We start from the raw sequence: 127,878 nt of genomic DNA, 5'->3' as shown, positions 1-127,878 counted from the left end.
GGTACATATAGCAGTGCCTTTTCCGGGCTTGTGGTCTTTCCGCTTCTGCTGATACAAGAATAAAGCCTCGCTGTGGTAACCACCCGAACACTGCCTCACGTGTCTCTCTCGCGGGCGAAGGGGACACGGAGGGGCTCGGAACAAACAACCCACAGAAAACAACCCAGCTGTCCTTTCTGAGGACCTGTCTATGAGTCAAGATTGACCTCGAACTAGAAAATCAACTTCTGGAAGGTTCTAGGAAAGCGTTATCATTTCACAGTAGGATTCTTATAAGTGTCAACAGCACTCAGATATATTTGGATCCATCCAGTAAACCCTTATGCAGCCATCTACAGATTCTTAGCCAGACTGAGGTGTTATATAATACACATATGTGAGGTGTTACAATACACATATGAGGTGCTGGCTTTTGTCATGTCAGTGTGAATTACATTGTTTCTCTTCAGCCACCGTTAACAAAAGCCATATTCCTGTGTTTGTCACAGTATCCAGAGATGACAAGTTGGTCAGCCTGTGCTATGCTACTGTTCTATTGCTCTGAAATAATTACCATCCTAATAAAGATCATTTTTATTTTTGAAAACCATACTCAGGGATTGATGTCGCTATCCTCACCAAACAATGCTGAGCAGGCTCACAAGATCCTAGAAAGACAGCATCCCATCTCTAAAGCGGCTGCACTGGGTGCACATTTACCCTTTAAGAAAACTCACCTGTGCCGGGCAGTAGTGGCGCACGCCTTTAATCCCAGCACTTGGGAGGCAGAGGCAGGCGGATTTCTGAGTTCGAGGCCGGCCTGGTCTACAGAGTGAGTTCCAGGACAGCCAGGACTACACAGAGAAACCCTGTCTCGAAAAAACAAAAAACAAAAAGAAGAAGAAGAAGAAGAAGAAGAAGAAGAAGAAGAAGAAGAAGAAGAAGAAGAAGAAGAAGAAAACTCACCTGTAAACAGTAACATTAGCAAGTGAATGCTCGGAACAGAACTGTGACTCTGCTTTCAATGTAAAAGTTGGGAGCAGTACTAAATCCATAGGAGGAACACATATGCGTGGGTGCTCAGTCCATCCACCGAGATCAGGTGCATTAGACTCCCATTCACAAGTCTCACTAATCGTGTTCTGAAGATAAATGAAGAGACAAGACACACGCTGGCTGCTGTAGAGTCAAGGGCATTTCCACGGTGAGTTGAAGGACGAGCTGTCTAACTCACTGAGGAAAAAACCCAAGGTCAGAGTTACACTAGCTGTTGCCAGTTCAGAGATGTAGACCTTTCCAGGCTGCTGCTTGACACCATTGTGATCTCAGAGTACTGAGAATCGAGCACACAGCTTCCTCCAGTCTGGCAATTCGGCTGCATTTCTACAACAGGGTGAAAGGATCCTCACCATCTAGAAAGCCACAGGTCAAAGGCAACAAAGTCACTCTCAAAGGCCTGGTAGGAGCATTTGCTCTCCTTCAAGGTTAAGGCAACTGTGTACAGGAGACACTCTGATACAACTCAGCCACAGAAGGAACCATCAGAGATCAGTAAGTTAAACAAACAAAAACAAGCAAACAAAACACCACACACACACCCCAAAAAAGTTCCCTAACACACTGTGCACAAAGCTAGGAAACACAAGAGACAAAAATATAAGGCTGACAACATTTTCATCACTAAGAAGTCTTTTGTTTCTTCCCCTGTTGTAAAGACTCTTATCTGTCAAAATACAAAGAAAAAAAAATCACACAAACCACAGACTTTAAGAAGTAATTAATTTACATAGCCACTTTCAGATTGACTCTTGCACACTAAAAACACAGTTTCTGTCCAGGTTCTGTTAACCAGTATCACTGAATTACAAACATTTCATGTTGTCTGGGTATCTTAACTTCAGAAAAATGCATTTACTTCGAGAGCTACAGAAAACACTCAAGGGGCTGGGGCAGGGGCTCAGTTGGTAGAGGGCTTGCCTCACACACACAAAGCCCTGGCTTTGATCCCCAGGGTGGGTACAGTGGTGTACACCTGTAACCTCGGTACTCTAGGTAGAGGCACAAAGGTCAGAGTTCCAGATCATCCTCAGCTACACAAGTTTGAGGCTGTCCTAAATTCCTGAAACCCTGTCTCAAAACAAACAAAAGCCCGCAGCAAAAACACAGACCAAGGAAAACTAAAGCACAGCTCATAGCGTCTACATGAACGAGTCACAGCGAGGTCATGAATGTCACATCACAGCTCACACGTGACAGTGTCTGCATGAATAACATCAAAGCACAGTTCATGCATGATGGCATCTGCCTGACCACCACCAGTCTGAGGATTTCCAAAGCCCCAGTTTACAGAGCACACTCAGACACAGGGGGTTAAGACTTGCTGTAGCTTTTGGATATAATTTAGAAATGATTCCCTGCCCCAGGCTATGAGATTTTAAACTTGAATTCCAAACAAAACCATCAAGAAATATCTCCCAAATGTCCTGGGTGGTTTTCAGCATGTTCAGATCTTTGGCAAGAGTAAGCTATGTCTCCACAGGAGATACATTGTAGCACTTGACTTCCTCTATGAGTAAGCCTTAACCACAGCAGCAGGGGTGCAGCTGGTGGTTTGTGTAGGACTTTCCCTCCAGCTCTTGTCCTCACCTCTGCAATCCCAGGGAGAGTGAGCTCATGATATAAAGAATTCTCCCCCTCAGAGGTGGTGTCCTGGATCCTGTTCCTTGAGAGAAACAAACACTGTTGTCTAGCCCAATTAGCTATGACTCCAACAGGGTTGAGGTCACTCATCACCAACCATCAGTGGTGTCCCCATAGCTCATGTGTCCAGTGTTTTGTTCCTCCATTATGGGGCTATCTGGGGACATTACAAAACCTCTAGGGACAACCTTGAGAGGCAGCTCACTGCAGACATTCCTTCAAAGATTATACTTCCACTCTAGCCCCATCCTCCATGTTCCCTACCCCCATCCTCCCATCCCCCCTTCTCCTTCTACTCCCCTGATCTCTCCAGTTCTTCTTCCCCACCCTCTGCTTCCAGTCCACCATGAGATGAGTCACCTCAGCTACAGTGTCAATCACACAGTCCCATCACCTTGACATTTGGCTCTGACTGGTCCAGAATCCACAGACAAAGGACCATGGACCGAATGTTTAAATTATAAGACAAAATAACTCCTTCCCCAGCAACAAAACTGTCACATAAGTACAGAGACAAGAAATAATGTATCCTGCATGAGCTACAGGCTAGTGACTCTAGATGGCCACCTAGCATGTCACTCTTCAATAAAAGGTAAGGAAGTAAGAAGGAGAAAATTAGGAACAGCAGTTTTAAAAACCAGAAACCTAGCCGGGCAGTGGTGGCACACACCTTTAATCCCAGCACTTGGGAGGCAGAGACAGGTGGATTTCTGAGTTTGAGGCCAGACTGGTCTACAGAGTGAGTTCCAGGACAGCCAGGACTACACAGAGAAACCTTGTCTCAAAAAACAAAACAAAACAACCCAAACAAACAAACAAAAATCCCAGAAACCTAAGAATATTTATTTTCAGTCAAAATTCAACTGAAAACCTAGACTTCCAGTTTTTCTTCCCAGATCAGGAGCTATGGGCACATGACATACAGGCTTGACATTACAACCAGGCAGAGCTTGGCAGAGGAGCCTCGCCCCACCCTCCGCCCCCCCAGCTCAGGAATGAGCGATGCAGGTGTGAGGATTCCATTCCATTGCCTTGCTAGCTCCTGTGGATCCTGAACTGGAAAATTACCCCTTCTCTCTCTCTCTCTCTCTCTCTCTCTCTCTCTCTCTCTCTCTCTCTCTCTCCTCTCTCCCCCCCCTCTCTCTCTCTCTCTCCTCTCTCTCTCTCCTCTCTCTCTCTCTCTCTCTCTCTCCTCTCTCTCTCTCTCTCTCTCTCTCTCTCTCCTCTCTCTCTCTCCTCTCTCTCTCTCTCTCTCTCTCTCACACACACACACACACACACACAGAGTCATACACACACAAACACATTCACACACGTTCATACACGTTCACACACACACAAACACACATTCACACACGTTCACACACACACATTCACACACATTCACACACACACATTCACACACATTCACACACGTTCATACACACACACTCAAACTCACAAACACACACACACACACACACACACTCACACATACACAGTGACTCTACAGAGGGGATATGTAGCCAGGAAAGAGGGAAGGACAGTGCACAGCCAGTGTTCTGGGTTACACCGGGTAAAGAGAGAACCTGCAGGATGAATTTCGGCAGCATGGGGATCGGCCACTGAAGGGCTGAACTCCTAAGGAGCCTTTTGGAAGCTCTTTACCTTAGCAAGTAAATTTCCACACACCAAAACCTCTTACCGATCTAGGAGTGTTACCTATGCAATACTCAGCCACAGAGGCCCTCCTGGTTTGCCAGGTATGTCTCCAGGACGAAGCTATACAAAAGCTCTATGAATCCTTCAGGGAGAACAACTCCATAAACCTCAGAAACCAGTCACCGACTATCTACAGAAGGGTACTGCAAAGCCTAGGTGCCATCCCTCTGGAATTCCTGCCAGATAGAATGGCTCTGCTAGAATTCTACACAGCACCATGCCCACAGGCGCGTACAGACAGAGGCTTCAGAGGTCATGAAGGTAAAGGACTTGTCCCTTCTAGAAAGAGGCCACAGAACTAACTTTTCTTGTTCTCCACACCACTAAAACCATCCCTGATGACACTCTGACCTCAGACTTCTAGGTGTCTGAGGCATTGGAAGACAACACCCAGCTCGTGGCATTTTGTTGGATGAGTCCCACCTGATTGAGGCGGAAGGGTCCATAGAAAATTCCCACCAAGTGGAGAGAGTCACCGGAGATACCACACACAAGGCAGTAAAGAGAGGAATGGGAACAGGAAACCCTGCATGTGACCAGCAGACCAGCCACCTAGAATGGAGGCTCAGAGGGGGGCCTGGAGGGTGTCTCTCTGCTCACATAATGAGTTTGTGCTGCAAGTGCTCTAACTCCTGGGCCAGGCTGTTCATATCTCTGCTGGGAGCCGACTTTAATCAGAAAGTGGCTAGAAAGCAGCTATCAACTTTGCAGCCATCTGGAGCCATATACCCTGATGAGAGACTTGTTTTTCAATAGCCTACAACAGCTGAAGCACACTCTGATAAATATATTGTTTATCCCACATAGCTTGTTTTGCTGTTTAGTGACCCCAGCTGCATGGTGCACGTGGTAAAATGTTTTCACCTGTGTTCTCCTGCTTGTGCTTATAAATACCCAGGATTTCCTTGTAAAGGTGGTGGTGTAGTGGTAGTAGGAGTGGTGTGTGTGGTGGAGACAGTAAAGGAGACTTGACTACAGATCCTCTGGCTTGTCTCTATTTTCCATGTCTCTTCCCCTTCTTCCCCCTACACTCTCTCTCTCTCTCTTGCTAGACCCGGACCTGCGGAACAGAGCGGGCCGTTACAACATCTCCTCATAAATTCTGAAACCACATGCACACATGTGTCTGCATAGATTTGACTGGAGAAAAACTCACATTGTAAGCCCATGACGTGAACTGTGAGGTTATAACATACCTCTACAATGCTTCTGTATTCCATGACGGTTGACTCAAGTTCTTCTATGCGTGAATCCTTCTGGAAGGAAGAGTGGATTAACAGCATAAAAGTAGTGGTCCAGCAAATCATCCTTATTATAGCATGAGTGTGAACCACAGTAGGGGTTGACACTTGTTGTGGGTTGGTCTTTGGGCTGCTATGTATTCAAATGCTAAATTCTATACCCCAAGATCAGGTTGGCACACAATTCCCACAGACACCAGCTTTTGTTATGTGAACCTTGCTCTCCAGTTTAAAACTATTGGTTAAATAAAGGTGGCTACAGCCAATTACTGGAGGGAAGAGAGGTAAGTAGGTTTTCAGTTACCTGCCTGGGAGGTGGCAGGTAGGACCACGAGGAAGAAGAAGGAAAGTGAAGGAAGACTCTTCCTTAGATATGTTGGGCTAGGAGCATGCGCTCAAGCAAAATGAACCCTGAAGACAGACTGGTAGAGCAGAAATAAACCAGGAAGACACAAACAGCAAGTGTTTGTATGGTGAGCACATCTGGGGAAGTAGCCAGTCTGGCCCTTAGAGAATTAGATTAGTCCCCCAGTAAATGCACAAAAGCTAAATAAATAATCACAGTCTGAGTCTCGTTCATTTGGAAGCAAGACAGGGATAGGTGTATATAACTCAATTAATTTACAGAAACTACAGATGCCTATCTAGGGGGTCTTTCTACCAATCATTATTCGACAGCTGAACAAGTTGTGCTTAAAAATACAGGGGGAGTTTGGGCATGGTGGCACATGCCTCTAATCCCAGCACGTAGGAGGCTGAGGCAGGTGAAATCTGAGTGTTCTGGGAAAGCCTGGTCTACATAGTGAGCTCCAAGCAAGCCAGGGCAGAAAACCTTGTCTTAAGTAAGCATTCAAACAGAAGCCACACGAGGAGGGGACCGCAAAGTGGCGGTGTCTAAGGTTCTGATGGTCTGTGTTTGTCTGTTCCTTTTGGAATCAAACCCTAAAACTAATTGTCCAAACAAAAATTGTAATTACCATGATCTATATATTCTTTGCTTTCTTTTTGTTTTTGAGAGGGTCTCACTATGTAGTCTTGGCTGGACTAGTGTTATGGGTATTCACCAGAGAAGACTGCTCAGACATGGGTTAAATGCACTGATAGCCTGCCAGCCTGACTATACTGGGTATTGAGACCCCAGTGTAACAGTGAACCTTTCTCATGTGAGCTTTTAAGCACAAAACCATGTTCTGGGCTAACATACTTCAGTTATCAGGAATGGTTAGCCAGAAGCAGAGCTACAGAAGCCAAAGAGCAAGGTGGGTACATTTAGAGACTTTCCCAGACTTTGAAGGATTGGGTCTTCGTTTTAGTTTTGGCAACTGGTGCTGTCCATGTGTTTATGGTCTGAATGGCACTTTTATCACAGAGTCAGTTGTGCTAAGATCTGGGTCCTACTAAGGTCTAGAGACCGATTACACTAGAACTCATGGTGTAGACCAGGCTGACTGGCAGCTCACAGAGGTCTGATTGCCTCTGAGTGTAGGGACAAGCAATGAGTCAAGGTTTTACCCTATAACTGACACAGTACATGGCAGGTGACAGATGGCCTGCCATTGGATAATAAAAACAGTCAGGAGATACACAGTGGTAGAAAAGACCAGAAACCTGGGGGAACTGAGGAAGACATAGACACAGTGTCACCAGAGCCAGAGGCTCTCCCAATGCAGAGACTGAGTTAGTACAGTGTTCAGTACCTTCAAAGGAGATGTTCATGTGTTAACATCTCCTTTGAAGCTTTCTTGTGTGAGGAAAGAGTGGAGAATACTAAACCCTCTCTCTCTTCTCTCTCTTTCCACTGCAAAAATTCAATTCACTTATGCTGTGTTCTCCCTGGGTCTCTAGAAGCTACTGTGACCACCATTTGCAAAGTCAGCAACATTTGTTACTAAGAAGGCTATGGTTATAGGCTGTGAAGGTAATTTTCTATCATTATACTTATCAATAGCCAAATAGGGTAGCAGATCATTGGGGACCTAGTCTCCCCTATACCTAAGATGAAGGGCTGCACATTGATTTGCACTGTTGTAATCAAAGTAGCATCAGCTATAGCTACAAGGTTAATTCTACTAGAATTCAGGGTTGAACCAGACTAACTCCAAATATAAGACAACCTGCATGCTCTATTTAGATCTCGTTCACTCTTCCCCAGTGCATAAAGGATTGTTTTATACTATGCTAATGACATCACATGTTTGAATAGGGTCAAGTTATGCAAAGTGCCATTTCCTTCAGGGTTTTGGACAGAGCCAGCCAATCCTGGAGGGAGGGGACCTACCTTTTGCAAGCTCGAATCTTTAGTGAGCAGTGCTCTCATACGTGTGTAACTGCATCTGGAAAGACAACGGGGTAAAGCCACCAGGATGCAGCTTTCAAAAAAAGTGGAGCCTCCTTAAGAGCGGCCACCAAAAGGGGCAGCTTCCCAATAGCCACCGACATTCCCACGTTTCACTTTGCAAAGGCGCCCTCTTCTGGGTGTGGTGAGCATTTTCATATGCAGACCCTTCCCCCCCACACACACACACATACTCACACACACACACACACTCACACACACACTCACACTCACACTCACACACACACACACACACACACACACACAAGCACACTTAGGCATCATTTATAATGGAAACAGATCTTTGGCTTCAGTTGCAGAAGCAAGATGACAATGAAGTTGTGGTATTTATAAGTCACACACCTTCTAATAATATTGATTTGGCCCAAGAAAATATTTGAGGGAATTAATTTGGGGCCTGCTCACTTGATGCTTTTTTCTTGGTTTCAGATAATTCTTCAATCTTCTTTTCCAGAGAGTCTATTCCATGATGTTCTTAATATTCTAGTATAAAAGAAGGGAGCATTATTTATATTCAACCCCATACCACCAGCACCACCACCAAAGCAAAACAAAGCAAACCAAACCCAAACCAAAACCAAAATGAAAACCCAAAACAGAAGTGAACTTAGCAACCCTAGTTCCATTCCAGCGGTCACATGGTTGGAGGAGAAAACTGACTAAAATCTCCTTGTTGCCATGGGTACTTGAAGTAAAAGTGTTTCTGTTCAGATAGGGAAATCCTGCCTGTCCTTCATCACCTATAATTTGAAAACTCCCTTGCAGTTTGATGTGGGGCCTGGAGAATCTCGCTGTTTACACAGCACCCATGGCCATATGTGGGCCCACGAGTATTTAACTTTTTTGACATACCTCTTCCTGGGGAGCCCGAATCTTAAGAATCAGAGCCCTGATTTTTGTCTCCTAAAAAAAAAGTTTTAGATTTAGAATTTTATGAAAATCATCCAGTCACCCCCAAGGCTGTCACACTAAGGAGCTTTTCCTTTACTGACTTTCTGGCATCCCCCTCTCACAAGAAACTCTGAGCGTATTTCCTATCCATCTATCTAACCATCTACCAACCCACACAACCATCCACCCACCCATCTACCAATCTACCCACCCCACCATCCATACACCTATCTACCTGTCTACTGATCCACCCATCCAACCATCCACCCACCCACCTACCCAACCATCTATCCACCCATCCATCCACCAAAATACCACCCATCCACTCAACCATCCATATACCTCGTCATCTCTCCAACTATCTATACCTACACACCCAACCATCCATCTACTCAACCACCTATCCATTTACTGATCCACTCACCCAACTACCCAACCACCCACCCGCCTACCCACCCAACCATCCATACACCTATCCACCTATCCACCCATCCACCCACCCACCCATCTAACCATCCACCCACACAGGTGTAGTAACTGTTTGTCCAGCTGTCTTTTCAAAGATGGCCTTGGTTGCCAGCTTCCCAGAGAGCAATTCTGCTGTTTGAAGATGACTAAAACTGCGTGCTTCTGTGAACTTGCTTAACTGTTCAGGAGTCATCTTGGGGTGGGGTCCCAAAGCCACCTTCAGGTGAAAGTGGATGTAAGACTACAATGTTACAGCTGAAAATCTGTATAAGCTATCAGAGTTGTGGCTGTGGCTGGTCCACCTGGAGCATTAGTTAGGACCAGTCACAGCTATCAGAGTAGTCTCTCCTTTTCCATCTCTCAGGGTGCCTTTACCATCATGCCCACAGTTAGGCACTGTACAGAGGTCTCAGGCCTCCTCAGGAATCTCTCACAGAGTCCTCCTGCCACAGGGGACCTGGTACCAGTTAATCTCCACATCCGTTACACGACAGGTGCCAAATCCAGGAACTGTTGGCTTCGGACAGCCATAAATGACTCACCCTGGAAAGTGAGGGTCCCAATGACCTCCAGAGAGTGACAAACAAGTCATAGTGACTCTCCCCGGCCTCACCCCCATTGTTATCCAGGCTGGAGCAGGCTGGAGTTCAAGGTCTGTGTAAGGACTGCGGACATCCTGAAGACAATGACCACCTCTCTGGCATTTGGGCAAAGGTTTAGGATAAATCATGTTTTGCTCTGAAAGAACTCCCTGGGCTCACCTCCTGTGACCTCCAGAGGCTGCCTACTTACCTCAGCACTCAGAAGATTAACAATTTCTTTTTAAAATTCAGTTGAGTTTTGGTATATTTATAAATTCATTTATCAACCTTGGGAAATAGCCCAGGAATTGGTAGGTTTTCACAGACCAGCATACATGACTACTGAGACATCTATGAAAAATTTATTGGTTTTTGAGACAAGGGTCTTCTATAGTCCAGGCTGGCTTTGAACTCTCTATATCACTGGCCATGACCTTGACCCACCAGTCTCCACCTCCTGAGTGCTGGGATTGCAGGCATGAATCAACATCTGGCTGAGAATTTTAATCTTGAGAAAAACAATTTTTAAAGGGTTTTTTACATTTATTATATACATACATTATACCTGTATGCTTGTGCATGTGTGTGCATGTGTGTCTGTGTGTGTGTCTGTGTGCATGTGTATCTCTGTGTGTGTGTGTGTGTGTGTGTGTGTGTGTGTGTAAGCATGAAAAGTGCTGGGAATGGATCCCTGACCTGCATTACTAGGCAAGCGTCCTATCCCTAGGCCCCGCCCTAACCCTTTACTCTTGAATTTAAGTCACGTGACCTCTGTGCTGGTCTTGCATGGTCTGATGACCTACCAACTGCTTGTTCTGGGCCATGACTACGGTTCTCTGCTCCTCTGAAGCAGCCATGGTAACCCATAGTTCCTCCAGCTCTTCCTGTAATAGACTGCTTCTCCTGATAGCTTGCTGGACACTACAAGGATGGGGACAGGGACATCAAGCAAACCCCGAGTTAACATCAGGGGAACGGAAGAAAGTCATGACTATTTCTGGACGAAGCCGAAAACCACAAAAAGCCTAACCCAGGTGCCCAAGGTAGTAAAAATGCCACATCTACCCGGTTCAGGAGGTTAGGAAGCAGAGGGGGTTGGAGGGAACACGTGGTGGGAGGGAAACAGAAAAAATAGATGCAAAGTCCTACCTCAGGCTTTAGAGAAAGCGTAGGGAGCAGGTTCTTTTAAGAGATAGAGAACAAAGCTTTGGGGCTGTATTTGAGAGGATTGAGGGTGAGGAGTGAAGAGTGGGTATGATCAAAATACACTGTGTGGATTATAAAATCTCAAAGAATAAAAGCATATTAAAGCACATTTTATATTTAGAGGAATTAGAATCTCAGGTCAATGAATTGGCCCAGAGGGTAAAGGCACACACACACACACATCATGTGTGTGTACACGCATACATGCATGCATACACAGGATGATATGTAATGTTTTACTGTAGACTTAGAGTCTCCTGAAAGCCTATCATTGCCTGGACAACCTGTTCCTTTCCTGTTAGTGAATAGTGCGATTTAGTCAGTGTGACCTTCCGGATATTTAAATAATTTCCTATATGGGGGCTGCAGTGGGAGATGAGACACACATCTGTCCTTAGAGTTTATGAACCAGTGCCGGAGGGAAAGTACTGGTTTCCAAATGACATATTTGGTTAAAAGGTCTATTATAGCACTTGAGAATATCTAAGCACCAGAAACAGTCTAAACAGCCACCAAGAGGAAGCTGAGCTGGCTCGGTGTGTTCTGACGCTACATCTTGACATATCCTGGTGTCCATCAATCACATCCTCAGAGGGTCCTGCGGGCCCCATTTTTCTTTTCCTCGCTAAGTGTTGGCTAGACAGGTTTCCTAGACAAGGGGCGGCAGAGTTCCACCTCTGCATGGGATGTTACACTGATGATCTAAATGGCAGAAGTGAGGCTCTGGAGAGACGGCTGGGCTGCCAAGAGCATAGGCTGTTCAACCAGGCTGGAGTTCAGGCTCCAGGTGGGCAGCTCACAACCATCTGTAACTCTAGTTTCAGGGGACCTGATGACTGTTTCTGGTCTCCTTGAGCACTGCATGCATGTGGCAGGAATGTCTCCATGAAACCAGTAATAACACAGATGGAGAAGACTAATTAAACATCTAAGGCCACCTGTGTTAGTTCTTTCACAAACAAAAAGCAGTGTGTGGTTAATAATATGGGCCATGGAGTCAACAGGAAGGAAGGAGAAGCACTGAGATTCACAGGACTTGTTCACAGGTCTCCATGGCAGACCTCAAAGCCAGGTCTCTGTGATGCCTGAGTCATCTTCACTGGAAGACATAAGAGAGAAGTTTGGGAGAGACCCACTTCCTCCGTCTTCGGTAATCCTGAAGCAGTTTAAAGCTTGGCCTGTCTGGCCTCACATCTTCCTGTGGTTCAAACACAGAACCTTCCCAGCTGCTGTTCCATCAGCTCCTTGTTCCCTCCCTGAAGCCAAAAAGCAAAGCCAGACTCCAGACCCTGCTCAGACCCGAAACCAGGTCAGTTTTTCACAGTGCTCTCTTTATCCTCATTTGAGTTTTGAAGCATCTATTTGTGGGCGCAGAAATGTCTCAGAGGAGACAGAGCTCACCTTGCAAGAACAGGATCTGAATTCAGATTGAAGCCAGGTGGAATCCCTGTGCTCAGGAGGCAGAGACAGGAGAAGATGCCCGGGGTAAGCTACCTAGGTACATCACTCAGAATCATCAGGGTCCATGTTCAGAGAAAGACCTGGTCTCAATAAAATGGAGAGTAGAGGAAGACACTACTTGTAGTCAACTGTTGGCCTAGACACACACACACACACTTATAAATATACACACATATAAAAAAAACCTCTAACTAAATGCAAAAGCATATGGTTGGTTATTTTCCTTCAACATATTATTACCTGCTCAAAGAGATTGTTTTTATTGTTGTTGGGGGGGTTTTTGTTGTTGTTGTTGTTGTTGTTTTGTGAGACAGATTCTCACAGACCAGACTGGCCTCAAAACTATAGCAATCCTCCTGCCTCTGCATCCTGAGTGTTGTGATTATAGGAGTGTGACATGATACTTTAATGACATTACACATTTTTTGTTTGCTGGTTTTCTGAGACGGGGTTTCTCTGTGTAGCCCTGGTTGTCCTGGAACTCGTTTGACTGGCCTCGAACTCACAAAGATCCACTTGCCTCTGCCTCCCACTATTTGGCTGATATTACACATTTTTAAATGTGTTCTTAAATTGCTCTTTAAAAAACTGAACCAGCTTGTTTCTTCCCTACCAGCAATGAGTCTGGCCATTTGTCCATCCCTCGACATTGGATAAAATCATATTCAATCTGTCATTAAGGGCCAGCGAGCTGTCTCAGTGGGTATAAAGGTGATCACTATTGAGTCTGAGGACCTGAGGGTGATCCCAGGACCACATGGTGGAAGGGAAGAGCAGGTTTCTTCACATCATCCTCTAACTTCCACAAACAACCACACAGACATTTTAGAAATTGAATATCTATATAATAAACGGCGAAATGCTGTGTGCTTTGTTTTCAGACACCCCATAAGAGGGCATCAGATCTCATTATGGATGGTTGTAGGCTACCATGTGGTTGCTGGAATTTGAACTCATGACTTCTGGAAGAGCAGTCAGTGCTCTTAACCACTGAGCCATCCCACCAGCCCCCTTTTTTCCCCCAAATGTATTTTGTTTATGTTTGTGTGTGCTGGGGTCCATATGTGCAGTAGGGAGAGACACCCTATGGTAGCAGTTCCATTAGTACAAAGGGTGGGGCCACAGTGATATTCAGTGTGGTGGGAGAAGGGGGACAGGCAGTGCCCAGGGGAATCCAGATTTCTGCTGGAATCTGCTCACCTTCTGTTCCTTCACGAGCTGTCCACTTCTTCATGATGCCCCGGAAGGTGTCCAGGGCCACACATAGATCTATGTTTCCAGGACTGAGCATGGTCCCCAGCTCTTCAAGGTCTTCCGAGTCTTGGCCAGAAATTCCTCTCAGGGAAGCTATTATTTTGTCCACTCCTACTGAGGCTTTTGAGGAAGAAGAAAAATTACTTTTGAAACATGCTGTTTTGAGACAGTTCCTCAGGTAACTTGGGCCAGCCTCAAACTTTCTATGTCACTAGAGGTGACCTTAAGTTTTGGGTCCTTCTGCCTACACCTGTTGAATGATGAATATAGTAGAAAATTATTTAAAGTCTTTGCATGGGGCTTCTCCCCCACCTTGATCATTGAGTTCCTGGATGATAGACACACTCACAGCCTTTCTATTTTTAATAAACACTAAGTGGCACAATAGCTGGGCAGGTGCTGAGCCTCCACACTGTTAGAACCTGTCTTCCTGTCAACAATCCCCAGTTATTATTCACTATGTTTTATCTGGGCTGCTCCTACTCTAATTGGGCAACCCCCAAGGCCATGTTTTCTATGGCTCAGCTAACTCATGGCGGCTTCTCCTCTCTCCTCTCCTGCAAGTTTTTTCTTTATCCTATGGCAGCTTCTTTGTTCCTTCTTCTCCTTGTGGTCCTCCCAGCCCCAAGCCTGTGAGGACCTATGTCTCTTCTGCCCAGCTATTGTGCAGCTAGTATCTACATGCAGACTCTGTTTCTAGGACAACCAGTTTTGGGGGCTCAAATTAGCATCAGAATATCAGCAGCATCAGGTCAACCCATCAGCAGATGGGCTACAGGTGTGCGTAACCACGCCTGACTTATTTGGTACTAGGCGGTGAACCTGGGTGCTTTGTGTATCCTAGGCAACAGAATAGCATCCTGAGTTTGAACATTTTTTAATTCAGTTCTATGTACTTTGCATGTGTAAGCTTGTGCACATGTATGCAGGTGCACATATACCACTGTGCATGTGTGAGCTGGCTTCTCCCCTTTAGCCGTCTGGGTTCCAAGATGAGCTCAGGCTGTTAGGGCCGTGGCAGGAACCTTTAGCCTCTGAGACATCTCACTGGTCTCAAACATGCATCTTTGATGAATGAGGTGGGATATGTCGCATTCTAAAAATAACCCATTTAACCCTTGCCATCCTGCCCAGCTAGCACAGGGCGGGACACTGGCTGAAGTCCTACCAACTTGGTAGAAGAAGCACACAGACTCCTGCAAACTGTCCTCTGATCTCCATGTGCACATGCTCTCTCTCTCACACAACACCGATAGCTAGATGTGATAAAATTTTTAAAATAATAGTCAATTAACTTGTAGACATGTGCACTAATGTTTCTGGAAGAAATGTCCTACCTGAGAATTAGCCCCAAAGAAAGAAAACAGGGAAGCCTTAGAATGAGACACACAAATATGGAGGGTTTTAAAATTTATATTACATTTTATTTATTTGGTTGTGTGTGCGAGAAGGCATGTACACACTACAGTGTGTGGGCGGAGGTCAGCGGAAGACTTTTGGGAGCTGGTTCCCTTCCGCCATGTGGGCGCCACATGAGTGTTAAGCCTTGGACAATGGGCCTCTGTGTGTCCTGAACCACCTACCTCCCTGGCCCCGTGTAAGGGTTGTATGTGCTACCTGCTTTCTTCTGTGTGTTTTTGTTTTTGTTTTGTTTTTTTAATTTCTGTAGTTAAAAAAAAATTCAAAGCCGCATTGACAGAAGCAGCCGTGGAAAAGTACATAGCAAACCATTCAGAACAGTGAGGGCTAACGCTTGTTTTTGCTTTCCAAGCTCACCAAGACGGTGTCGGTGTCGTTCTTACAATGGACAGGAAGTATTTAGGTACTAAAAATAACCTGTGGAAAGTTATAAAGAACTACCCACCCACTCACCCCCCCAAAAAAAAACAGAAGTAAAAAGTTAAAATTAAAAGTGTTGAGCTAAATTTGGTGATCAGTCTCATATACTTGAACTGTCTGTTTCTTGAGACCAGTCTAGGAAGCGTAAGTCGTTCTGAACAGTGACTAAGTAGATCCCCTAAATAAAGAAACAGCCGTGACCTAACCAGCTGGGCTTGCTTTCAAATTAGGTTCTGCCCACTGTTGGGGTGGGTCTGATGCTGCTATATATCCAAATGCTAAACTCTATGTCCCAAGATTTGGCTGTCCCGAGATGAGCAAATTTCCAGGTTTTGTTGTGCAAACCCTACTCTGAAGTTTAAAACCACTGGTTAAATAGAAATGTCTACAACCAGTTACAGGGGAGAATAGAGAGAGGTGGAGGTTTGAGTTACCAGGTTGGTGAGGCAGGTGTTCTGAAGGTAGGGACCACGAGAAGGAGAAGGAGAAGACAGAGAGAACAGGGGCTCTCCATTAGCCATGATGGACCAGCAGCTTGTTCCCCGGGCGAAATGTGTCCCCAGAACAGCAAATCGCTGGAGGAGAAGTAACTCAGAAAGATTCAAACAGCAAGTATTTGGGGGCCACAGCTGGGGAAGTACCCAGTCTAGTGTTAGAGAAGTAGATTAGGGGTAATCTCCCAGTAATTGTGCAGAGCCTAATAAATAAATCATCATTTTCAATTGAAGCTAGGTGGGGCTAAGCATAGGTCTTTTATTTTACAGCCCACCATGTGGAACACTGACAGACAGACCCATACAAACGATTCCGCTTCTGCAAGGCCACATGGCAAGTTCCCCCCCACATTCACTCTTGCCAGTCGCTCCTCCTCACAGGCCCTGCTTGCACCATAGGCTTCATCTTCCTGGCCACCCTCCCCTTCTGTTTTTGACCCTATCAAAAAAATAAAATAAAATAAAACAACAACAAAAAAACCCAAACAAACAAACAAACAAAACAACAACAACAAAAAAAAGATTTTTGTACCATGATGGGTAATTTCTCACGTGGCTGTGTCAATCTGAAGAAATTCTACTTTGGTAACTGTCAGCTCACAGAACTGATATCTTCAGTACATCATTTTAGGTGGTTATATGGCTGGGAGCAGCTCCATGGTACAGCACCTGCCCAGCATTCATGAGGCCCTGGGTTCAGTCTCTAGCAACACATATAAACACATAAAAATTAAATTTAGCTGGGCGGTGGTGGCACACGCCTTTAATCCCAGCATGTGGGAGGCAGAGGCAGGCGGATTTCTGAGTTCAAGGCCAGCCTGGTCTACAGAGTGAGTTCCAGGACAGCCAGGGCTACACAGAGAAACCCTGTCTCGAAAAACCAAAAATAAATAAATAAATAAATTTAAGTAGTCAAAGGCTACACTAAAGCGCACATTTTTAATCCCAGCACTCAAGAGGCAGAGACAGGTGGATCTCTGTGAATTAGAGGCTAGCTGGTAGGCTGGTAGGGGTGGGGGGGCAATGGAGCATGCCAGGAAACTTGGTTAGGTTGAGTGGGTTTGGATACCCTGGCACCTAGGCACTCACCTGAGATGGTAGGCATCTCCCTGCTCTCTGCTAGATTCCTGGCCCCAAACAGGTGACCACACTCCCCATGTAGATCAGAACAGAGTCCTCCATGCTAATGAGGTACCTAGAGGCCCTGCGGGTTTAGCCAATAAGCTTCCCTTTCCAGACATTCCTTCCTGCAAAAGGTATTTAATCTCTGAGAAGGTGGTATGCACCCATTTTTCAGAATGAACAGTCAATAAATAGTATGGATTAACATGGACTGTCTCTTTCATCAAGAACCACATAGGGAGCATGGAGGACGCCTTCCTCTACAGAGCAGTGCAGTCTAAATCTCCCACAGAAGGCTACTCACCACCGCTGAGCTAATCTGAAGTTCCCCATGCCCCTGCCCCAGACTCATCTTTAGCCCTCAGTCTACTCTATTCTTAGCTCCTCCCAGACTCACAACAGTGTCTGAATGTCCGGGAGTCCGAGGACCCTTGGTCTCGGCCCATGATGTTTCTTACTTGGGCTGAGGCCACATCTTAGGCTGGGTTTCCCCACTCTCTGAACATTGTATTGGTGCTTCCCTCAAGCCTGGCACCCCACAGCAGTGCAGCGTAAAAGCAGCCTACCTCCTCATGTTCCCACACCCTAGCGGTGAGGTGGACCGAAAGACCACACCGGTCTACAAAACAAGTTCCAGGCTAGCCAGGGGTTATATAGTGAGACCCTATCTTAAAAAATAAACAAAGAAAACAGAGAGGGATGAAGATATAGCTTTAGTAATAAGGACGTTGGCTATCCTTCCAGCGGACCTGGGCTCAGTCACCGGAATCGTCATCATGACTCACAGACCTCTGTAACTCTGGTTTCTGGGAACCTAATGTCCCTTCTTCCTTTCTTGAGTACCAGGCATGAGTGGTGCACAGACACACATTTGTGTAAAACACAAACATGCATTAAAAGAAAAATTTAAAGATAAGAAAAATGGAATGAAAGCAGAATGAGCTACAGAGACCATGCGCCATCCCGTGCAGTTTTGCTTCTGAGAGCCTTTTAACACGTGGTCGTGACCACAAGGATGGAATCTCTAAAGCTCATACCCTGCGGTTTTGCTTCTAAGACTGACAAGGGAACCTCCTCCTGGTCTGTCTCCTTGGCTCCTGCAATGAAACTCATTTGTCAGATGCTGGGTTTGAACCCAAGGCCTCTAGGAAAGTATTCACTATTGAGCTACATCTCGGCAAAATCCACATCCTCTTACATGTCTATTTTGCTTTGTGAATACATAAATAAATAAATAAATAAATAAATAAATAAATAAAAATAAATAGATAGGTAAATAAGAAAGTGACTGTTTCAGGAGAACACATGCAAAAATTGGACTTGTGTGACATTTACTTATGGTTGGCAAAGAACACCGAATGGTTATGGTTGCAAATGAGACTTAGAATTTGCATTTGGGTTTTATGTAGATGTGTACAAAATACAGGCTTTCTTTTAAAGGGGGAGAAAGACACTCTTCAAACAGACAGACTAGAGAGACTGCTCAGTGGTTAGAGCACTGGCTGCTTTTGCAGAGGACTTTGGTTTCATTCCCAACACCTATGTCACAACCTGTAGCCAACACCTGTAACTCCAGTTCCAAGGGATCCAATCCCCTCTTCTGGCCTCCAAGGGCACCAAACACATGTGGTAAACATATATACATGGAAGAAAAACTTATACAGAAAAAACTAAACAAAATATTTAAAAATGAGATGGGAAAGGGAACAAACACAAAGGTGTAATAATATAAAGTTGGTTTAACCACCCATTGCTTTGTATGCCAACCTAAAACACAGGAAAAAGCCAGGATGGGGACCAATCTCTCTAGGAATTTGTTGTATTTCAGGAGTACTTTAAAAAGCAGATAGGAACCAAATATTTTATTTTTTGAGACAGGGTCTCTTCTTATGTAGTCCTGGCTACCCTGGGATTTGGTACTGTAGACCAGGCTAGCCTCAACCTCAAAAGATCCACCTGCCATTGTCTTCTGAGAGCTGGGTTAAAGGCCTGTGCCATCATCCCTGGCTCAATCAAGTATTTTAAAGCATTGTTATTTACTATCGTCATTCAGAGATAGTTTTCTCACCACCCAATTCTGAGGAGTGAAAAACATAGTGTTTCTCCCAGAGCTGCAATGCAAGGCAAGGACTGAGGAACTGAGCGTCTGCATTGCTGTTGTCATCTAACTCCTTGCTGGGGAAGCATCCCTGTGGCCAGGCAGAGACTTCAAAGATGGAGGAGTCTGGTCCATGATCCCTGCTGTGAGCAGCTCTCAGAACTGGTCAGAACCTGAGTGCATACCTTCCTAGGCAGAGCTGGGCTGTCAGGTAGTAGAGGTTCTTGGGGACACAGTTTCAGGGTGGGAAATGAGGGTGTGTGTGCTCTCAGAACTTGAGAACAGGTGTTAGGAGCCGACTCCTAGCAGAAAGCAGCTATCATCTTTGCAGCCATCTCAGGCCATAAACCCTGACAAGAGACTTGTTTTTCAACAGCCTACAACAGCTGAGCACACTCTGATAAACATCTTGTTTATCCCACATAGCTTGTTTTGCTGTTTAGTGCCCCCAGCTGCAAGGCGCACGTGATATCCACGCCTACAAGGCACGTGGCAAATCGTATAAACACCCAGGATTTCCTTTCAATAAGGGAGACAAGAGACTTGATCAGACCCTCTGTTTTGTCTCCATTCTTAGCGTCTCTTCCCCTTCATCCCCACTCTCTCTCTTGCTAGACCCTGACCCGCAGACTGGAGCAGCAGCTTGGGCTGGGACACAGTGGCCCCCAAGCCAGGCAGTGTGGGCCCCAACAAACAGGAATGTGAGTTCCAGTCACTCTGCACAACAACTCCCCAAAGGCTCTCTTTGTTTTAGACTCTGGGCTGTCAGAGTTAACTGGACTTGCATTTAGAAATGACCTCTCTCTTATGAATGGTTGATTTTTCAACAGACACTCTCGGCTGGGTTATGACACTTCTTGGTTCCCTTACTTCCTAACTCTGTCCCATGAGTTAGAAGTGGCTAAACAGAAGGTGAGCAGACATGATTACATGATTTGTAGTTAGCATTGCCCCAACAATAACCTTCCAGTCAGCTGTTTATTCCCAAATTGATTTTGCAGGCACTGGACATCAGGTGTTCAGCCAGTCTCAGCAACTCCCTGTGCATCACAGGGGAACTCAGATTTTCAGGGACTGCTGACAGCCTGTGTATATGAAGTCTCACCCTGAGCAGGTTCCACGCTGAGGATTGTCTGCATACCAGCTCATTCTTAAATCAGTGCTCTGAGGGGCTGGCCAGTTATCTCAGCAGCTAAGAGCACTTGCTGCTCTTATAGAGAACATAGGTTCAGTCCCTAGTACCTATAAGTGGCATCTGAAATTTCAGTTTCAGAGGATCTGACACCCTCTTCTAGCTTCTCAGGCATCAGGCATGCATGCAGTGCACAGACACACATGCAGGCAAAACACTTATACACCAAATAAATACAATCTTAAAAAAAATAAGTAAATAAAAATAAGTCCTTAAAAACGGCAACAGAGACAACCAGAATTCTGGAGTAGAATTACTATTCCGTCCATTTTCTGACAAAGAGAATTAGGCACACATCTGACATCTCTTATGTGCAGAGGCACTAGGTTGTAAATCTGTTGGTACAGTCCTTGCCTAGCATGCACAAAGACCTGGGTTTGATTCTCCAAACAGCATAATCTGGGTGTACACTCCTGGAGCTTGCACTCATTAAGTGAAGGCTGGAGACCAGGAGTCCTGGGTCCTACACAGCCAACAGGCAAGTTCCAGGCCAGCCTGGACATTAAAAAGAAAAAGTAGATTTAGAGCCCAGATTTAAGCCCGGGCCATGAAGATTCTGGAGCTGGACTTTTATTAATCATACCACTTTCTATTTTTATTTATTTGTTTGCTTGTTTGTTTTTCAAGACATTGTTTCCCTGTGTAGTTTTGGCTGTCCTAAAACTCGCTCTGTAGACCAGGCTGGCCTCAAACTCAGAGATCCACCTGCCTCTGCTTCCTGAATGCTGGGATTAAAGGGGTGCACCACTAGTCCTTAGCTATTTTTAAATTTATATTTGACAATCATATGATGCCATAGTCTGTAATGGTGCCACCAGCCCCACTGGCACAGTCCTGCTTCTCATCAACTGAAAACTTAAGATGTTCTCTGTATGTAAGTGTAGTGTTTCATCCCTGGACTTCATATAAGGCCTGTCAAATATATGGAAAAGCCCCTTTACAAAGAAGCTGAGACTCAAAGATGTCAGTAACTTCTTAATGGTCCAGGGCTAAGATTTGAGCCAGAGAATATGAGACTCTAATGCAGTCTTTGCTTTGTTTGTTGCTGGTAGGACTTGAACCTGGGGCATATGTAGGTCTAGTCTGTGTGTTATTAGTGTGCTGTGCTCTTAGCTCTCTAAGGCATGACAAGATAGTCTTTAAAAGAATTTACTCCTTCTGAGAGAAAATTAGAGATTTGAAAATAAATCCAAAAATTTGCTTCAATAGTAGAAATAGTAGCATAGTGAGGAGGATTTGATTTCTAAAACCTAATAAAGATTTGCAATCACGTCCAGGTTACCTTACATGGATAGTTGGTTTTCAAAACGTCAGAAGTCCATAGAATTGACGTTACAAATATTTCTATATTAATGTTCATTTTGGTTAGAGACCTGTCTGCTCCTGACAGCTTCCTGTCGTGGATTCTAAGAAGAAATTGAGCATCTTTGGAGTTACTTCAGTTGTGCGGTGACAGCCACTAGGCAAGAATTGCCTCTTCCCATCTACAGACAAATTACTGTCCAGAAAAGGACACACTTGCAGAATAGTCGACTGATTATATCTGCCTAGACAGAGTAATCAGCCCTTAATAATTCTGCATCACTAAGGTCTGTCAGATGATTCTGGGCCAGAAGGCTGAAGATTTGATGCTCCAACGTTCGGTAGTATAGGGCCTTTCCAGGTGTACAGCGGTCTCTATAAATTGGCTAAGTTTTAGAAGCTATGCTTAGTGTTTCCCATCATTTCAGTTAACTCAGTCATTCTGGACTTCTGACGGGGTTAAAGACCTATAGTCTCATAGCCAATCCTGGCTATTTACTTTGAGAGAAAAGATCTGAGTGGATGGTTTTCAGCTGACATTCATTCTAAAGCCAAGAAAAAAGCCAGGTTCAAAACTAAGTGTTTTAGTTAGGAGAGATGACAGAGGTTCTGGTTAGTCAGCAAAATGATGGACTGGGTATTAGGACTATCTTGTACCTCACTAGTACAATTAGAAATAATTATGCTCTAATTGCATTTTGAGAGGAAAGTTTTATTCTAACAGGAAGGGTGAAGCTAGGTGATGAGAGAGAGAAAGAGAGAGAAAGAGAGGAGGGCATGGAGGCAGATGTTTACGTGTCTCTACCAGTCAAAGATAGTTTATATATCTAGGTTGGGTATTAGGTTACACTTCTGATTGAGCATTACCAAACTTATAAAGCCTTTGATTAACATTTTAAAAATGTATAAAAGCAAAAAGGAAAAGGAGGCATGGGATAGGGGTTTTCTAGGGAGGGGAAATGGGGAAAGGGGATGGCATCTGAAATGTAAATAAAATATATTTAAAAAAAAGATTTGCAATCACAGGACTTCTTAGTCCCCTAACAATGAACTATAGGTTGATACGCTTTGTTTGAGGGTAAGATGCATACTTTATTTTTGTACTCCTGGGAATCAAACCCAGGGCCTTCCTCATATGCCAGGTAAGCCCTCTACCACTAAGCCACACCTCAGTGTGCTGAAGCAATCTTGAAGGGAATGGAGAGGAGGTGCTTGGCTGCTGTGGAGTCCGACATACACCTTGAAAGGACTGTAATCACAAAGAACACTAGGAAGATGTGGGAGAAGGTGTCAGGGTGTATGTTGTGTTTTATAAAAAGAGATCAAGATATGTTTAATAGAGCACAGTAAGGTGAAGTGGGAGGGGTGCCTTGGTGGGCCCATGCTGAGGCGTTCCTTCCCCCTGAGGTGCCAGCCATACTGTAGTGTAGAATAGAGTTTATTGAGGGCATGGGATGGGGAGTTGAAGAGAGAGAGAGAGAGAGAGAGAGAGAGAGAGAGAGAGAGAGAGAGAGAGAATATGAAGATGAAGAAGAGGAGGAGGAGGAAGAGGAGGAGGAGGAAGAAGAGAAGAGCCCAGCTAGGAACACATGGAGGGGGGGAGGGAAAAGGAAAGAGAGGGAGAAAAGGAACAGAGAGAGTAAGAGGGTGTGGAGGGGCCAAACAGCCCCTCTTATAGTAAGCCAGGCCTACCTGGATGTTGCCAGGTAGCTGTGGGCAGAGCCTAGAAGGAATGCTAACATTCTTCCATTTTGGTTTAATTTAAAAAGGGAGAAACTAGAAAGAGGTAATAGTGAGGCAGGAATGGGGTCATCACGAACTTTAACTACTTCCTGCTGACTTTAGGGCCAGATGTCTCTGGGACACCTAAGAGAATGGGTATGGGGATGTTGGTGCAGTCTTAGGAGAGTTGGCTGTTTCCTTGCTGTCCAGAGTCTGTGGGACCGTCTGTGAGTAGGAAGGAGCAGGTCCAATAGAAGCATCTGTGTCTGCGAGAGAAGACTGGAGCATCTATGGGCTGCTTCTCTGGAGCTGTCTTGGATGTAGATTTTGAGTAAATGTCTGGACCTGGCAAGATGCTGAAATACACACACACACACACACACACACACACATACACACACACAACATACATTAGAGGTAGAGAATAAAGTTAAGTAGGTTTGGGAGAAAAAAATTTTTTCTTATATGTACATTTGAAGCCCTTAGGTCTTGGTGGTTTGGGTAAGGGGAGTTCCAATCCCAGGAACAGGAGAATAATTCCACCTCTGGGATAGGTGACAGGTAGGATTGGCCGGTGTATTTATCTGGATAGAGTCTGTTTGGTCTGTGAGAGGTAGATCTGAGTGGATTTTCTGGAGTTTATAAGTTTATAAAGGAGCTAAATTTGTTAACAACATGGACAGTATTGTTGTGTTTGTAAAAAGATAAGGAGAGAAGGAATATGTTTGGTGGATGTGTAGTCAGGTATGGGGAAGGGGTTGCCTCTGTGGGCCCATGCTGAGGCATCTCTTCCCCTGAGGCACCAGCCACACCATGGTATAGCATAGAGTTTATTCAGGACATGGGGAAAGAGTAGGAGGGAGGGAGGGAGGGAGGGAAGAAGGGAGGGAGAGAGAGAAAGAGAGAGAGAAAGTAGAGGAGTAGAGGCTGGCCATGAGCACCAGGAGAGAGAGAGGGGGGAGGGGAATAGGGAGAGAGGGGGATGAGAGGACAGAGGGAGAGCAAGAAGTCAAGAGAGCAAGAGAGAGTGGAGGAGGGCTTAGACAAAATGCTAACAGTCTTTAATGTCAGCTTAGGGAAGACAAAAACCTTCTGTGGAGCAGGAAGTGTAGGAAGAGCTTTTTTCTTCTGTCAAGGAAGCTGAATATATATAAATTTAGTAAAATGAGAAACATTTTGAAGTATATATTTAAAAGGCAATTAAAGGAAACTCAAAACCTTGACCTTGTGAATATGATAGTTGAGTATATAAATTTAGCATGAGAGACACCTTAAGTCTATAGTTAGACAACCAAAGGAAACTTGTATTTTGAACTGTGATAGCTGATAGTATAGATTTAGCATGAGAAACATTTTAAGTCTATAGTTGAAAGGCAACCAAAGGAAATTTAAATATATATTTATGATTACAAAAGTTGATCGTATAGTAGAATGTTTTATTAAAGCTAGGCTACTTTATAAGAACTCTGTTGACAAAAATTAGGATTTTTAAACTCTTGAAGTCTCAATATAACAGTGGCATAACAAGGAGAGGAAATCTGAAGCATTTAGTCACTGGAAACTGAGTTTAGATGAGGAAGTAGCAGCAGGTTACATCTGTGAAAGGTTATATGTGAACTTGTGTATCCTTTATCATGAAGCCCGTGAGCAAGGCAAACCTTTTGTCTTTTTGATAAGAGATCTGGTAGTCTTAACTAGTTAATGAATTGACTAATGAGCTAATATAGTGGTAGATTTGGGCTAAGGAGCTAGAGGTCTGTCTTCTACCTGTCAAGCTATAGTTAGCTTAGCTGTCAATGTAGTCAGAAATCTGGAAAGAATAAACTATAATCTAGATGTCATGTATTAATTAAAATGGCAGAGGTTGGTCAATAGTCCACTACCTAAACAGTTGTGCCAGGTCCCTGTGGTCTCCATTGCAATTTGGGCAGAATCAGTCTAGCCATAAGGACCAGAAGACAGGAAACTTTTTCCTGTGGAGTAGTAACATGGGAGAAATGACCCACCTTGACTTAGTCAATATAAAACATTTAACTCCCTGGGTACCCTCTGTTTATCCACAGTGTAGGCCAAGCTCTGTTATCAGGCAAGGCAATAAAGCAGTGTTTCTGAGTGGTCACCTTACCACAATCCAGGCAGTCTTGTTGTGTCCATATCTTCTTAGAGACTTTAGCAGAGTTGGGGGTGGGGGTGGGGTCATCATTGTTAGGCTTTGAGAGTCTCTGTCTGTCATAATGAGCTTAAGTATTTAACATCAGATTTAGCAGATTTCTGACAAGATTGAGAGTTAGTATCTATTAAGCATATCTGAGTTAGACAACCTGTGCTTGTTTTAGAATGTATCTAACAAATAAAGAGAGCACATTGTAACTCAATAGCATTAGCAATAAAAACAATGTTAAACATACATTTAAGGCAGAGATTTTTAACTTAAGGCAGTGATCTGAGTTAGACAATCTGTATTTGTTTTTAATTATTTGTCCTGGATGTATCTATAAAATAAAGGAAGTACATTGTAACTTATTAGTAGTAGCAAAAAAAACCAAGGCTAAACATATCTTTAAAGTAGTAGACTTTAACTTTTTTTACTGTTGTGAATCTTTAAATTAATATTAAAATTATTTGCCAAGGTAGGATGGAAATCATATGGCAACTTTATCTTAACTGAAGTGTCTTCAGAGACCTTAATTCAGAATATTTTAAGGTGAGAAGGCAGTGAGGTGGGAACTTCCCATAACAAAGATGGCGGATGGTCATGTGTCTGTCCTTAACAAGGTTGGCGCTGAAGCTATAGCTAGCTACATGACCGCCCTTAGCTAAGATGGCGCAGAAGCAATAGTATAGGAAAACCTTATCTGCCCACAAAAATGGCGGACAGTCACAGACTGCCTGCAACCAAGGCGTTAAAGCTACCTCTCTGCCTAGAGGAAAGTCATGTGTTATACTTTAGAATGGAGCAGCAGAAGTGTGGCACAGACAAACATATAGATGAATCTGTGGCACAGTGTGAAGGGTTTCAGGGGCACACGATGTGACTTGGTGGCAGGTGGTGGCAGCTGGAGCCTGGAAGCATAGGCGGTGGGCAGCTTGGCTTGGTGTAAGTGGGCAAGGTGGGAGAGTGTTGGGAGCCGACTTTAGCAGAAAGCGGCTAGATCAACTTTGCAGCCATCTGGAACCATATACCCTGACGAAAGATTTGGTTTTCAACAGCCTACAACAGCTGAAGCACACTCTGATATCCCACATATTTTGTGTTGCTGTTTACTGGCCCCAGCTGCAAGGTGCACGTGGTAGCCACGCCTGCAAGGTATTGCAGTTCACGTGCTGTCCACGTGCTATCTACGCCATACATGCCTGTAAGGCACACGTGCTATCCACGCCTGCAAGGCATTGCGGTGCACGTGCTGTCCACGCTATAGATGCCTGTAAGGCTTACGTCATATCAACACCTGCAAGGCACGTGGTATCCACGCGCCTACAAGGCACGTGGCAAAAGCCTATAAATAGCTCAGAATTCCCTTCAATAAACGAGACTTGATCAGAATCTCTGTCTTGTCTCCATTCTTCGCGTCTCTTCCCCTTTATCCCCACTCTCTCTCTCTCGCTAGACCCTGACCCTCGGACCGGAACGGGCAGTACGGGCTGCAACAGTTTGGCGTCCAACATTGGGCTCCAGTAAGCGCAACAGTTTGGTGCCCAAGCGTGGGGGGTTCGCGACAGTTTGGCGCTCATCGAGAGGCAGCGGGAACGAGAGACCCAGGGAGGGACTTTACGGAAGAAGGATCTGTTGGTTGCCGCAGGAATCTGCCGCATTGAGAAAGGTAAGAAAAATGGGACAAGAAATTAGTCAACCTGAATCCAACTCTCTGTTTTGGTTTGTTTCGAGAAAGGTAATGAAAATGGGACAAGAAATTAGTCAGCTTGAATTCAACTCTCTGTTTTGGTTTTGTTTGCTGCTCACATGTGTTAATTTTCTGCTTTTGTTCTTGAATGCTGTCATTTTGGTTCAAAATAAAAAGAAGCAGAAGCGTAAGTTAGAATCCAAAATACAGCCAAAGGTTGATGACAATTTGTCAGAGCCAGATTGTGCTGACCGAGAGGAAGAGGAAGTCAAATTTTATGACGCTGAAATGCCCTCTTTCTATGTGCCTCCACCTCCAAGTGCTCCCCCAATGGAGACAATGGTTGTAGATCCTAAAAAGGAGTTACAGGACAAAATTACTACCCTTAAACAACTGATAGAGTTAGAAAAAGAGTATCAGGGCTTAAGTAACCAGTTACAGAAATTAAGGACAGGGAAGAGGTCTCAAGAGACTAACTGCGAAAATCCCCCGGATTTTCATGTTCCTCAACCTGGTGTCCAAAGGCAGTCCCTATCCTTTAGCTTTAGTTCAGCTACAGATCAGCCAGAGGAGGGAGACGCTAAGGCTTTCCCTGTATCAGAGACCAGAGACGCTCAAGGGGTTGCTTGGAGACATCACACAGGGTTTAATTTTCAAATTATTAAAGAATTAAAAAATGCAGTATCTCAATATGGTGCCACTGCTCCCTTTACTCTTGCAATTTTAGAATCTGTTGCAGAGGAGTGGCTAACTCCTAGTGATTGGAATATGTTAGTGAGGGCAGTTCTTAGTGGTGGAGACTATCTTATTTGGAAATCAGAGTATCATGAGAATTGTAAAGAGACAGCTAGGAGAAACATTCAGGCAGGCAATGGTTGGTCCTTTGATGCCTTAGTAGGAGAAGGGCAATTTGCTTCTAGTGATAACCAGATGCAATATGACCCAGGTTTATATGCTCAAATTCAAAATGCAGCCATGAAGGCTTGGCGTAAACTCCCGGTAAAGGGAGACACTGGTGCATCTTTAACAGCAGTCAGGCAAGGGCCTGATGAACAATTTTCTGACTTTGTTCATCGATTAATGACAACAGCAGGGAGGATTTTTGGCAATGCAGAGGCAGGTGTAGATTATGTGAAACAACTTGCATATGAAAATGCTAATCCTGCCTGCCAAGCGGCCATTAGACCTTATAGGAAAAAGACAGACCTTACGGGATATATCAGACTCTGTTCTGACATAGGTCCCTCTTATCAACAGGGCTTAGCTATGGCAGCTGCTATGCAAGGAAAATCTGTAAGAGATTTTTTGGCAAATAAAGACAGAAGGGCATGTTTTAAATGTGGTAAGCCTGGACACTTTGCAAGAGATTGCAAAGTAGAAAATGAGTTAAGCCAGAGACAGCCCAGAAAACAGCCTGGGCTCTGCCCACGTTGCAAACGTGGAAGGCATTAGGCTAGTCATTGTATGTCTAAAAGAGACGCACAAGGTAACACCCTTTTCTATGATCAGGGAAACGGGAACAGGGGCCAGCTCCAGGCCCCGAACCGACACAAGCCAAAACAGGCTTATGGAGCAGTCAGTGTCCTACCAGCAAATACCAATCCCTTTCTGAACTTAGTCGAGCAACACCAGGAAGCGCAGGACTGGACCTCAGTTCTGCCACCCACACAGTATTAACCCCAGAAATGGGACCTCAGGCTTTACCCACTGGAGTGTTTGGACCACTCTATCCAAATGTGTTTGGCCTGATAGTGGGAAGAAGCAGTACTACTCTGCAGGGATTACAAATTTTTCCTGGAGTTATAGATAATGATTATCAGGGTGAGATTAAGGTAATGGCGCAGGCAATTCAGAACATAGTCACCATTCCTACAGGAAAGAGGATAGCTCAACTATTGTTACTTCCATTGTACCCTACTAATCACAAATATAAGAATCCTAAAAGAGGGGATCAAGGTTTTGGTTCCTCTGATGCATACTGGGTACAGCCTATAGTTAAACAAAAACCTATGATGACAATCTGGCTAGATGGAAAGGCATTCCAAGGCTTGGTTGACACAGGAGCTGATGTGACTATCCTAAAACAAAGTGATTGGCCTGCTACCTGGCCTCTGACCCCAACCTTAACCAATTTAAGGGGTATTGGCCAAAGTCAAAATCCACTACAAAGCTCTAAGGTGCTAACCTGGAAAGATAAAGAAGGAAATACAGGAAATATACAACCCTATGTCATCTCAGGCCTTCCCATTAATCTCTGGGGCAGAGATCTGTTATCCCAGTTGGGATTGATTATGTGCAGCCCTAATGAAGTAATCATGGCTCAAATGGTAAACTCTGAGCCTTCCCCAGGCAAAGGATTAGGAAAAGGTGAAGATGAAATTATTCATCCTACTGAAGTTTATGGTAACAATGAAAGAAGAGGCTTGGGGTATTTTTGATGGGGGCTACTGATTCAGCTGCACCCCTAGGACGTTGTGCGGATCCCATCACCTGGAAAGGGGACTCGCCTGTCTGGGTGGATCAGTGGTCCCTAACCACCGAAAAATTACAAGCTGCCCAGTTGCTAGTGCAGGAGCAATTACAGGCAGGGCATTTGGAAGAGAGTAACTCTCCCTGGAACACCCCAATATTTGTCATTAAGAAAAAATCAGGAAAGTGGAGATTGTTGCAAGACTTGAGGGCTGTTAATGCAACCATGATTAAAATGGGAGCCTTACAACCTGGGCTGCCCACACCGGTGGCCATACCTTTAGGTTATTTTAAAATAGTTATAGATTTAAAAGACTGTTTTTTACTATCCCCTTACATCCTAATGATAGAAAACGTTTTGCTTTCAGTATTCCCTCTATAAACTTTAGAGAACCTATGAAAAGATATCAATGGAAGGTATTGCCTCAGGGTATGGCTAACAGTCCTACCTTGTGCCAAAAGTTTGTGGCTTCTGCCATAGAGGGTGTTAGAACTATGTGGAAGCAAATTTACATGATTCATTTCATGGATGATATTTTGATAGCTGGAAAAGATGGAAAACAGGTACTCCAGTGCTTTGATGATCTTAGAACAGCTTTACAGAGTGCAGGGTTACAAATAGCACCAGAAAAGGTGCAATTACAAGACCCATATACCTATTTAGGATTTCAGATTAATGGTCCAAGTATTATTAATAGTAAAGCCACACTGAGGACTGATTCCCTTAAGACACTTAATGATTTTCAAAAACTACTGGGAGACATTAATTGGCTAAGACCATATTTGAAACTTACAACAGGAGAATTGAAGCCTCTGTTTGATATTCTCAAGGGAGATCCTGACCCTAAATCTGGCAGGGCTCTAACAGAGGAGGGTAGAAAAGCCTTACAGAAGGTAGAGAATGCTATTTCATCCCAATTTGTAACTCATATTAATTATTCTAAGCCTTTATATTTTCTTATTTTTAACACTAAACTGACTCCTACTGCAGTTTTTTGGCAAACTGCACCCATATTATGGGTTCATCTTCCCTCATCCCCCAAGAAGGTTCTTAATCCATACTATGCAGCTGTAGCAGATATGATTATGTTAGGCAGAGATAACAGTCAAAAATATTTTGGAAAAGATCCTGATGTCATAGTACAACCTTATACAAGGCATCAGGTTGATTGGCTTATGCAGAATTCTGAAGTCTGGCCTATTGCATGTGCCTCATTTGCTGGTCAGATAGATAATCATTATCCACCAGATAAATTGGTTCAGTTTTGTAATCATCATGAATTTGTTTTTCCATCTCGTACTGCACATGAACCTATCAAGGAAGCATTGCTAGTTTTCACTGATGGTTCCTCATCAGGAACAGCTGCTTATGCCTTTAAAGATCAAGTAATCTCCTTTGCTACATCATCTGTGTCAGCTCAATTGGTTGAATTACATGCTGTTATTGCTGTGTTTCAAGCATTTCCAAATCAACCCATTAACATTTATACAGATAGCTCATACATAGCTCAGTCTATCCCTCTGCTAGAAACTGCTGCACAGATAAAGCATTCCTCAGAAGCAGCTGATTTGTTTTTACAGTGCCAACAATTAATTTTGAGGAGAAAGTGTAAATTCTTTATAGGACATCTGAGAGCCCACACTGGGCTACCAGGTCCTCTCTCTGAAGGAAATACCAAGGCAGACCTAGCTACTCGAATAGCTGCAGTGACTTTATCAGATCAAAAATCTAATTTGGATCAGGCCATAAAGGCTCATGAGTTACATCACCTTAATTCTAAAACCTTAAGAGTTATGTTTAAAATTACCAGAGAACAAGCTAGACAAATTGTCAAACAATGTCAATCATGTGTTAAACTTTTACCAGTTCCTCATTTGGGTGTAAATCCAAAGGGACTGATACCAAACAGTATCTGGCAAATGGATGTTACTCATTATAATGAATTTGGCAAGCAAAAATATATACATGTATGTGTAGACACATACAGTGGTTTCATCTATGCAACATTACAAACTGGAGAAGCAAGCAAGCATGTGATTGCTCATATGCTTGCTACAATCGCTGTAATGGGTGTGCCTAAACAGATAAAAACTGACAATGGCCCAGGTTATACAAGCTCCAGTTTCCACCAATTTTGTGAAAGATTGGGAATACTACATAAAATGGGTATTCCATATAATCCACAGGGCCAAGGTATAGTAGAAAGGGCACATCAAACCATTAAATGTCAATTTGAAAAAATTAAAAAGGGGGAATGGTACCCTACCAAGGGATCCCCCAGAAATATCCTTCATCATGCACTCTTCATTTTAAATTTTTTAAATTTGGATTCTGAAGGAAAATCTGCTGCAGATAGATTCTGGCATCCTGATACAAAAAAAAAAAAATTTGCAACAGTCCTCTGGAAAGATCCATTAACTGGAACCTGGAATGGGCCAGACCCAGTGCTTATCTGGGGAAGAGGTTCTGTTTGCATATATTCCCAAACTGCAGATGCTGCACGTTGGCTGCCAGAGAGACTGATTAAACAAATAGACAACAATAACAAATCCAGGGAGGAGAAACCCCCTGAGAAGCGTATTTTTTCTTCACAGGAAACATAAAGATGCTTCACAATTGCCTTCAAATTGGAACAGATCAACGAGTAAACCTGACTTGGGAAGTTATCAGTGCTGAAGAAGATATCACCACCCATATCTCCAGGGTGGCTCTATTGGACTCTTGATTCCCTGACTTATGATTTAGTGGGGAACTAGATTGTTTTAGATTTAGTGGGAATTTAGATTAGGAGAAAACCCACTACCACAGTTACTATAGTTGTTTTTTGGGTTTGAGATTGACTAGAGCAGGAACAGGGATTTCCTTAGTTTTCTTTAGATCAAAGCTATGATCAGTTTTGTATTTATATAGATTTAGATTCTGATATAAGACATTTATAAACAGAATAGAAGAGGCTTACACTTTTTACTCCTCTGATAGAGGGAGTTATGTGTTACCCTTAAAAAAGAGTGTTGCTTTTATACTGACTGTTCAGGCATTGCTAAGTCTCTTGTCTCTTGGGTTAATAAGGTTCAACAAACTGATGGCTTTTGTACGAGATACTATACAAATGAATCCCATACAGGTCCACTATTACAGGCTGGAAGTAGGGGACTCTGAAACCTCTGTCATCAAGACTGATGAGGATTAACCCCTAACTTACGCGCTAAGCCGGATAGTCAGTGACGGGTAAGAGAGCATACCGAGACCCTTGCCCCTAAAAGAAGGGAGGCCTCACCATCCTAAGACAGGAGCTCAACCAATGGCTGTTGAGTATCCAAGGACGGGAAAGGGAGGCTGGGGTCCTTTGTTCCAACCTAGGACAGGCACGGTTTCCGTAAGTTTTCCCAGCCTTCCCTTTTGAAAAAAAAATTAAAAAGGGGGACCTGTTGGGAGCCGACTTTAGCAGAAAGCGGCTAGATCAACTTTGCAGCCATCTGGAACCATATACCCTGACGAAAGATTTGGTTTTCAATGGCCTACAACAGCTGAAGCACACTCTGATATCCCACATATTTTGTGTTGCTGTTTACTGCCCCCAGCTGCAAGGTGCACGTGGTGGCCACGCCTGCAAGGTATTGCAGTTCACGTGCTGTCCACGTGCTATCTACGCCATACATGCCTGTAAGGCACACGTGCTATCCACGCCTGCAAGGCATTGCGGTGCACGTGCTGTCCACGCTATAGACGCCTGTAAGGCTTACGTCATATCAACACCTGCAAGGCACGTGGTATCCACGTGCCTACAAGGCACGTGGCAAAAGCCTATAAATAGCTCAGAATTCCCTTCAATAAACGAGACTTGATCAGAATCTCTGTCTTGTCTCCATTCTTCGCGTCTCTTCCCCTTTATCCCCACTCTCTCTCTCGCTAGACCCTGACCCTCGGACCGGAACGGGCAGTACAGGCCACAATAGTTTGGCGTCCAACATTGGGCTCCAGTAAGCGCAACAGTTTGGTGCCCAAGCGTGGGGGGTTCGCGACAGGAGAGCAAAGTTTCTGGGGTGTGGGTTAGGTAAGAGGGGGCACCTGTAGCTTTTCTCTGTCCGCCAGTAACTTCACTCCAGTGCAGTATGCCATGTGCCCCAGGGGGTTGGGTCCAGCAGGGAGCGAAAGAGCAAGGCAGAAAGCAGAGAGCTCAGGCTAGCTGCTATAGCTGCAGCAGAGTCAAGGGGGTGGGGAACCAGGAGTGGAGAGAAAGCCTGGAGAGAATGAGGGGAAGGGGAAGGGGAAACGCCTATGGATCAGATCTCTGGTGAGAGTTGTAAAAGTTTTTTTTTTTTTTTTTTTTTTTTTTTTTTTTTTTTTTTTTTTTTTTTTTTTTTTTTTTTTTTTTTTTTTTTTTTTTTTTTTAAGAGTGCTTTGTGTATAATAGGGCCAAATCTAGCCGGTGAATTCAGAAGCCTTTTAGACCTGGAGGCATCTTTGTAGGGATCCCGGGAGTAGGGGCAAAGATATTGCCTCTGCATGAGAGTAGAAGTTATTAATTACCCCTACCAGCATCCTGAGAATAGATTAATAACTAGGAAATGGCAGAAGTCAGGCCAGATCACCATGCTGTCACACAGTGAACTGGGGGCCTGAGTGGGCCATGAGGAGAATGGCTCACCCTGGCCCGAGGTTTCACAGCATCTAGAAAAAGAACTGATTCAGAGGAGACAGAAAAATCTCACCCAAGGGAAAATGTCCTAGAATGAGGAGTCAGCGAGGAGGCCAGTCATAACTGTGAATGCCTCCTTCCCCAAGGACACCACAGGGTGGCTGGGAGCTCAACAGCCCTCCCTTGGGACCAGATGGCGTGTATGCTGACCAGCAGGGGGAGGTAACCTACCAATACGCCAGTGTTTGGATAGATGGGTATAGATCGCAGTCTGATGTGGCTGGAATTCCATGTGGTGGCAGATGTGAACCTGAGAGACTCTAAAGCCAAGTCTCACAGCACCAATGTTTTATAAGAGAAGAGACGGGATATGTTTTGTAGAGCCACATATGGTGAGGTGGGAGGGTGCCTCCGTGGGCCCATGTTGAGGCATCCCTTCCCCTCTTCAAAACATATCCTGGCTCTCCTCTTTTTATCAAACCCAACAGCTTAGGGCCTCCAGCTTTGCTTGTGTGGAGCCTGATAAGGATTGTAATCACAAAGAACACTAGACAGACCCAGGAGACAGTGTCAAGAGTGTGGGACCTCCAACTTCATCCAGTATGGTGGCCATCAGCACCGGCCAGTGAAGTGTCCAACAATGGCCACCGTCTAAGGGGGTGGCCAGCTCTGAACATGCATGTTGTCGTGTGTGATGTTGTCGTGTGTGATGTTTTATATCTAACGCTGATCTGATGCCCAAGCCTGGAACACATTACTGCATTCAAATTCTAGAATCAGTGTGAAGACACTGGGCTCCAATCTTTCTGATTTCTTGAGATTTATAATTTTACTGAATATTTTGTCCTATACTTAATTTTTAAAGATTTGTTTTTGCTGGTGTGTATGTGCATGCACATATGGAATGCACAGATGCCCAGTGAGGCCAGATAAAAGCATCAGATCCCTTGGAGCTGGAGTTACAGATAGTTGCGAGCTGCCCAGTGTGGTTGCTGGGAACTGAACCCTCACCTTATAAAAGAGCAGCAAGCATTCTCGACCACTGAGCTGTCTCTCAGTGGCCCTAATTTTGCTTTCTTCTCTGATTCATGTGTGTTGTTTCCCTGGAGATACTTTTAATCCTTGATATCAAAAGCCATGAAATACATCTTTTATAAAAAGCCCATTCATTATAGGCAGCACTGATAACCTACATCTAAACACAACACCTGCAATCATCAGGCCCCACGACTTTCTCCCAGCTGCTGGCACTGCCCATTCCCAGCTACTTTCAGATGACACCTTTACTTGAAATTCTGAGGACAGAAAAAGGTGAAGTGGGGGTGAGAAGTCAACTGTGAACAGAACACACTGATCGTGAGGGGGACTTAGGAGGAAGGAATTAGACTGCCCAGGTTGTTCCAAGTGTATTGTCAGAGAGACTGGTCACCTATTCATCTGTGGTCTCAATTAAATTGGCTGTTTTTTTTTTTTCTTCTAGAGCCAAATAACTAGGGCATTTTTTGCATGAAGCTAACAGGGACCCTTGAATAGATCCTGGATTCCCTAGCTGTCTGTTTCACATGGCCTGAGGCAAACAGCGACCCTTAAACAAACCTTATACTACCCGGTTGTTGGTTATTCTACTCAACACTGACATGGGCTCTGTCATAGCTATGGTGAGAACTCTTACTTCATAGGTATTGGTATCTGAAATATCCTGTCCTTAGAGTATTGGACAAGACACCCATTGGCTTTTGCAATCCATTTTTTTCCTGTCTTCTGCAGTTCTGTGACTCAGCTGATTACTGCCTGGCACTGATGTACCAGTTCTTACAGAGAGAGCACTTAAGACATGTTCCCCCGACACTGACAAAGCATCCTAGGATTAACTTGATTTATTCTGATACAGCAGGACTGAGGTGGGAGTCAGAGATGGATTGATAAAGATTTCACAGTGTGTGTGCCTTCTCCGTAGCCTGAAAACATGTCCTGTCTTTGCAGTTTAGCCCATAATTTTCTCTTTAGCTTTAGGTTCTTGTAGAAAAGCATCAATCACTACATTCTCCAAACCACTGAGAACCACAAATCCGAGGCTGGGTGGGATGACAGACACCCATAATCCTACCCCTCCAGAGGAGGAGTCAGGGAGATGAGAAGTTCAAGGTTATACTTGTCTTTGTATCAAACTCAAGGTAAACTGGAGACTCCGGAGACAGTTTGAACCAAAGAAAACACAAAGGACCCAAGAACTTGCTTTAGGCTGTAACTGCCTGTGGAAAGGTTTTGATAGAAAGTAAAGAGCTAAGGATGAATTTTACTAGAACTAGTTGCTTCTTGCTTTCTGTTGTTTTTTGTTGTTGTTGTTGTTGTTTCAGAATGGTCTGAGTATTTAGGCCTGGCTAGTCTGGTACTGTCTATGGAGACTAGATCTGCCTTCAAACTCACAGAGATCTACCCGCCTCTGATTCTTGAGTGCTAGCACTAAAGGCATGCACCACTACACCCCGCTGGAGTCACTCTTGAGAAGAAACCACAGGCTGGAGGGATGGTTCAGAGGCTTGCAACACTAGCTGCTCTTGCAGAGGACCCAAGTTCAGTTCCGTGCACCCATGTGGTGGCTCACAGCCATCTGTCATTCCAGATCCAGGAGATCTGACACCTTTTGTGACCTCCCTAGCTGCCAGGTGCACACATGGTGCACAGAAATATGCAGGCAATCTTCCAGACACATAAATCTCACTGTTCACTTTATATTTGCATATAAAGATGGTCCATTTGTTTGTTAAATTATCAGTGTCAAGAACCGTGTGTGGTGTGTGTGTGTGTGATTGTAGGTGTGTGGGCCTGAGTATGTTTGTGGCTATGTATTTGAAAGTGCCTCTGGAGCCGGACGGTGGTGGTGCACGCCTTTAATCCCAGCACTTGGGAGGCAGAGGCAGGCGGATTTCTGAGTTCAAGGCCAGCCTGGTCTACAGAGTGAGTTCCAGGATAGCCAGGACTACACAGAGAAACCCTGTCTCGAAAAAAACCAAAAAAAAAAAAAAAAAAAAAAAAAAGAAAGAAAGAAAGAAAGAAAGAAAGAAAGAAAGAAAGTGCCTCTGGCAATTGGAAGAGGCCATCAGATCCTGGGGGCCCAGAGTTCGAGGTAGTTTTGAGCTGCCAAGTGGGTGCTTCGAATCAAGCCCTGTGCAAGAGCAGTGTTCTTAGCCCCAGGACCCCAGGATAAATATAAATTTTAAAATGGGTATGTGTCAATAAATGGCAAACAAGGTGGTAGAGCACTTGTAATCCGGGCACAGAGGCAGGAGGATCTTTGATTTCAAGGCCAGCCTGGTGTGCAGATTGAGTTCCAGGACAGCCAGGCTACAGAGAAACCCTGTCTCAAAAAAACAAACAAACAAACAAACAAACCAAAAAAAAAAAAAAAAAAAACCCACCCAAAACCCTAACCGGAACAAAACAAAACAAAGCCGGAACCACCTGTCCACTGGGAAATTCCCTGGAGACCCACTGTGAGTCAGGCTGGTGGGAAGGCGGAGAGCACTTCCTACTTATCCCAGGATGTTGTTGACAGTGTTTAGAAACAGAGCCTCATTCTGAGCTCAAGGTTGATCCTACTGCCTCAGCTCATATGCTCAGGTTTCAGGTGTGGCCCACCCACCATGCTCCCTTTAAACCGTAAGCTCTAAATTTGTTAGATGACACATTGTTTTCTTTCTTAGGCTGGGGGCGGGAAAACAGCTGTGGTGGAAATAACTTACAAGTGTCCCGGGCTCCTTAAGTTGGTTGTCTGCAAACCTGCTGGTGAGACTGCACATCCCACCCCCAACCCGGCTACATTAAGTAGTGGGCATATACCCTTCACTGGGTCACGCCAACCCCGTCAGCATCACTGAGACAGCAGCCTAGCTCCCGAGACACCCGTCTCCTTGGCTTTCCTTATTTTATCAAGTCTATTTTTCTTTCTCCCAGAAGAAAATTTACAATAAACCCCCAACTCCAAGAGTCCAGGGGTGTCCCTGTTTTCTTAGGTTTTAAAGCCACACCCCTGCTTTCCCACAGAGGAGCATACCTTCCAAAGGACCAGGCCTGGAACCCCTAAGGAGACCTCAGAAGCCTACCCAAAAAGTCTGTTTGAAAACAGTTCTAGAGTAGGTGTGGGGGCTTAGGGCTGTAACTTTAGCAGTTGGGACTTGGAGTGGGGCAGGAGGATTGCCTTGAGTGGAGGCTACCCTGGGTTACAGAGAGAGAGCCTGTGTCAGAATATAAGGAGGGGAGAAAGGAAGGAGACAGGGTGAGGAGGGAGAGTGAAAGAAGGGAGTTTGAGTACTTGCCCTCAGTGAAGATGGTTCTAGAACTTTCTGTCCATCCACTACTTGTCTCTTCCCTTCATTTGTCTGTGTTACCTCGTTATCTCCACTGCCCCAATATACACCGAGGATCAATACCTTTTCCAAAACAGGTAGTTTGAGGGTGAGGCAAGAATAAGGTAATGTTTGGGGCTGGTCTGTGGGTGATCCCCCTCAGAGGAAGCACTTTCCTGGCCAGGGCCGGCTGTAGTGGAGCTACTTACTTGGGGAAGTCTCACCACTGTATTTTCACCGGAATGTTCCAGCTTGCCAAGAACCATCTTTTGAATCCACGGCAGGGAGAGTGGAGGTCTGCAGTCGGGCCGGATAGGCGGACCTCGATTATGCTAATTTGGTGTTAAATTAAAGTGGGATCAGGTACACCTGTCTCTGCTCTTACCTAGCTCAAGGTAATAAAAGACTCACTGGCAGGTGGCGGAGGGGTGGGAATGGTATTGGGGGAAGGACATGGGGGAATGGGATGGGGACAGGACTTTTCGGATATGTCCGCTAGTGTGTGTGTGTGTGTGTGAATTTGGGGGAGGGAGATGGAGGATGGGATGGGGATGGGACTTTTCAGATATGTCCGACAGTGCGTGCATGCGTGCGTGCGTGTACATGGACCACACGGATGTGTCTACTTGTGTGTGGGAGGGAATGAAGGTGGGGGTGGATGGGACCATGCAGATGCTGTCTGCCAGCTTAGTTCAGCATAAACCTCACTGAACATCCTCACTTCAGTCAGAAGTGTGGAAGATTGCCTTCTCCTCTTCTCTTCTCACAGGGTCTTGTGTCCTAGCCCAGGCTGGCCTCACACTCATGATGCAGCAGAATGCTGGGATTATGTGCATGCACTATGGTTTATGAAGTGCTGGGAATTGAACCCATGGCTGTGTGCTAAGCAAACACTCTATCATGCCAAGGTACACGTACAGCTATAGAAGCCATTTGGAAATTTCCTAAGATAATACAGATCCGAGTTTGCTGCGTGGGTTTTACAAACATACAGGAGGCTGTTCTCTCCTTTTCTGTTTTGAAGACACGGTGTGTAAATTGTGCAAAATATAACAGCTGAAGTAGTAAGTGCTTAGAACAGGAACGCAGCTGCAGGGGGTTGGGGGGAGAAGAACCCTGTTCAGCATCCTACATGGGTTCTGATGGAAGTGGGGGGCAGTGAGTGGGTGCTGCTGATTTGAACAGGTAGATTGAAGAAATGCATACATGTTCCTCCATTGCTGGTCTCTCAAAGAAAATAACCCTCAGCTGAGAGATTCAAAACCAGAGGGTGACAAAACCTGACCCCAAGCCAATCAGAAAGCAAGCCAGGATGGGGCATGGGTGTAGGGTCCTAAGCTGGGGACTTGAAGCAACGACAAGTTTGCAGTTTTGACGAAACCTGCAGGCGTTCTGCTGTCATTGCAAACTTACAGTGTTAACGTTTCTTTTTATTACACACAATGCCTCCCACTGAAATGGCCATAGTGTGTTTCTTTCGAAAAGGAGTCTCCTGTAGTCCAGGCTGGCTTTGAATTCATGGTATTGGCTGGGCTACTTGTAGCCCATACTGACCTCAAACTACTCAAGAATGACTTTGTGAACCTCTGATCCTCCTGAGTGCTGGGTTTGCAGATGTGCACCTCCACACCAGGATTTTGTAGTTCTGGGAATACAAAACAGTGCTTCATGCACACGTGAGTCACTAGTGTGTGTGTGTGAGAGAGAGAGAGAGGGGGGGGGAGGGAGGGAGGGAGGGAGAGAGAGAGAGAGAGAGAGAGAGAGAGAGAGAGAGAGAGAGAGAGAGAGACACCCAGCCCAACTCAGGTATGATCTTTCTGGAACCCTGTGAATTCAGGGACATATTACCTCCCTTCCTCCAGTACTCAGTGCCTAAGACGTTAGCCATCAGAGAGAGGGGCCCTTTCTCCCAACTTGCTCTGATGAGCTTCCCATGAGACTAGCGGTTCCAGTATCCAGGATTGTCACCTGCTTTTAGTCCAGGGAGACCAAAGCCAGCAAAGCCAGCAACACCCAGAGGTCCCCACCGCCATGCCCAACCCCACCCCTAGGCAGAAAGGAAGATGGGGCAGAACCAGAACCAACATTTTAAACCCAGTAGACCACATCACTTGACTGACAATTGAGACAATCTTGCTCTACGTGAGCGTTTACCAAGGTTTCTCAGAACAGCAAAGGGAGTGCCTGACCATAAATCCCAGCAGAGATGAAGCGCGGGGAGTCGTCAGGTTATCTTTCCCTTGTTGACCTGAGCCTCATGGTAGGCTTCTCTGCTTTTAAAAGAATTCTGTATCTATGTCTATGGCACATCTGTCCATGGCCAGAAGAACGGTTAGATCCCTTGAAGTTGGAGTTGCAGGTGGCTGGCTCTGAGTTCTGTGACAGTTAGGCACGGAGTTCAAACCCTCTGGAAGACAGCAAGCACCGTTAACCACCCAGCTGTCTCCCCTCCCTCCCTTCCTTCCTCCCCTCCTCCCTCTCCTCTCTCCTCCCATCTCTCCCTTTCCTCTTTCCTTCTTTATATACTTTTTGAGCAAAATCTCTTGAGCGCAGCCTATGTAGCTGAGAAGGATTCTGAACTCCCAATCCTCCTGCCTCTGCCTCCTAAAATACAGGGATTATAAATGTGGGTGACCATGCTCTGTTTTTATTTTCAGACTCTCTAGCTCTTCCTCCTCTTCCTCCTCCTCTTCTTCCTCCTCTTCTGCGGGTGTTCCCATGTGTTTTAAGTTTTGTTTTTCCCCTAACACAATATTTTTATTAATTATTTGGAGTTCATATCACACTCATTTCCCATTTCTCCCAGATACACCCTCCCACCCTTGTGTCTTCTCCCAAAAGGAAAAAAAAAAGTACACCAAGTCCAATTTGTGTTGCCCATATACCCACTGGAGCATGGTCAAACTCCCAGTGGCCAGCCCCTTAAAGAGAACCGAGTGCTTCCACCCAGCCAGAAGCCATCAGCTGTGAAGAGCCTCACTTCAGGATCCTTGTCACAGTGTTACGGGCTCTCTTTCACAGCTTCCTGTCTCGGCTGGGTTGTTTTTCTTTTTGAGGGGGGGATGGGGTGGGTGTCACAGAAGCCTTCCGCGTCTCTTATTCTCAGTTATGAGTCTGCAGTCACCCAGACTGCAAAAGAAGCTTCCTTTCCCTTAGCAGCCAGAGGCAGCACGGATCATGGCCTCCTCTAAACTGTATGCAAGCAATTTAATAAAGGTTAGTCTAAGAGACTAAGACATTTTGAGGGATTTGGTTTTTTTTGCTTTGTTGTTGTTGTTGTTTCTATTGAGCTAGGTTCACATTATGAAGCCCTCGGTGGCTGTCAAGTTAGCTTTGAACTTCCTTGAACTTCTCATGATTCCTCTTCCTCAGCTTCCTACCTCAGCCTCAGGTGTCCACCTAGATTGCTGGCTTCATTTTGAACTTCTTCTTTCCTGTGCTGGAGTTTGAACCTAGGACCTCATGAAGTAAGGTCCTTGAGGTAAGCACTATAGCATACTTCCAGTCTTGTTGTTTGAGACAGACCCTTACTGGGTAGCCCAAGTTGGCCTCAAGCTCACAGCAATCCTGCTGCAGCACAAGGTTTGGCCTATAGGCATTAGCTTCCACATCTAACTTTATTATAAAATGTTGTTAGCGGTTACCACATTCATTTCTGTAGAGATTATACCACATGGGTACCCTGTGGTACCCATGATCCTAGTGACCACAAATGTACCAATCTTCGTCAATCTGACAGATTAAGTATAAAAAAAAAAAAAAAACAAAAAAAAAAAAAAAAAAAACATACATATAAATCCAGAATAAATTGGAGGTCATGATAACTGTGTACAATGTAGACTGGTCTACATATACATCTAGAAGACTACATACAATATACATAGGTCAAATATCATAAACACTGGTCAAATCCAGTTAAAATGCTAGATGCTGTGAAAAATATGGATCGGTAGCGCCCTCTAGTGGTAGCTAGTTGAAACTCAATGTTTCTGCAAATTATCAGTCTGTAATTCTTATGATTTATTATCGTGGGCTCAACTGTGAATAATATCATGTTGTTATATGATATGATATATTACTGTCATAATTTGAAAATATTTGAATTATGTGGAAATGATTCAAATTACTTTGGAGATAATCAAGTTTCAAAACTCACACACTTTTATTTTAGTGTAACTGGGGGTGGGGGCTGTTTGTTTGGGATTTTTAAAAATAGAATCTTGGTATATCACCCGGGCCGGGCCTCAGACTTGGAATTATGGTGCATCAGCCTCCAAGCCTGTGGCATTATAGGTACTGTACTACCATACCCAGTGAGAACCCGACTTTTGATGAGGGGAAGACTGAGGATAAAACAAGAAGAATAGCTCCCAGGGGCTAGAGAGCTGGCTCTGTGGTCAGGGTCACTGGCTGCTCCTCCAGAAGACCCAGTCTCTGCTCCCAGCACTCACTGTAACTGGTAAGTAACTTCTACCATCTGTCACTTTGGCTTCAGGGGACCGAACACCTGGATGACATCTGCATTCGCATGCACACTCCTACACACACACACACTCCTAAACATAGTTTAAAAAACAGAAATAGATTTTTGCAGGGCATGGTGGCACATGTCTTTAATCCCAGCACTCAGGAAGCAGAGGCAAATGGATCTCTGTGAGTTTGAGGACAACATGGACAAGATACATGGTAAGGGCCTGTCTCGAAAAAGAAAAAAATCTTCACAAGTCATCACAAACATTCATAAGAAAGTCTGTACTGTTTGTGTAGTTCCCTGTCAGTTTGTATATTTTTATTATGTTAGTCTCAGAATCCATTCATCTCCCACATAAAATGCATTCATATAAAGTCATTTTAAGCCAAATGGAGTGAGTTTTAGGACAGCCAGGGATATGTAGAAAGACCTTGTTTCAAACAAACAATTGAAATGTGGTGCCTATGTGGATGGCTCAGTGGTTAAGACCCTGTACTGCTCTTGCAGAGGACCTGCCTGTAATCCCAGCTCCAAGGGATCCAGTTTCCTCTTCTGGCCTTCATATGCACTGTACACACACACACACACACACACACACACACACACATACACACACACACACAATTAAAAACAAAAGTTAAGGGCCAAAAGAGATTCCTTGGTGAATAAAGAGACTTGCTGCCAAGCCTGACTACCCTAAGTTAGAGCCTGGGACCACACATGGTGGAAGGAGAGGACTCACCCCAAAGTTGCCATGGCACGTGTATGCACACATATGTTCACATGGGCAGCAGGGGGAGTTAGCAGAGTGCCTGCCTAATGCCTTCCAAGTCCCCACAGAAACACTGGGACTGTAGGCGCTTGCACACTGCCTCCAGCTCAGACCCACACAATTGTATGACTCACCCCTGAGCCTTACAGTGGCTCTTGACAGGGGGATACTTTTGAACCCCTAAAGGCATTTTGGAAAGGTGTAAAGACATTTGAGGCTCCTTTGATGACAGGAAGGGGTGCTTGGGTCTTTTAGTTGGGAGCCGAGTGTTTCAGATGCCTTCTAAGAAGTCAGTCCCACAGGAGGCTGATGTTTTCATGTCTAGGTGGTCATGGAGGCAAAGAGGCTTCTGATTAACACAGATGAAGACCTCAGTGTAGGGGTGGAGAGATGGTGCAGCAGTTAAGAGTGCTGGCTTCCACAGGACCAGAATTCAACTTCCAGCACTCTCATGCTAGTTCACAACTGTCTGTAACCAGTACCTGGGGATTAATGCCTTTCCTTGCCACCTCAGATACCAGGCAGGCATGTGGTACACAGACGCACATGCAGACAAAACACACATATACATCACATAAATAATTTTTAAAAGACTTATACACCAGGTCTTGCCTGACTTTCAGTTTTCTTTGTGGGAGGCTGAGTTCCCCCAGATGACTTCCTCTTAAGTTTCTTTGACCAAAACTCACTCCTTTTGTCCTTCCAGTCCATGGGAGTGTGAGAAGACAAGTGTCCTGCAGTCTCTCCCTTATCTGAGGTGAATTCTTAATCCCCAAGAATTATGCATGTCCTGTATAAAAAGCCAGGGCTCAGGGCTGGAGTGAAGGGTCCATGCTTAAGAGCACATAGTACTCTTGCAGAAGACTCCAGTTCTGTGCCCAGCACCCACGTCAGGCAGCTCATGACTGCCTGTAACTTCAGCTGCAGAAAGTCATACACCCTCTTATGGCCTCTCTAGGATGTGCATAGGACCAAGCCCGCTCAGTCAGCCAAACAGGGTCTCAACAGAGGGAGGGAGGATTGAAAAGAAAAAGACAATTAGACAACAGTGTAACATGACTCCAGCCAGTGCTGAGGCTGAGGTAGGCTTATTTTTTTTTCCCAGTCTGCTTTTATTTTGAAGACCCCCAAACTCAGGAGACCCTTACTCAAGTCCCAGGAAATCACAGCCACCCAAAAATGGAAAGATGCCGTACTTGGATGCAATCAGCAGAGGTTTATTGGGGAGAGTTGGCTAGCCAATGGTCAAACTGCTTGTCCATGCAGGGACAGAATTTGACAAAAGACCAGCAAGCTAGGGGGGAGGTGCTTTTTATAGCATGGGTTGGGGAAAGGGAGGAATTTTCAGGCGGTTACACATGATTGGTTGTTTTACAAATTTCGAACATCAACAGGCTGTACCACTGGGAAGACCTCAAGGGGGGAGGGGTAACCAAGAACAGTGGAAAGTTAGCTAGTTCTTGGAACCACCCAGATGACTTGCATCTTTCTTTGTGGTCAGGAATGTGTCTTCCTGCTTTGGGCCTTCCCCACCCACAGGTGGGTTCTTTTCCCTGAGGCTTGAGAAATGTTAATCCAGCAAGTGTCCTCTGACTCATGGATAATATATGCCGGGGCAGTGAAGGCCTGAAATCTTACATTCAGTTCCACTTTCTGGAACCCGCATCCTTTTGCTCAGGTCTAGGGGTAAAGAAAAAGCCTGTATATATTTTATAAAATGGTCTTTATAATTTTTCACTCTACAATATCATTCTAGGTACATAAAAAGTATATGGCCAGTTTTTTTTTTTTTTTTTTTTTTTTTTTTTTTTTTTTGAGACAGGGTTTTTCTGTGTAGCCCTAGCTGTCCTGGAACTCACTCTGTGTGAGCCACCACTGCCTGGCCTGTTCTAAGGCATAAACATTAACTAAGGGACAAACAAAGCATAGAAGAAGGTCCCATGATTGCTGTATTCAAGGTCTTAACAAGATCCATCAAGACACAAAGAACACATTCCTTAGCTGTATTCCTTATCCTAGCCCAGTGTCAAATTCCTGCCTGAGCCTGCTTCTGTGTTCTGACCCAATGTCAAATTCTTGCCAAATTTCTAGAAGCAGCACATGCAAATACACAAATACACATATACATAACTAAAGATAAACTAAAAAAAGCTCCAAGTCTATATTAGAAGGGAAAAGGCCTCTCAATAGATAAATAACAAAATTAGCCAATGTTGAAGTCATTTCCCATGGAGAGCCTTTGGAATGAAAGAGGAAAAAATGTCCAAGGACGCGGGATGGACCAGAGAAGGAGGGGTAACTAAAGACTGAGCTGTAATGTAGGAATGGAGGGGTTTCAAGGTAGTCATGGAGTCATGGGGACCATACACTCAGCAGCTTTCTGTGGTTACAGAATGACGTGCATTCAAGAAGGAAGATGTGGTCTTTTTTGTTGTTGTTTTGTTTTGTTTTTCGAGACAGGCTTTCTCTGTGTAGTCCTGACTGTCCTGGAACTCACTCTGTAGACCAGGCTGGCCTCGAACTCAGAAATCTGCCTGCCTCTGCCTCCCAAGTGCTGGGATTAAAGGCGTGTGCCACCACCGCCCGGCGGAAGATGTGTTTTTAATGTCCTTTTGACAACACTCCAGAGTCACTGAGAAGAGGAGACCTCTCTGGTTTCTGCTGCCCAAGCTCTGAGATCACACAGCCTTGCACCACTGCGAATGAAGACCCCCATACTCGGGAGACCCTTCCTCAAGACTCTCGACCACCCAAAGATCACAAGAAAACATACCTGGATGCAATCAGCAGAGGCTTTATTAGGGAAATTAGCTGGCAGTCAAAACTACAAGCTCTTTAGCTCCAAGAGCAAGGTTTTGGCCCAGAGTGGTGGGTGAACATTCTGAAAACATCTCTGCATGTTCTGAGTCTGGAAGGTTTGCTGGACCTCGAAGCCAGAGGTAATAATACTCCTTGAAGTCATTTAAGACTATTATCTGTCTGTATCAGTCTGTTTGTTTAGCCAGCCTTAATGATGACTCTGAGATAATCTATAAAGATGTCCTCAGAGGGCTTAACCAGAAAGATGCTGTACTTGGATTTGGGTTCGTTGAATCTGAGGTGATTGCTGTGAACCTGGGATCTGGTGCAATTTTGGGACTTTTCAGATGAGATTGTATGGGTAGATGCAAAAACAGTGAATTCAAGACTAGATTCGGGTGGGGTGGGTACACTGCCTGTGTTTGGAGGGCTTCAGAGAAAGGGTGAGTTCTCCATAGGGAGATAGCATAGCTGGTGAAGTGCTGGACACCTAGGCACTAGGACCTGAGTTTAGTCCCCAGAACTCAGAAAAATCTGTATGTGGTGTGCATGCTCATAATCCTAGTGCTAGAAAGTGGGCACAGGCTGTGGAGAGCTTTGATGTGCCGCGCTGTAAAGATGGCGCTGGCTTCTGCCTCCCGCCTGCCCGATGGCGAGTGCTCTCAAAGAAAAATAAGTCCTAATATGGACAAGGCTGGTGGTCTGTGCTGCTTCCCCTTATGTGTGCCTATCTGTTGCCGCCACTTAGCTTGCCGGGGTAGGTTGCTCCAGGAGTATTTAGCCTGTGGGCGGGCTTTCCTCCCCCCCCCCCCCCCACACACACACACACTCAGAAGAAGATAGAAAGTTCCTGAATAAACTGCTTGAGGAAGAGCTCCAGCGTCCTGTCTTCATTGCTGGTCGAGTTGGGCGGGACAACAGGCAGATCCTTGGAGCTCCCTGGGAGCTCCCATCCTAATGCGGGGCTCTGAATCAATGCAAAACCTATCTGCAGGCAGAGAGAGAGAGAGAGAGAGAGAGAGAGAGAGAGAGAGAGAGAGAGAGAAACAGAGAAGCTCAAATATATGAGCTTATGGCAGCCATTCTTACTCAAACCACCCCAAAGAACTGGAGAACACCGCCAGGGATTGACATCTGATCTCCATACATACATGAACACGTATGCATACATACACATGAACATGTGCACACATAGATGTAAACATACACATGAATGTAATGTACCCACACATATATGTGTATATATCTCCTTCCCTCTTCTTTATTTTTTCAAATGAGATAGAGGCTCAGAATATAGCCCAGGCTTTCCTGGAACCCAGTATCTAGCCCAGGCATTCTTCAAAGCCATTATCACCCAGTGCCTCACAATATGTTAGGTTACAGGAATACTCCATTATGCCCGAGTGTCTTTCTATAATTAGGAAGTTTTATATGCATATATATATATATATATATATATATATATATATTTATATATATATACACACATATATACATATATACATGCATACAAATAAGCACATATGCATATAAACATATGTATATATGTACATATACATACACATACATATATGCATATATATATATTACACCACAACTGTTTTTATTGTTGTTTCAGCTTCAGTCAAAATTCTTCACTTATTTCTCAGGACTTCCCAGTAGCTACTACTTACCCCAAGGAGATGGGCGGGAAATCTGTGCAGGGCTGCCGTGCTTCCTTTGCTGGACACTGTACAAATGATACCTCTTCTGTCTCCTAGGATACACCTCCAGTAGTCTGCAACTATAACACCTTAAACATACCCCATCTCTGTTTCACACCCAGTAAAGTCACTAACCTTAGAGACAAAAAGCAAGCCCACAAGCAAACAAACAAATAGAGCATTGTAGAGATTAGGTAATTCCAAAGGTCCTAACAGTTGGAGTTTGCTGACCTGGAGTGTGGGTTGCGGTCTGTACCTTCCTCTGCTGATGAACATTTGTTAAAAAGCCTCTTGTCTCAATTTAGGGTTTGCCAGTGTGTTAGCCTTGGGTCTTGGGGCTCTGTGTAATTTAGACTGAGAAGAAAGTAGAGAGGAATTGTAAAACTCCCATCTTCTACTGCCTCTGGCTGGGTATGTTTTCCTAAAAATTACTGAAATATTTAGGAAGATAGGAAGAGCCAACGGGGTCCCCACTGGCTCCAAGATCCAGATGATCCCTTAGGTGTGGTCCTTCTGCTTTTGCGACTTAGGAGCCCTGGGTAGATGAGGCCATCTAGTTTGGCATGCTCCAGTTTTGGGTGAGGTGACAAACCTCTCTGGTACAATGGAGCCAGTGTTACATGACATTTGGGTTCTAGAATTTGTGCAGAAAGGCTGGATCCATCAAATCTATATTATACTGGAAATTTTCTTTATTTTTAAAAAATATTTGTTTTATTTTGTGTGTCTGTGTGAATGTATGCACATGTATGTTGATACTGGAGGAAGCCAGGAAAGAACATAGGATCTCCTGTGGTGCAGTTACAGGCAATCGTAAGGCACCTAACATGGACACTGGGGACTGAACTCAGGGTCTCTGGGAATGCCGAAAGCACAATTAGCCGCTGAGCTAAGAAAACAGTGGGGATAAGTTCTGAGTATTGAAACTAGTGTGAATAAGAAGTGTAGCCGCCCGCGGCCACAAGTCAACTGGATTCACCTGAAAGGGGGGGCTGGGAATGAAGGGGGAAGGAGGGCGAGAAGAGATGAGGCCAAGACAAAGTTCTCTGATCAAGGCCCAAAGCTTTAATGTTCGGCTCTCAATTTAAAGGGGAAGACCCAACCCACAACCCCTCCTGGTTCCAGATGGGTGGGATAGTCCATAGTCCATTCCAGGTCACGCTGGAGATGTCTCAAGGCAAGCCCAGGGGCAGTTCTGCTTCTGTGTTCCGGGCAGCCAAGGTGGGTAACTCCACCTAGATCCCATCACTTGACCTTGTTGTGGTAACCAAGGTCTCTCAGTCCTGCTCATGGAGGGAGAGTACAAAGAAGTAACAGACTCATTCTTTATACGGAATGTTAGAAAAAGGTATGATTTTGAAATATTTTATGTTATGAGAACTAGACAATGAACTAAAATGACCCCCCCCACCCCGATCTAGAAGATTGTTTAGCCACTTTTTCTTCACTCATTATGACAGAATACACAATTACTGTCTGCAAACTTTCCTGCCCAGGACCCAGTTACTAACAGTGATGACATCATGTAGCTGAGCTGTCTGGAGCCCTGGAATCAACCTTAAAATTCGTCTCTGACATTAGGTAGACAATTTCTCCCTTCAATCAAAGCTGCTGCCCACAGAGACCGATATGACATACATCAAGTTTAGAAGGTCTCAAGTAGCCCAGGCTTGCCTCTGTCTTACTAGGTAACCGAGGATGACCTTGAACTCCTAATCCTCCTGCTTCCACCTTCCAAGGGTCAGGGTTCCAGGTGTTAACTACCATGCTGGGCTCTCGTCCTTGGGAAAAGTGTTGTTGTCTGAGAAGGCATCTTTGGAAATTGTCGTGTATCCATCAGGGAGAACCCTGGGGTCTTTCTATCAGCACTTTGAGGCAGAGAAAGGCAGATCTCTCTAGATAGTTCTGTTCCTCTGTGGATGGTGAGTCCCCACATTCTCTCCCTTTACCCCTCCTTCCCACCAGGTTTTATACCACCTTCTCATTTCTATCTTGGTTGGCACGGAGAGAGCTCTTACACTGGGAAGCCCTTGGCTCTAGAAGTTCCTTCTGGGCATGCTCTGGAGTTGACTCATCTGTTCAGGTCTATTATGCCGTCCCCACCCCTGTATCACACTCCGTATCCTCGATACAATTTACCAGGTCATATCTGACTTTCACCTGTAACATTTTACTGAGTTATAACCACACATTGTCATGAGTGCCATATGCCAGAAACATAGGGGGATACATTTGTGTCTTTTCACAATGTCAGAATGTATTGTAACAAATACCGAGGGCCAGCAGTTTCAGTGGCAGCGGTCTGACTTATAATCTCATTTCCTTGGCTGGAGCAAGTGCAGGTCCCTTGATTCTAGCCTTAGGTGCTAATATTAATTCTCATAGCATACAGAACACAGCAAATATACCTATATACCCATATGTGGGTGTGTAGGTTATAGAACAAAAGCACGAGGCTACATAAGGGTCCAAGGGACTTCAGACTGTGCTGAGCAAACCCCGCAGAGGGACCTGCTGCAGAAGCTGCTGCAGTTGGGTTTGAGGGTGGAGGAGTTCAGCTGTGAGGTGAGAGGCTGACCCAAGAGTGAGACTCGGTCTGAAGTGAGAAGTGGAGCTCCAGACTGTAGCTGCCCACGGCCACAAGTCAACTGGGTTCACCTGAAAGGGGGCTGGGAATGAAAGGGGACGGAGGGCGAGAAGAGATGAAGCCAGGACAAAATTCTCTGATCAAGGCTCAAGGCTTTAATGTTCAGCTCTCAATTTAAAGGGGAAGACCCAACCCACAACCCCTCCTGGTTTCAGATGGGTAGGATAATCCATAATCTGTTCCAGGTCACCACCGGAGATGTCTCAAGGCAAGCCCAGGGGCAGTTCTGCTTCTGTGTTCTGGGCAGCCAAGGTGGGTAACTCCACCTACATCCTATCACTTGGTCTTTTGTGGCAAACAAGGTCTCTCAGGACTGCTCATGGCTGGGGGAAGGGTACACCAGACTAGCAAATAGACCAATGCGCTGGCGGTCCAATATGCAGTGTCAGCAGCAGGGAAACTGGACAAAGCTAGGGACAGTCCATGACACCCCCAACCAACCCCACCATGTGTCAGAAGATAGATTAGCATGGCACCATGCCATCTGAGTGTTAGGGGTTCAGTGACGGGACACACCCTTCCTTCGGTTGGCAGGTCTGGTAAGTTTCAGAGCCTTGTTTCCCTGATATGATTATGTTTGAGTGCCCTCCTTGTCTCAATTTGCCCCAATAAACTTATAGTGTCCCTCCCTATTTGTTTTAGCTACCTATTCTTTTTATTTTTTGTTTTTTCGAGACAGGGTTTCTCTGTGTAGCCCTGGCTGTCCTCGAACTCAGAAATCCGCCTGCCTCTGCTTCCCAAGTGCTGGGATTAAAGGCGTGTGCCACCACCGCCTGGCTTAGCTACCTATTCTTACCTCAGGCCAGATGACAAGGTGTTCTAGGATTGGCTGCCCGAAGCCGTGGTTGGCTGACCACAGGTTCCTGGATCTGGGTTTACATTTCTGGAAAAGAGAAACTTAGGCCTAGTTTCCCAAACTGTCAGTTTATAGCATGTCATGGAGTTAGCCTGGCTCTGAGCTTACTCCCTTTAGTCCTGTGCTGGGTGGGCAGCTCCTGACAGATGCTGCCATTTCTGGATATGCCTCTTCCTGATAAAATACTATGTGGCCCTAACTGGCTTCAGAGTCACTATGACATAGTGGAATCCTGTCTTCAACCAACCAACCAACCAACCAACCAACCAACCAACGAAATGCTGCAATGGTTTTAAGCATATGGCTGGCACCTAATCTTAGAACTATTTTATCAACCTTCCCCCTCCCCCCTTCCCCTTCCTTCCTTGTTTGCTGCTTTTCTTCTCACCACCCAGGTGACCTAGGGACTGAGCTTAGGGCTGGGTAGATGTCCACAAGCACTCTACCACTGGAGCCACCTCCCAGACCTAGAAAATATTAGATGTCCAAGAAGAAATCCTGTACTGATTCACCAGATGGGCCACAACACACCAGCTTCTTTTCCAACAGTACGATGTTTTCAAGGTTTGTCTGTGGTATACTCATAACTCCTTTTGCTGTGTGTGTGTGTGTGTGTGTGTGTGGTATGTGTGTGCACATGTGGTATGTGGTGTATAAGCCTGTGGTGTGTGTGTGTATGGTATGTGTACATGCATGGTGTGTGAGCTTATAGTGTGTGTGTGTGTTTGTGTGTATATGTGGTGTGTGAGCCTGTGGGGTGTGTGTGTGGTGTGGAAGCCTGTGGAGTATGTGTATATGTGTGTATATTTGGAAGCCTGTGGGGTGTGTGTGTGTGTGGTGTGTGAGCCTGTGGGGTGTGTGTGGGGTGTGTGAGCCTGTGGGGGGGGGTGTGGTGTGTGAGCCTGTGGGGTGTGTGTGTGTGTGTGGTGTGGGAGCCGGTAGGGTGTGTGTGTGTGCTGCTGAGACTGTAGACAGGCAGCACACAGCGCCTTGCTTCATGTCCTCTGACTGTGGAGCAGAGCTCTGTCGTGTGCTCAACAGCCCAGGATGTCTACATTCACCACTGGAACCCACGGGGCTGCCTGAGTTAACGCCAATCTAGACTGCAGTCTCCTGAAGGGAAGGGCCTGCTGCTGTTGTGCTGCAAAGATAACTCAGCACATTTGTCAGAGGATAATTCAGCCATCCATTGTTCATCTGGGCAGCTCCGTTCCAAGCACCAGAAAAGAAAAACTGAAAAGAAAGAAAAACTTTTTTTTCTCTAATGATACAGACAAAACATGGTCCTGGAAATACCTATTCTCTCCTAGGGAGTTAAGAATGAAGATTTCACAGCAGAGATTTCTGCTTAGATTTACTTACAAGAAAGTTTGCAGATCTTCAGAGAGAGGTGACTCTCTTCAACCAAAATACATCTGAGCACAGTCAGCAGGGACAGAAAGGCAGTGACTATGACCCTGTGTGAAGGAAGTGATCAGATGATGGGAACCGTTTCACGTTAGAAAACTTCTGCAGATGGTGGAAGGAGAGAACCCGCTCCTGCCAGCTGTCCTCGTCCACCACAGTGCCTGCCCACCTAGCCACCCACCCCTATACAAAAGCTATCACATCTATTTAAATGTGATACAGATGAAAGAGAAAAGGAATCCGTAAGAGTGGTTGTATTTTGACAGCTGACTGTGGGGGTGGGGCGTGAGAACAAGACGGGCAAGGGCGACAATCCCGGAAAAACCCAAACTGTTCTTTACTATCCAAAATATACCTTAAAACTTCCAAGCTCTGAGACCAGACCCTTGTGCAGTGTATGTTTTGGGGGAGGAGCCGGGGAGGTAGCAAATGAATCAAAGATGCTATCAGATTTATCCTCTGTCACCTCCCCTCCGGCGATACAAATTCCTTTCATCACGGTGACCCCACCCTGGAGTAAGCAAGAGGCCGGGCTGTATAGCCAGTCGCTGATGCAATCCGCAGCAGAGCGCTCCTGGCTCTCTATCTTCCGCGCTTCCCGACCCTGAGCGCCACGTGTCGCCACACCGCAGCCTCCTCCAGAGGATACTCACATTGGCACGCCGGAGCTGGAGCCACGAATCAATCGAGCCTGAGCAATGAAGGTAAGTGTATTGCTGAAGTTCATGCTGGAATGCAGCCACCCACTCCGGATATTTCGGACACTAGGTGGAGCGAGGAGGATGGAAGGACCAGCATGCTTTGTCCCTCGTTCTGGGCTACTAAGCGTGGGGACCCGGCCTCGTGTCCACCCGCAGATGCTGCCGCTCCGGTTCGTTCCCGGGGTCTGTGATATGGCACCCATATTTAGAGGATGCCACAGCGCCTCTCCCACATGCTCCCAAGGCGGGAAGAAGGACCTTATCCTTGCGTCCGAGATGCCCAGAGATGGGGTTTGGGAAGGATGCTCCGGTGCTTTTCTGAGTAGGTGTAATAGAAGTGGGAGAAGGACTTTCTTAGCTGCCAAAAGCAGACAGCTCGCTTTTTGGGTCCAGGTTCCAAGTGGAAGCTTCTGAGAGTTACAGATCACTCGAGCTTCAGTGCTGCCTGAAGGATGGGAGAGTGCAGGCATTGTAGTCTAATGATAATCTGAGGTAGTGGGCCCAGAGGCCAGACTGAGGCGTTTTAAGATATTTTCCAGAGCCAGAGCCAGAGCTCTGGCTGCCTGAAAAGCTGCCAGAGCTGAAAAGCTCCCTTTCCTAAGGGAAACGGTACTCTGTCGGTTGTGCCGTCACCCAGCTTCCCAGAAGGAATATTCCAGTAATAAAATGTGGGGTTTCGGGGAACAACAGAGCAGAGCCCCGTTTCAGTTTCTGAGGAGGCGGAGGAAGTTAGAAACTCAGACTGCTCTCAAGCCTAGCTGGAGGGAATCTACATGTCACTTTTCTGTTCTTACTGTGCTTGCCCTCCCCTCTGGCCCTGACCTCTTCTCTTCCCCTTCCCTTCTCTCCCCTGCCCTCCCCTCCCCTCCCTTCCTCTCCTCTCCCTCCTCTCTTTCCTTCTTTCTCTCCTCTCCATCCCTCCCCTCTCTTCTTTTCTTTACATCCTTTACCTTATCTCACGAATTCATAGGCATTTATCTTTTTTTTTTTTTTTTTTTTGATTTTGTGAGACAGGGTTTCTCTGTGTAGCCCTGGCTGTCCTGGAACTCACTCTGTAGACCAGGCTGTCCTCGAACTCAGAAATCAGCCTGCCTCTGCCTCCCAAGTGCTGGGATTACAGGCGTGCGCCACCACCGCCCAGCCGCATTTATAATTTTTATACACATGCATTTAATGTATTCACTATCTTTCTTAGTCAGTTGCTCATTCTACCTTAAGATATGTTTCTAGACTCCATGGGTGGGCAGTCTGTATACAGGGAAAAGCTGGAAGCCACAAGCAGGCTGAGATAAGGGGTTTAAATTCCCCAGTGGTCACCTTGGCAAGGCTCAAAGCTGTGTAACTAATGAAGGGGGGCTAAGCCAAGACACCTACTGCCTTGTTGGGAGGGGGTGGGGCAGGAGTGAGCCGTGTGTCTTAGCTTGATTTGCTTTCTGAGTCATAGAGACAAAGGATGGAAAGTTTTTAAAAATGTCTCTGAGAGCCAGGATTAGCACACATCTGTAGTCCCAGTGCTTGTGGGGTAGAGAAGAATCAGGAGTTCAGGGCCATTCCGGTCACCCTAGGCTGCAGGGAACGGGGGGGGGCGGGGGGGCCGCGGAGTCTGTGTATAAGAACTATTTTCAGCTCATTGGATCCTGATGTTTTATATTTGAAATGGGTTGGAATCTTTTGGAAGGAAGTTAAAAACTTGATCCTAACTGATACAGCTTTCTGGTATACCTGTGATGTTGCATACTGTGAACCCTGAGATTGTGTTAACACACACCTTTAATCCCTCTGTCTGGAATACAGACACTTTTAATCCTAAACAATGAAGATAAGCTTTGTTTGTAGAAAGAAACATCCATGTTTGAAAGCGCTGTTTAATAGAGTGGCAGACAAAATGATGAATCAGAGAAAGATTTGACAGAATAGAATATGACCAACTTATTAGAAGAGAGAAGAACAGGTGGAGCCCAAAGGCTATACTACCAGGACCCCAGGAAGGAAATTCTTGGAGGACAACCACTGCAATCGCAAGAGGATTTAATTAGTCCAATGCATTGGGGCTGCTTGCTCACGCAGGAGAAGAAGCACTTGGGCAGAAGCATATATACAGTTTGAACAGGGCAGGTGTTTTTGGTGATAAACTGGTCAGTTGGCATTGATGTGCTCTGGGGGACCCCCTAACGGAGCTATCTGTTGTCAGAGGGCTCCATAGTTCTGATAACCCAAGGTTTTTCTTGGAACCATGTATATTCACTCTTTTTGGAAAAGGGAGGGATCATGTGTTTTTTCTTGGGACTGTGTGGCCTCACCCTTCAGGGAAGGGAGAGGGTCAGGGAGTAATTTTCCATGGATATTACACGGGAAGCTACTTAGGAGATAACAGTAGAAAGGAAGGGGGCAGTTTTACCAGGACAGTTATAGAGAGACAGGTTGCAGAGAGAGAGAACAAGTTAGACACAGGTGAAGACAGAACAAGCCAGAGAATGAGAAGGAGTCAAAAGACTAGAATAATTGCCAAAGTTAGTATAAGGCCAAGCAGAGCTATTCAGTGAGAAGCTGAGAGAAGCAAGTTTGAATCGGTCAGCTTGGAAAGGAGTTTGAGCCAGAACAGCTGAGTTGAACCAGCCAGCCAGTGTTCGGAAAGGACTAGGAAGGGGTGAGCTTATTCAGCAGTAAATCTCAAAGGTTGAAAACATTCTAGGCCTGGATAAGATTGTATAGCATCTAGAAGCTTCCAGTCTAGGCTTAGGTTAGCACCCCAGAGGCAGTAAACCTCCAGACGACAGTTACTTCAGGAGGAGAAGAGTTACTTTTACACTAGCTCCCTCAGTTGTTTTTGTGATTGTGGGTTTTATTCTGTCTCATTTGTGTCTATGAGGGAACTGCTTGGAAGCTGTAGCCAACCAAGAGGTTAGGGCTATTCTGATGACCTTACTTAAGTGCAGAAATAAAGAAGCTGCCTGGGCATCTGGGTTGGTTACACCTTTTGGGGTTTCAGGATGAAAGCTTTTTGTGGTGTTGCGGTGGGATGATTGGCAAGAGTTCTCTTTATTTCTTCAAAGCTTGCTAGCCACATTTCTTTATTAATTTAATGATTTATTTATTTTATGCATATGAGTACACCACCATTGCTCTCTTCAGACACACCAGAAGAGGGCATCAGACCCCATTGCAGATGGTTGTGAGCCACCATGTAGTTGCTGGGAATTGGACTCAGGACTTCTGGAAGAGCAGCCAGTGCTCTTAACCACTGAGCCATCTCTCCAGCCTTCTTTATTAATTTAAAATATTTATTTCTATGTGTATGAGTGCTTTGGCTGCATGTAGATCTGTGCGCATGCCAGAAGAAGGAACTGGAGTTATAGGTCATGAGTCACCCTATAGATGCTAGGAATCAAACCCATGTCCTCTGCAAGAGCAGCCAGTGTCCTTATTCACGGAGACATCTCTCCAGGCCCTGGAGGGGAGCTTTCGAGAGTCTGTTCTCTCGTCCACTATGGGGCTCACTAGGATAGAGACGAGGCTTGGTAGCAATCACCTCTGCCCATGGAGCCATTTCACTGAGCCATTGTCTTTTGTGTGTAAGTACATGATATGTACTTGTGCCTGCACATTTATATGTGCAAGTGCAAACATGCACATGCGTCACACATGTGTGGAGGTCAGAGGGCAACTTCTCACACTCTTTGCCTTCCATGTTTGAAACAGAGTCTCTATTGTTAGCCACTGAGTAATGTCGGGGAAGCTAGCCTGAGAGTTTTCAGGAATCAACTATGTATCACCTCACTTGGTGTTAGTTACTGAGCTTTGGGGATTTGAAGTCAGATCCTTATGGTTGTGTCTTACCCACTGAGCAACCCAGCCCCCATGATTCCTTTAAATATGTGATTCGAGGGGAACGGTCAGTGCATGCTAGGGAGCTTCTGTTAATGTACGGAGACTGAGGGACCTGCATGTTAGACGTCATTGCCTCAGCTCTCCTCATCTCTGTCGGCAGACATGGCATTCCCAGCAAGCATAGGAGGATTTCGCTGAGCCACTCACTTCTTGGCTATAACGTGGGCAGCCTTGGCTTTGTCCTTGTATCGATGGAACAGCTGCCCGTTGCTCTAAGGATTTGCAGTGTATGGTAACCTGGCCTCCTGCTGGGTGTCTGGTGCACACACAGCTGATGAGAAAGGGCTCATTCAGCCAAGCCTGCTGAAACTAGGTTCTGTTTAAACCAACAGTTCACCACTGCTCTAAGTAGTTCTTTGGACTCACTCACTGAATTCCGTTACTTCTAGAATTGAAAGTGTATATGCCCTTAAAATAGCCTAGAAATCAGACGTCTTATCTGCAACAGCATGGTGTGTCTCACAGACACTTCTATCATACAGGCTATGACTTTTTGGTGGAAAATGGTTTTCCCAAAACATTTGTCTTGTGCTTACTGGTTAATGGGAAACATTATTAAAAGACTTTAACCCTTATTATTTTTAAAATATTTTTTTATTTGTGTACGTATGTAAGCGTGCATACCAATGTCTGTGGGTGCCATCAAAAAGCAGAAGAGGGCCCTGGAACCCCTGGAATGGGAATTGCAGATGTTTCTGAGCAGCCTGATGTGGGTGCCGGGTACTGAGTTCAGATCCCCTGGAAGAGCAGGAAGTGCTCTTTACCCCTGAGCCATCTGTCCAGGCTCCACTTTTGTTTGTGTGGGGTTATACCATGGAGTGTGCGGTTATCATACAGGGTGGGGTTAACATGGAGGGTGGTATTATCATGGAGGGTGGGGCTACCATGGAGGGTGGGGCTACCATGGAGGGTGGAGTTAACATGGAGGGTAGAGTTATCATGAAAGGTGGGGTTATCATACAGGGTGGGGTTATCATACAGGGTGGGGTTATCATACAGGGTAGGGTTATCATGGAGTTGGGGTTATCATGGAATTTGGGGTTATCACTGAGTGTGGTTACCATTGATTGTGGGATTTTTCACCATGCACTCCTATACTTTAGGAAAGAGAAAACATTAAATAATAATATTCTGGAAATAAAAAAAAAAGAATCAAAGTAAATAGAAAGACAAACATAAGAAAAAAAAAATAGAAGAGTCAACCATGGTGGTACAAACTTGTAATTCCTGCAATTAGAAACCAAAGAGGAAGTTTGCTAAAAATCTGAAGTCAGTCTAGGCTGAATATTCAGTACAAGACTAGTTAGGACTCTGCCTGTGTGTGTGTGTGTGTGTGTGTGTGTGTGTGTGTGTATTTATATCAAAACTTTCTTTCTAATGAAAACAGAAAAACAAAAACTCAAAACAACAAGAAATGAAAGAAAGAAAGGAAATTATATAAGGACGTAATTATACAATAAGCAATAGTTTCTAGTTATACTCAAAACCATGGCTCTTTGGGATTCAAACTATTAACTTGCTTTACATTAAAAGCAGTCTTATATTAATTAAAAAACAAAAGCTGTTGAGTTTGGTTCATTGCTATGTATTGTGATGCTAAAAAGGTCTAGGCCATTGAGTGAATTCTCACATTTACAAGCTTTTGTTGTGCAAACCTTGTTCCTTGATTTATAACTATTGGATAAGTAAGATTGGCTACTTGCCAGAGGGACTGGAGGTGGGTGTGTTTTGAGTTACTTGGCTGAGGAGTGAGGAGAGACCTGGAGGAGAAGGAGGGAGAACTGGAGGGGAGGAGGAAGCCACAGTGGGGGAAGGAGGATCAGGGGTACCGTGGCCAGCACTGTATTTGGGCTACACCCCTAGGGAGGTAGCCAGGGCAGCAGTTAGAAGTGTACATTGGGGTGACATCCTAGTAATTGTCAAAGTCAAATAAAATAACCATAGTCTGAGTCTCATTCATTTGTAAGCTAATCAGGGATAAGCATAAAGTGGTTATCCACTATAAAAGCCAGCTTGTTTACTCTTTATTTTGGTGCAGGAACCTGAATATTTGATCAATTGGCGTTGTTTATAGTCTGGACCTTAGTGTGCGCCTCCGGTGTCCACCTGTGGAAGTCTTGTTTCGTTGTGGTTCTTTGAGACAGTCTCGCGTAGCCCTCTACGAGGGCTGCGTATATGCACAGGGAAACCCTGCTGCAGATTTTGAGGTTCTAGTTCCTTATGGGCATAAGCGCACTGATGGGATGCTACCCTCAGAACCCATGGTAGTTTGTTTTGCCAAGAAACACAGCTGAGATGCTGTTTGCATCCATCCTGCATGAGGCCAGGGTGGGTTTGTACCGGATAGCCATTCCATCATCACAGAGAAGGGGAATTCTGCCAAGTCTGTTCATTTCTGATTGGCTGGCTGGGGTGATCTTTGTTCTGAATGTTAGTTCAGCAAATTGCGGAAATCATAGTAAGTACTTCTTTGAACTTTGAAGATAAAAGATGAGTTAGAATAGAGGGTGGAGCGCAGTGATGGATGAGGGAGGAGCACGGAAATGGTTGCCTGCAGTCTAGGCATTTGCTGTGGAGGTGGTGATGGGAGGATCATTCAAGGTCACTCTAAGATACGTAGAAAGTCTGAGGCCAGCCTGGGTTGTGCGGAACTTAAGATATCTACAGCCATGAAGTACGCAGGGAGGCTGTGTCTTGGTTAGGGTTTCCATTATTGTGAAGAGACACCATGACCACAGCAACTCTCATACAGGAAACCGTTTAGTTGGGGCTGGCTTACAGTTCAGATATTTAGTCCATTATCATCATGGCAGGAAACATGGCAGCATGCAGGCAGACATGGTTCGGGAGGAGATGAGAGTTCTACATGTGGTTTAGGCAGCAGAGGGAGAGTGTTCCACACTGGGCATAGCTTGAGCACAGGAGACCTCGAAGTTCACCACCGCAGCAAGGCCACGCCTACTCCAATAGGCACATCTAACACTGCCGCTCCTAGGACCAAGAAAGCAAACGCATGAGTCTCTGGGGGCCATTCCTACTCAAGACTACATTCCTATTAAAAATTCCCTTTCAATATTAATATCTCTACTAGCTAATATTAAATTAGCCAAAATTAATTACTCCTCATGTTTGCTCTGTGCTTGCTTTTCCTGACAGCTTTACCAAGGGTTTTCATGCATATTTTTATTTATGTTTACATTTATTGACTTAATTTAGTGCACACCTGAATGTGTGCATGTGTGTTTGGGCAAATGCGTATCCACGAGTTTGAGGGCAGTCGGGACAACATGAGCTTCCATCTCAAAAACAAACAAACAAACAGCATCCCCAATAAAAGAGGATATAAATGTGTCTTTAATGTACTAGCTATATAATTAATTAATGACTTGCAAACAGTAAAACAGTAAACAGCTGGTTTAAGTTTCATATAATTGAACCCTGACATAGCTAGCTCTTTCTGAGGCTGCTAGGCTTCACAGTGTAACTTAAGTGTAATCTCATTCTTTTATTAAAAGAGTATTGTGTGGTTGTGCACAAGTGCATAGAGGCAAGGGGACAGGTTTGGGAAGTCAGGTCTTTCACCATAGGGTTCCCCAGGATAGAACTCGGGTCACCAGGCTTGGCAGCAAGCCCCTTTCTCCACTGTGTCTCTCCTTGGCTCCACATCATTCTAAGTCTTGAGAAACAACTGTGTTGAGAGGGGGCAGGGTGGTAAACACAAAGAAGTATAATAGAGTTCAATTCTGCAGTAAACATCTGTGCAAAGTACAGTAGTATTCAAAAAAGATTAATACAGAAGTCAGAAAGTTCCAGAAAAAGTGGGACCCTAGAGTTGAAGTGGGAAAGATGATCACATGCCCAGCGGAGTAAGCCGATCACATGACTAGACTCGGGGAGTGAGATGATCACATGACCAGAGGAGCATCATCCACTTGTATTCAACCACCGACTTCTGAGTGAAGACATCCCCTCGATCTTTACGACACTCTCTCCAAACACTCTTATCTCCCCAAGACGTCATCACACCACTCCTGACCCTAGTGAGGCCATCTCTATGGCAGCCTCCAAGGCAGAGCCTTCCCTCAAACTTGGAGAGGAGTGGTCACAGCCACCCCAGCCAGTGCTGTTTTGTGTAACTACCCCTCTGTGCTGTTCATAGTCTGTGCTGTCTCTTCCCAACCATAACTAACATCCTAGGCTCTTGGCTTCCACCCACAGATTCTATCACTTGCCTCTCGTGCATGGGAAACAGTGGCAGACAGCACGGCTAACAGCGGAGGAGGCTCCCTGTCTCTGGTTTTCTTTTGACTCAGAATGATGACCTGGGGTTACTGTAATGTGCACATGAAGCACATAAGACTTACGTGACACTGTGTAAGCCTCTGACCCTACTGAAGGTTTGAGGCCCTGAGGGAGAAGACGGTGATACAGAGGCTCTGAGCTCCTGTGCAGCCAGGGTGTGTGTGCATGCATGCATGCCTGTGTGTGTGCGCGCGTGTGTGCACGTGTGTACTCAAACTCAGCTGCACTCTACTATGGGATCTGCCAGTCTGACTTTCTTTTCTGTTTTAAACCTTAAAAATAGAAGCTAGAAGAGGGCACGGGATCTCTGGAACCTGGAATTACAGGTGGTTGTGAGCAATCTCATATGCACGCTGAGGATTGGACTTGGGTCCTCTGGAAGAGCAACAACTTCTCTTGACTATGGAGCCATCATCCTCTTCAGTCTGGAGAAACTAGTGATAGTTTGACCATTTTCTTACAATTCAGAAATTCTGCACAGATTGTTCAAGACCAGTCTAGGTTCCTTGAGACCTTACCTTAAAGGAAGAAACAAAATCAAAACTTAAAAAAAAATAGATTATAACACTAAAAAATATTAAAGACCCCTGATTCACCTGCTTCCTAAACTGGGACTGTTTGAGGCACAGAAGGAAACCAACTTAGGTAGGTTTCAACTCTTTGGAGGTCCAGGCTGCATCTGAATGAACATTTAAGGAACCTCAGTGGGAAACTGGCTTTTCTGTATTTGACTCTGTCCATCCAGGAGAGGCTAACCAAGCCAGTTCTCTCAGGAAATGGGACAGTCTCCTGGCACAGTAGCATCACTTTGCCAAAATCCCTTGTGGGTCGTGTAAGCTCAAGTGTCTGTCTCCGTTCTGCCCACTGCTCTCACTACACCAGGCCACAACTGTGCTCCACAGACAGACAAAGCTCAGGTTCTGTGCTCCATAGACAGACAGAGCTCAGGTTCTGTGCCCCACAGACAGACAGAGCTCAGGTTCTGTGCCCCACAGACAGACAGAGCTCAGGTTCTGTGCCCCACAGACAGACAGAGCTCAGGCTCTGTGCCCCACAGACAGACAGAGCTCAGGCTCTGTGCCCCACAGACAGACAGAGCTCAGGCTCTGTGCCCCACAGACAGACAGAGCTCAGGCTCTGTGCCCCACAGACAGACAGAGCTCAGGCTCTGTGCCCCACAGACAGACAGAGCTCAGGTTCTGTGCCCCACAGACAGACAGAGCTCAGGTTCTGTGCCCCACGGACAGACAGACAGAGCTCAGGCTCTGTGCCCTACGGACAGACAGACAGAGCTCAGGCTCTGTGGTTCTTTTCTACTCCATAAATTATACACAGCTCAGGTTTCACAAATGGCTTATGATGTCAAAGGACCGCTTGAATCTGGGGTATGATGGAGCACTATATGGCCCAAGCCAGCCTGAGCTACACAGTGAGTTCCAGGCCAGCCTGAGCTATGCAATACCATCTCTCAAAAACAAAACAAAATAAAATGAAAGAGAGTTTAAGACCTAGTATGCATCTTCACAATAAACACTCTAAATGAGGGTCTGGAGAGGTGGCTTATTACTTAAAAGTGTGTTCTTGCATGAACTTGAAGACCTGCATCCTAGAATCTTAATTAGCAGTGGAAAGTGTCTGAGGAAAAGACAAACCCTTGTATGACAGTCATGTGAGTTCTGTAATGGCTGCACCTGGGACCTCAGAGTGCTTACAGGTACAGCTCAGGAAGAACAGGCTCATCACTGCCACAGCCAAAACTGGAAAACACGCAGGAGTCCCAGTGGCATGTCTGTGGAAGTTGGGCTAAGGCAAAATATCCCATGAAGAGGTAGAGACAGTGTGGTGAGCTGCCTCAGCTGATCTAAAGCTGTCTCTGTAACAGCCGAGTTTAAAACCTACTTTTGTTTGATCATTTGAGACAGAGTCTCCACTAGTTGCTCTGGCTGGCCTGGAATTCACCATGTAGACCAGGCTCCAACACACCTGCCTCAGCCTCTTGAGTGTTGGGTTAAAGGAACACATCAAATGCAGGTTCCCTGTGCTCCTCAGCTCTCTCCCGACTGCTGGGATTAAAGATGTGTACCACCGTGCTTGGTCTTAGTTTTAAACAAAACCATGGTAGGTTTTGTGGGTCTGAGAGTTCCACCATGGCTGGGGGGTGGGGTTGGGTGGGAGACGGGTTTGCTAGACTACATTCCATCTTCGCAGGCAGTGAGTTTCTAGGCTCTTGGAAGACACACACTCAGGGGTGGTGGGATGCAGCCTAAGATGGGGGGCTCCAAGCTCAGGGTGAGAAAAGCCACAGGCTGGTGCCAGGATCTGGGGATCCTGGACACCCAGGTGCCTCTGGGAACCATGAGGAGTTGGGAATGGAGGGGCCATGGGCCAGTGATGAGCCCTGGGCTGGGGGAGGGGGAACTCTGGCTTAGCTCAGGGATGAGTGTCAGTGCAGAGGGCCGTCTGCAGGAGACTTAGCCAGTGGGGCTCTGTTTGACAAAGGCGTCCTACCACACAGGTTCCTAATGAGAGAGACAGTCCTTGTTTATCCAAACTGTTTATTCATGATTAAAAAAACATGGGTGCATACAACTTACTCAGGGTGGATCAGAGATTAAAAAGTTTTGCAGGAAGGAATGTCAGGGAAGGGAAGTTCATTGGCTGAACCCTCTGGTCATCTAGATACCTCGTTAGCATGGAGGACTCTGTGCTCTGTGCTACATGACTAGTGGTCATGATCCTCATGTGGGGTGTCCTGGTCACATGCTCCAGGACAGGAACTGGGTCAGGAGTAGATGAAATGCCTACGCTTCTCAGAAATGAGAATTACCGTGGTTTCTGAATCCCCTCAGCCTTCCTAGTTTTTGTCTGTTGACAGGGTTCCACTTGGCCCACAAGGTTTGCATAATTTACCAACTTTCATACATTTGTTAAACAGCATAGCAGACACTAGAAATTTAAGAGAGAATGAGGTCACTGCTCTGGAGCAGAGGAAGGCATGGCAGTCATCCAGTATTGTACCCACTCTATAAAATGTGGGCTTGAATTGGTTTCTTCAACTTGTAGCGCTTCCCAAAGAGGACCACCCCACGGAGAGGCATGGGAGACAATTGGTTTCTCTGTCTCCAACCTTTTGGGCAAAGTCAGCAGAAATGACTGTTGCCAACTCCGCATTGATACCGATCAGGCTAAAATCAAAATGGAGTCAGTCACACCTAAGTTCCATGACACCCACTATTCTAGACTGAACAGACACAAATCATTCCCTCTGCCCAGGCCCTTATCAGCTATTTCCTGGTGGTGATCGATCAGTTGGTACATCTGATAAGGATTCTAGTCTGTGGAAGGAAGTGTCTTGTAATCATGAAATAGAAAATAATATCAACCAAGCCAGGCATGATGGTGCATGACTGGAGTCATGACAGTATGGAGAAAGAGGCAGGTGAATTGCCTCTAGTTTGAAGTCAGTATGGTCTACATTGAGTTCCAGGCAGGTGAGACATTGTGAGACCTCATCTTAAAGCAAAATGAAAATGAGCCAGATAAGGTCTTTAAAATGTGATTTTTAAAGAAAATATTTGTTTAGTGTGTGTGGGCATGTGTGGCTATGGTACACTTGTGACCCGGCCCTTGGGTCAGTCAGTGGGGCCTGCAAGAGAGAAAGTGAGGATGGAGAGGCAAGAGACATGAAGAATGGAGCCAAGACAAAGTTTTCTAATCAAGGCTCATTTATTGAAAGAAAATCAGGGGTATATAAGCACAAGGAGGGAGTGTAGTGGAAGACACTTTACCACGAGTGCCTTGCAGCTGGGGGCACTAAATTTCAAGTTCAGGATATGTCTGAGAAAAACAAGATGTTTATCAGAGTGTGCTCAGCTGTTGTAGGCTGCTTGCAAAAACAAGTCTTTTGTCAGGGTATATGGCCCAAGATGGCGGCAAAGCTGATAGCCGCTTTCTGCTAGGAGTCGGCTCCCAACACACTTGCAGTCTGACTCATGGGGAATCAGTTCCCACAAACCATGTGGGTTTGGGGGATCCAACTCAGGTTGTCAGGCTTGGTGGGAATGCCCTTTCTCCCTGAGTCGTGCCTCCAGCCTGTGGTGCTGTCCTTGGTAAGCCTTTATTTAAATCTCCCCCAAGGTTTGCCTGGCAGAAAACATTTGTGGGAGAGAACATGTTGGCAGCATAGTTCCGTTTCTTTTTCATACATGCTTTTCACGCTCTTTAAAACAAATCAAAAGCTTTTCTTTCACTCATTCCAAGGAATCAAACACAAAAGTTGCTAGGGCATGAAGAAATGGGTAACTTAGGTTATTGTGTCCCAAGCCCTCCTGTAATCAAGTCACTGTAAATCCCTGTCCTCCCAGCTTTGCCTCACCAGGAAGCCACTCCTAGTCAGGGTGGAACAGGGTCACAACAATCACAACCACCATGCTCCTTCACTAATCCCAAAAGAGGAAAAGGGCCTCAGTGCTTTATAGCATGCACTGTTCTTACAGGAGACCCGAGTTCGTTTCCCAGAATCCTTGTTTGGGTGCTCACAACAGCCTGTAACTCCAGTGGCTTCCGACATCCTCTTCTGGAGTCTGAAGGCACTCACAGGATGGTACACACAGGCATACAATGCACACACAATTAAAAATAAAAACAAATCGTTTGGCTAGGAATGGAGGTGCATACCCTTAAACTTTAGTTCTCAGAAGCCAGGAGCAGGAGTGTATCTGTGAGCTTCGAGGTAGCCTGGTTTAAGTATTGAGTTCCAGGCCAGCTGGGGCTACATGAGGCCCTGTTTAAAAATAAATCTTAAAATTTTTCTTAAAATTGCTTATTAATTTTAGAGCAAAAAAAAGAGGAAAATGGAACAGCAGTTTCCTGGCAAGCCTTTGAGGTGTAACTTGAGCCATTACAATGATAAATATGTCTACCACCGTGACGGTCAAATGTGGTTCTAGGAAGCCTACATCATGTTCTTGGGTGGATCTTCTTGCTGAGTCTTAGTCTCAGTCTGTCTGTCTGTCTGTCTGTCTGTCTCTAAGTGTGTATAAGTATTTTGCTTGCATGTTTGCATATGTACCACGTGCATGCTTGATGCTGTGGAGGCCAGGGAAGAGTGTTGGATCCCTAGAACTACCCATGATTGTGAGCTGTCACATGACTACTGGGAACTGAACCTGGGTCTCGGCAAGAGCAGCCAGTGCTCTTAACCACTGAGCTACCTTTCCAGCCTCTTAAATTTTATTATTACCATTTAAGATTGTTAGTGCTGGAACTTGAACCCAGGGCCTTGTGCATGCTAGGCAAGCAAGCTACCTTCCCAGCCTTCTTCCTCTTAAGCCTTAAAAATGTCTTTGTCTGAACTTCAGTTCTGCCCTCTTCTGGTTTACCCTCAAAAGCCAGGGATCCAGTTTTACCTAAGAGTCAAGGTCTCTACAGGATGAACAGAGTTCCTTGGGATGTTGTGATTGACAGTTCCATGCCCAAACTGACAATGGCATTTAAGGTTAAAAGGGGAAACAAGGACCAGGCACGCCCTTGGTGCTGTCACCCCAGGAAGCTGGTTGGGCACACTCAGCCTGCTGGTGTTTGCTGTGGGCTTAATGATTTTCCGAGGAGTAGTGGGTGCCTGAATTACGTCATTTTTAATGGGGTACTGCTGTCTGTTGAATGAAAGTGTTGCCAGAGTGCTGACAGCCCAGTCTTGTGAACCAATGAGTTTATCGGAGGGAGTCTATTGGGGGTTAGGAAAGCATGAGTGAGGGGTGTCCTGTGGCTTTTTCCTCAGGGCCATGCACAGTTTGGAGTAAAGATTATCTTGTCCACAACACAGTATCACAACAGAGTGATAGCCAGGTCTGTGGTAATGTTAATGGTACTATTGACACTTCCAGTATGGTCACAGGACCCTCCCTTGGGAGTCTAGCTGTCACTTACTCTCTCCTGGAGGGGGAACACAATAGAGAGGCAGACCTTTGGGATGCAGCCTCTGTGAATTAGCCATCTGTGATGAGTGGGACTTGGTGGTGATACAGCTGTTTGGGGTCACCCATGTTCCTGTATGTCAGCCCAAACGCTTTGTCACCAAACTGGCTTTTCTGGGATCTGCACTTTGGTCTGTCACTGTCTGGTATTCTGTAGGGGTTGAAGAGCTGTTTGCTAGAAAATGCTGATCTAGCGAGGGGTGACTTTCTCGAAGCTGCTGTCTGAGCCCCGCCTGGGTGACATTCCCAAAAGCCACATGGCTGAAGCCTCATCTCCCCCATGAGCTACCACCTCCAGTAGACTCCAGCACCTCTCTTGACCATGTGCGTAAGGGGCAGGATGGAATGGGTGCTGGACTCTCATGCTCAGAGGACAGAGCTCCACAACCAGGGACTCCTCATAAATAAGTTACTGCATACAAATATTAAGTTAATTAATGGCCAGAGGGAGGCTTTCCAGGCTAAGGCTGCCCCCTGTGTGCAGAGATAATGGGCTTCCCATAGGAGTGTGGGGGAGTGAGGGGCAGGCTCAGGTGTCTGGCCTGAGAGGAGCCTGGCATGTCAGAAGCATCTAACACATTCATCTTCTGTGTGACACTGGACTGCCATGTATTCTGTTTTTACATGACCCCCCTGTGACACACTGTGTGGCGTTCTGAGGGACGAGGAGGCTCCCGTTACCAGGTCATCTGTGAACCTGCCTCTCAGCAGGCTTGCCCTGTGCAGATTATAGGAGCATGGTAAGGAGATTTAAAGATTAGGTCATGGAGTGTTAATTGATTGTTCTTGCAAAAGGGACGATTGAATTTAAGAGGTTTGTGAAGAAAATGCAAACACAAATAAGAAAAGAAAAAAAGCTGAAAGAATACATCCAGAGTAAAGAAAACACCAGCACTGTAAAAGCAAGAACAAGTCATGGTGTTTTGAGGCAGAGCATCATCGAATTGATTTGTAGTTCCCACCTCAAGTGCTCCCTGTCCACACTGTGGGATAACAGATTCAGGCACAAGGGAGGTCACCTGGGTTTGACCCCAGCACACAGCATAAACGGGCGTGCAGGTGCAAGAGTGCTCTTGCATTTCCCTGCACTCACTGTGTGATTGAGGGAGGATTAGGAGTTCACGCTGTACAGATACTTAGTGACTTTGAAGCCAGCATCAGTTAAGTGAGACATTGTCTCAAAAATGAACAGACTTGATCACAGTGACAGGTAGTGAACCACACATTTTTTTTTTCTTTGTTACTGTTGTGCATCTAAATGGATCCCACCTTCTGCCAGGATCTTTTGATGCAGTGGAGTGATACTCTGCTCAGTGGGCGTGGGAATACGTTGTTAGGAGTCATTCATTGCTATGTTTCTTTAGCAGAATAATAGCAGGTTTTCCTCTAGGCCCGTGACTTATCTAGTTAGTCTCAGGTTTCTGGTCCCATAAGCAGTGTAATGTATGGGTTCCATTTCATAGGGTGAGCCTTTAAATATAATACAAATGTGACTGGTTACTCCCATAACTGTAAGGGAGGGTAGAAAGAAAAGTCTATTTGAGGACTCAAAATGCTGGGCTGTCTTGGCAGGGGAGTGGGTGTGTGGATGGAGCAGGAAGCCTTTAGGGGACAGGCAAGGAGAGGTGCATGCCAGAAAAGTGTAGGTATTAGTGCAGGGTTAGTCAGGAACTGGATGCCCTTGGCAGAGGGTCAGGTCCTTAAGGGATACAGTGACTTTCCTGGTAAACACAATCCTGCAAGAGGAGATTCCTGTCAGATGCTGAGTTTAGGACCTTTTTACACTCCATAATAGTCCTTCGGTTTACCCCAGTCAAGTCAGAGTCCTTCTGTTTAGGACATAATCACCAGCACTGCCATTTGGGGACCACTTTGTATCAACAATAACATTTGTGCAACATTGTATCCAACATTAACATTTCTCACTATCACTAATGTTGCCACTAGCTCACCTGTACATCTTGCAGTCAGGGGTCTGTGGATCTCATGGTTCATAGACGGGTGATATTGGTGATTACTTTTCTCCTCTGGGGGCATGTGATGAAGTACTTTCCAGCACCATGCGTGCTAGTCTGGAGGGGTAGAGCTTCAGCTAGGCTGAGTTTCTCCATGTTTGATGACATATGCAAATTATGTCTTCAACAACAGGGTTTTACTATTAGGTTATGGAGAGTAACCGATAGCCTTGGCTCTAGCCTGTGATTTTGGGAGAGTCCATGGGACCCGACCCCTTTGACCAACAACTCAATAGGATATAATCCATTTCTGGCACCAGAGGTTTTATTTGGTGGCACAAGATGTCTAGTTGGGTTTGGTCTCCCCCTCTGTTTAGTGATTCCATTTAAGTTCCCTTTGTACCTGTATATTTTGGGGGTAGGTTTCCATTTGGCTTTTCAAATGGCCTTTAGTGTTATTAGTATCTCCTCATATTCCCCCTCCCCTTTTTTCTCATTCCCCCCATTTCATCCATTCCCCTTTGTCTCCTTATATACTCGATTTCCTCTTCCTTGGAAGATCCTCCTCTTCTTCCTGGTCCCTTACAAGCGACTATCCTCTGATTATTCACCGAAACGTAGATATTTAAAGTCTAAAAGATAACATCGGCGTGTAAAACATTGATATTTGTTGTTCTGAGTCTGTTTCCCTCAGCCAGGATGACTGTTTCTGGCTCCATTCACTTACCTGCACATTTTATTTTTCTTAACAGTTGAACAACATTCCTTTGTGTAAATGTACCACATTTTATGATCCATTCATCAATGAATTGATGGTCATCTAGGTGGTTTCCAATTCCTGGCTATTTGAGTAGAGCAGCAGTAGACATGGACAGTAAGTGCGCATGCTCAAGGGCACCTGCTCTGCAATGGATGCGCAGAGCAGCAAGATGTGGGTCCGTTGGACACATGCGCACGCGCAAGAGTGCCAGCGCTGCAGTGGATGCGGACAGCAGCAAGATGCAGTCCGTTGGGCGTATATCCAAGGATTTTAGAGCTGGATCTTGACATAAATCAGTGTTCCGCTTTTTGACATAAATCCCTGTGGCGGGTCATATCCTGGCCAGGTGAACGACAGGCCCAACTAGACTAACTCCTTATGGAGGAGGCAGCCATGTTTAAAGTTCTAATCTTTGGGGCAAGAGGTCAAACTCAGTTTCTGTTCGTTTGTTGATCAGGAAAGAGGAAGTAGTTCTAAAAGGTTGGATGCCTCCCCCATTGCGTATAGAATCTTAAATCCTAAATAGGGGTAGCTGGGAAATATCCATTTCTAGTTTTACCTTGGAAACAGCAGATGGGGTTCACAATTGACCAGGGAGAGGGTCCACCCTCGTGGGCCTCCAGGACTGCTGTTCTCTGTCTAGCTACTTAATAGAAGAACTTTGGAACCACGTGGATTTAACTGCTTTCTCCCCAGAATACAAAGCCATCTCCATTTCAAGATCTGCCATGGCAACCCAGGGACTACTATCGATTTCAGAGGGAGGAGGGCTCCCTGCCTGTAAGCTGAACCTGAGAATCCTCGGAGCCATTGTGGACTTCAGTAACGATGAACAAATGCACCTCAGCATACAACAAACAAACAAACAAAAAACAAAAAGCAAAAGAATGTTAAATGAGAAATACACTCTAGAGAAACACCTTAGGCTGTTGGTACAGGCCAGGGTTTTCCACATGGCACCGGAGAGTAGGGCAGAGGGGACTAAAGCTGGTCTCTCCTTTTTCCTTTACTAAACCCAAAAATATTTCTAAGCTTCTTTACCTCTTTTTACTATTGCTATAGAAGCCCACTATCAAAAGAATGCCAAAACAGTATGCCTGGGAACTCATTATTTTTAGTTCTGTGTCCCGGTGAGTGTGTACTTTGTGTGTGTGTGTGTGTGTGTGTGTGTTATGCTGTGGAGAGTTTACATTAGTAGGCGGATGAGTCCGTAATCTGAACTGCAGCAGAGAATTCTTGTGTAGGTCCCTTATAACCTTTGCAAGCAAGCAGAGCCTAACAGAAGTGTTTAGCACAAATACATTAACAAGTTTTTAATGTCATTGTGGTCCACCAGTTTTGGAAAGCCTTTTTTTTTTTTTTTTTTTTTTTTTTTTTTTTTTTGTGGCTTTTCGAGACAGGGCTGAAGAGCTCCAAACTCTGGAGACCCTTCCTCAAGCCTCAGGACATTGCGGCCACCCAAAGATCACAAGAAACCATACCTGGATGCAATTAGCAGAGGTTTATTAGGGAAAGAGCTGGCAGCCAGTGGTCTGACCAGGTACTCGCGCTGGAGTCAAGGTCCGGCCTCCTCAGCCAGTCCTTGGAGGGTTTTAAAGGGAAAACCACAAACCAGGGGAGTGGGAAGGGGGGTGAGGGGTTGTCAAAGATGAAAACAGTGGAACAATTCAGAGGTACTCACTCTAAATGATTAGTGTCATGTGGAAATCGCCCTGCAGTCTTCTCAAAAATGTGGTTTTTACCATGCCATTGTGCCCTATCCTGCCACTTCAGATTACTATCTTTACTTTTTCCAGCTATAGGGCTATAGCCCCACCTAGGTGGTAGCATCTTTATCTGTAATCAGGAATGTCTTCTTCCTGCCTTGGGCAAGGCTTGAGGAATGTAATCCAGCAAGTGTCCTTCACCTGGAATGTGAAGGCCTGAAATCTTATTTCCAGTTCCGAGTTCTGTAAGGCGAAAAATCTACACATATTTCATAAAATGGCCTTTATAATTTTTCACTCTACAGGGCTTCTTTGTGTAATCCTGGCTGTCCTGGGAACTCACTCTGTAGACCAGGCTGGCCTCGAACTCAGAAATCCGCCTGCCTCTGCCTCCCAAGTGCTGGGATTAAAGGAGTGCGCCACCACTGGCCCGGCAAGCCTCACCTTTTTCAAGTCAAAATGACCTGGTTCTCAGAAGGTCTTTGTGGTCTACCAAACAGTCTGGACAGTAGGGACACAAATCTCATTTTTACCTGAGAAGTGCAAGTACAAATACAAATATTAAGACTCTGTAAACAAGTCTGGAAGCTGAAAAGAAGAGAACGGAGGCCTTGTTGTTATTTAACTCATTAAAATCAATAGTGAAGGCAGAAATGAAGGAATTAACTTCTAACACCTGAGTGCAAGGACTCAAGGCCAGCTGGCGGTCCTTGGGAGCTGGTAGTGGTTGTGGGTATGAATGCTAACCCCTAGTGTTTGTTTGGGAGACAGGGGTCTCACTGGAGCACAGGTCAGTCATCTTTCATCAGCCTCTCAAGAGGCGGGGTTAAAAGCGACAGCCACCACACTAGCAGGAAAGCTGTTTTGCCTGAACCATAAGCTGCATGGTGATTGCTTCCGAGGCTACCGGCAGGGTAGCTAGGTCGCACAAAACCGCGATGCAGAGCCTCGGAAAGCTGGATTCACGGTTTTAAGTCAGCAATTGCGAGAGCTCAAGCACGAATGCTAGTCCCCGCTGCAAACCCTGGTCCGAGAGAGCACCGTTGTGATGCTAATGTGTCGCTGAGTTGTCCCAGGCCCTGCCCTTCAGAGTTCCTTAGTAAAGCGCGGGTGCTCCTGGGCCCTCGATGCGCGTGCCCAGCCATGCGTGACTGCACGCATCCGCAACGCGGAGATGCTGCAGCGACTGCGCTGGTCCTTGCGCCGGGTGGCTGCTGGTGGCTCTCCCATCGTACCTCTATCGCCCGCCACGCCGAACTGCAGCCCCAGGCTCTCAGGACCCGCGGTGCGCCACGTGTCGCTGCTGTGCCACGTATTCCCAGGCGCCCACGGCTTCGTCATGGCCTGCTTGTCCCGAGCAACTGCAACCCTGGCCCGCCAGGTACCTACGGGTCGAAGGGCGAGGGGCGCCAGGACCAGCATCCCGCGGGGACTCACTCGGGAGGGGGAGTACTGTAGGAGGGCGCCACTAGGCTCTCGGGTTTCAACTCAAGGGACCACTGGTCGCGAGGGGATGGGGGAGATATTGGGGGATCACGGCGGGAGACTCGGAGGTGCGGGAAACTTGGAGGTTGCCACAGAGGACGCAGGGATTGGGAGACTCCAGGTCACCGCGGAGGTCGCCACTAGGGGCCTCAGGAATGGAGTTAATTCATGGGTGCTCGGGAGTCGCCACCGGGGGCTCAGGAGCTAAGAGTGTCTCCACCCGGGAATTCTGGGGTCATCCTGGGGATCTCCACTGGGGACTGAGGGACCACTGTGGAGATTTAGGAGTCGTCACAGGGTATGCTGGGGTCACAACTGAGTACGGGGAGAAAACGTGAGGGTGACCACAGGAACTTGGTTGGGCACGTTAGAGATGATGGCTGGGGCGTCACCAGAGCTGTTGGAGTCAAGGCTAGGAACACTGGAGGATGAGGGGAAGACTTTGCCACCAAAATATCCCGACCGCTGCCTCTGCAGCCTTGGACCCCTTCCTTCCCTTTTCGCAGTTATTTAGCAAACCATCTTGCAGCTTTTTGAATGCCTGCCCCTTTCCCTAGTTAATTCCGAACCACGATATCTTTTATTTATTTAATTGCTGCCAGTATAAAGAGGTCTTGTTTTTCAAGTGTAATGTTCTGGCCGCCACCAAAGCACGGAGGGACCCTGCGAGTGGAGAAAATGGTTCCAGCCAGTCCGCGTCCCCTCACGCTTGAAGCAGCCTGCCTATTGTGCGCCCGTGATTGACAAGACCACGAGGCTGAGCGCCCTCGGGAGATTTTTTTTTTCTCCACCCCTCTATAAATGGCTTAAACCCGCGGTCTAGACGACGTACTCGGACCTTCGGGAGACAATTGCCTTCTTGTTCATTGCTGGAGAACCCCGGCTCCTGGGCTGACCCGGAATGTAAGCAGCTCCTCTTAAGCTGCTAGAAGATAAGTCAGACCTGGGACCCGGTGGGAAGCCTAGGGCAGTCCCTCTGGCTGGAGCTGGCCCTGCCTGTTGGACAGTCCAGGCTTGGCTTTTCTGTCTTCTGTGATGGTAAGACCCTTGACCAAGTCCCCGCACTGACCCACCTGGCTTTACTTAATGGAGGTTTAATTATTTTTATTTTTAAGGACTTCAGTAATGGATGCTCGGCGCCGTTTGCTGGAGAAAGAGGATCCGAAGAAGTGGCCAAGACTTTTAGGGTAAGGCGTCTGCCGCTGGAGGTTAAAGTTACTGGGTTAAAGCATTTTTCAGGTTGAGATTAGGGGTTGGGGAATTTAAAGCGAGTGAGTTATTGAATTTTAAATTATAGCCAGGGAGGGGAGAAAGTCATTTGAGATTATTACCAGTCAGCAAAACAACATTTACTTAACAGCAAGCTGCTTGTTTTGTTTTATGAATCATACATTTTATCGGAAAAGAGCGAATTAATGAATAGAAACCGGAGGCTGTTTTTTATAATTGCATCAGCGTAACCCTTCGTTCTGCTTGTCCAAGAAAAGGACACTTTTTCCTCCTTAAAAATCACTGAACACGTTTACAGTGCAGGATTGCGTTTTCTTCCCATCTGAATTGTGTGGTTTATGTCTGACACGGTCTCGTGCGTCTCAGCAGAGTTATTGGAGGGACGAGATAAAGCTCTCATTAGAGTACTGGACAGCCCTCTATCCTACACCAGCCCCCAGCCTGGAGGCTTTTGCAGATCTTCATGGGTGCTTGGCTCTGCCACTTTCCTGACTCTGATACCCACTGTCAATTGTCACCCATAGTACAGAATGTCCCTGTGACCTCACATCCTGGCAGGGTTCAGAGAGGGACTGGAACTTGACTCATCAGGTTCGTACCACAGGGAACATTCAGTGTTCGGGGACAGTGCTAGGAACACGATGCGGGATGGTGAATTCAAGATAAGCCCTCTGCTCACAACGATTTGTTTTAACCCAAAATATAGTAAAATATACTACAGGGAGGCGCTTTGGATTTTGTGTGCGTGATTTCTGGTGTGTTAAAGCAATTTCCCTGTAGCGCTTGCAAGATGCCCACAGTGGTCACACGTGAGTCACGTGACCAGTCAGTGGAGCCCGGGCTCGGTTCTTTAAGTGCCTCCAGGACTCAGTTCTAATAAATGAAAAGTTTGGGGTCATACTGGTTGACCTAGAACTATACAGGCTGGCCTTGAACGCGTGCTAACCTTTTAAAGACAATGATTCAGCAAATCAATATCTCAAAAAAAATTGTATGCATTTGAACTGAAAAGGCTTCGTGCTTTTATGCAAGGCATTCAGTGCAAGATAGAGTTCATAGGGTATTTGTTAATTTAAGTTTGTACGCAACTTGGTGCTCGTCCTCTGCATAGCAATAGCAAAGCCTGACCTCTGTTTGTGTTTTTGATGTGGACTGAGAGTATCGATAATCTGGAGAATAAAAATGACAGGTTTTATTGGAAGTACCATCTTGGTTTTGCATGGTGGTGGCTGTTGAACCCAGGTTCTTGTACGTACTAAGAGCCTATATTAGGAGCCACACCCTTAGGCTTCTTACAGCTTTCTGTCTGCCAATCGACTTGCTGCCTCCCAGTCTCTCCTCATTCCTGTTCTTATTGTCCCATTCCCACTGTGATGGGGTCCCATTAAAGTGAGGGTGACGTTTTTTAGCTGGGCCAAGAAAGCAGTCATCTTTTTAAATTTATTTTTTATTTTTTATCTAATTCTTCAAAAATTAAAAAATAATTATTGTCATTTAAAAATTTTCATATATTTGTTATTGTAAGAGGGCACCATTGGTGCATGTGTGGGTGGGTATGAGGAGTAAGTAGAAGGGGTAGTCTCTCCCCTTTCCCACCAGGACTTGAACACTCTGGAAGGAGTGCAGGCTGTTAGTCAGGCTTGTAAAGTGTGCCTTTATTCTCTTTGTGGGCCATTTTTCTCATTTTTTTCTCAAAAATTTAGTTTTAAGTGTGTGCATCCTTTCTCTCTCTCTCTCTCTCTCTCTCTCTCTCTCTCTCTCTCTCTCTCTCTCTCTGCGTGTGCATGTGCGTGGTGTATTTGCACCTGCGTGTGTGCGTGCACATGTATGAGTACCCTTGGAGACCGGATGCCTCTGAACTGCAGTTATAGACGGCTGTGAGCCACTTGACACAGTGCAGGGTATTGAACCTGGTCCTCTAGAAGAGCAGCCTGCACTCTTCCGGTGAGCCATCTCTCTGGCTCCTTTTATCGCTTTCTTTCACGGAGCTGTGCTTTCTTTCACGGAGCTGTACCTCCGAGTCTTCCTATGGACCCAGAGATGAGCTCTCTTCATCCTAGTTTCCTCTGATTGACCCCAAAGCTGTAGAATTTTCTTCTTCACGCCTCATTAGGTTCTCAGAGAGGCTCCATAAAAAGCACGGACTAGATGAAGGCAATCTTTCTCAGTGGAGCAGAACAGTGCAGGAGCTCCCTAGGAGGCCCCGTGCTTCCCAGTGCTGACGCACCCTGGACTTATGCACTTAGTTTAGTTTCCAGTGCATAGAAAAACGGAAGTGCTCAGGTGCTTCCTCATCATGGATGTCAAATCGGAAAATTGTTCCCCCTTTTTAAATTAAAATGTTTTTATACGTGCTTTTGTGCATGCGTGTGCATGTGCAAGTCAGAACAACTGACAGGACTTAGTTCTCCCCTTCTACTGTGTGGATTCCAAGTATCCATCTTAGGTCGTTAGGCTTGGAGGCAAGCATGTTTACCCACTGAGCCATATAGCTGGCCCAGAAACATGTTGCCCTGTGTTATTCCTGTTAGTTACTAGGCTATCCTGTTTTCTTCCAATGAACATGATATGAAACATCATTGTACAAATGCTGGTTGGTTAGATCTCCCCTCCCCCACTCTCTTTCTGTTATAGGGTCTCATTGTGTAGCCCTGGCTGGCTTAGACCTCACCGGGTAGACCGGACTGGCCTGCTGGCCTTGAACTCAGGAATCTACCTCCCTTAGCCTTTTAAACGCTGGGATTAAAGATGTGTGCCACCCCATCCTACTTCATTTTACTTTATGGATGCATTCCATGGGTGCTTCCCCTCCACATGTGTATGTGTCCACATGTATCTGGTGCCCACATAGACCTGAGAGGATGTCGATTCCCTCGGACCAGAATTACAGACCACTGTGAGCTGCCATGTGGGTACTGGAATTGAACCCAGGTCTTCTGAAAGAGCTGCTGGTGCTCTTAGCTTCTGAGCCATGTCTTCAGGCCTCACCCCCACCTCCCTTTGACTCCAGCCCTTGCCTTTAATCCCAGCACTCAGAAGACAGAGGCTCTGAGCTCAAGGCTCTGGGGGTGTGGGGGGTGTGGGGGGGGCGCTAGATAGTAAGACCCTGTCTCAAAAAACCCTAACTTTTGATCTCCAGAATTATGGAAATTATCTCCCAGAATTATGGAAATTATCTCAAATAAAGGAATTTAGAGTTCTTGGTGAAATTATAAAGGCCACAAAATCTTGTGTTACTTTGAAAAAAAAAAAAAAAAACTGGATATAGGAGAGCAATCTTTATGTTCAAATCCAGATTAGAGGGAATTAGTCAAGGAAGACACTGTGATTTACCCAAACAGAAGAAGCACCTGGAAGTTTTATCATTTAGGATTTCAGCTAGTATTCAAAGGTTAGAATTAGAACACCAATCTCACTTGTTTTTTGACTTATTTATGTGTTTGTATGGATGTCGCCATGTTTGCAATGGCTTTGAGGCCAGAAGAAGGTGGTGGAAGACGCTGGAGCTGAAGTCATGCTCATCTGAGTGCTGGGATTAAACCCAGCTTGCCTCTGAAACAGCCTCTGAGCCATCCCTCTGGCCCTAGAAGAAAAGCACTAGATTGAATATAAGTGCAATCTGTGTCTCAGCTTGGCCATTAAGCAGCTCTGGTGCTTCGGTCTAGCCTGGGGTAACTGTGGGTGGGCCCCACTTCCACTTTTCTGCTTTTTGCAATGCTGGCTGTTGTGCCCAGGACTTTACATGCTGTAGGCAAGTGCTCTACCCTTGCAGCTTAGGCTCTGGAAGCATTTTAGGTGAAGTGTTCAGAGTATACAATCTTATAAATGAGACTGTAGTTGTCTTAACCTGGGGATTTGAACTCAGGGCCTCTTGATTTCACTAGTACTCTTTCCCATTGAGCTATCTCCCTACCGGGAGAAAACTTAAAAACTATAAGCTAGATCATGTTTCAATGAACCCAGAACCTCCAAGGGTCCAGGTACTGAGACATTTTGTGATTTTTAGCTTGGCAGACAGAGTGCGAACTGAGAACTGTCTCACAGTTAATCTCAGAGGCTTGGGAGCCTGGGCCTGGAAAATCACAGGTATGGAGGTGGGGAAGCCGGACACAGCTCAGCATTGCTCCTTCAGATTCTTTTACTTACAGCTTCTCACCACAGCTGGCTGACTTCTCCTCTGCAGGCATCCTGCTCCCTCCCACAGGCAGGCACCTGCAGAGTGGAATGAAAGAGGCTTCCTGTGCCTACTGAGCTTCTGCAAACTACAGTCCTGGGAAGGAGATGGCAAAGGCTGTGGTCTCAGCAGAACATCCAGAGAGGCCTTGGAGAGTTGGTGTACTGGGGCACAGACAGCTATCTTGGTCCATACCTTGCCTGTCTTTCCCAACTGCAACAGCCATAGGGCTTCTGACCTTTCACTCCTGTCCTCTCCTTCCTCTTCTTCCTGAAGTAAGGGTCTTTGCTAAGTCCTTCTTAGTCCATCTGCCTGAAATACATTGCTCTGAGGTCTGTAGCCATCCTTCTCTGCATTCAGGTGTGCTCAGATACACAAGGCAGGCCTCTGCAAAACCCAGACCAAAGTCCCCTCCCTGCCTGTTCTCCCAGGTTCCTTTAATTCTTCAAAGCATTAATCACCTTTTAATCTAGTTTCCTGGTTATTTCTTTAGCTTCCTTTTGCTAGCAGACCAAAGATTTGGTATTTCTAATGGCCCATGGCATTAGATATGGAGTAGCTCAAAAATACTAGGTGGGAGGGGTAAATAATCCATTGGGGGTAGCCCATGCTAACCTGTACATCCTTGGCTAACACTCACATTGTCTAGGAAGCAAGGGCTAGACCTCAGGCAGTCTCAATATATTCTGTACACTCCCCAAGTCACAGTGCCTCTGATTAAAACTTAAATAAAATGAAAAATGCTAATAATAATAATGATGATAATAATAATAAAAGAATGCTGATCTTGAGTAACAGGGAAAAGCAGGCACCCTCAATGTTTATGAGGCAAAGCTGGAGGTTTACTTTCAAATGATCATACTTCAGATGGTCATTGAACAGTGACATTAAGGTTTTTGTTTTTGCTTTCTTTTTTTAGCTTGAAGACAGTTTTATTAAAGTTCAAGAGAAAAGTAGCAGGGTGGGCAAGCTGTAAATCTTGGCAGCTGCCTGGAGGAGGGAGATAGGTAAGGGGAGGAGAGGAAGCCCTGCTTTTGGGATAAGCTGTTTGCCTTCTGTTGTCTGTCCATTCCATGTCAGGAAGTGGTACTGCAGAGCCTGGAAATGCAGTGGGGATGTAAGCGTGGCGTGCGGTCACGGTCAGCTTCGAGTGAGGCTGGGGCTGATTTCTAGTGGCTGGGAGAGTGAAATTTCCCCAGGTCTTTTGAAGAGCCATGAACATTCCTGATTATGTCATTTAAAAAGAAAATCAGGGCCATGGATGGCTCAGTGGGTAAAAGTGACTGGTGTTGTAAACCTGGCTGTCACCTGTGTTTGATCCCTGGTACCCGTGGTAGAAGGAGAGACCCAAATCCCAAAAGCTGTCCTGAGCTCCACACGGCTGTGTAGAGTGTGTGTGCATTCATATGTAACCATGCATATGTACATACAACAATAAATAAAAACTTAAACAGCCAACGTCCCCTGGCTTTGCGGAGTTTAGGATATGTCTAGAACTCAGGCTCACTGTTCAGCTCACACTGTCCGTTTTATAGCATCTTCCTGTGAGAAACTTTGCTAATAATCTTATTGTCAGAAACTGTGAGTGGGGTGTTGGGGATGGAGCACATTTGGCAGAGTGCTTGGCTACTTTGCGCCTCTCAGAGCCTTAGTCTGGAAAGGTTTAAAGCCAGCCTGAGTGACAAGAGACTCTGATGGACTGCCCACCCCTTGCCCCCAACTGCCACCAAAAGCTTTGTTCTTCATAGTTTCTTTTCAAAATTTACTTTATTGTTGTTGTATATCTGTTCTCAAGTTAAGGATCAGAACTTAGGTGACTGTGGCCATTTGTGACGGCCAAGCTGGCTTGGTGGAAAACAGCTGAGTGCAGTTGTTTCCTGTCTCTGTGTTTTGTGTGGCTGAATAGGAGGGCTTTTGTTCACTGTCTCCTCCTAGGACAGGGTTTGCATCTGAGGCTCCGTTCTCCCTCTGACTGGCCATCTTCAAAGAGGAGAGTACTTCTCTGCTGTGCTCATCTGCGAGCCCCTGGAGACTTGTGTGTGCTTGGAATGCTCTGGGGTTGGTGGGGCGCAGCCACAGGGGCCAGTGGCTCCGTCCTTGCTATACTGTGAGCAGCACTGTGTATCCTGGAGCATGTCCCTTCTTTTGGGAAAGTTCCACTTGGGTCTGGTGGGAATCAGGAGCCGACTCTCCTCTTCCGGAACCATTTCAACACATCTCCCACACCCCTGAAGTTTATTTCTTCTGGCATTGCAACCAAAGCCGTTGCGGGGATTTGTTTGTGAGTTAGCCTTGCTATGTAACCTCAGCTGGCCTGGCACTCACTTTGTAGCCCAGGCTGGCCTCACATTTGTGTTGGAATGACAGGCGTATACCACTGTATTATTGCAGGAATTATTGATTTTTACAAAAATTATATTTCTAGATTCAGTTTATGAAATAAAAGCATGTTTTGTCTTTACATATGTGTGTGTGTGTGTGTGCGCGCAGCATGTGCACACTTGGTGCATGTGGAGGTCAGAATACAGCATCCAATCCCCGTAAACTTTGTGTTTGTGAATGGCTATGAACCACCATAGCTGGGGATCCAACTTGGGTCCTCTGTGAGGACAACAAGTGCTCTTTCCCACTGAGCCATCTCCCCAGCTCTAAGATTACTATTACTATTATTTTACATTATTAATTGCAGTTACTTATTGTTTGTGGGGGGATGTGGAGGGGGATGTGGAGGGGGGATGTGGAGGGGGATGCATTTATGGTGCTTGTGTACAGCTCAGAGGACAACTTGTGGGTCTTGGTTTTCTCCTTCCACCATGTGGGTCTCAGGATCCAGCTCAGGTGTACTGGTTTGGCGCTGGTGTATTTACTTGCTGTATCACCTTGCCAGGCCTGTGGCAGAGATTCTGAACAATGGCCTGATCTCTGAGCACAGGTTTGGTCTATTTGGTTCTTGGTGTTAACAGTATTATATTGGGTTTGCTGTTTGAGACTCTTTCTGTTCTGTTTTTAGACAAGGTTTGGGGAACCTCTGAACCTCCTGCCTCCAGTCTTTCAGGGGTCAAACCCAGGGCTTCTGCAAGCACCCCACCAACTGCAGCAAGTCCTCAGACCCCCCAGTGTTAAACTCTGTTGGGAGCGGTCATGTCATCACCAAGGGATGCCGTTCACGGTGGACCTTTGGACCATCCAGCCAGTGCGGTGTGGGCTCCAAGCACTTTTCCTTTCTCTTCCACAGGCCAAAGACCTCATCATCACACCGGCCACCGTCTTAAAAGAGAAGCCCGACCCCAGCTCGCTGGTCTTTGGAGCTACGTTTACTGACCACATGCTGACGGTGGAGTGGTCCTCCACATCTGGATGGGAGAAACCTCACATTAAGCCTTTTGAAAACTTGCCTATACATCCAGCTGCCTCTGTTTTGCACTACGCCGTAGAAGTAAGTGCTTGGGAGCTGTGGTGGGCTGTGATTCTCCGCCTTGCTAGCTTCTTTAGGGTGGAGGACAGGCCCTGCTTTCTTAACTAGAGGTCTTCATAAATGTCTTTAAACTTCTCCTGCAACCAAATGGATTGAGGATAAAAGTCTCAGAGCTAGTTTTGTGTGTTGACTTGGTTTATCTGTGATGTTAGTAAAATATATGTGTGTGTGTGTGTGTGTGTGTGTGTGTGTGTGAAGCCAGGTATGACCATGCCTTGGTAACCTAAGACAGAATGGGCAGAAAGTTCAAGGCTAACCTAGACTATGCTATTTCTGGCCAGCACAGGCCACAGAACCTCAAAGAACCTTAATGCAATGAGTATTGTTAATTTATTAAGCGCCCTCTTTTTCTCAGATCTTTGAGTGAGTGTGGTGGGTCACAGGACGAGATGACACCCGTGCTAACTGCTTTCTCATAACCAGCCTTTGGGATGGCATTGAGCGCTTTCCTTCACTCTGGAGTGTTTGGAGAATCCATCTCTTGGTCCTCTGCAGATACATAGTTAGATCTGCAGAATATTGTCCCATCCCCTTTGCCCTATGTTTTTTGTTTTTTGTTTTTTTTTTTCCCCTCCACATGGAATGACTTTCCCCAGAATACTGAAAGCCCAGAGATAAATTCTGATCTACCAAGGGACTGAAAATGACCGTGGGAAATGTGTCAATAGCGATCATCAAATACTCATTTCTGAGTAGTGGATCCCAAGATTGTGCTTTTGAGAGATCTCCTGCTTTACAGAGATGATTTTGTTTCATTATTTGTGTTTAGAGTTCAGATTTCCTGCCAGAACACCCTGGAACCCACTCATTTAATGATCTGAAGTGAGAAGAAGCGTGTGAGTCCACATTCAGGGCTGGAGAGTTGGCTCAGGGTTAAGAGCACCTGCTGCTCCTGCAGAGGAGTGTAGCTCAGTTATCAGTAACCACGCGGTGGATCACGACCCTAGCGCCAAGGAGATCTGACACCCTCTTCATGTCTCTGGACAATCACTTGCACATGAACAGACATGTGCACACATACATACACATAAACAAAGTCTTTAAGAAATAAAAAAGCAGATGTTTCAAATCAAGTCCTAGAGACAGACGGGACAAGAGCTCAAGTGCATCTCAGTTGCTCCCTGGAGGTTGATGGAACTTGGGAAATACAGTCATTTATGATTTAATACTTTTGTTTATGATAGGTAAGGATAGTAACTTAAATTTTTTATATATATTTATTGTATGTGTGTCTGTGGGTGGGTGGATACACGCCATATATATATGGACATTAGAGGGCAACTTGGGGGCTGTCCTTTTTCTAAGTGGGTCTCTGGGTTTGAACTCAGGTCGTCAGACTTAGCAGCAAGGACCTTTGCCTGATGAGCCATCTTGCCCACCCTGTAGAGGATCTGTGTTCTTGAAAGTATAAAATCAGGTAGTTCACTGGAAGCTGTAGATCAGTGGTTCTCCACCTTCCTAATGCTGAGACCCTCTAATACAGTTCCTCATGCTGTGGTGACCCCACATAAAGTTATTTTGTCGCTACTTCATGACTGTAATTTTGCTACTGTTATAAATTGTAATGTAAACATCTAATACATAGGATCTCTGATATGTGACCCCTGTAAAAGGGTCATTCCAACCTCGAAGGCGTTGAGACACAAAGGTTGTGAGAGCCACTGCTGTAGAGCCTGGTGCTGAGGGAGCGAGCAGACAACGGCTGCGATGTTTCTGTACAGTCCATAGACCAGGCTGTGCGCTGTCTTGAATGAGTCACAGGTATTCAGCAAGCACAAATCGACATAGTGAGTGGTGAGTTGAGGCTACACAGACTGGGCAGAGAAAGAGCAAAGCATCCTCAGGTTCACCGGGAGAGATAGCCTGGCCTGTCCCATTGAGAGAGTAAGCAGAAGTCACGTCATTAAATGGGTGCTCACAACACACAGTAGAAAGGGACTTGGGGCTGTCTATGGTCAGATTGGACCAGATCAAATTTGATCTGGGGAGATCAGTAGTGCTGGGCCCGATTAGCACTTGCATGGGAAACATGGTCTTGGGGGAGCAAACAAACCTGTTTGAAGTAGACTGATCTGCCCTTGAACCAGCTTCTGGTTTCAGATTCCCACCACAGGCATTTTCAAACATGGGATAAACAGTGGTAATGTCTGTAGAAATGTTTTGCCTACCAGAGATGATTCAAGGACTCAGTGTTTTCGCTGATTTTTCCCTCTGTCACATGGTGGGATATTAGCCTGCTCCAGGTTTGGAGGACACTTCAGGTAAACATTTGGTTCTGAAGTGGGAGGGGCCAGCCCTGCCTCTGGAGTCTCTCTTTACCACTACAGTGTGTGTTGCATGACCCCTGACCCAGTGGTGGCCCCTGTTCTAGAAGACCACAAAATAATTCTTCCAGTCCATGGTATAGCTAAAGCTGGCCTTGAATTCCTGATTCAACTGCTTTTGCCTCCTAGGTACTGGGGTTACAGGTATGCATTGCCATACCAGTCTGAACTTAGGGTTCTTAGTTTCATTCCCAGATGACTGCTAGTTGCATGGCCTGCTGGGTTATATTCACACCAAGCTCTTTGCATCGAATGGCAGGTGAACGGACCATTCCCCCTTCAGAGAAGGCTGTGGTGACTTCAGAGCCTCTAGGTTCCCTGATTCTCAGACTTAGCACTCAGAATTATCGTGGGTTTCTGATTTCCGTTCATTTTTGAAGCTATGTGACCCAGCTGCGTAGATCCCACAGTCTGAGAAATGCTGGTCTTTATAGGAGGTGAGTTAGGAAGGATTTAAAAAATTTTGGGCTTTGGAGTACTTCAACTGAAATTTCAGTTTGACTTTTTTTCATATTATTATTATTATTATTGGTGACAGGCTGGCTTCAAAATCATAGCAATCCTCCTGGCTCAGCCTTCCACATGCTGGGATCGCAGTTTTTAAGAAAACTTCAGCTCTGGGGATGTAGCTCAACGTTGAGCTCTGGCCTTGTCTGAATAAAGCTCTGTGTTTCACCGCCAGCCTGAAAACACACGCAAAACCAAAAATAGCCCTCAAATTACAGTCGTTCTGCTGCAAAACCACAGTTCTCCATACTATTAGTGATCTAATAAAGCACAGCACTTCTTTATCAGGCTTGATTAGCTAGACCGAGTTACCAGAAATATCTCCAGTAAGAACCAGATTGGACCTGACACTGCTTGGGTGACCAAGAACCTGAGACTAGGCAGCCCAGGGACCTAAGGTAAAATCAAATACTACTGTTCTTTATAAAAAAAAAAAAATAGTAGCAATAAAATGACTCCTAATGGTATTCTGCTGTGCTCATAGATCAGAGCCTTGCTCGGAGAAGCTTCCTCCTGCGGCAGATGGGAACAGGTGCAGAGAGAGACCTACAGCTAGACACAGTGTAGAAAGTGAGAGCGCTTAGAATACCAGGCCTTAAATAGAATGTCTCCAGCTAATCCTCCCCACCCCCCACCACCGAGGGCTCAGGGACCCACCCCACCCCCTACCTCTCATGCTGAAAAAGAGGCAGAAAGAGTGTAAGAGCCTGAGGAGATGGAGGACACCAAAAGAACAAGACCCTCTAATTCAATTGAGCAAAGCTCCTACAAAACCCAGACCCTGAGTGAGGCAGCACACACGGGGCCTGCACGGGTCTGCCCCAGGTCCTCTGCGTCTATAGTCTGGCTTCCAGTTTATGGGATTCCTGAGTGTGCAAGCCAGTGGATCTGACTCACTTGCCTTCTCTTGGGCTCTTTCCCATTTATTTCGCCCAAGTCCCATGTGTTAGTTTTTATTCTATCTTGTTATATTTGATTAGGTTATTGCTTAGATGCCTGTTTATTTTTTTAATGAGAGACAGAAATGGAGGTGAGGTCAGAGGGAACTGGGAGGAGAAGAGGGAGGGGAAACTGTAGTCAGCATAGGTCATGTGAGAAAAAAATCTATTCTCTTTAGGGGAGAAAACGAACTGGATTTGGGTTGGGGATACAGCTCAGTCCGTAGCATGCTCATCTGTCACACACGGAGCTGTGGGTTCCAACCCTGTGCACTTGTCTGCAAATAGCCACACTTCCTGTGTGAGGTGGCCCCTGACCAGCCCTTGATTGGAGAGAGGGTGAGGGGCCCACTGAGGTAGACAGTTGCTCAGGGCTACTTGGGTGGGGCATGCTGAGAAAGTACATATTTAGAATTTGATCTAGAAAAGAAGGTGTATATCCCTTGGTTCTTTGCCACCTTGCCCAGGGAGAAGGTCATAGCTGCAGAGTGTGGTTACTGGGGTCTGAGGGCAGTGAGTACTCCTCTATGTGTCCTGGAGGCAGTAGTTTTCCATTATGTGTCCTTGTCCAGGCTGTCATGTGAGTCTTGTTCTCCTGGGAACTTTCTGGTCCATGGAGGCAGGTGTGTGCTGTGTGAAACACGGCTCTCATCCAGAGGGAGTAAGAGGCATGTTATACTGAGCCTGATAGTGGCCATGGCCTGGGCAGGTGGAATCAGGTTGTCCCGAATGACACAGCCCATCCTGGAAGTGGTCACCAGTCAGCGCATTTATGGAATGTGCTGGTGGGGACATTGGTTAGCAGGGTAACCAAGTAGAAAGTCCTGCTGTCTGATGACGTCCTTTTAGCTTCTGGCTGGTGATGTACATTCAGGAGAATGTGAGGTTAGAAACACAGGTAGGTGATTAATGGGCGTGGAGATTATTAATTCAGGATGATTTGGGTTCTGGATCTACAACATTCCTGTTGCCCACCATTATGGAGAGTTCTGTGGTATTTCTAGCCTAGTCATCCCTTTACCAGAGAACTTCAGAAATCTGTCCTTCTCAACCGCGAGAGAGAGAGAGAGAGAGAGAGAGAGAGAGAGAGAGAGAGAGAAAGAGAGAAAGAGACCTTGCCTTTTAAGGCACCATCCACCTTGCTCTCCAAGACAGGGTCTCATTGGTTTGGGACTGAGTAGGCTGGCCGTCCAGCAAGCCACAGGGATCTATCTGTCTGTCCTGGCAGCTGGGATTACAAGTATGAACCACCATGCCTGGCTTTCATTTATATAAATTCTAGGATTGAAATCAGGTCCCCATGTTTGTGTGTATCTTTGTGATCCTTTGTGTGTGTGTGTGTATCTATGTGATCATGTGTGTGTGTATCTATGTGATCATTGTGTGTGTGTGTGTATCTATGTGATCATGTGTGTGTATCTATACGATCATTTGTATGTGTGTGTGTGTGAAGGGGCATGAGATCACCACGGTTTGCTTCTGAAGGTCAGAGGACAACCCACAGAAGTGGATTCTCTCGTGTAGGTTCTGGGGGTTGAACTCAGGTCGTCAGGCTTGGAGACAATCATGTTTGTCTGCTGAGGTATTTTGTTAGCCCACCCCGCCATCGTTTTATCCAATATCATTTATCCAGTAAATATTCTAATACACTGTATGACAAAGCAGCCTCTTCACAGCCTCAGTGTGCTGTGTACTGCAGCCTTGGGGGGAAAATGCTTGCCCTGGCGAGGAATTTGTGATCTGAACAGTCACACTGGTTTTTATACTTGAAAGGACAGATATCATTATTCAGATGTGAGGATTAGCGATGTTCCCTTGAGGAAGAAATTAAATGGCTCTGCCATTTCAAGTAAATGATGGAAAACATTTATTATCAGTGATTACACTCTTGCTAAAAGAAACAGAATTTTGAGAGCTAAGGGCTAAGTTAATATCGTAGATGTGTGTGTGTATGCATGCACAGCCCTGGGCTCAATCCTCTGTACTAGGAACAAGAGAAAGAGGGACGGGAGAGATGGTCCAGGGGTTCAAAGGACTCCTGCCCATGGAGAGGACCCAGATTCATGATGGCTCACAACCACCTGTAACTTTGCTCTAGAGAATTGATTACACGCCCTCTTCTGGCTGCTGCATACACACATACATGTGTGTATGCAAACACTCATTATATACATAAAATAAATAGAAAGAGGAAGGGAAAGAAAAAAGTTAACTAGAATTTTCTGTCAGCCTGACCTTCTTGAGCTCTTAGCTGTTGATGTCAGCCATCGGAGGGCCCATCCCAGCTCTGTCAACCACCGGCTTTCCAAGCCAGTGAACATTACAGATCAATAGATGGATAAAGATAGTCTTAGGGTGAGATCGCCTGTGAGGACGTCTCAGTGAGCCAGATAAATCTGAGCAAGTCCCTGGACTTCTTTTCATTTTCCTTCTGGTGTGAGATGGGACTTCCAGGGTGTCCTAGTATGAGATCCTGGAGGGCAGTGGGAGGTAGTGACCTCTGTGTAACAGGGGCGCACCCTAGCTGTGGTCACCCTGTTAGGGGAGCACACCCCGAGCTGTCCAGTCCTCTGTGAGGCCAGGCACTGTTGGGAGGATATCTTGGCATGTGTGATTTAAGGCCCCATCAGTTGGTAACATGGCCAGAGTAGTCTTGGTGAGCAGAACCTTGAGAAAGGACTATCTCCAAAAACATAGGCTAGCAGTTAGTCCCTTCCTCCCTCCCTCCTTTCTTCCCTCCCTCCCTTTCCCCTTTCTGTTCCCTCTTCCTTAGCCTTCCGAGGTTCATACTCAGCTTCTGACCAGGACTGTTGGAGGTGGTGCCAGCATGCTTTAGATTTTAGATTTTCCTTTCCTGGTTGCCCATCAGGCAGAGTACTGAAAGGACTTTTTTTTTTTTTTTTTTTTTAAACCCCTTTTCTGTTCCCACATCTTTCCCCTCTCTCTCTGCCTCCCCCTCTCCATCTGGTTGAGGGTAAGGGCAGCGACTTAACCACTAAGATTGTCTTAGTTGCCTTCTGAGACCGTTCTCTTTTCCTCAGCTGTTTGAAGGCTTGAAGGCTTTTCGGGGAGTTGATAATAAGATCCGATTGTTCCGGCCGGACCTCAACATGGATAGAATGTGCCGATCTGCTGTGAGGACCACGCTGCCGGTATGGATGTTTGTATTCCCTTCTGTTCCATGGCTATTCCGCTCTTACATCAAAAAAAAAAAAAAAAAAAAAAAAAAAAAAAAAAGTTTGCTGAATAATTGCATCTGGCTTTTAAACAGACTAGATATTGTCGATTAAAGGTCCGAGGACACCTTGCAAGAGTCAGTTCTCTGTACCACATGGGTTGATGGTAAACACCTTAATGTGCTGGGCTTCTTAAATTGTACTTAGTGCCACTATACAGAGAAGAAAATTAAAACCCAGCCCCGGGAGGCTAAACCACTTGTCCAAGGTCACTCAGAAGGAGGACAGGAAAGTGGGCTGTGGTTTCTTTGTTTTCCTAGTCCATGCAGTCATGGAATTGATTAAACTTCATCTCTGGTCAGCTGCACCCAAGATCTGACTTGTTGACACAGGGTACCTGTGTAGCTGGCCATCCTAGTATCTGACATCCCTGCACTGTGATCATCTTAGTGCACTGTGATCATGCTAGTGTACTGTGATCATGCTAGTGTACTGTGATGATCATGCTTATGTACTGTGATCATGCTAGTACAGTGTGATCATGCTAGTGCAGTGTGATCATGCTAGTGCAGTGTGATCATGCTAGTGCAGTGTGATCATGCTAGTGCACAGTGGTCATGCTAGCTCACTGTGATCGTGCTAGTGCACTGTGATCATGCTAGAGCACTGTGATGATCATGTTAGTGCATTGTGATCATGCTAGTGCACTGTGATCATGCTAGTGCACTGTGATCATGCTAGTATGTGGCACTGTTCCACCTTGCAAAACACATCACATCCCTGATGTGTCCCTCTCTGGCCTGTGGATTCGTGGAAACTACTTGGCCAATTTATAAAACATGTTTGTCACCTGTGGGATAAGCTGACATCCCTGAGGGATGGGCTGTCCCTTGTCTTTGTGACCAGCATTCAGTTAAGAACATGCCCTGGTGCAATTCCTCATTGGTATCTCACCAGCAGCTTCCTGTTCTGAAAAGCCAGAGTTTAAGTTTCAAATAGGCAAATTTTATCTTTATAAACCTTGTGGTTTGTGTTTTATGTTTCCTGGGTAAGAGGTTGTTTTAAACCTTAAAGCTGTAGACATCTAGTTTTAAAATAGACATCATGATATTTTGTTACACTTGATCATAATACCCAGTTACAATTGAGAACAGAAGAGATCACAGATATAAATTTTTAAATAGAAGTCATACTATTTTTGTTAGATTTGAGTATAAAATCCAACTATAATTGATATAAGGGTTTGATAAGAGGCAACAGATGTCCACTTTAAAGTAAAGATCATAACTTGTTACATTTGAATGTAAAAATATAATTATAACTGATGTGGTAGTACAGTCAATAGGGATCTGATTTCTTTTTCAGAAATGTCATTTATTTATTTGTTTCTCTGTTTATTTGGGGCAGGGAGGCAAGTGAGAGTTCAGAAGCAGCTTGGCTTTCTCACCGTGTGGTCATCAGGCTCGGCCACGTGAGCCTTCGTTCTAGCCCAGGAGAATCTAACTTCTTATCTTCTCCTTATGAATAATTCACAGTTTGCCAGAGGGATTCATAGATTTTTTTTTAAAGCACTTATTACGGGTACCCTTCATGATGTTTTATGTTAGAAGTGAATAAAAGCTGTTCAAGGAGCCAATTGGGACTGCAACAGGGGAAGAGCTTTGAAAATTGAGCTTCTGTCAGCTCTCTGACCTGGGAGCCTGCATCTGTGTCCTTTGTTGGAACTGATTAGGGATTCTGTCTTTTCAGGTGTTTGACAAGGAGGAACTTCTAGAATGCATTCTGCGGCTTATACAGCTAGACCAAGAGTGGGTCCCCCGCTCCACCTCCGCCAGCCTCTACATCCGCCCCACGTTTATCGGAACTGAGGTACAGCCGGATTCTATTTATGGGGAGGTTATTTTTTTATCATTAAAAAGTCTTTTAAACAGCTGGGCAGTGGTGGCGCATGCCTGTAATCCCAGCACTTGGGAGGCAGAGGCAGGTGGATTTCTGAGTTCGAGGCCAGACTGGTCTACAGAGTGAGTTCCAGGACAGCCAGGGCTACACAGAGAAACCCTGTGTAGTCTTTTAAACTTGTTTTTTGTGTGAACATGAGTGGGCATATGTGCTCCGTGGTGTGTGTGTGTGTATGTTCGAGATGGCATGTGTACATGAGTGGGGGTGGGTGTGCCATCATGTGTGTGGAGGTCAGAGGGCATCTTGGGTATGTATATGGCTCTTCAACTATGTGTGCTCTGGGGATGGAGCTCTGGTAGTTGGGATCGGCGGAAAGTGTCTTCATTCTCATAGAGTCATCTTGTACACCCCAAAGGTCGTTTTCATTTTTTTGAATCACACACACACACACACACACACACACACACCTGTACACACCTGTCCTAGTAATGCTTGACCTTCCTTGATGAAGACTAATTGCTAGTCCTGAGCTTGCAGAGATGTGTCTCCCTCATGAAGACCTTTGGAGGTAGGTGCTGTCATGCTGTAGAGGGGTGTTTTTTTTTTGTTTTTTTTTTTTTTTTTTTTTTTTTTTTTTTCCCGAGACAGGTTTTCTCTGTGTAGCCCTGGCTGTCCTGGAACTCACTCTGTGGCCTGCCTCTGCCTCCCAAGTGCAGGGATTAAAGGCATGTGCCACCACCACCCGGCCTTGGTTTCATTTTATATTTCCTGAATTCTTAGCAATTTCTGTTTAAAAAAAATAGGAAGAGAGGGTCCCCATCCAAAGAAAAATTGCTGAAAATATACTTCACCAAGAGCCTTCAGGAGCTGGTAGGGAAGGTTTGGGCGATAAAACAGGGCTGCTGCATAGGCCAGGCTTGTTGGCAAGCAGCCCCTTTACCCACTGAGCTGTCTCGCCAGACCTTTTTATAAGATAAAGCCATTGCAGTAATTGGCATCTGTTGAATATTGATTTGTTTTTAGATTCATTTATTTTATGTACATTACATACACATACACACACACACACACACACATATATATATTGGAGGGCATTGCATCCTATGGAACTGTAGTTATGGACGGTTGTCAACCACTCTATGGGTGCCAGCAAACCCAGGTCCTTTCGAGACATGGTTTCTCTGCGTAGCCCTGGCTGTCCTGGCGCTTGCTCTATAGACCAGGCTGGCCTTGAATGCCAACTCCTCCTGCCACTGCCTCCTGAGGGCTGAGATTAAAAGTGGGTACTGTAAGACCCCCCCCCCCCGCCCACGAAGGGAGGACCTCCCTCAAGCCTCAGGAATTCTTGGCCACCCAATAACTCACAAGACACCAAACTTGATGCAACAGTAAGAGGTATATTTCAGAATCAGTCGACTGATGGCCAATTCATAACCCATGTAGGCAGAGGAATTGACAAAGAATGGCTGGGTGAGGAGGGCTTATATAGGAGAAAACCACAAACCAAGGTGGGTGAGGGGGTAACCAAGGAAACATAACATAAAAACAGTAGAAAGTCTTAAAAGTTCCAACCCAAATTTAGTCAGGGTCATGCAGAAAACATCTTGTACACTTATCTTTTGTAAGAATGTAACCTGCCCAACCATTTATCTTGCGGTCAGCTAGTTCTTGGGACCACCCAGATGACTTGCATCTTTCTTTGTGGTCAGGAATGTGTCTTCCCGCTTTGGGCCTTCCCCACCCACAGGTGGGTTTTCTTCCCTGAGGCTTGAGAAATGTTAATCCAGCAAGTGTCCTCTGACTCAGGGATAATGTGCTCCTCCCAGAATGTATCGGGGCAGTGAAGGCCTGAAATCTTACATTCAGTTCTGCTTCCTTGGGACTAGTGAACCTGCATTCTTTTGCTCAGGTCTAGGGGGTCATAAAAACTTTCTATATTTTTCATAATTTTTTTATATCTTTCAGTACCACCACACTTGGCTCCTGTTGGTTTGAATTCTTGACCAGCCTGCAAGTGTTGTGGGTGACGTGTGGGTAACCTGCCTGACTCAAGTATTTAATTGTAGTATAAAGTTACTGTTTGGACCTTTTTTTTTTTTTTTTTTTTGATTTTTTTAAAAAAAATGTGTTCTAAAGTCTTCTTCACTTTGTCATTCTTCTGTTTTAAAGATTTCTTTATTTCCTTTAAACCTCACCCATGTGAATGTGGACTTTGTTGAAGAGCTCACTTTCTCCCTGGAGACACCAAGTTGTTTCCCCGGTATTGATTATATAATCAATCCCACATTGATTACAATGTCTGCTCGAAGCACATCAGCTTTTGATTGGTAATGTCTGTTTTGAGGCTTCCTAACTGTGCCTGCTCTTTTTGTAGTTGGTGGTGCCTTGCTTTGGTCTTTGTTTTCAGTGTTGAGCCCTTGGTCACCTGACCTGGCGTCTTATTGCTCTCTGACAGACACTTAGCCTCTTGGAGATGTCTTAACTATAGAAGTTAGTGAGGGACTTGTCATTTGGCTGACAAACCTTATCCCGGGGAGCCATGACACACCCCAGATAGGGAGCCCATAACAGACTGAAGCCCACGCCACTAAGTCCAGATCGGTGAGCCAGTGAGTCTTATTAGCGTTCCTCACAGGAATATGGGTGAGAGGTCAGTTACAGGAGCAGAAATGACTCAAAGACAGCTGCATCACCAGAGCCCACCTCAGCACAGGTGACAGCTCCCAAAGCTGGGGACCTGTAGCGCTCAGCAGGCTGGAGTGTCCTTTCCAGGAGCCTCTCAGTTCATCTACATCTCTTCCAGACACCTTGACTGGTCTCTGCTTCCTCCACAACTGGTCTTCTCAGCTTAGCTTTCCTGAGACAGACTCTCAGCCTTTATTGCTTATTCTAGCCAGAGTGTTTGGCGGAGGTAGTGAATCAGGGACTTTGAATTGCTTTGAGTTGTTTACCTTACTGCTTGAGGAGCTTCTGAGGTGGGTGGAATATTTCGGTCTTGGAGGAAAACACAACATCTTCTGTTTATCTCGAGGAGACAAGCTCTCATTAGCCTAGCCCCACTAGCCTAGAATTTACCCTGTAGTAGCCCAGGTTGGCCTCAATTTTATGCCAATCCTATTGGGTCAGCTTCCCAGTTCTGGGATTGGTGGCTTGAATCAGAATGCTTTGTTTTTGAGGGTCTGGATCTCAGTCTCTCTCCCTGATTGTCGACTTCAAATTTACAGGTAATCTCCTGCCTCTGCCTCCTGAGTGGGATTGCCAGCACACATCCCCACATCCCCATGTCTGGCTTTGTGTTTGCTCTCTCCTCTCCCAGCCTGAGCTGGCGCTGGAATGTAAGGTGGGAGCAGTGAGGAGATTCCTAGTCCTATGAGCCATCTCTTGCTGTGCTGCCCTTCGGCTCAGAGCAGGCCCAGGAGCCTCCTGTAACAGGCCAGGCAGAACACACCTTAGATTTTACAAACCATGTAGCCACTCAGTCTGCCCTGTCTGTGGACACGGAGCAAGCGTGTGCCATCACACCTGAAGGGAAGGAGCGGGCGGACAACTGTGGCAGCGAGCGAATGACGTTGTCTGAGTGAGGACGTGTTGTGTCCTCCTTCTCGTGACCCTTTCCCAGTGTCTCTGTGCACTTGACTGTGTGTGCATTTCTGCTTAGGACTGATTTTAGATTTCCCAGGTGTTTAGAAACATCTCAGGTCCCAACCTCACAATGTGTCTTTTCCTCAGTGCTCACTTTCAGGTTTAACTCTGAGTGTTGAGCTCTGGGAAGGAATCCCCTGTTAGTATGATGCATCCTCTCACACCCTGTGGTGCTGGGCCTGGCCTCTCTGAGGTGTCATTAGCCTAGAGGTTAAGCCTCAGTGGAAAAGGCAGCAATATCTGTCATTGTGTCACTGATAACTTCCTGTGATGGTGACTTTAGCTGTGGGGGATGGGACCTCTCTTCAGTGTCAGGAATGCAGGAGGCATCTTTGCTCACAGAACCGATTTCCAACTGCAGGAGCTGAGCATAGTGGCTTGGAGGGGTGGGGGAGGAGCAGGCGGTGGAGAAGGAGGCAGAGATCCTTCTGGTTCCACTGCTGTACCTTGCACATCCTACTGTCTCAGTCAGGGTTTCCATTCCTGCACAAGCATCATGACCAGGAAGCAAGTTTTGCAGGAAAGGGTTTGTTCAGCTTACACTTCCACATTGCTGCTCATCACCAAAGGAAGTCAGGACTGGAACTCAAGCAGGGCAGGAAGCAGGAGCTGATGCAGAGGCCATGGAGGGATGTTACTTACTGGCTTGCTTCCCCTGGCTTGCTGCTCGGCTTGCTTTCTTAGAGAACCCAAGACTACCAGCCCAGGGATGGCACCATCCACAATGGACCCTTCCCCTCTTGCTCACTAATTGAGAAAATGCCTTACAGCTGAATCTCATGGAGGCATTTTCTCAAGGGAGGCTTCTTTCTCTGTGATAATTCCAGCTTGGATCAAGTTGACTGACACACAAAACCAGCCAGTATACCTACTGTGTTGGGCCTGGCATCTCTGAGGTGTCATTAGCTTAGAGGTTAAGCCTCAGTGGAGAGGATTGCAATACTCATAGCAGAGATGCCAGGCTTCTTTGTCCTTTTCTGCTCACCCTATGGGACATTTTAGGTCTAAGTGTGAAGTCACTGTTCTCAGAAGTGATCAGAATACCTGAAAAGTAACCAGAGACTCTTCATCTTCACCTGAATCCATGGGACAGAGCTATTCTCTAGTGACAAAGCCTGTGGGAGGCCACCAATGTGCCCCTCAGCTGGCTGACCTTCAGATGTATTGATGTATTGGCTTTGATGTTGTTTGTATAGGACAAGGTCTCCTGTATCTCAGATGGGCCTGAACTCACTTTGTAGCTCGGGCTGGACTTGACTACACGATGATCCTTCTGCCTCAGACTCTCAAGTGTTTGAGATTACGTTATTTTTTATATAAGGGATATCTTACTAAGGTTTGGTTGTTTTTCTACAAATATTTAATAAAAATCAGGAATACTGGTGCTGGGGAGGTGGCTAGTGGTTAAGAGACCCGAGTTTAGTTTCCAGCACCCACACAGTGGCTCACAACCATCTGTCGTCACTCCAGTTACAGATGATCTAAAGCCCTCTTCTGGCCTCTTCAGGGACCAGGCACACACACAGTATACTTACATACATGTAGACAAAACATGTAGATAAAAAAATGGTCCTACACTTTTACAGAGTTACATTGGTTATCAAAACGGAAAGAAATGAGTGGATTTAAGATGCTTGTTAGTCCACCTTTGACAAGCAGGATGCTGGAGCGCCAGATACCACAGTGTCTATCTCAGGCTAGGGGCACTTGTTTCTTCTGAAGTGACATCTAAAGGACTTGTAAGATGGGGTTCAATGTCGGATGCCACCAGGATGAGTCTTAGTGTGACTGGCTGGTTTGTCACAGTGCCACAGAGAGTTAAATACTTTTCTGTTGCTGTGATTAAATATCGTGATCAAAAGCAGCTTGGGGAAGAAAGAGTTTATTTCAGCTTAAGTGAGGTTCCTGGAAGATAGAGTTCATCCTGTAGGGAAGGTACAGCGATGGGCACAAGGGAGAGAGGGGACTGGGGTTAGACTGTAAACCCTCAAAGCTCATACCTCTGCTGCCTAGTGTGACAGGTCCCATAGCCTTCCCAGACATCTCTGACAACTGGGGACCAAGAGTTGAGATCTGTGAGGCTTCCCCTCACAGCCCGAGCAGCTCAAACTACAGTTATTTTGACAGTGTTTTGGAGTCTGGGCATCCAAGCCTGGTTGTGGATGGCTTCAGTGAGTGGTGCCTTCCCATAAGGGAGAGGATTTCAGTGGATTTTTCTCTTTATAAGGAACCCAGTCCAGCAGGAAGGCTGTACTCTTGTGACCTCCCATGATGCATCAGCTTAAAGGCCCCGTGGCTTTGCGCAGTCATATCAGAGCTTACTCTCTGCCTGACTGGATCTACGATAGCTTAGTAGCCATACCTCTGGGTGAGTCTATGAGGGTGTTAGCAGAGTGGTTTAACTGAGCAGGGAAGACCCACCTGAATGTTGGCACCAACCCATGGGCTTGGGTCCCTGACTAAATAAAAGGGAACCGAACCGGTGCTGAGCATTAGTGCCCATCCCCCTCTCTCTGCTCTCTGATTGTGGACACAGAGACCAGACGCCCCAGAGTTCCCTGTGCTATTCCTTCCTCACAGCAGTGAGCAAAGGCATTAATGCAGGGAGTCTGGGCTTCAACGAGGATTTCAGAGGACTCGATCCAGTTGGTACTAGAGGTGGGGAAGGAAGGAGAGGATGTGGAAGGTGGAGAGGGAGGAGAATTGAATAGCGCATCATGCTGAGCCGGGGATGGAACTCAGGCAGCAGCAAGTACGTGCAGGGAAGCTCTTGCGTGCAGGGAAGCTCTTGTGTGCCGTGTTGATTGTTTCTATTATTGTTACATGTATGTGTCTGCATGTATGCATGGGCAGCAATGCCTATCTTGTGACTGAGGACGTCAGGAGAGGGTTTTGAATCCCTGGGAGCTGGAATTACAGCTTATGTAAGGGTGCTGGGAATTGATCTTGGGTCCTGTAGGAACAACAGGCACTCTTAGCCCACCTAGCGTCTCCAGCCCTAAGTTGTTGTTCCCCTCCTCCTCTCCCTCCTCCTCTTCCTCTCCCTCCTCTCTCTTCTCTCCCTACTCCTCTCTCTCCTTCTCTCTCCTTCTCTCTCTCCTTCTCTCTCCTCCTCTCTCTCCTCCTCTCCCCCTCCTCTTCCTCTCCCCCTCCTCCCCTTCTCCTCCCTCTCTCCCCCTTCTCCTCTCCTCTCCCTCCTTTTCTTCTTCCTCTTCTTCCTCCCCTTCCCCTTCCTCCTTCCCTTCCCTTTCCTCCTCCTCCTCTTCTTTTTCTTCTTCCTCTCCCTCTTTCTCCTTCTCCTCTTCCTCTTCTTCTTCTAGACTTATTCAGCCCCCAAATTATATGTACCTAAAGTGGCTTTGACTAATCCTCCTGCCTCAGCCTCCTAAACACTGAGATGACAGGCCTGGTTTCATTTTCTCATTTAACTCTGAAACCTTTGAAACCTTTTTAAAAAGAAGTTTCTGAAAGCAAGCAATCTGGTTTTCCTCTGGTCCCAGCCACCTTATTCTTTGCTTTTGTTGGCTTCAGTCAGAACTGTCCTCCCCGCTTGCCGGCTGCTGTGCTCCCTGCCTCTGAGGCCACACTGGAGACTAATGGAATTTCTCAGTTCACTGACCCTTTTCTGTCATCCTTTAAATAACTCGTGACATCCCATCTTCTGTGAAGGGATTTCTGGGTGACCCAGAAAGAAGTGGTAATGCTCACTGTGAAGTCGCCTTTGTTTCTCACCACACCCAAGTGCCATTTATCCATGTAGAGGACTAATGGCTCTCATTATTGTGAAGCCTAGCCCTGTCTCCCAAAGCTAAGACAAGAACCAGGATAAAAATGTTCCTGAGACAAACAGACTTGTCGCAGGCTGTTTGCAGTCTCCACAAGCTGATGACGTCCTTGTTTCCTATTTAATTATGTGGCTTTTCCTCTTAGTTAATAAGAATCACAACTTTATCATCCCAGAACCTCGTCTGTCATTCAGCTGACATCACATAATAAAACTCACTTAATAGGAGCACAGGATCTGAATTGCTTTTCAGGGCAGAAGAGAGGATTGGAGCAAGGGGCTAAGCCAGGGATTGTGAGCAAGCACGCACACGCGTGGGCATGGTGGGGGACAACACCTGTCACCAACTCTTTCTTGGAGCCTAGACTGAATTTTGACTCACACTCAGTATTGAAGTGACATGGAGACCTCACTTGTTCTCCAAGGAAAGTCAGCGAGTTCTTTGAAGATTTTATATCTGTGCAGATGGGTGTGGTGCCCATTTGAGGCCAGGAGAGGGCACCAGAGGCCTGGAATTAGAGTTACAGACAGCTGGGAGACTCCACGTGGGTGCTGGGAACTGAACCTGGGTTCGCTGCAAGATCAGCTGAGCCATCTCTCTAGCCCTCTCAGTGAGTTCTCGTGAGTGAAAGTGAATGTAAGCTACGAGAGGTTCCTAAGCCATCCATGGTCCACAGAGGAACTTCAGGGTTGCAGATGTGAGTGGACCTGGATTACATTTTAGAAAATACCAAGTTACATTCCTCCACACAGCTTTAGCCAGCATTAAAAAATGCTAATGTGTAGCTTAGCTGTTGCTGAGGATGTGGGTATGAGTAAAAGGACTCATCAAGATGCTTTTTCAGAGGGAGGTTTGGTGGAGGTGTCTAGTTCTGCCTCTTTCCTCGCTCGCTGTGCTCGCTGCTGCCACCTAGTGGAATAAATGCAAGCTAACTTGCCAAGGTCAGGAAAGCACATTGACAAAGAGAAATTTGCCTTTGCTTTTGTACTGTTGTTGAGAGCACGAGAGCTTTGTGTGTTCTGCTACAGATCTACCTTCTCGGCCGGAATGAGGTGAAATTTAGGACAGAGAAAAAAAATTATTCCTTTTTAGCTACTCTTTTTTTTTTTTTTTTTTAGTATAATGCAATTATACTAAGTTAAATAAAATAAATAAAATACTTCTTGTGTGCACTCTCTGAGGTGCCCAGCGTTCACACAGTAGGTGACAAGGTGCTATTAGGTTGTACATAAGACAGACAATTAATTTAAAAATTTAGAGGCTAGATGTAGCCTTCAGATAACAGCTAGCATATTATATCTGTAATTCATGATGTAATTCATAATTCTCTGGATTCCTTATCATTTGAGTTGGTTACTTTTCTGTTGCAATAAGATACTTTCAGAGGGAAGGGTTTATTTGGGCTTATGATTACAGAGGGATAGTCCAAATGGTAGGGGAGGAATGACAGATGGCAGGCAAGAATCCGGGAAAGAATCTGGGAAATTACATCCTCAACCTCGAACAAAAGGCCAGGTGAGGCCCTTGGGAATCGAGGTGCTCCTGGTTCTTATCCTCCCAAAGACTTCAGAGACAGTTTACCTAGCAAAGCAGAATATGTATGTCAAAGAGAGCTTCCAGCAGGCTGGCCCATACTGGAGGAGCAGCCCCACCGAGTTCTGGAGTATGGAGTTTGAAACTTCACTTTGCAGTGGTACATGTTAGTTATACCTAAAGGGTCCAATGACATTTCGGACACAATTGTATCATATTTGGACCAGTCTCCTCCCATTAACCCCTTTCCTTGTCCTGACTAGTTGTGCTGGGATTTTTGAAAGATGTTTTTATGGTTATTTATGAGGCAGGTGTCGTATTTGTTGGATAAGGTGACTCTTTTCCCCTGGGCTATTGCGGATTGGGTCTCCCTTATTAGGGTATGGTTTTCCTCACAGCGTCTAGAAAAGCTCAAAAGGGAAGAGAGAGTGACATCCGCAAGCAAGGTGTTTGATGGAGCCGGGGCTTTGGAGCTGGGGCCTTGGAGCTCTCATGCCCTCACAGGTGTTTGTGTGTGGCAACTAGGAAAGTAGGGCCCCACCCCCACCGTACCCTCGCTTCTGACACAGAAGAAACATCCCAACTGCAGCTTCAAGGCCATTTAACCACAAAGAGGTGCTCTGAGCACCAGAGACACACAAGATGCTGCAACAACGACTTCCTCAGTTACCTCCCATCTGACTCCTCGCCCACAGTCTCACTGTCCTCTTGGCTCTCCTGAAATAAACTCTCAGAGATGATGTGGTTCCTTCAGAGTTGGCAAGGACCAGGTGTGGCTCTCTCCCAGATGAGGGGAAAGTAGATCTCGAGTTCTTCGTCCTGCAGGGGAGAAGATTTCTCCAATAACGTTCCTATTAAAGAACAAACACCTTTAATCCCAGCATTTGGAAGGCAGAGGCAGTAGGATCTCTGTTTGAGGCCAGCCTGGGCTACAGAGTGAGTTCCAGGACAGCCAGGGCTATGTAGAGAGACTGTCTCAAAACAAAAACAAGGCAAGCAACTAACCAATTAAACAAACGTATTCAAACCAGCCCACTGCTCTCAGACCAGCCTCTCTGACTCAGTCACGCAGTTCAGGAGGGAGGTGGGAAGCTTTCAGGTGACATCTTTAACGACAGACCTGTGTGTCTGTATTTGTGTGTATATGTATGTGAGTGTGTGTGGTGTGTGTATGAGCATTTGTGTGAGTGTGTGTGGTGTATACGTGAGAGTGTGTGTATGTGTGGGAGTGTATGCATTGTGTATATGTATCTGTATGTGAGTGTGTGAGTGTGAATGTGTGTATATATGTGTATGTGTGTGTGGTGTATGTGAGTGAGTGTGAATGTGTGTGTGAGTGTGTGTGGTGTGTGTATGTATCTGTGATTGTGTGTGAATGTGTGTGTATATATGCATATGTGTGTGAGCATGTGCGTGTGTGTAAATGTGTGTGTGTTTGTGAGCATGTGTGTTTGTGTATATGTATGTGTGTGAGTGTGTGCATGCCACACACATGTGTGTCATTCTAGAACAGTGTGCAGGTCGGAGGACAGCTTCCAGAAGTTGTTCCTTCATTTCACCTTGATGAGGCAGGATCTATCTGCCATGTTGTGAGCTCCAGGCTTGCTTGCCCACCAGCTTCTGGCTGCTCTGTCTTCTTTTGGCCTCTATGTCTGAGTGCTGGGATCACAGTGCCTCATCTGGCTCTTTTCCATGTTCTGGGGATGGAACTCAGGTAGTCAAGCATGCATTGCAAATCAGTCACCTCACCAGTCCACAGATGCTTCCTGGGCTTACAGATATTTACCACCTGGTTCTTGGTGAGGAATGAGGCCTGAGGGCAGGCAGTGTGCTAGAGGCAGCTCTGGAGTCCAGCATCAGCTTGTCAGGCAAGCAGCATAAGGTATGCAGTCAGCTAGAGTCAAGTCCCCCTTCTTTGTCACTCTGTGTGACCGCCATCCTCTGTGACACAGGCACAGCATACTGCCGCAGTCAGCATCCGTCTTGGGGGAGCCTGGTCTGTTGGTCTGTTCCTGCGGTCTTGCATTGCGTAGCTGACAGGAACTGACCTTTCTGTCTTTATGACACACAGCCTCCAGGACTTTGAGTCTCTGATAATCCACTGCCCTGACTTCATGACCTTCCTTTTGCTGGAGAAATTTATAGTCTTCCCATCCATGTGGAAAAAAAAAGGCTGTCTTCTGTCTTGTATTCATTTGCTGAAGATTTATTTATTTTTATTTAATGTGAGTGCGTGTTTTGCCTGCCTGTATGTGCGCTCTCTCTCTCTCTCTCTCTCTCTCTCTCTCTCTCTCTCTCTCTCTCTCTCTCTCTGTGTGTGTGTGTGTGTGTGTGTGTGTGTGTGTGTGTAGCGTGGAGGCCAGGGGAGGGCACTGGATCCCTGGGAAGTGGAGTTATAAACAGCTGTGGGCCTCCATGTGGGTGCTGTGAAGCGAACCTGAGTCCCCTACAGGAGCAGCCAGTGCTAGTAACTGAACCAGCTTTCCAGCTCCTGTCGTATATGATGTGATTCTAAGTTGTTTCCTCATCTCCTTTTGACGGGACTTGTGCTGTGCTGTCTGTGCCTTCTGCTGTCTATTATTGCCCTAGAGGCAGTCTCGGTCACAACCCGCTTCCCCATGCCCACCCTCTGCTCACGGCCTTCACATTTATGTTCTGGAGTTAGAGACAGGCTCCCCATCCATCCCGTGAGTAGCAGCTGCAACTGACAGCTGTGTTCCTCCCTCTAAAATTACAACTCAGAAGGCAAACCACAATGAAACTTACAGTTGTTTTGAATTACAACGATTTATTTATGTTGTGTGTGCAAGATGACGGTTCGGAGGAGAGGGGGACTGCATGCCCTAGCATGTCTGTAGAGGTCAGAGGGGGGACCATGCATGACATAACATGTCTGTGGAGGTCAGAGGTCAGCTTGAAGGGGTCAGTTCTCTTTTCACCATGTGAGGCTCAGAGATCAGATTCAGGTTAGTCAACTTCAGGCTTCCCAGAAAACCAGCATTTATCCACTGAGCCGTCTGTCTCATCCCATCCTTCCCATCCCCCACACCCAAACTTAAATATCCATTTTCAGTATTTTCTTTAAAAGGCTTTTCGTCACTAATCTTTGTTTGGGTGACCTTCTAGGATGAGGATCCAGGTCTATTCTAGACTCTAAGAAGGATGTCTCATTGTTAGTTACAGAGTTCTGTTTTTCTCTCTCTTATAGCCATCTCTTGGAGTCAAGAAGCCTTCCAGAGCCCTGCTCTTTGTGATCCTGAGTCCCGTGGGTCCTTATTTTTCTAGTGGATCCTTTTCTCCAGTGTCCCTGTGGGCCAATCCAAAGTACGTCAGAGCCTGGAAAGGTGGGACTGGAGACTGCAAGATGGGCGGGTAAGTCGGTCCGTGTGTCCTTCCTGGCTGTAGAGTGTTGTAGTGTGTTCTGTGCTTTCAACGGCAGTGTGCTCAGTAGTGTTCACAAGCGAATAGCTAGCTGTCTGTGGTGTAAGATCGAGCTTTGTAAATGTGTTAGTTGTTGGAGGTGTTGCTTGTAGCCCCTCTAAAGCAGCAGCGTGGCATGGGTGTGGAGCAGTGATTTGAACCAGTTGTCCTTTCCAGCTGGAGGCTGGTCCTGGGAGTGATGCTTTCACTTGGCTCCAGGGAACTCTGTCTTGGAAGGTGCCTGTTTCACTGTCTGCTTAGCCACAGATGGCAGACACACCTGATGTGAAGGAGCAGAGGAAAACCCTGCCTTGGCTCTGCCTGGCCAGCTTCACTGGCCATCTGTAGCTGGAAGGAAACAAAAGATCGTTTGAGATGTGCTGGCCAGTTTCAGGGTTGACTTGGCTCTGAATTCAGAATGTCCCTCGGTGGATATGGTAGAAGGAGCAAGTACCCTGGGCTCTTCCCAGGTTTGAATCAACTGGTGACATAGAGAGATGTTCCTGGAAAGTGACTTTCAGTGGTGTTCTGAAAGGCTTAGGAAAGTCATAGCTCAGTGCTAGGGCCCTGAGATTGAGGGATGGTGACAGCCAGATTCTAAAGGTGTCCCACAAGCCCCGTGTGGTCCCCATTCCCTTCAGAGCATTCCTAGAAGATGGGCTTCTCTAGATGATGTGCCTCAGGTCTCTTCTGTATGCAACACTTGTTACATCTCATCTGAGCAGTGTCTGCTACAGAATTCTAGCCTCCCGACTTACCAGTTAAGAGCACTTGCTGCTCTTCCAGAGAACCCAAGTTAAGATTTCTGCACCTGTGTCAGCAGGCTGGCAATGACCTGTAACTCCAGCTGCCTGCCATCTGATGCTCTCTTCTGGCCTTTATAGGCATCTGCACATGACCGCCCCCCCCCCCTCTCTCTCACACACACACACACACACACACAGTGCATATTTGTGTTACTGGAATATCAGCGTTCATGTTGTCAGTGAGCAAGAAGCTGGAGCTTTAGGCGTGCCTTATTCACAGAGCCGTGATCTGAGAAGACAGTAAAACAATGTAATATTATCTCACCTCACACCCCGTCTGCCTCCAGCAAGCTTCACAGGGAGGGGTGGAGTTAACACAAACCAGCCCTCCTCGGAGCTTAGTCTGATATAGAATCAGTTCTGGGACTTGAGGTATCCTTGCCTCTCATGCTTGTTTCAAAATTTTTATTTTATATGTATGAGTGCTTTGCCTGCATGCAAGTCTGTGAACCATGTTCTTTCCTGGTACCCTTGGAGGCCAGAAGAGTACTTTCAGGTAGTTGTGACTTGCCATGGGAGCGCTGGGAACTGAACCGGGGTCCTTTGCAAGAGAAGCAAGTGCTCTTAAGCACCGAGCTGTCTCTCCAGCCTCTGTGCCTCTCTTGTTATGGTTTCTTGCCGTCTCTAATTACATCCTCTAATATTTGGTCTTAAACCCTGTGAAGTATGAATAGTGTAGACCAGGGAGATGGTAGGGAGGTTAACCCACAACAAATTCTGAGCAGTGTGCATGTGTGAAGCTGTTAACATGTATGTTTAGACTCCCAACACGGAGTACAAATGTCTCCTTATGGGACGTAATATTAAGGTGTCTCTTCATTCCCCTAGCCCCCCATTATTTGTACAATGGGTCACTTCTTGTCCCCCTCTCAGCCCATGTCAATAACCAAGTTTTATGGCACCTGTATCAGTTTCAAAGTTAGTTGATCACCACTGCAAGTTACCCCCAGATCTTCCTGTGGGGAAGTGTGTGTCTCCCTCAGTTCAAGGCTGTCCCTGGGTCATCATCATGGTGACATTGTGGCTACATGAAGACATTAACGCCACCTGCAGGTGCCTTGACATAAGTGAGTTGACACAGTCACAGGTTCTGAGCCTGAGGGTGTGGATGGACATCACCAAGGGAGAGAATATTCTGCCTCTGGCTTTAAGGTTCACAAATTGTGCTCGGAAGCTAAAAAGCATGTGTGCATCGGCTGACCACTTCCTATGCTAACATTATGTGTGAGCATGATCTCCACGCGTCAGGGACTAGGAAAGCCAGGTCACTTTGGGCTCTTATTTGAAGCCACTAAGCAGCTAGAGAGAGAGAAAACAAGCAAGCAAGCAAACAAGCAAACAAACCAAACCCTAGGGCATTTAAGTACTAAATAAGGCTTCACTTAATTCTCAGTGAGCCTGTATGTATGTACCAGGGCACGAATGTCGAGTCAGAAGACAACTCACGGGACTCAGTTCTTTTCTCCCACCGCATGGGTCCCAGGATCAGACCCAGGTACTAGGCTTGGCAGCAAGCTCCTTTACTGTCTGAGCCCTTTTCCAGCCCAGAGAAGAATTGTTTTAAGGGAAGTGTTTTGAGGAAATCAGTCAGTTTGTTGAATCCTGAACCGAGAGTATGGCCTATGGTTTTCCCAGCAGAGACAATATCAAGGATTCCTTAACTAGGTTTTAAGACCACTAATTTTCCAAAATTATAAGTGGATTATAGTAATCTTTGAGGTTGGCAGTGAAAGAGAAAGACTCAGGTAGACATGTGTCCTCTGTCCCAGTGGCTGGAACAGCTGCTTTCTTTTGGTGTGTCTTTTCTCTTTTGGTGTGTCTGTGTTTATGCATGCACATACAGTGCATGTATGGAAGTCAGGTCAGAGAAAAATCATGGAAGTAGGTTTACTCTTGCCACTCTGTGGGATCTGCCGATAGAAGCTCAGCAGGCCTTCTAATGAAGTGAGCCCCCCTCAAGTCTTAACACACACACACACACATACACATACACACACACACACACACACACACACACACACACACACACTCACACGCGCACACACACTCACTCAAACGGATGAATAAAAGCCTGAGGCAGTTAGAGTGGAATGCATGGTGATAGAGGCAGTTAGAGTGGTGATGCATGTTCATAACAGCAGGTCTTCTTTTCCTCACCAGCAATTATGGAGCGTCCCTTTTGGCGCAGTGCGATGCGGTAGAGAACGGCTGTCAGCAGGTCCTGTGGCTGTACGGCAAGGACAACCAGATAACTGAAGTAGGCACAATGAATCTTTTCCTCTACTGGATAAACGAAGATGGAGGTAATCACTTTTTTGGTGACTTGACAGCTGATCGCAGCAAAGGCTCTCTTCACTGGATAAATGAAGTCTGAGCTGATCACTCCTTTGGCTTGAGAAGCTTGCGCCTGATTTCAAACTCAGCTGCCGTACAGATGGCTCGGCATGTAAAAGCACTGGCTGCTCTTGAGGAGGACCTGGGTTCCGTTTTGAGCAACCACACTGGCTCACAACTGTCTGTGACTCTAGTTTCAGGGGATCCAGTACCCTCTACTGGACTCCAGGGGTACTGTACTCATAATGCGTAGACACAACACAGACATAATTTTTTCCCCTAAAAAAGTGATCTTTTTTTTTCTCCCCTTTGCCCTCTCCTGGTGTCATAACATCCTTCAGTGTCACAACATCTTGGTTAGTTCAGTGATCATTCGCTCTGTACCATGCTATAGTAAACTGTATTGTCAATAGGGAGGAGAATTAGTGTACACCTCCTTTTTGTTCAGAACTGTGAGTTGAACTTAGGCAAGTTCTCTCTTGGGCTATACCTGTGTTACTTCATATGTTGAGGCTCTTAAAGTTGCCTGGGCTAGCTTTAACTCACCATGTACCCCAGGCTGACCTAGATCTTGCTGTCTTGTGGGAGCCTGCTGAGTGGTCGTGGTTACAGGCATGCTCCACCAGGTGTGGTTGTAACTCGCCATCATCTTCTGTTTTACTTCATGGTGCTGTTGTCTGGGCTCTGCGACCTCTCTTTCTCATAGAGTTCTCTCCAGAACTGGTATCCTTTCTACATCTGTTGATAGCATCTCATATTCCCTATGGGTTTTCTCTGCATTTCCATTTGATTAACCTACAATCTAGGGCCACAAGGAAGACCAGAGGGTGGGGGAGCTTACCTCCAAGCCTGATGACCTGAGTTTAATACCCACTACACACAAGGTGGGAAGAACAAACTGATCCCCAAAAGTTGTCCTCAGGCCTCCACATGTATGACCTGGCATGAGTGTATCCACACATACCCACACAGAATAAATGATGCTATTAAATACAACCTAGTGTATCCTGAGATTGCCAGCAGATCCATGTTTGTAGACACCTGCTGGGCACTACATGTAAATCTCAGACAGTCTGTTGTTTTATTGAGTCAAGGTCCCATGTGTATAGCCCAGGATAACCTTGAATTTGTTATGCCTCCAGGGCTGACGTTGGACTTTAGACCTTCCATTCTGTATGTCAGGAATATAGGGAATTGTAGAGTACCTGGCTTGAGGTTTCTGTTTTTTGTTTTTTTAAGACAGGGTTCCACTCCCTAGCCTATGTCAGCCCCAAGCTTACAGAAATCCTTCTGCCTCTGGCTGTGGAATGCTGTGATTATAAGCATGTGTGACTATCTTTAGCATCCTGAATGCTCAGGGTCTGCTTTGATATGAGTTCAGGGAAATGTTGGCAGTTTATATAGTGTTGAGTGAAGTGACATAAAGCAGGAGGCAGAGTAGACCCGAGTTGACCGTTAGCATTTTGATAAGTATACAGAACCTAGGAGCATATTTTTTTAGACCTGTTTATGGTTGTAGATGGTTTATTTCATGGTAATTAGAGACACTGCAAATGTGGAATGAAGTCAGGGGCGTGGCTGTTTATGTTTCTAACGCCAGCATCAGGAAGTGGAGACAGGCAAATCCTAGAAGGTCCCTGAGCAGTCGGCCTCCCCAACAGGGTGAGCTACAGGTTCAGTGAGAGACGCTGACTCAGAAATAACTTGGAGAGCAGGAGAGGAAGATACTCAGTGTTGTCCTCTGGTTCTGCATGTATGTTTACACATGTGTGCACACACGCTTATACTTGCACACACATGCTTGAACATACACATACACACATGTATATATATTCTCTCTCTCTCACACACACACTCACACATACACAGACACGCACACACTCACGCACACACACACTCACAATACACTCACATGGATACATACACACACACTCATACACACACACACACACACACACACACACATACACACACACACAGTCAAAGAATGCTTCCACGTACAAGCTCCCAGTCTGGCTTCAGTGGCCATTTTTTAAAGAACCAGTTGCTTTGCAGCTGCCCTCTCCTCACCGGCTTCATTTGCTATGGAGGCAGGAAGAGGAGGTTCAGAGGTGGTGGTGTCCTCTGGCCCTGGGCATGTGGTTCAGCCAGGCACACCAGACAGCTTCTTTGTCTTCTGCTGTTTGTACTTGGAAATGTAAGAAAACCAAATTTATGCTGGAATCTGGGGGCTTTCAGACTGGCACTTCACATAAACATACATCCGAGGTGATGGTAGAAAGAAGCTGACCAGTGCTGACCTCTGTGTTCAGGAGACATCTTCCTGTCTGGCCACTCCTGACTCAGTCCCCACCCACCAGCACCACAGACACAAATAGAGACATCATTCAGAAAAGGCAAAGTCATTATTTATGGGAGATGTCAAAGACATAACCACCATCTACATCATAGCCACACAAGCTAGCTAGACACTGTCCTGGTCAATAATCATTCCGTATCCAGACATAAGTCATGGAACACGCTTACGTGCCAGGTCACAGTAGGGATGAGTGGGCTTGTTTTCTGCCTCTTGCAAAATACGTGAAGCCTTACTAAGGGTTAGATTTTATAACTTTTGCCCAAGCTAGTTTTAGTTTTGATGTGTTTCTTCCACTGGGGTGTTTAGCAGGCCAAAGGGGGTTGGAGAGGTTGCATCAGGATGAAAGCTCTGCTTTTTTTTAAAGACTCTTATTCAGTTCCCAGCACCTATGCCTGACAGCTCACGGCTCACAGCTGCAACTCCAGGAGGTCAACAGGCACTTGTGTACCTGGACATAAAGTCGCGCGCGCACACACACACATGCACACACACACAGACACACACACACACACTCACACAATCAAAAGGCTCCTCTCCCTTGGGCCTCCCTCTTTACCCCTCTTCTCTGTCTTACTGATAACCTAACACTGAAAACAGAACCCTCCTGCGGCTCTCCTCGTTGGAGGTTGGAGGATGGGGGCAGATGAGCACAGCAGCCCACAGAACACAGGACAGGAACCAACCGCAGCATTTGCTGAGTCACAGTCATGTCTGTGGGGCTCTGTTTCCTCCCGGGTGTTCTGGAACTCGCTCTGCCTCCTGGGAGGGTGTTTGTGGTTTCAGAGGAAAATGAATACTTCTCACCCAAATGCTATCATGTCGCCGGCTCTGCCTGGGAACCAGGGGACAGATGTCCCATGTCGTCGGCTCTGTCTGGGAACCAGGGGACAGATGTTCTGTTTCTTGACCTCAGGCTGGTGGTTACAGTAGGAGGCTAAATTCATTTCACAGAACAGCCTTTGCACGTGTGAACGCTGCTGTTTGGGTTTAAGTCGGTGTTGTCTGAGAGTTGCACTGACTGTAGGAAAGGTCTCTCTGTGTGTGAAAACTGCACGCACACACACATCCATGCATTTCTGTGTCTAGCTAACGAGTTATCCCAAACACATTTATTTTGAGACCACAAACACTTAACAAATGACAAGTAACCTTGGGAACATGGCCAGGACCAATCTCTTTCTTTCTAAAAAGTGATTTTCAGAAAACAAATGATCCCTGCTGCAGCCTAGCAAAGAGAATTCACTTGTTCATATTTTAAACTTTAAAAATACTTATTATGGAGGCTGGGGAAATGGCTCAGTGATGGTTAGAAACACTAGCTGCTCTTCCAAAGGATCCAGGTTCAGTTCCCAGCACTTACAGATCTGGTGCCCTCTTCTGCCCTCTACAGGCACTACATGCATGTGCCACACATACATACAAGTAAGCGAAACAACCATACACATGAAAACAAAACAAAAACCTATGTACCTCCCTAGGCTAGGCATCGTGCAGAAACTGGGGCGTACAGAGATGGAGAGCAGAGACCCTAGATCCACCTCACCCTGAGACAGCAGTAGTCTCCAGGCCTGGGACACTGCTGTGTGATCTGAGCCTTTTCTCAGTCACCAGCCTGGGCAAACACACATTTGTTTCTCTGGTAAAATAAGGATTAACTTGGTTTAGGTCTATCTATATTCAAGGTCCTGGGGGAATCCCAAAACACCAGGGCAATCCCCCCACTGCTTCTACCCGGTGTTTCTCTAAGCATATTTGTGAGTTCCTCTGCAAGCAGGGGGTAGGTCTTAGGCAGGTTGTCTGCTATAAGGGTCATCATCTTTGTAATAGATGCCGATATTTAAGGCCTGTTGGTCCACATTGCTTGATGTCAGCGGTGGGAAGGAAAGGGAGATGTTGACTACCAAGGACGATTCTTTTAAAGACAGGGGTTCATGCAGCCCAGTCTAGTCTCAAATCTGATCTAAGGATGACCTTGGATTCCTGGTTCTGCCTTTAATTCCCTAGGGTGGGATTACATCTGTAAGTCACCCACATCCAATTCATGTGGTGCGGGGATCAAACCCGGGGCTTCACAGATTCTCTGTAAGCATTTCACCTACTGATCTCCTCCCCGAGTCCACCAAAGTGACTTTAAAGGGGGAGCCTGTGTGTTGGAGGGTTGCCTGGTGCATGCAGTCGGAGTGCTGTGCCTGGCCCTCACGGTGGAGCCTTCACTTGGGGTCCCCGTGTAGTCAGAGTAGCAGTCCGTCTCTTGAGACCATGTTAGCGTTTTCTCTTTTCTTCTTTTGAAGACATGAAGCCTCCCCCTGAGTCCACTGCCTTCAGATCTCTGTGGGAAACTCTGAATCTGCAACACCTGTGTAGCTTGAAAGACAGGTGATGTGGGCTTCTGAAGGCAGTGTGCAGGCAGCGCTGGAAGAGCTCTGTGTGTGTGTGTGTGTGTGTGTGTGTGTGTGTGTTATATACTGCTGTAAAAGCTGGAGGACTGAGGTAGGGTGTCTTCCCTTGTGTGTGTGTTCCAGTGGGGTGTGGTATGCACGGATGTGGAGGTTGGAGGACTGAGGTAGGGTGACTTCTCTTGCTTCTTTCTACCTTATGTGCTGAGACACAAGGTCTTTCACTGAGCTCACGGCTACTGGTTTAGCTAGACTAATTGGCCAGGAAGTAGCTCCTTATGTCTGCAGCACCAGTGTGAGCCACTTCATCCAGCATTTATGCGGGTGCTGGGATCTGAACTCAGGCCCCTGACAAATGCTTGCCACCAATCATCTCTCCGGCTCAGGCTACCCAGTTCTGAGGTAACGGGCTCCTCACAGAACTGCTGGGTGCGGAACTGACTTGTGTCCCGAGCAAGTTATGTGTGTTGTTATAAGTACCATTTTTTTTTTTTTTTTATCAATTAAGGAATAATTTTGACATGGATGCTCATCCTGAAGAATATTCCTTAATTATCACTTCTGAGGATAGACTTGATTTTAAAATTTTTATTTATTTATTTATATTGATTTATTTACTTGTGTGTGTGTGTGTGTGTGTGTGTGTGTTTGTGTATTCTTTAGCTTGTGTATATGCTCTATGTATATGCAGGTACCTTTGGCAGCCAGTAGGGGGCACTTGGATGCTTGGAACTAGAGTTATAGACAATTGTCCGGTGCTGAGCTGGGTCCTCTGCAGGAATAGTAAGTGCTCCGGACAGCCAGCCGAGCTGTGACTCCAGCCTCTAACTAATTCTTACTCTTGTTCTTTAAATGTTTCACTGATTGTGATAAATTGAAGATGGTTACACAAGGTTACACTGCCTTTCTGGGTTAAACATTTTTAACATTTATTTGTGTGTGTGTGTGTGTGTGTGTGTGTGTGTGCGTGCACATGCACACATGTGTACATACCTGCCATGGCACATGAGTGGTAGTCAGAGGACAACTTACGGCAGTCAGTTCTCCCCTGCTGAGAGGTTCCAGAGGACCAAACTCATTAGCCAGTGCCGTTACCCACTGGGTCATCTGTCTGTCTCTGCTTATTTAAGAAAATATGTTATATTCTTAACCGAGTGTCTGTGTGGAGGAATGTGTGCATGAGTGCAGGGCCCGTGGGGTCCAGAAGGGGGGACCGGACGCCTTGGAGCTGAGTCGCAGGCGGTTGTGATCCTCTTATGTGGGTGTGAGAACAGAACTCTGGTCCTGAACAGCAGCAGCTGTTGGCATCCACTGAGCCGTCTCTTCTGTTCTTCTATTAAAATGGCTTTAAGAATTGTAACTGCTGCAGTGTGTTGTCTAACAAGGGAAGTCTTGCCAACATCCCTGTTTCTAATTGACAGAAGAAGAGCTGGCAACGCCCCCACTAGATGGCATCATTCTCCCGGGAGTGACTAGGCAGAGCATTCTGGAGCTGACACAGCAGTGGGTGAGTGCCTGAACACACACACACACACACACACACACACACACACACACACACTCAGAACGAGCCTCCCTCTGCAATGATATACCCCCTACCTCCTACCTGTGCTATCTAATCTTTAAATCTCATACTGAGCGAAGCTCTCACTAGAAAGTCTGTTTTGGCAGAACGTTTCTTAGTAGGGAACCAGCTGACCCAGACGTCACAGTGAGTAGGGCTTCTATCCTAGCCTCGGTCTGTGTACAGGGTGCCTTCTAAGCCAACCTGGTTCACACTGAATGTTTCCACTCAGCCTTAACTTCAGCTGTGAGGTATTCCACATCGCATTGATGACATGTCCTGCAATGTATTCCGGTACACCTGTCGCTATAGTAGGAGCTACAGATCCTTATTCACATAGCAATATCAACGTAATGTTAGTTTGTCCTACTTTTGTCTTCCTGCACTACCCCCTGCTCCTAGTGTCTCAGATTTCCACTCATGCTTATTTTAAAACTAAAAACACTCAAAGCAAATGTAATGTTGTTTTCTGTGGACGTTCACATCCCTGCGACAGAGAGTGGAGCCTTAGGGCGTTTGTTATTTGAAGTGACATGGTGTTCGTAAGAAAGATGTACAGTAAATTGACGGGCTAGCAGGTGTTCTTGGCTGGTACTAACGACTCATGTGTCCCAAAAGTCCCCAGAGACCATGAAAAGGTTTTCAGCACACAGTGGTCAGACAGTCCTAGTACACAAATGTTGGGACGAGCACATAATTTTGGAGCAGACCAGCAGTTTCTCTGGAAGACTGAAAACAGTCTGTGAGCTATATAATCCTACCAAGTCCAGAGTAGACAAAACCCAACTGCTGCCTGTTGGCTGGCACACATTGGGCACGACATTTGCAAGCTGCTGGTTTAATTTCAACAGCTTGCCCTGTCCCAAATATGTTTGCAGTTGGAAAGATAGTTTTTTGAAGCTCAGTAATTTCTGTTTTATTAAGAGAACGAATTAACCAAGCACAGAAGGTCGGCTAACAAGCTGAGTGTGAGCCTTCACATCTCTGGCTCCCAGGTGTGGAATACAGGTTATTCTGGAGGAATAGGTTACTCTGGAGGGGTTTTCTTGATTCCTTAACTGAAGCTTAGTTTAAAGCTTTGTTGAAAATGCCAAAAGGCACTGGGGTCAGAGCTTGCTGGACAGACAGGGGAGCTAATCCCCAGACAAGGGTGAGCCAGGCAGACACTGTTCTGTTGATTTACAAAAGGATTATTTTTTCTGTTTCTTCTCTCCAGAATGCAGACCTCAGCAGTTCTCAGTAATGTTCGCTGATTTTCTGGAACTTACTTGTTTAATAATTTATTTAATTTTGTTCAAAATCGCAACAGCTCTCACTGGAATTTCTTATCTAAAGTCGAAACACTGGCTCCTGACAAAGAGTGACTACTTCCGCTCTCTGAGCTCAGTTTATGATTTTTTTCCCCCAGTTTTGAAGGCCATCAGATGAGGCTTAGTTCAAATCTAGTTCCCACTGTTTACCAGCTGTTTGGCCTTGGGAAAGCCCCTCCCCATCTGGAGCCCAAGCATCCTCAACTGTAACATAGAGAGGATGTCTTCAGCATTAACGACCTTGGCCTATGGTGTGTGCCAGGCCAACGGCAGTTATTGTACCAGCGTATGAGGCAATGCGTTGTTCTCCTTTATCACAAAGGACACAGACAATGTGCTAAATGCATTAAGTGGTTCTTAGATGGAGTCAGAGTGTGAGATCCATGACAACACGCATGTGTTAAAGCAGCCATGTGAGAGAGCGTGCCACCACTCCAAGGTGAACATCTAGACAAGTTATTTCATCTGAAAGCTGTGATTTGGAAGTAGGTTGCTCAGGGTGTTGGGAAAATCACACAGTGTGCCCTTTCCTGCTCCCCCCAGGGGACCATTATGACACCATCCAAGATCAGCCAGATCCAAAGATACAAAGATACATAGTAACTTAATTTTCTTTTTTTTTCTTCTCTTTTCTTCCACCACCGACCTCCTTCTCCTCTTCCTCCTCTTTTTAACCTTCCAAACAGGGCGAGTTTAAGGTAATCGAGAGACACCTCACCATGGATGACCTGGCCACTGCCCTGGAGGGGAGCAGAGTGAAGGAGATGTTTGGCTCAGGGACAGCCTGCGTTGTCTGCCCAGTTTCAGATATTCTGTACAACGGCCAGGTAAGACAAACAGTTGTATATGTTTGTCATTCCTAGCCCTTTGCCCAGGGCTGCTGATATGGCACAGTGCTGGAGATATTTGTCATCCAGGCTGAGAACTTAAGTCCCTGGGACCCGCGTAGTGGAAGAATAGAAAGTGACTGTGAAAGCTTACCTGTGACCTCTTGTGTTTGCCTGCAAACGGCCCCCACCCCCCACAATAAGCAAGTAGATGAATGAATGGAATTTAAAAAACAAACATTTACCTGTAACTGAATGAAGTCAGTGGATGGGCCTGGGTTGGCCCAAGCACTTGCATCTTCCTAGTGGTTTCATGAGAACTCAATCATGATAGCAAGCCAGCCCCGACCTTGGCAAATGTGTGAGCCCAACTCGGTCAGAAAGGAGACTTCTGAGGTCACCTGGTTCTGCTAGCCGGCTGACGAAGGCTGCACAAGAGGCAGCTGGGTGTCGATGGTCGGGGCAACTGTGCTTCCGACCTCTGCCGAATTAGGAGTGGAGTGGCCTCAGGTACACAGAATGCATGTGAGGTCAAAGTTCACTTGTCCGTTGCCGTTGTCAGGGTTCGGTAGAACACTGCACAGACATTTCAAGTGATGTCCTCAGGTGCATGCTTTTAATCCCAGCACTTGGGAGGCAGAGGCAGGCAGATTTTCGAGTTCAAGCCCAGCCTGGTCTACAGAGTGAGTTCCAGGATAGCCAGGGCTATACAGAGAAACCCTGTCTCGAAAAACCATTAAAAAAAAAAAAAAAAAAAAAAAAAACCTGATTTATTTGCTTTTATTTCATGTGTATTGGTATTTTGTGTGCACATCTATCTGTGCACCGTGTGTGTGGTGCCTGTGGAGGCCAGAAGTGGGTTCTGGATCCCCTGACACCGCAGTTACAGACAACCATGTGGGTGCTGGGAGTCAAACCTGGGTCCTCTAGAAGAGCAGTCAGTGCTCTTAACCACTGAGCCGTCTCTCCAGCCCCCATTAATCCACTTGTACTTGGGTCATGTATGCATTATTTTGCTAGTTGGAGGGCTTTCCCTTTCGTAGAAAACATCCAGTCCTCATGCACATCTGTCAGCCTCTGTCTTTACAGTGCAAAGATACAGGAATCACTTTACAGGTGTTCCATAAATATGTAGATGGTACTCTGTGGGCATGTCGGCAGTCTGTAACTGTGTAGGCTTTATTCTGTAGGTGGATAGGTGTTATTCTGACAAGACTTACTACTCCTGATGACTTCTTAGATATAAATTCCCCCAATGTATGAATCGAACATTCTAATCTCAGCTGACTGGGTTGATCGTTATTATTATTACTATTAATTATCATTACTATTAATTATCATCATCATTATTTGTTATTATGTTTTGCTTAACACTTTAGAATTTGCTTCTCAGGGCTGGCTGCTGATGCAGTTTGACATGCAGATATTTCACAGTGGGGAAAGTACCTGGTTTTATGTTGATATGGCAGAGAGACAGGGGCGGAGGGAGGCACGCATGCTAGGGAGGGGTAGAGTAAAGCCAAGGGAGGAAGAAAGGACTGTAAGGGTCCAGTCTGGGCATTTTATGGCAATATCTGGGTATGTTATTTGTCCATTTTAGTAACTAAAATCCAATTGTTACTCTACTCTAGAAATAAAAAGTTTACAAAGGTTAACTTGTTTTTAATGCTTCTCCTAAATGCTTTAGGGAGTCATTCAGAGCCCAGAGGGTTCCTAATTATCGTATTATACTAAAAGGTGTAATAAGAAGAGTGTTTGAGAATATGAGCTATCTACTAAATATCAAAGCATCAAAAGCCAGCCCGCCAGCAAGGCATGAACAGGCACAGCTCAGATACAAGCCAAGGGCATGAGATCTCTTTCAGCTAGGAATTTAATCTTGTCTTCCCATGGGAGTTGTGGCCCGTGGAGGTACGCCTTGCCCAGATGTAGGTTCAGAAACCCCTTATGTAAAAGAAGAGCCTTACTTTAATTCATCCCTTTGAAATGACTTGCTTTCATTTGTTGTGAAATATCTTTGAGGTCTGGTTTCTTGCCAGTGTGTTCAGTAGAGGGCAATTATTTATCCTGTGGGTTCTTAGACTCCTGGGTTGAGTTAGTCTATCATTTCAGGGACCACTTCTATTCTGAATTCCTTAATCCACCCTGAGGAACGGCATTCAAACCTTTTATGCCTTCGATTGAGTCAATAGAAAATGAATATGTTGTCATTTATTGACTGGTTTTTATTCAAGTTCTCAGTAAAGACTCAGGTTGGGGGGTAGCACATGGTGGCAGTATGTCAGTGCCTCTCTTGGTCTAGCATGATTGCCTTCATGTTGTAGGAATGACCTGCCCGTTAGCACCATGTGTGCCTCACACCCTCAGACTCCTTTCTCCTTCCTTCCTCAGACGCTGCACATCCCAACAATGGAGAATGGCCCTAAGCTTGCAAGTCGCATCCTGGAAAAGCTGACTGATATCCAGGTAGCCATTTTTACCACATGGGGTTGGGAGCCAGCTGGGGAGATGACCCAGGGGGTAAGAGCATTTGCTGTTCTTGTAGAGGACCTGGGTTCATGTCCCAGCACCCCCTCATCAGTTCACAGCTCTGGTTCCATGAGTTCTGGTACTACTCTTGTGGGTGCCTCAGGCACTGCGCACGTATGGTGCACATTCATGCATGCAGGTAAAATACCCAGATACATAAAAGAAAAAATATATTTAAAAAAATCTCCTTGGGGTTCAGGTTGTTGTCCAATGAGAGAGCCCATGTTTGGTGCTAAAGCATGTCGTCCTCCCTGTGTTAGAACCACAAAGGGAAGGGGGGAAGTGGTGTGATTCAAGGCGTAATTTAAACTTCAGGAAGATATTCTTGATGGGATGAGCATTGAGTGAGGCAGAAGGGGGAAGAGAGATGGTTAAAAACAGAAAGGGTAGCGGGGTCCTTGTGAAAGACATCAAGTCAGCTATCATTCCAGAATAAATGCAAATTTCAATACTTAAAATTCTGATTTAAAAGTATAACATGGGGCTGGAGAGATGGCTCAGTGGTTAAGAGCCCTGACTGCTCTTCTAGAGGTTCTGAGTTCAATTCCCAGCAACCACATGGTGGCTCACAACCATCTGTAAAGGGATTTGGTGCCCTCTGCTGGGTGTCTGAAGACAGCTACAGTGTACTCACATACATAAAATAAATAGATTAAAAAAAAGAATATAAAAGTATAACATGTTATTGTTAAAATGGAAAATATATTAAAAATAAGAGACAGGGCTGGAATACAGTCGTGCTGTCTTTACCTAGCATGTGGTAAGGTCAGGTCACGTCCCAATTCCCAGACCTAGGTGAGAAGAAAGAGAGAGGAGGTTAGTTTATCTATAGATCCAGCACTTAGATACAATTGCTGTTAATTCTGAATTTTGAATGTTTACAACTTCAATATTTACCTGTTTGCTTATATTTCCCAACAAGACAGTTGTAATTAAACATAATTTTGTTATCTGCTTTTTGTATATAATAAGCCATCTGCTTTTCTCTCACGAGTTTCTCAGTCTGGGGACAGAGCTCAGCTGTAGAGTCTTTGCTTTGTGTCCTTGGGCACAAAGTCTTGGGGGTCAATCCCCAGCCTTTCACACACTGACTGCTGGTCACATTTGTAATCTCATTACATCTGGAGCTTGGGAGGACCAGAGGCCACCCTCTGCTAAATGAACTTTTGAGCTAGCCTGGGCTATATGAAACCTGTCTCCAAAAGCCAAAACTAATAACTAATAAAGAAGGAAAGAGAATCTGTTGTTTATTGTTTTACACCAGTGTGCTGCTTTCATAAGAAAGTTAGTGAAGTGGATCCAGCACACCTTTAATCCCAGCACTTTGGAGGGATGGGCAGGGGATCTCTGAGTTCAAGGCCAGCCTGGTCTACATAGGGAGTTCAGGTTCACCAGGGCTATATAGTGAGGCCTGTTTCTTGTTGTTTGTTTGTTTTGTTCTTAAAGGTTGAAATAGAAAAGATGCACAAGGGGATGAATGTTTAAATGCTTGTCACCCACAGAATTCAGGTCCCCAGGATCCTATGTAAACGCTGCATGGCATGACAATTCACCTGGTAATTCCAGCTTCTGAAAGAGAGCCAGGGGATTCCCCAGAGCAAGCTGGCTAGGAAGACCAGCCATATCCATGAGCTCTGGGATGGATTGAGTGACCCTATCTCTGAGAATAAGGAAGAAGAGCATCAACCTTAGGACTTTCCACACACGTGCACATATATGCATCTACAAATGCACATGCCCACACACATGTAGACACGCCCACACACAATGTGCAACACACAATGGAAAAAAGAAAAATAAAGAAAAGTCACATGTGGTAGAACAGTTGAGAAAACCAAAACGTTCCCCTCTTGACTTAATGTGCTTTAGTGATGGTGACACTAAATCCACATCAGGCCCGGGGAAGCAGCCTGGCTAGTAGTGTGTTTTCTGTTGCAGGTGCATGCTGGTAATTCAGCACTTGGGGGGCGGCGGGGGGGGGGGGGATCGGAAGTTCACAGTCATCACAAACTGTGAGTCTGAGGCTAGCCTAGGCTACAAGTGAGCCTGTCTTTAAAAACAAACCAAACTAGCCCCCCCAGGTCCACTCAGAATCCATAGGGATCAAAGACAAAGGTTGTAACCGCAGGCACAGGAGATCAGAGATGACTCTGTCACGTAGCGCATGCACCCTGTGTACCCCAACGTGTTAAGCAACAGGGCCTCCCATCCATAATCAAAACCACATCCTTTTCCCTCAATTATTTTATGCTTGTGTCCTCAAGTCTCCAAATTATCCTCTTACAAGATGGCAAATTGGTGCTGTTAGCCAAGCGACTAGCTTGTCTGTTTCCAAGAAAAATAATTTTAGTAATTACTGAGGGGGAGAAAAAGAAGTACGATGTTACATCATGTTTGACATTTGATCTGTTTGGGCGTTACATGGAAACATGATGTTTCCTTACAAAGTGTTCCACAAAATTAAAGACAAGAGTAAAAAAACCACAAAAAAAAAAAAAAAAAAAAAAAAAAAGCAAAACCCAAGCAACTCTTGCCAATATGACCCAGGGGGAATTTCTGAAACCTCAGATGTGTAGACTTCTGTACTTCTGAATATTAGGATAAATACCTGTCCGGTGTAGCTAATTATCCACATTGATCCCTGGGTGCTTAGTGAACAAATACCTCCTGCAAAGCCCAATACAAGGTTGTTGTTTCCCCCTCCCCCACTTCTTTTTATAATCAACCAGGAGAGGCACTCCTGGGTTTTGGCCGTGCTGTGCTGTGCTGCCTGTCTTGTTTCTGCACTCCTACACTCCCAGCTCCCACTCCCGGTCATCTCTCACCTCAAAAATCTCCTTTGTTTCATGAGGTCCCTCACTCTGCTGAACCTCCAACAATTTGGTCGTATTATAGGGGCGTGGCTGTCCTTCAGTGTTCATCTCTATAGCAATTTTTTTTTTCCATTGGGTTTGTTTTTGAGACAGGGTCTCACTGTGTAGACCAGGCTGGCCCTGACTGAAACACATTTTTTGCTTTTGTTTTTAGTATGGAAGGGTCGAGAGCGACTGGACAATCGAGTTACCCTGATGGACAGGCTCAGAGTATCAGTGACGGGGTGCCACAGAAGACCGACTCCGGCCCTCAAGCTGGGACCACCTGTGACTAGTTTTTGCACATTGTAGTTGCGCTGTTCATGTGTTACCAAGCAAGGTTTTCCCTTGAGCCACAGAAAATTACCAGTGTTGAATGTCACCTGTAAACATGGTAGTAATTGCTTACTGTACCTTTCCTTGGAAAATTATTTTGATTTATTATTATTGATATAATAATATTGATGAATAATGTCTCTCCCCACCCTGTACCAGATCCTTAGTAGAAGAATAGGTTTCCCCAACCAATGACACATCTGTGTGTTAGAAGGACTGCTGAGGAAGTGTCCCAGGAGGCCTCCCTGTGACTTATGGGCACCCTCAGAGCGGGGGGGTCTTTGTTACCTTTGCTGGTGAGGTTCTTTAGTTTTTTGTTTGTTTCTAATTGGCAGATTTGGGTTCCCTATGTAGCTCTTCTGGCCTGGTATTCCCTAATGTCTGCTCAGGCTGGTCTCAGGCTCAGAGCATTCTTCCTGTCTTACTCAGCCTTCTGGATGCTGGGGTGATTGACAGGTGTCCTACCTTGATTTTTTGATTTTTTTTTTTTTTTTTTTTTTTTTTTTTTGTCTTTTAATCAAAAGTTTGGTCACCTGGATTTCTTGTCTCCATGCTTCTGTAGGTCCCTGAGCCCATGTTAAGGTGACTCTGTCCCTTCTTGGTATTATGGCCTGCACTAATCTCACCGATACTGGCTGCTCACTGCGCTGCTATGAGACGAGAGGCCCTGTGCCTTCTAGATCTTTGTATCCTCAAAGCTCAGCACATAGTAGGTATTCAGTACATGTTTACTATGAGAATGAACATAGAAGTGTACCTTCTGTCTCTCCATGCTGAAACCCTTTCGGAAGCCGTGCCTGATTTGGGCAGCATGTAGCAGTATTTACCTCAGGCTGTCTTTCCATGGACTCCTCCAGACAGCAAGGTCCGTTGGAAGAATTGTCCTGTGTTTTAAGATTATGTTGGAATTGAAGTGATTGCCCTGGGAAGATGAAATACCAACCACATGGAAATGACAGATGCTATACATTGTTAAGTGCCAAATAAAGGGGCAGGTCGGGAGATAAACTCCAGGTTTGGATCTTAATCTACACTTTGAACCCTTCTCTTAAACGAGCATTGAATAAGCACCTAGCTGGTAACAACGCTAATCCCGGATCATGTTCTTCTTGGTTAGGAACTGTGAGTGAGTTCTCTCATGACTCAGTTTATCCAGGAGGAAGTCAGGTCTTGATAGAAAGCTGTCACCCTCCGAAGGTCGACTCTCAGTTGCAGTACTTTGATTTCTTGGCTTCGGGTAGCTTTCATCTTACTGATGGAACTTGGGTGTGTCCAGAGCCCCAGGGGGAGGGCTTTACTAAAGACAGTCTTTGAGACGTGTAACATTTAACCACACACAGCACTTCAGTGTCATTCCAGATGTTTAGCTGTCCGGTTTTTTTAGACAGAAACAGTAAAACAAAATGGAGAAGGTCATGACTGGAGATAGTAAAATATGTCCCAGGGGCCCTTTCTTTGGCGACTGAAGTCTTGCGTGAGAGGGTCCTCAAGCAGTTCTCCATCTTTTCCTGCAGGGTCCTTCCTGCGTGTCCGTGAGGTAGCAGCATCTTGAGATGCTTTTGGCTTTCCCGTACCCTTTGACCTCATCTTTAGGTCCAGGATAGACTAGCAGGTGTAGCAGTGTTAAGAAGCACAGGATGACTAAACTGAGTCCTGTGAGAAGGGAGGTGCCTGTGTGCCCTGAGTCCACTTCAGACTTTACACTTTTAAATTAAGAGTGGCCCATTTGATGGCTGGGGAAGGACATGTTATGACCTCCTAAGTCAAAACCTGTTAGCTCAGTTAAAACAGAAGGAGGGAAAGGCACATGCTTTTTAAAAACCGGAGGACTGATCTTTACAGAGATCGGTCTGCCATCCTTATTGAAGTAACAATACGAAACTGACCTTTGCAATGACTTCTTTATGGGTATCAAAGGAACATCTGTAGTTCTTTTCCCCCTGTTTGTAATTTGTTTAATTGCAGGGATATAACGCAGCAAGAAGGTTGAAATTGTAACCAGGCAATTACCTGTTCTTCAAGACTCACTGTCCCAACACTGACTGTTTAAGGCACAAGGCAGTATAGCGTTAAGGACATGGAAAGCAACTCTGCCGGGCACAATCAACAAATTAATATTATTGCTGATATTTGTATAATTGACTGCAATTATTTAATGTTTAATCGACTTGATCAGATGAGATTCAGCAGGTCACATGCGAGTGGGTATAAATGGGACTAAACAGGCCTGGGAGCTCCTGATTCGTGTATTTTGTATAGCTTCATCTTTTCATGGACAAATCACGTTTCCTCAGAACACATGTGAAACCCAGGAGTTCAGGAGTAGAGAGAAGCTGAGCCTTGGCTAAGGTGGTTTGCTGATGCGATGTGGTTGTTAGAGTCACCTATGGAGGATTCTAAGGGTGCTAAAGAACGAACAAATGAGCGATTTCTGGCAGCCTGTATTTAAAGAAATTCAGAGGAAGTGGCTGAGAAACTGTTGGGGAGCCATGCTTTTTCCTGATGAAAGAAGCAAGTTATAGAGATGCTTGGGAGACGGCTCAGTGGTGAGAGCACTTGCTGCTCTGGTAGCCACCCTGGGGTTCACTTCTTCTGACCCACCTAGCAGCTCAAAACTGTCTTAATTCCAGTTCAAGAGGATCTGACACCCTCTTCTGACCTTTACGGGGAGCTGCACTCACGTGATGCTCAGACATAGTCTGTGCCCATCATGTGTACCTAAAGTCATCTTACAAGAAGAGAAGCGAGCTCTGCAGTGATGTACTGTCCACTCCGTGAGAGGTTGAGAGCCTGTGTCAGTCAGGCTGGCATAAAATCCTCCCTGCATCATTTTGTTACTTGCCGCTTGGTGATAATGTAGCTAAAGATGTGGCCTTGTGGCCTGGGCTCCTGGAGACAGCTACGAGCATAGGCTAGACAAAAGGGTAGGAAAGACTTTGTTTCAATTCGGTGCTTTCACTTAAGGGAATTAGCTGAAGTATGAAGCTGTAACTTTTTTGTTTGCCTTCCTGGCTCTGTATTCTACAGAGTCTGCTGTCCTTATGAAATTGTGTTGTTCTGTTTAAAACTTGTGACTGAGGCAGAAAGCCTCCCAGAAGACCACAGTTGCTTGTTTCCTTTGGATGGTACTTCCAAGGACTATGAGAAATTCTGTGTTTCATGTCTGGACACAAATAAGGTCAATGAACCCTTTCTTGGGAAGCCGATTTCTTATGAGTGTCTTATGCAGACACTGTAGTTACAAACAGTGGTGCCTGTGAGCGATTTCATGGACACGCGGTAGCAACCGTCACTTCGTTTTGTCACAGGTAGAATTTGTTTAGCTTTCTAGGTTCCACATATCTCTACCCTCAAAGAGGCAAAGGGTTTCAGACTCTTCCTAGTATATGTTACTGGATAGAGCATGAGGATTCGTGTTCGTTTGGTACACACTGATTGTGCATCCACACCGTGCATCTCACACAGACAACAATGGAATGGGACATTCACATAGAAAATAAATAGCATGTAAACATTACCTCACGGAGAGTGTGGGCTGATAACTTGAACTAACTTTACACATAAAAGTGATGTTTAATAGATACCTAGGAGGACCAGAGAAAGCCTAGCTCCCAGCCATCGCAGTTCATCTCCATCTTTGTAAGGAAATCCTTGCTGTTTTTGTTCTTTTCTGCTGCTTGGGAGGTTAGAACCAAGATCTGTTCACGCTCACGTCTGTGGATCCCCACCAGGTTTCTGTCACTCGCCCGCCATGTCTGCCGTCTAATCTACACTTGTATTTGCTACCTTCTTCTGAAGCACCATCAGGTTGGCATCTAACATGGCACCCGTGTCTGCATCTTTGTTCATCTCAGTAAACTGGAAGCAGGATTAACTGGAAAGAGGCAAAGGAAACGATGGTATAGGAACGTGTCTACTGCGTGGGGCTGCTGGAGCTCATAGCTGAGAGGGGTAGCCATACCACTGGAGTACTGTTCACCCGCCATGGTTTTCAGTGGAAGGTCTCTGTTTCCTTGGTTCTGGGATTGAACGTACCTCTGGCATGTTGCGTAAGGACTCTGCCATTGGGCTGCACAGCCCTCTTCACTTTTTATTTCATTACATCATCTCATTTTTGATGACCAGTTTTGCAGACTCTATAACCTAGGCTGGCCTTAGATTTTCAATTTTCCTGCCTCAGTTTTCCAATAGTTGGAGTAATGGGCACCAGGTCTAATTTCAGTTTGAGGATTTGAATAAAAACTAAAAGCAGTTTAAGATATTACAAAGAAGTTTTCCTCCTCCCTTTCCTCTTCTTCTTCCTCCACTTCTTGTTCTTTTTAAAGTTGCTTTTAAAGGTCCAGGTAGAATCAAGTGTGGTTCCATAGTAAAAGACTTCTGGACTGTGATTTGACAAGGTTGGTAATGAAGCCCAGGAAGACTGTGGTAGCGTTTGTGGGTAATAATTCCATGAAGTCAACCGGGGGGGGGGGGTGTCATAAGTGACAAGAACTTGAGATTTTGGCCAGGTGCAGTGGCACATACCTTTAATCCCAGCACTCAGGCAAATCTCTGAGTTTGAGGCCAGCCTGGACTACACAATGAGATCCAGGTTAGCCATACAGGGAGATCCAGGTTTTTTTCAGATAGAATAAAAAGGAAAGCACAAAATGTATCATAGAGGCAAAGTGTGCCTTAGAACTGCTGAGTGTGAGTTTTGAGATTTCAAGCCCCTGAAGATGTCCTTTTCATACTCTGATGGGGCTGATGTAGGAGCTTTTAAACTCCAGTGATACCATGCTCAGTTCATGTCATGCACTGAGATCCCAGGAGCTAAGGGAAACCAGGGACTGGGAGTCAGTTTAAGCCTAGTGCATTGACAGACATCTACATGGTCATGCGGTTAAGACCCAGGGTGCCTGTCACTGGACGAACACAAGAGGACGGATGGAAGTGGTGAGGAGAGAAGAGATGGTCTGTCTTGGGGTGCAAACTATTTTCATGTTCTTTGCAGGGGCCTCTATTCTGCTGGGCCCCGGGATCCTCAGCCTTCAAGGCTGGTGCCAAGTATAGTTGGTGTTGCCAGGGAGTCACCCCAGCGGCCAGTCCCGCCAGATGCTAGAGTTAAACTTTGAGTTTATAATCTAAAAGTCGTGTTGCATGGAGGCCCTTTAACTACTATTGTCCAGTCTGGAAAAGCACCACAGCGTGGTGTGTGAGCTCTGTTGTATCTAGTCTTCAGTCATTGCACTCTTAGTTTCAGAAAAGCCCTAAAGCCAAATAATTAGCGATGTATAGTCTGTTTTTTCCTTCCTCGGGAGAACTGTACACCACTGGTCCCATTGCACATACAGGGCAACAGCTTTGGAGATTATGTAGCTTACAACTAAGATGTGTGCCATGTGGCTGTTCCCTCTGGCTGGTTTCATAAGGGTGTGGAAATCTTCCTAAGGGGTGGGAACGAGATGGAGATCTCTCTTCAGACCCCACGGCTCTGGCACCTTTCCCAGGAACACCAATGGGGCTTCTTTCATTTCCCCATAGATTAAAATCACATCCCCAAAAGCTCGTGGGCTGAATCACTAGCACGTGGGCAGATGAGGCAGGAGGATTGCTGTGAGTCCGAGGCCAGCCCGAGCTACAGATTCAGTTCTAGTGTAACCTGGACTACCAACAGATACCCTCTTTCTAACATAATTAGTAAGCTCCAAACACTAAGAAGGTTGAAGCAAGAGGCTGCGAATTCAACCTTCAGTCTCAGTAGTGCAGCAGGATGGTCTCAGGATTAACTTGTCAGTTTGCACAAACCCACACACCTGCAGATCTTCTCTGGTGATGTCCAGTAGGGAATGCTTCCTACAGCGTGTCTACAGCTACCACAGAGGAAGCCCGAGTCACACAGGTATAGGATCTGTGCCCTTTGACTTGGTGCCTGAGAACAGATAAGTAATGTAAGTTTCAGCATCAGAGATTACAGGTGGGAGCAGACTTAGGTACACAGCAGTGTCTTAGCCAGCCCTCCTGCATCAGCACTGGGTAAGACATGTCACCACAAGGCCCTGCTTCCTTGGTCGTTAAGAAGACAGAAAGATGCTGTGTACAGGCCTGGCTTTCACGGAAGATGTTTGGAAGGTCTTGAAGGGCTTTAAAGA

The 127,878-nt window shown here is 45.8% G+C and overlaps 1 protein-coding gene across 3 annotated transcripts; it reads left to right on the top strand.

Annotated features, from left to right (window-relative positions):
- Window positions 1-54,023: 54,023 nt before the first annotated feature.
- Bcat1 (branched chain amino acid transaminase 1) lies at window positions 54,024-125,573 on the top strand. 3 transcript variants are annotated; one of them, XM_034511609.2, is made up of 11 exons: window positions 54,024-54,263; window positions 75,447-75,518; window positions 82,971-83,171; window positions 90,021-90,131; window positions 91,905-92,024; window positions 104,223-104,386; window positions 107,401-107,543; window positions 113,751-113,836; window positions 115,890-116,030; window positions 118,422-118,496; window positions 121,587-125,573. In XM_034511609.2, the coding sequence occupies exons 1-11, from the start codon at window positions 54,258-54,260 to the stop codon at window positions 121,626-121,628; spliced, it is 1,161 nt and encodes a 386-aa protein (XP_034367500.1). In that variant the 5' UTR covers window positions 54,024-54,257; the 3' UTR covers window positions 121,629-125,573. The 3 variants fall into 3 exon arrangements, with proteins under 3 accessions (XP_034367500.1, XP_034367499.1, XP_034367501.1); XM_034511608.2 differs by lacking the exon at window positions 54,024-54,263 and adding an exon at window positions 73,993-74,227; XM_034511610.2 differs by lacking the exon at window positions 54,024-54,263 and adding an exon at window positions 75,008-75,369.
- Window positions 125,574-127,878: the final 2,305 nt, after the last annotated feature.

Source organism: Arvicanthis niloticus, chromosome 9 (genome assembly GCF_011762505.2).
Source record: "Arvicanthis niloticus isolate mArvNil1 chromosome 9, mArvNil1.pat.X, whole genome shotgun sequence".
Classification (NCBI taxonomy): domain Eukaryota; kingdom Metazoa; phylum Chordata; class Mammalia; order Rodentia; family Muridae; genus Arvicanthis; species Arvicanthis niloticus.
The sequence above is the reverse complement of the archived record's forward strand: the minus strand, read 5'-3'. Positions and strand labels throughout refer to the sequence as shown.

Excerpts from the sequence above, each read along its gene's own strand:
- Bcat1 (XM_034511608.2), top strand. The coding sequence starts at position 74,021 with ATGCTGCAGCGACTGCGCTGGTCCTTGCGCCGGGTGGCTGCTGGTGGC. Across the intron at positions 104,387-107,400 it reads GGAGACTGCAAGATGGGCGG|CAATTATGGAGCGTCCCTTT; the intron begins GTAAGTCGGTCC and ends TTTCCTCACCAG. Across the intron at positions 116,031-118,421 it reads ATATTCTGTACAACGGCCAG|ACGCTGCACATCCCAACAAT; the intron begins GTAAGACAAACA and ends TTCCTTCCTCAG.